The sequence below is a fragment of the Lycium barbarum genome, chromosome 8 (genome assembly GCF_019175385.1).
Source record: "Lycium barbarum isolate Lr01 chromosome 8, ASM1917538v2, whole genome shotgun sequence".
In the NCBI taxonomy this organism is placed as follows: domain Eukaryota; kingdom Viridiplantae; phylum Streptophyta; class Magnoliopsida; order Solanales; family Solanaceae; genus Lycium; species Lycium barbarum.
In genome coordinates this window covers 107,496,258-107,640,436 of record NC_083344.1, presented here as the reverse complement: position 1 = coordinate 107,640,436, position 144,179 = coordinate 107,496,258, and the positions used below count along the sequence as shown (strand labels likewise).

At 35.6% G+C, this 144,179-nt stretch overlaps 6 protein-coding genes, 2 long non-coding RNA genes and 2 pseudogenes across 12 annotated transcripts; 5 read left to right on the top strand and 5 right to left on the bottom strand.

Annotated features, from left to right (window-relative positions):
• The first annotated feature begins 9,838 nt into the window (after positions 1 to 9,838).
• Positions 9,839 to 12,738, top strand: LOC132606593 (arginine decarboxylase 1A, chloroplastic). The gene has a single exon (XM_060320167.1). The coding sequence runs from the start codon at positions 10,297 to 10,299 to the stop codon at positions 12,433 to 12,435; it is 2,139 nt and encodes a 712-aa protein (XP_060176150.1). The 5' UTR covers positions 9,839 to 10,296; the 3' UTR covers positions 12,436 to 12,738.
• Positions 12,739 to 23,747: 11,009 nt separating this feature from the next.
• Positions 23,748 to 24,335, top strand: LOC132608094 (uncharacterized). Its single transcript, XM_060322165.1, has one exon. It carries the CDS (start codon positions 23,748 to 23,750, stop codon positions 24,333 to 24,335), a length of 588 nt encoding a protein of 195 aa, XP_060178148.1.
• An 11,279-nt stretch (positions 24,336 to 35,614) lies between these two features.
• On the bottom strand, positions 35,615 to 37,384 carry LOC132608093 (methionine--tRNA ligase, cytoplasmic-like; annotated as a pseudogene).
• A 9,131-nt stretch (positions 37,385 to 46,515) lies between these two features.
• On the bottom strand, positions 46,516 to 51,776 carry LOC132606592 (uncharacterized). 2 transcript variants are annotated; one of them, XR_009569987.1, is made up of 6 exons: positions 51,360 to 51,776; positions 50,363 to 50,471; positions 49,785 to 49,857; positions 48,796 to 49,547; positions 46,977 to 47,884; positions 46,516 to 46,886 (listed from the first exon to the last, which is right to left on the bottom strand). It is a non-coding gene; the product is annotated as an uncharacterized LOC132606592 (long non-coding RNA). The 2 variants fall into 2 exon arrangements; XR_009569986.1 differs by having other exon boundaries at positions 50,363 to 51,775.
• Positions 51,777 to 62,541: 10,765 nt separating this feature from the next.
• On the bottom strand, positions 62,542 to 66,469 carry LOC132606589 (fructose-bisphosphate aldolase 1, chloroplastic-like; annotated as a pseudogene).
• Positions 66,470 to 66,613: 144 nt separating this feature from the next.
• Positions 66,614 to 72,599, bottom strand: LOC132606591 (uncharacterized). The gene is made up of 4 exons (XM_060320166.1): positions 72,443 to 72,599; positions 69,217 to 69,457; positions 68,360 to 68,467; positions 66,614 to 67,421 (listed from the first exon to the last, which is right to left on the bottom strand). The coding sequence occupies exons 2-4, from the start codon at positions 69,375 to 69,377 to the stop codon at positions 66,830 to 66,832; spliced, it is 861 nt and encodes a 286-aa protein (XP_060176149.1). The 5' UTR covers positions 69,378 to 69,457; positions 72,443 to 72,599; the 3' UTR covers positions 66,614 to 66,829.
• Positions 72,600 to 79,255: 6,656 nt separating this feature from the next.
• Positions 79,256 to 86,142, top strand: LOC132606588 (protein FMP32, mitochondrial-like). The gene is made up of 7 exons (XM_060320165.1): positions 79,256 to 79,795; positions 81,280 to 81,411; positions 81,502 to 81,561; positions 85,285 to 85,361; positions 85,439 to 85,495; positions 85,590 to 85,656; positions 85,756 to 86,142. The coding sequence occupies exons 1-7, from the start codon at positions 79,532 to 79,534 to the stop codon at positions 85,873 to 85,875; spliced, it is 777 nt and encodes a 258-aa protein (XP_060176148.1). The 5' UTR covers positions 79,256 to 79,531; the 3' UTR covers positions 85,876 to 86,142.
• Positions 86,143 to 86,834: 692 nt separating this feature from the next.
• LOC132606587 (squalene synthase-like) lies at positions 86,835 to 95,319 on the bottom strand. Its single transcript, XM_060320164.1, has 14 exons — positions 94,653 to 95,319; positions 94,090 to 94,132; positions 93,629 to 93,718; positions 93,293 to 93,368; positions 92,627 to 92,696; positions 91,984 to 92,127; positions 91,786 to 91,890; positions 91,308 to 91,454; positions 90,642 to 90,717; positions 90,232 to 90,320; positions 89,023 to 89,114; positions 88,907 to 88,952; positions 88,747 to 88,816; positions 86,835 to 88,090 (listed from the first exon to the last, which is right to left on the bottom strand). Exons 1-13 carry the CDS (start codon positions 94,845 to 94,847, stop codon positions 88,754 to 88,756), a joined length of 1,236 nt encoding a protein of 411 aa, XP_060176147.1. The 5' UTR covers positions 94,848 to 95,319; the 3' UTR covers positions 86,835 to 88,090; positions 88,747 to 88,753.
• Positions 95,320 to 102,854: 7,535 nt separating this feature from the next.
• Positions 102,855 to 114,186, top strand: LOC132606586 (protein DETOXIFICATION 46, chloroplastic-like). Its single transcript, XM_060320163.1, is given in 15 exon segments — positions 102,855 to 103,354; positions 106,908 to 107,002; positions 107,089 to 107,197; positions 107,318 to 107,373; positions 107,984 to 108,039; positions 110,185 to 110,323; positions 110,454 to 110,591; positions 110,672 to 110,740; positions 110,856 to 110,966; positions 111,114 to 111,242; positions 111,805 to 111,882; positions 113,307 to 113,378; positions 113,783 to 113,845; positions 113,946 to 114,011; positions 114,014 to 114,186. Coding segments are annotated over 15 exon segments (1,650 nt in total). The 5' UTR covers positions 102,855 to 102,921; the 3' UTR covers positions 114,050 to 114,186.
• Positions 114,187 to 118,599: 4,413 nt separating this feature from the next.
• On the top strand, positions 118,600 to 122,448 carry LOC132606585 (uncharacterized). Of its 4 annotated transcripts, none has more exons than XR_009569983.1 (3): positions 118,649 to 118,951; positions 119,045 to 121,202; positions 121,809 to 122,448. It is a non-coding gene; the product is annotated as an uncharacterized LOC132606585 (long non-coding RNA). The 4 variants fall into 4 exon arrangements; XR_009569984.1 differs by having other exon boundaries at positions 118,651 to 119,238; positions 120,612 to 121,202; XR_009569985.1 differs by having other exon boundaries at positions 118,651 to 120,683; positions 121,053 to 121,202.
• Positions 122,449 to 144,179: the final 21,731 nt, after the last annotated feature.

Here is a 144,179-nt window from a genome sequence, read left to right as displayed (position 1 = left end):
CTCATATCCGTTCCGACCCGCTCATATGTCACTTCTATATGGAGTACATGTTTAGCGTAATTTTAACGGTTTCAATAAGTTATCCTCTCTATTTTTTTATTGTTATTAACTTTATGTTTAATGTAGATACCATATAAAAATTACTACTAACATTGTCTAGTGGACAATAATCCAAAATATCAAAGGTGGTGGTCCTTCTACTCTGTGGTGATGATAATCAAGGATCGTATAACGATATCAGCTTTTGACACGCCTGGTCCCAACCGTCAATTTATAAGTTCTTTATATCATCTGGTACTAAATTATTTATGGTCCTTTTATTTCGTATTTCGTCATGTGTTAAGTACATAGTTCTAGTGCCTTGCTGAAAAACAAAATCAGTAACCAAGGTGTATATATATATATATATATATTATAGAGATGACGAAAGTTTCTGCCACCTTTAAAGTTTCAAATTTAATATTCTTCAAATGAATAAATGATGAAACATACGATTATTAGATTATTATAATCATTGTTTAAACAAGTTAAATTCACTTGCGTACCTTAAATTTAACCTACAATCCTTTAACTCCACATGCTAGAACACTTAATCAATCTCATGTGTTAAAAAGAAGATAACTTTGATCTGCCTTTCGAGTTCTACGTCACTCATTGAATATCTCAATTGAAAACATATTATATTACATTCATATATAAATTGCTCGAGGATATTTCTATCCCAAACTTCAACAAAATTTGTTCGAGGCTTGTGAAGAAAAGATCGGAATTGAAAAGCTCTTTTAAAATCAATTGTGCAATACCAAACATCAGTGTTATTACATGGAAATTTCGTGAGTGTACCACCTTAAATATATAAATATATATAAAAAAACATACACGTTATTCAGTGGACACACATGTATCTCATTGCGTAAATATTGTATCTGCCTTTGGATAAAACATGATGGGAGAATTTGACCTTTTGAGATACAAAGAGTGGTTGTACAAGCTAGCACGTTCACCACAAAAATCGACAGAAAATAGATTATTTTTTTGTTTGATTTGATTTTGATTTTTACTTATAAAAATAGATAAAATATAGTTTGGTTTTAATTTTAAGCAAAAACTAAATAAAAAAAAAGTCAAACCAAAACCAACCATATGCATACCTATTTAATAAAATATAATTGCGCATATACATGTATATTTTTATATAATATTACTTAAAATTTTACAATAGATGTTACATTTTACCCTCGTGGCTTGTAGCCTAGTTCTTTGATTTGTCTTTGCATGCTAGTTTAATTTGCCGTCTTTATTTGATAAGTCCAAGAATCTATTTTATGTTAAGAAATAACTTGTATTTAGTTGAGTTTTAAATTATATATCAATATTGTTTAATTCTTTTATCATCAAGATATCTTGATAAATCAAGTTTTATTCATGAAGAGTAATTGACTTGGTAGTATTATGCTAGAATACAATCATTGGGATATGTGTTTAGAAATGTAAGTCACGTATTATTACAAACAACAAAATTTTAAAAAAAACAATTAAGAAAAAATTGAGTCAATTACTTTGATTTGATTCTAATATTTAAAAATTGACTTAATTTTTTTAATTTAATTTTAGGAAAAAAATCGACCCAAGCCGAATATCCAAGATAAAGGTTGGAAGTAAATTCTCGCACCTAGCTCCATTGATCTATAAATCTTGGACTTGTCGATATTATTGGAAGTTTTGGACCAAATATCAAAAATTGATGGTCTCTCTAGATATAATTAAATAAAGGGCAATTTGCACGATTGCCCTTCTTTGGGATGGTTTTTTATTTTAATTTTTGTTCTTCACCTAAAATATTTCGTGGTTCTCGGTTAGCATCTCGGCTTAGTTAGAAAAATAAAAAAAGTTCGCAAGGCAAGACAAGTTTGCCTTATGCGGCAGACTTTGCCTTTAAGACATAATTAAAAATCTGTCGGATACGACAGACTTTTAGTTATACCTTAAGGGAAAGTCTGTCGCATGAAGTTTGCCGGATACAACAGACTATGCCTTATAAGACAGACTTTTAGTTATGCCTTATGGCAACGTCTGCCGCATAAGACATACTTTTTGCAAAGTCTTGTCTTGCGATTTTTTTTTTTTACTGAGCGTGAGTTCGAACCCAAAATTTCTGAATATTTTCGGCCACCTTTTTAAGCAAAGGGTAAAAATTAAAGACCACCAATTTGAGAGGCAAAAATTAATGACCAATGCCTTTGAAGGACAATCTGCGCAAAAAATGGTTAAATGAATGGAATTAAATTATGGGCTTTTTGTCTTGGCACGAGATTCATTGTTTTTGCGCGGAATGTCGTTCAAAGTCACTGGTCTTTAATTTTATCTGGTCTTTAATTTTTATCCTTCGCCTAACAATTCATGAATTTTGGGTTCGAATCTTTGCTCAATCAAAAATTTTAAAAAATTTTGCAAGGCAGGTTTTTGGATTCAAAGGTAGAGTTTGAACCTTATAAGGCAGAATTTGAGCAAAAGTTTGCCTTAAGGCCTAATATTTGCCCGAATAGGCTTAACTTTAGGCAAAAGTTAGGCACCTCTGCCTTAAAGCTTAATTTTGGGTAAAAGTTTGCCTTAAGGCCTAACTTTTGTCCGAATAGGTCTAATTTTGCTACAACCCTCCGCCTTGTGATTTTTTTATTTTTTATTTACTGAACGGGGTTCGAACCCAGAGCCTTGGGATATTAAGTGAAGGGCAAAAATTAAAGACAAATAATTTGAGGAACAAAAATTAAACACCAGTGCCTTTGAAGGGAAATCGTGCAAATGACCCCACTAGATTTCCAAATAACTTTGAGACATTGAAATATTCGCAAATCTTTCTTCCATCAATTTGTAAGATCTTTGCTTCAAGAAAGGATACATCATCAACATCAAGCACTACATGTTTACTTTTATCAAATTATGATCGATAGTCAGCAAATAGCCCCAAAGTTTTGGTAAAATTGACAAAAACCTCTGCAACACAAAGAGACAAACTAAAATTAGTGGCAGTCGGATCAGAACTTCCCGAAAAAGCAGTCAAAACATTGAGAAGTAAACACAAAAAAAAAAAATTAAAAATATTCAACAGATACCCATTTATTGGAAATTTTTTGTCGTTGCACCCATACAAATGTGTTTTTGCTCTTCAAACTTTGAACGCCCTTAGCAAAATTTTTGGTTACTGTCACATAAACGATAATTTAATCAACCAATAATCATGATAAATATTACATATTAATATTTTTTATGAGTGTATCAAAGTCTTAAACTAAGGTTATGAATCTCATAGCATGGGGATTGGTAAGTGTGAATTTTAGATATCCTAACATGGGGTAGGTAACCACTACATGGGGTACGATCATTGATCTAGAATTGTAGTCACCAAATCATCTTCTTCTTCTCCTTCTTCTACTTCTCCTCCTCATATTTTCCTTCGCATTTTGGCACTTGTTTCTCTGTTGTACCATACTGTGGCTTGGTTCATACTAAAGTGTATCAATTCTTTGTAATAATATGGATATTAATATTATTACTAACACAATAACAATTAAAGTGTACTGCAATACTTGACCTTTCTAGTGAACATATATAGTCCTTACAAGGTCTTTAACAAAGGCAGTAGAGACAAAAACAGGAGGTGGTACAAGATATTACATATACTAAAAGATCGAGTAAAGTCCCAAAACAGTCCACTATCTCTCGGTTTGAACTTTGAACTCAAAATCATCCATAATCTTTTACCAAGAGCATTAATAGTCCATAATATTTGTTAAGGTGTGCACTTTTATTCACCTCCCTAACTTTATCTATTGAACTTTAACGGAGATGGAGTTATTTGCTCAGCACAAGAGATATTTTCCCAACAAAACCTAAAGTGCATCCCTTTTCTTCCCGAAAAAACAATTTTTTATCATCACTAACTTCCCAAAAAAGATTAAAAAAAGCTTTTCGGAGGAACTGATTAGGGAACACCAAAAGTGAAGAATCATAGTAATATCATGCAATTCTTCAAAAGATTGTTAAGCCAAAGGGTTTTAGTTACTTGAGAATCCAACTTCAAGAAAAGACTTCGTAGAAATAAAAAAAATTGCATGCCAAAAGGGAAAACGATATGTTTCTCATTAATTAGGAAAAGGCCCAAAAAACGACCCCATACCTAAAAGTAGGGATGTACATGGACCGGGTTGGTTCGGATTTTTTAAAGACCAAACCAAACCAATTGCATTGGGTTTTTAAATCTATAAACCAAACCAAACCAACAAAAGTCGGGTTTTTCAACCTCGGGTTTTCTCGGTTTTTTTGGATTGCTCGGGTTTTTTCGATTTTTTTCCGGTAAAGTCTTCATACTAAACATATAACTTGTACTTCAAATATTTTTTTAGTCCTAGTAAGATACGACTATCTAATTAAGATATTTTTTAAGAAAATAACACAAAATGTGAGATGAGAGATAACATTGTACCAAAATATTCAGCAAAAAAAATAATGAAATTGCATAAAATAAAATTATCATAATCGAAAAGTACTAAGTCATGCTATAATACGTACGTCTAATTTATAAGGCATCTAGAAAATGATCATAATCTAAAAGTACTAAGTCATGCTAAAATAAGTATGGCTAATAAGTATTAATTACATGATTAAATATTAAAGAAAAAAAATTCAGTTATGTATTTTCACTTTCTAAACCAATATAAAACTAGAGAATAGATATCCAACATTATTGTCATTCCTAGTGTTAGAATTGAATTTCTTTTGTTAGCATTAGTATTGATTTGATTTTTGTTGAGTGTTTTTTTGAGTTACTAATATCTATGGGCTATAAAACTTATTGTACCATTCAAAATTCTAATTCCAAGTGAAATAATATGTTAAAAGACAAAAAACTATGAAAAAGTTTAAGAAATATTTATTTAAATGTAATGTCGGGTTGGTTTGATTCGGTTTGACTTTTTTTTAGTTAAAACCAAACCAAACCAATAGTGGTCGGTTTTTTCATTTTAAAACCAAACCAAGTCAAACCAAACCACTAGTCGGGGTTTTTTTTTCTCGGTTTGGTTCGGATTATCAGTTTGCTGCAGTTTGTCGGTTTCCTTTGTACACACCTACTTAAGAGCACTAGCATGAGTATTTCATGGCTATTTCAAAGTTAATTACATCACTTTAGTGAAGATTATAACGTCTTAACGCATTATATTCATAGATTAACGGTTAGAACAATAAATAAAGTAAGGAATTAAAAATTTTCAACCTCTAAGGTTCTTCCACCAAATTCTTTGTTTTGAAATGCTAAACGGAATCAAAACTCAATTGATTAGTGTTCTTGTATGTAATTATATATAATTAATGACTCTAGCTACGTGATACTTAGACAAAGTTGAGTGACTTTTTTTAATTACGTAAAATAGTTTAGTGACTTTCTAATATATTTAGACAAAGTTAAATAACTTCTTTTGCTATAAAAAATAGTATAGTGATCACTTTGGTGCAATAAAGTGAAAGTCGAGTGATTATCCGTGAAACCAACTCATAATAAGTGGTACTAACTACCAATGGAGAGTGATAAGTATTCTTTCATCTTTAATCAGAAGCTTCAACTTTAAGCCTCAATATAAAATTGTCTTTAATAGGGAGCGTTTTGCCCTTCAAAATAAGACTTCTGACATGAATCAATTAATCAAGTTAATTGAGCCCAAAATAAATACCAAATACAAAAGTAAATGACTAGATGGATTAAAGAGGCAGACCTAAAGAAGGAGGTCTCCTTTTTTTTTTTTTTTAACTAACCGAACACGTAATTTAGTTACAACTGGTTTCGAGTTGGCATCCTATATTCCATGTGCTTAGGAGAATAATATCCCAGGTTAATGCTCGTTCCAACTCAAGTACCTATAGAAATTTTCCACACATCTAAAGTTAAAATATATTCTAAAGTTCTTAATTTTCTTTTCTTCATAAAATTCATATAGTAATGACACACAAACAAAAGCCCATATAATTTTGATGGAGCGGTGAAAGCGCAACGTGTGAAATAGACGCATGTCATGATATGAGACTCTCTCATATACAAAAATATGATTTAAAGTGGAAAAACATAGAGTGGTGAGCCTATTATATATCATCCACCGGATTTCGAATCTTGAGACACTTGCCTCGAAATTTTCTAAATTAAAAAAATGAGACACAAATTTGTTTTTTAATGTATGAATCGATTAAATATGACAAAACGAAATAACTAATTCAGAGAAATTGAGTTGAATTATAAATAACATTGCCATAAACATGAAGAAAATAATTATACATAAAGGAAGAATAATTAGAATTGATTAGTCACATGAAGAAAGTCAGGTGGTCAGAGCAGCGACTTGGGAGTGAGTGTGAGATGCTTCTTTTCACAATCATTTCATCACTCATTAATCAGTGCTTCCGTTTACAATTCCAATACGCAAAACAGTGCGGGCAATTCGTGTCAGAGAAATAAATTATCGGAATAAAATTGAGATTTTTCTTAAATAAAAAAAAGTTTCTAGTACTATCATTCATCCCATAATAATTATAATTTCAGGATAATCTTATTCTAAACCAAACAACTTCTTAAAGATTCTCAAAATAATCATACATTGTCAATTATTTTAAGTCATGTGACGATGTAACAAATATTTATATAATTAAATTATTTAAAAGTTCGTTGTCGATTATTTTGTTATATTAAATATTAGCTGAATCTAAAATAGAAAATAATAATTTGTTATAACAACTCAGGTATATTTTTATTGCTAAATCATAAAATACATTTTAAATTAAACTTTTTACCCAATTATTACAAAGTTTTATGATTTAGTGTAAATATCAGGTGCAGATAAATTCATATGTTTCTAATACTCTGTAATGAAACATGGTGCTCATTATATTTGTGGTAGGTTTAAAATAATTTCTTACATATATTTTTGAATAGATTTAAAAAATTCTTTTATAATAAATATAAATTACTCAGAAAAGAACTAGAGATTTGATTTGATAAAAGAAAAAGCTACACCAACCGAACACATCTTGTATGTGAACTAGTAGGCACATCTAAATGTTCATTTTCTAAAAAGTGGAGTATTATTTTGAAGAATTGACCTAGTGACGGCTAGTGTCCGCGCCAGCACAAATGTTGTTGGCTCAAAAAGTGAAATTTGGCACACATAAATTGAAATGCATGCCTATGGTGAGTTTGAATTTCATTTTGGGGGTCTGTATTTGGTCCCACGAGCTTCGGAAAAACACCAAAAAGTCAAACAACAAAACAGAAAACAGCTTCTATGTGTCAGAATTTTCATGAGTCATCCATTCCATCATTAAGACTTAAGGGGCCGTTTGGAATGCAGGACAATGTTAAGACTTGAGGCCTAGATTGTAATGCGTGATAAGGTGCAGGATAATTTATACCGCTAATTAAATTCAAAATAAATTTAAACGCTAAATTTAATTCTGAATATCCTATTTTATCTTATTAAATTTGAATTTATTTTATCTTACTTATGATAATAATAATATTAAAACAATTTAGTCCGTGAATCACACGATATAAGAGACTGAGGGAGAGATGAGGTTGGTGAATGCTGAGGCTCGAATGATACCTTTCCAAGGCGCACCATCACTATTTTCAAACTCTTTTTAATAATCAACCAGTGAACCAAACCAATGAGATTTCCGCAGCTTAATTCTTCACCTACCCTTTTTATTTCTACTCGGCCTCGTTATTCTTTTTGAAGTAAAGGCTTTAAAAATTTGAAGACTTTTACAGCTCCTTAAAAATAATAAATTAGAAAGAATTTGTAATTATTTTATTCTCATTTATATCTTTAAATATAATATCTCTTTATTAAATATCCTTCTATTAGGATGTTTGGACTCTTCAAGAATAATTATTATTAAGAATAAAATTATAAAAAATAATTAACTATATTTTGAACTTCATAATTTAAGATAATTATTTATTTGAACTTCATAATTTAAGATAATTATTTATAGAATCATGACAGATAACTTGAACGAAGGGAGTATAAGATTCTATCAATAGAGAAACTTTGTTTTAGTTGAATTCTTTTTTATATTTATAATTCGAATTTGAAACATCTGATTAAGTTCTAGACCCCTAGACCCATCCTCTCCTACTTAGCATCTCTCCAAAGCTTTTTCCTTTATGGTTTTTGAATTGGATGAAACTATTTTCATTTAATATATGTGTATATATGCAATTATAAATTTTTAATTAGATATTTATATAATTGGTTTGGTTCGTTTTTTTCTCAAAACCAAAATCAAATTAAAGTCTAAGATTTTCAAAATTAAAACTCAAAAACAAACTAAACCAAAAAAATATATCGATCTTCTAATTTGATTTAATTGAATTTTCAATTTGGCTCGACTTTTCGATTTACTATGAAAAACTTCAATGTTTTTTTTTTTTTTTTTTAATTTTAAAACACTTGAATACTCTAATTAAAGGTGACGAGCCCTTTATTATCTTATCATCATATTATGCTCTTTCGGCGGTATTGCAAAAGTATGCAATAAAGCGATTTAATCTTCTGCTACTCCCTTTGTCCTAAAAAATATCTTTTTTTATTTATCTCAAAAAAATTGTCACCTTTCTATAATTAGAAAATTTCTAAAGTTGATTAAAAAGTTAGTAAATGACTTCCCAAAACAAACACAGATTCTGGTATAAATTGAGAAAATCTCTATGGATGATTGAAAAGTAAGTTCATGTCTTTCCCAAACAAACACAGATCCAGGAAATCCAATTAGGATTGATGAGGTGGAACAATCACAGCCGTTGTTTCTAAAAAAAAAAAATCTTAAATTCAAATGAACCTTCGATGTTCCTTCTCTCCACATTTCGTAAGCAATAATGCAATCCTCTCAAATTCCCATGATATTTTTACTTACCTAACGCGGGTTACCTTATCTTCTCGCGTTGAAAGAACCTTTGCGATGCGCGGTGGAAACTGAGAACACAAAACTCGTGAGAGAAATTGGGTCCCACGTGTAAATGCCACGCGGCATCCCGCCCATGTCTATCCCCTGCGAAAGAATCTCCAAATTATCACCAATTCTGTATTATCTCGTAACGAAAAGAGGAAGGTCATTTGACACTTTTTGCCCCTATTTTATGTTAGGTTTTTAATTTTAATTTTATTTTTGTTTTATAAATTAGGTCTTTAATTTTGTCTCTCATAATAAATATTCTTTCGTCTCAAATTAAGTGTCTTAGTTTGATTAAGCAGAAATTTTAAGGAATAAAAAGAGATTTTTGAATCTTATAGTCCTAAATTTAAAATGTGTGTAATGTACTAAAATGTTTACTACCTATTATTATTATTATTATTATTATTATTATTATTATTATTGTCTTTACACCTTATTTTGAGTCAAGGATCCGTCGGAAACCTAACAACCTTCACAAGGTAGGGTTAAGATTTATGTACACTCTATCCTCTCAAGACCCTACCTGGTAGGTTTATACGGGGTATAGTTTTAAATTTTGCCATATAGGACCAAAAATGAAGTAACCCACGTAAATTGAGATGAAAAGGGTAGTTTTTTCAAGGAACCTAAATTTATATTTTTATATTTGACAGACTTAAGACTTATGCATTTCACTAGACATAATTTTGATTGCCAAAGGGTAAAAAATTTGAAGGACAAAAATTAAAGAGCTACCCATTTGAAGAACAATTCGTGCAATTCCATCAAAAGGTGAATAAGAGGCCCAAATCCAAGCCCACGACCCGGCCTCTTCTTCCCCCTATATAAAGAAGCGAACCCTCCCATGCAATTCTCGCTCATTTCACACTCATTCATAGTTTTCCTAAACGAAACTACCCTTTCATTTTCCCGATCAAATCTCTTCTTCTCCGGCAAACAATTCCGTTTAAAACCTGTATGGTGGTGTGTTCTTTTGACTCTTAGCTTTGTGTTTCTTTTCGTTTCCAATTCAATTCTCTTGTTTTGAACTTGAAAAAATTTAGCTTCTTCTGAAGTCGGCCTGGGGATATTCGGTTCTTGTAAGAGTATACTAGAAGGTGATTATCTTTTGATTCATATCCCTTTTTGCTTCTTTTGAGGGGGTAGCCGGGGCTCTTAGCCTCGGCGGGTTCTAAAGCCCCCAGCTATCACAAACATTCTTGAAAAATTTCCTGTATAAAAAAAAAAAAAAAAAACACATTAGTAGTTTTTCTCTCAATATTCTTTCATTCTTTGGTTTCACCTTCATAAAAAGATAATATGCCTGCCTTAGGTTGTTGTGTAGACACTGCTGTTGCTGTTTCTCCTCCTTTCGGCTATCCCTTCCTTAGGGATAGCACTCTTCCCGCGCCTGAGATTTTTTCCTCAGGCGCGACTCATTGGTCCACGGAGCACTCATCCGATCTGTATCGGGTCGATGGATGGGGTGCTCCGTATTTCACCGTTAATTCTAACGGTGATATATCCGTCCGTCCACATGGGACGGACACCCTTCCTCACCAGGAAATTGATCTCCTTAAGGTCGTGAAAAAGGCTTCCGACCCGAAAACTTCGGGTGGGCTCGGGTTACAGCTGCCCCTCGTTGTTAGGTTCCCTGATGTTCTGAAAAACCGGTTGGAATCTCTTCAATCGGCTTTTGATTACGCTGTTCAATCTCAAGGATATGAGGCTCATTACCAAGGTGTTTATCCTGTTAAATGCAATCAGGATAGGTTTGTGGTTGAGGATATTGTGAAATTCGGGTCGGGTTTTCGGTTCGGTCTTGAAGCCGGGTCGAAACCCGAGCTCCTCTTAGCTATGAGCTCAATGTGTAAGGGAAGCTCTGAGGGGCTTCTTGTATGCAATGGGTTCAAGGATGCGGAATACATTTCGCTTGCTTTGGTGGCAAGAAAGCTGTTATTGAACACGGTAATTGTGCTTGAACAAGAGGAGGAACTAGAGTTGGTGATTGACATAAGCCGTAAAATGGCGGTCCGACCTGTGATCGGGCTTCGGGCTAAGCTTAGGACCAAACATTCGGGACATTTTGGGTCCACTTCCGGTGAGAAAGGCAAGTTTGGGCTTACAACAACTCAGATCCTTCGTGTGGTGAAGAAACTGAAAGAAGCCGGAATGTTGGATTGTCTTCAATTGCTGCATTTCCATATTGGATCTCAAATCCCTTCAACAGCTTTGCTCGCAGATGGTGTTGGTGAGGCTGCTCAAGTTTATTGTGAATTAGTCCGTCTTGGTGCTGGAATGAAATTCATTGATATTGGTGGTGGCCTTGGAATTGACTATGATGGTACGAAATCTTGCGATTCCGATGTTTCTGTCGGATATGGACTTCAGGAATACGCTTCTACGGTTGTTGAAAGTGTCCGGTTCGTTTGTGACAGGAAGAACGTGAAACATCCGGTGATATGTAGCGAAAGTGGCAGAGCAATTGTGTCTCATCACTCCGTATTGATTTTTGAAGCTGTGTCTTCAACTACTACGCGTTCTCAAGAGTTGTCCACTGTGGATCTCCAGTCCTTTGTGGAGAAACTCAACGACGATGCTCGTGCTGATTACCGGAACTTATCTGCTGCTGCTATTCGCGGAGAATACGATACCTGTATGCTTTATTCCGATCAGTTGAAACAGAGATGTGTGGAGCAGTTTAAAGCGGGTAATTTGGACATTGAACAGCTTGCTGCTGTTGATGGTATATGTGACTTTGTGGCTAAGGCTATTGGAGCTTCTGATCCTGTCCGCACATATCATGTGAATCTTTCGATTTTCACTTCGATCCCTGATTTTTGGGCAATTGACCAACTGTTCCCGATTGTTCCCATCCACAAGCTCGATGAACGGCCTACAGCTCGGGGAATTTTATCCGACTTGACATGTGACAGTGATGGAAAGATCGATAAGTTCATCGGAGGCGAGTCAAGCTTGCCTCTTCATGAATTGGGAAGCAATGGTGGTGGTGGTGGTGGTGGTCCGTATTATCTTGGAATGTTTTTAGGCGGGGCTTATGAGGAGGCGCTTGGCGGACTCCACAACCTGTTTGGCGGGCCCAGCGTCTTGCGCGTGTCGCAGAGCGATAGCCCTCATAGCTTTGCTGTGACATGCGCGGTTCCAGGCCCATCCTGTGCTGACGTACTTCGGGCGATGCAGCACGAGCCTGAACTCATGTTCGAGACGCTCAAGCACCGTGCCGAGGAATTCGTGCTCAACGAAGAGCAAGAAGGAGATAAAGAGATTGCATTTGAAGCTTTGGCTAGCAGCTTAGCTCAGTCTTTCCATGATATGCCTTATCTTGCGCCTCAATCATCCTGCAGTGGCTATTACTATTGCAATGATGATAACATTGTTGGCGTTGGCGCGGAATGTGCAACTGGGGAGGAAGGGTTTTGGCCCTACTGTGTTGCTTGAAGTGTCTCTGTATCATTTCAAGATTCCACCATTGTTCCTTTTTTTATTTTTCCAGTAATAAAGTTTGTCGTTGAGGTGGTCTTAGTCATGGTATGTTATTTATGTTTTTTTTTTTCGGGTGTAATTTCCTAGTTGTTGGAGGATCAGAAGTTATGGAGAAAAGCAAGGAATTGTCGAATCTTTTTGTGTTGTGTTTTGAGGTTGGGGTAACTTAGCAGAATCACAATCAAATATAGTTCGGCCCACCTCATGCTAGCTATGTAATCTCCCGTTCTTACTAAATTAAATGCATTTACTTTAGAATTTCTTTTGTTGGGTTTTTTTTTTTTTCAATCTCATTTGGTCTTTGCTAGAATTTGAATGGCTGATTATCTTCTCCAGTCCCATTATCACTGGTTTCTCATTAATCTTGGAGTTGTTTGAAGGTGTGAAGATGGAAGTCACCATCTTGCCAAATGATCATAAGTCAAAGGTCGGTAGTGGAAAGTAAAATTATGATAATGGTGAGTGAGTTAATTCCTCGTATGTCACTTAAGTTTAAAAAATTTCTTAATAAAAGCTACTTTTGTTTTATTTAAAATTTTGAAAATTTAAGTATCACTATTTTCCTCAAAAAGTACCTAAACACTTCAAAGATCTGCTTCTCTCTTAGTTGGCATGCCATGTCACTAACGCCCAATTTTTTTAAAAGAAAATTACATTGTATGTTAATTGGGGCAACAATGTTACCAAAATTGACTCATTTTTTTAGTTCTTACAAACAATGACCAAATTTTTTCTCTCTCTCACTCTCTCTCTTTGCCTTCTTATGTGTTTGTATATGTTGGTATAAGTGTCTGTATATATTTGTATATGTCTTTATATGTTTATATATTTTGGGCTATTTTTTTTAATGTGAGTGACCAACTTATATATCTCTGAAATTTCTTCTTTTTTTAATTTTACTACTAGACATATTTAACTCATCAAATTCATTTAATCAAGTTCATATTTTATATCCAATCAAATATGACTCGTTTAAAAGCGGCAAAGGAACAAACTATCATGTAATCTAAATGAATTAGAATCAAAAGATGAATTTTTCAAACCTGTAGATAAGTTTTAAAAATAAAATAAAAAAAATTAAACTTGAGTTACTTTAGAGCTTTAGTTTAATATATTGGTAGATATTAACATGACAAGTTGAAATATCTATATCATAATATGAAATAAATTATATTTCATATAAGACTAATAGTATAATATGTCAAAATAAAAAATAAGAGCAATAATATAATTTCATAAATAAAGTACTCCCTCCGGATAAAAAAAAAAAAAGTCCACTTAGCCTTTTTTTCTTGGATCAATAAAAGAGTCCACTTAGCAAATCAAGAAAGAATTAACCTTATTTTTTCATTTTTGCCCCTATTAAGTATTATATGATCAAATTCCAATGCCTATTTAATTAGGGGTAGTTTAGTCAAATTATCTATTTTTGTCTAGGAGTTAGTATTTTCTTAAGAGTTGTACAAATGACTAAGTGAACTCTTTTTTTTATCCGGAGGGAGTATTATAGTAGTGAAAATTCTATACCTTTTTGCATGAGAAATAAAAAGACCTCAATGGTATGGAGATGGAAATGCCAAAAATTACAAACTACATATATAAGAACAAATAACTAAAAAGATAGAGGAAAATTTTACAATAACTTTATTTTTTAAAATATACGATTTAATTAATTTTTTTTAAATTTATCCCGAAACGAATGTAATCTCTGTATTATATGTGTAGTTCTATTTTAAAGTGAAAAGAATATGTTGTTTAATGTGGAAAAAAATATGATATTTGAAAAAAACTTGAATTTGAATAGAAAGATTAAACCATTTGAATTGTAATTTTAATTGAAAGATAATATACTTGAATCGAGATTAAAAAAAAAAATAGATTTTAAAAAAGTGGCTTAATAGAAAGTATGGTTTGATTATTTTGCCGCTAACCATGTCATATTTAATTGGTTATAAAATATGAATTTAGTTAAATGAGTTAAATATATTTATTATAAAATAAAAAAATTGGATCTTTAGTGATATGACATGGCAACTAGGAGAGAAGGGATTTTTTAAGGTGTTTAGGTACTTTTTGAGTAAAATAGAGATACTTGAGTAATCTTATTGTCCTAAATGAAACAAAAAGTGATTTTTGTAGGAAATTCCCTAAACTTGAATCACCATCCAAGGAATTAACTCGTGAGCGAAGAGAAACTTACAACTTGTTTGGATGGTAGTTATCTATTGTACTATATGTTAGTTTAAATACAATAGTTGTTTTGATTGTTACGTAAATTTTATTGTATCGTATCGTTAAATCCATCGTTATGTAACGATGAAAAGTCTCATTTTGTGTAACGATTGATATGGTGCGATCCCATTGTTACCTTATTTTTTGCCCCCTCATTTTGTCTCTATTTATTATTTAACAATCCAATTTTATCCTCCACCTAACATTTTATTCATAACCTATTTTTCTTGTAGGTTTATTCTTCAAATTGCTGATGCGTGACATTATATAACAACGGAAAATGATACAATTTATTCAATTTTACAAGAAGACACAAAACAATATAATATGATACATTATGAAACAATACGTAAAAACCATCCAAACAGAGTGTTATGAGCTTTGGTGGGGTGATCCGTGATTCTGGGCAGCAGGGCCTAAATTCGTTTATGATAATGCTGCATGGTACCAAAAATTGTGGTCCTTCTAATAGAAATTCTACAATGATATAAAGGGTCTAAATAATTAGAAAGTACTTGGCTCCTAGCATTACAGAATCTTCTGGGTATCTCATCATGAATCCGCTACTTAAATAGCATAAAAAAAAAAAAAGTTAAACCAAACTAGTATAAAAAAAAAAAAAAAAACATAAGTAGTATTCACGCACGAAATTCGTGCGTGAAAGGACCAAACTGCAAAAACACAGTTTTGGCCTTTCACGCACGAATTTCGTGCGTGAATGGGGTCACCAAAAAAAAAAAAAGAACATTAGTAATCACGCACTAATTTTGTGCGTTAATGTTGGAGCTTTTTTTTTTTTTTTTTTTTTTTTTTTTTTTTTTTTGCGTTACCTTTCCAATCACGTTTTTTTTCATATTTTGGGCAAAGATTAGTCATGTTTTAAAATCCCAAAATATCAATATTTTATATAAAACTTAATATTTGTTTTTGCGTACAATAATGTCGGCTCATTACATGAAGTCCACCTAAACGTTTGGATCGTCGTTTTAGGGGTTCTAAAGTGCCCCAAAGCAAGTTTTGAAACTTGTAATATTTATAGGGTTTTGATTTAAGTGTTTTATTATATTTGAATGTATAAATTTAAATATTTGATTTAATAATAATTCATCCAATACGAGAGGTCTATACTAATTAAAAAATAATTCATTCCATTTAATTACAATACTAATTCAATTGTATTGTAATTAAATGGAATGAATTATTGTATTGTAATTAAATGGAATGAATTATTTTTTAATTAGTATAGACCTCTCGTATTAGATGAATTATTATTAAATCAAATATTTAAATTTGTACATTCAAATATAATAAAACACTTAAATCAAAACCCTATAAATATTACAAGTTTCAAAACTTGCTTTGGGGCACTTTAGAACCCCTAAAACGACAATCCAAACGTTTAGGTGGACTTCATGTAATGAGCCGACATTATTGTACGCAAAAAAAAAAATTAAGTTTTATATAAAATATTGATATTTTGGGATTTTAAAACATGACTAATCTTTGCCCAAAGTATGAAAAAAAAAACGTGATTGGAAAGGTAACGCAAAAAAAAAAAAAAAAAAAACTCCAACATTAACTCACAAAATTAGTGCGTGATTACTAATGTTTTCTTTTTTTTTTTGGTGACCCCATTCACGCACGAAATTCGTGCGTGAAAGGCCAAAACTGTGTTTTTGCAGTTTAGTCCTTTCACGCACGAATTTCGTGCGTGAATACTACTTATGTTTTTTTTTTTTTTTTATATACTAGTTTGGTTCAACTTTTTTTTTTGTGCTATTTAAGTCGCGGACTAATTCAGTGAACATTGTGGTGCATATGTTGCTGTGGGGCAATGATAAATCACGTGGGTGTACTGAAATTGTGGCAACTTATTTATCTTTAGTTAGACTTTTTATTCCAAGTCAATTGGCTGTGACGCATCACAATGTTCTTTTTTACTTTTGTATCAAATTTTCGGAAGATTTTTATTTTTACATGCGAGAGATATTAAAATAAAGCATAAGAGATTTTTGTAAATTCATTTTTTTTCTATTCAAATTCTAAAGGGTCATGTTGAATCAGTTTCTATTTGAGTTTTAAGAATTATAAAATATTTTATCACTTAGTTGGCTTATACTCCAAATATTGTTTGATTAAAAATTAAATAAGCCATGTGGTAAGCAAAAAAAAGATCAACCAGGCTGTGGCTTTGGCCTGTCCAATCTAAAGCAAAGTTTATTTTATTGTCCTGTATGGAACACACGGCGACTTACAATAAACAAATTAAGTGAAGGGAAAGTTTAATAATATTAAATTTTCGATAAAAGATTATATTATATAAAAGTTTGAGACTTTGGAGAAAGAGCAGAAAGAGGAAAAGGGAAGGAAGAATCATTTTCATATTGTGATGGTTTCTTAAACAAATACTTGCGGTCATTTGATATTGTGATGGTTTCTTAAACGAATACATCCAACTAGCTGCCATTGTGCTTGGTCTTTCTTCTTAGCTTTTTGTTGTTTGTCCACAACTGATTTAGTGCTATTATGTCATCGAATCCTAAACATCTTTTGTACAGGATTTATGGACATTTCTAGTTTGGCAGTGTGCCTCCTTGTAGCTGTAGAGAAATATAGCAGAAGAAAAGTAAATCGACGAGACCTTCTGCTAGCCCAAGATCGTTAATTAAGATCGGAATATTTAACTAAAGAAGAGGAAGCTTTGGAAAGGAAGTGTTTACTTGAATTGCTTTGAAGTGGGTCGTGTTGGGTTAACTTGGCTTGATTACAAATGTTCAAGGTCACCCCTATTTATACTTGTCTAGGGATGGTTCTACATATTATTCTAGCTACATCCATAAGAAAAATCTGGTTACTCTTATCTCCTACCACTATTCTAAACTATCATGATATTATTCTAGATACAAAAGGATCTAGATAATTCTACCCTCAACTACAAATATCAAGTGTCTAGAATTTCTAGACATTTCCTAAGTATATATATCAAAGATATTACAATATAACTTTGTAGAAACTCTTCTAAATATCTATGATATTTATTCTTCCAAAATATTAACTTTAATTTTCACACTCCCCCTTAAAGTAATTTTTTGGAAGCTATCCTGAACTTGTCATGGAAGAACTTAGACGAAGCTTTTGAGCGTGTCATGGTGAAGATCTCAATAATATTTTCTCAACACTTCTTCCTTCTTCAAATGATGATGATTTTCCGCTAATAATTGGGCCTCCAAAGAAACATGAATACGTCTTGATAAAATTTTCATCTCTGTTACGGCCAGACTTAACAATATTTCTTTTTGGCCTTTGCGAACCACGTGAATCATCTTCATGTTGAGTTTCACATTCTTGAGTTTCCAGACTCCCCCTTTCTCTTAGCTTCTTGATAATTGTATTATTTGGAGAAGCACCTGAGTCGGTGACGATCTGACCATTAATTTTCTGCGAAGACTCAGCACTACCATAGGATCCACCACCAGATTTCCTTTTCAGCTCCTCAATGAATTGTTTGTCAGCTTCAGAGCATCCGAGAACCATATTATCTGTCTCTCCATATGAAATTGAGCCTTCAAGGTCAACCTCTTCATTTATTTGACCGTCAGCTTCTCCATCTGCTTCCAGTATTTGATCTGAGCTAGTGCTTGACTCTGATACGGCAGATGATTGACCAGAGACTTCAACTTCCACTATAAATCCCTCAATGCTTTCTCCTACAACTCCCTCAATGCTTTCTCCGGAATTGTCACCATTACTGTATATAGTTTTAGACACTGCCTGCTCAGGTTCTACTTTAACATCCCTCATGTCCAGACTTTTATTACCAGCTTCAGGATCTGCTTCGTTGATTTCCTCGATAGCAGCTACCACATCACTAGTCTGAACGTCTTTGGAATCTATTTGCTTTTTGTTGATGACACCAATGCCTTCCTTCTCCACCTAATGGACCGTATTATCTCTTGAATTCATGATCTAGTCTCTTTCGAAATTGAAGGAAGCCAGGGCATCTACTACTCGAGCCTCAACTATAAAGCACCTTCCCCAGTCCTCTTCTTCTTCAGCATATTTCTCAACTTGAGCCATGTTGCTCTCTTTTGTTCGGCAATATATTTTTATGTGTCCTATTTTACCACACCTGTAACATTTGAGAGTCTTTTTATAGTTATTTGTAGACTCTCTCTCCTTTTCTAGCGAGCTAAAAACACTTTGAGATCGAGAGTGTGGCGTATCTCTGAATGCTTTTCCTCTGAAGTTCCTCTTGTTAGTGTTACACCTCGGAAAAATCTTCCGTTGGTACGCGAGTGAATGACCTAGTGATGAGCACGAGTGTATGATGTTTCCATGAGTAAGAAACGACATTTGATGACCCTAAATAAGATTCCAAAGGCAATCGCAATAAGAGAGAGGTTATGCTCCATAACGAATAATTATAGGTTTTGGAAATGTGAAAAAGTTGCAAGTTTGCATTCTGGCCAGTGGTCGTAAAATGAAATACGGACCGTAAAGTGGTATACGGTCCGTAAACTGCCATGTCGTATTGTGGCTTCCAAAACTTCAAACTTTCTGCCAAATGATCAATGGTTAAATACGACTTGGAATACGGACCGTAAAGTGGTTTACAGCCCGTAAACCATGATTGTAAATCACCATGTCCCAGCCTGAGTTTATGGTTCTGTTATGATTAAATACGACCACGAAGGATGGTCCGTAAACTGGAATACGGACCATAAACCAAGTTTACGACCACTGTGCACTTCAAATCAGATTTTTAAGTCATTAAATAAGGGGATCAATGCTTATTTCATTTCACTTCTACATCACACCCCTTCTCTCTAGAACATCTCTCTACATATATTCCACAAGAATTCAAGGATATTTGGTGATCAACAACATAAATCAAGGGAATTAAGTGTAAGAAAACCATCAAGATCATCCAAGGTCAAGAAATCCAAATGGAGATAAACTAGGGTTTTGCTCAAAGTGGAGTATTATCAACTAAAGCTTGTTCCTACAACATCTAAGGTAAGATTCATGATGTTTATATGTTGTTTAAGATATTGGAGAGTTGAAATACTTGGAGTGTAGAAGAATATGGTAAAATGGGTCATGAATGATGAATAGTGTCATTTAGAGAATTAGTTGGAATCGAATCATGATTGTTGTTATATTGTGACATGAATGGGTTATAAATGACGTTGAAATACCATGAAATAGACATTGTATGTGAATGGACGAAATCATGTGTTATAGCTATAGATATGGCAACTGAAAGTAAATTGAGGAATGTGGATAATGTGAATGACTAATGGCCATTGTTATGATATTGTGAATGTATTGTTGACGTTGGGAGTTGAATTATGTTGTGAAGGAAATGTTGTCCGATTTCCCCCTAGTTTTAGCCATGTGTGCTAATTATCGATTCTAATGATAGTATGACTTTAATGAAGGTAGAAACGCTAACGTTGGAGGGGAACGCACAAGTGTAGAATAGTGCGACGGAAAGGTATGTAAGGTTAGCCCTTCTTTCATAAGGCATGGTTCTTTGGCCAAACATCTAAATCCTCTATACGAGTATGTTGTCTTCCAAATGAATTGATCTTCCGAGCTTGTAAGTTCACGATTCTTGATACGCTACGATTGTACTAAGTTTCTCATATTACGAGTAGGCCTATTAAGGTAGAAGAGATGGATGAAGATAGTAGTGATAATGCTATTGATGATGACTATAATGATAATAACGATGACGATTATTATAACGATGATTAAAAGTAAAGATGTTTATGAGCTATTATGTATATGTACGACTATTATAGAACCCCGAGCTTATGAGGCCGGGTATGATATGTAAATAAGTATGTATACGATTACGTAACGCGCGCGCACCTCTGCAGAGGGTACGGATAACCCTGAAGCCTTGGTAGGGCAAGGTATGAGTAACCTTGAGCCTTGGTTGGCAAGGTATGTACGAAACACCGATCCTACGTGGTCAGGTATGCTACGGAAATGCTATGTATATGATATGAGTACGAATATGATATGACTATGTATATGAATGTGAATAAGGGCATGTATACGAATACGAGCTCAAATATGGTACGGGTACTATCACGGAATACGGATAATGATGTATGTACACAAATACGTATTAGCAAGGGAAAGTTCCTATGAAAGGCAAGTAAGTGCATATGACGACAATATTGCCATCTCCCATCCTATGTTATTTATTATGTTGTTATTTACGCTTCTATATTGATATTGATCATGCTTTACATACTTAGTACATTCTTCGTACTGACGTCCTTTTGTTTGTGGACGCTGCGTCATGCCCGCAGGTGCACAGGGAGACAGGCTTGATCCATAGCTGCTTTCTCAGAGACTTCACAGCAGAGCTTCATTTCATTCGGAGCCATAGCTTTTGGGTACTTAATCTTTTGTGTACATAATTGTGGGCATAGCGGGGTCCTGTCCCGCTCATGTGATATGTTATACTCTCTTTAGAGGCTCGTAGTCACGTGTGTATGATTAGACGTGTCCGGCCTTGTCGGCCTATATTTTGTATATCTTTTGTAGCCTCGTCGGCTTATATACATTTGATGTGGCATAGATGTCAATGATGATTTAAAGATGTTGTCGTCCAATGGGACTAACGTGATTAATAAAAAAAAAGATGTATGTTTAATCGTATGGCTCACCTAGATGTAAGTTTATGTGTAAGCCAAGGGTGCCCGGGTGGGCTAGCACCGGGTGCTCGTTGCGGCCCTCTAGACGGGTCGTGACAGTCAGCTACAAGAGCATTTCCTTCCCCTTCTTTAAAACATACACTAGCCATCTGTTTGGCTAGTAGCTCCTGTGATGACAACAAATTCTCAAACTTCTCCAAGGATAGTTGTTGAGCCCATCATTGAATTGATGTAACAAAAGGTATATATTCTGACTTCAAACCAAGAATGATAATTCTTCTCATTCGTGCTTCGGAGATAGCCTCATCCGGATTTAATAAAGAGATCTCTGAACATAAGTTCTTAATCCTCAAAAAGTACTCGGCAATAGAAAGATTACCTTGAGTGGTGTTCGCCAATTCATTCTCCAATATTTGCAGTCGGGCTTCATCCTTCTTGTTGAACAAACGATCAAGGGTCCTCCAAATTTCATGAGTTGATTTGCACCTTACAATATGATCAAACAAGTTGTGCGAGATGGACCTTTTCAGGATGAACTCCGCCTTCGCATTAATTTGCTTCCACTTCTTATATACGCTGCTATTTTCTGGTCCGTCAATAGGAGGACTTGTGTAGCTACCATTAACAACATCCCACAAATCCTCTCCCACAAGGTATGACTCCATACATGTCTTCCATACCTTGTAATTGGACTGATTCAACAACTCCATCCCCAGTCCATTAACACGGCCGCTCAAATCCAATTAGAGAAACCAGTTGAATCTACCACTAATCCGATCTTGAAATAAAATCCAGAAGCCAACTACGGTTATGGCTCTGATGCCATGTAGAGAAATATAGCAGAAGAAAAGTAAATCGATGAGACCTTCTGCTAGCCCAAGATCGTTAACTAAGATCGGAATATTCAACTAAAGAAGAGGAAGCTTTGGAAAGGAAGTGTTTACTTGAATTGCTTTGAAGTAGGTTGTGTTGGGTTAATTTGTCTTGATTACAAATGTTCAAGGTCACCCCTATTTATACTTGTCTAGGGATGCTTCTACATATTATTCTAGATACATCCATAAGAAAAATCTAGTTACTCTTATATCCTACCACTATTCTAGACTATCATGATATTATTCTAGATATAAAAGGATCTAGATAATTCTACCCTCAACTACAAATATCAAGTGTCTAGAATTTCTAGACATTTCCTAAGTATATATATCAAAGATATTACAATATAACTTTCTAGAAAATCTTCTAAATATCTATGATATTTATTCTTCCAAAAAATTAACTTTAATTTTTCACAATACCCATATATTCTAATTAAGTAATAAATCTTATCAATTATGAGTTATATATACACACAAATATTTCTACGACTTATTGAGTTTAATGGTATAATTAAAGGAGGTGAGATATTTTTGCGTGATTAACTTCTTTACGTCATGAGTGTTTGTGAACAAGCACAAAAGCTTTTTCGAAATTTTGAGTCGGACATATGTAATAGGAACACTTAACCATATGTTCAACTACTCTATCAAAACATATTGTAAGTCGAATGTCTAAATGAAATTTACTTACAGGTTTAAGGGGTCGTCGGTGTAGTTTGTCTTGCATCTGGATAATATGAAATGTATGTATAGGTGTAAGATAAGATTTCATATAAGGATGTGTTAGGAACAGCCCATTCTGAAAACTGGGCCCAAATGATTGAAGGCCCAATTGCTCAAGTCTTATTTTACTTTACTAGTCCATTTACATGTAATAGCTGGTCTTGGTTAATTAGGAGTGTCCATTTGATGCAAATTCATGTAATAGTATATAAGGCTTTTGACCCGGTTGTAAAGACAGTTTTTTGGGAAAAATAAAATCGGCTCTTTCTCTCTTTAAACGAACCCTATTCTCCCTCTGTCAAATTTCAATTTTCCTTCCGCAAATCCACTTCTTTGCTGTTAACATGGTTTTTATCAGAGCAAGGTTTCATCTAAGATTTGGTGTGTTCTATCCATCGATTTTACCCTTGCACATATATTTTGCATTTTTGTGTTGAATTTTTCAGTTTTTAGGGTTCTTTTGATGTCTGTTTCTTTCTCTACGATTATAGTTGAAAAACCTCAAATTTCAACTGTGATTTCGATATTTGAAGCCAATATAAACCAGAGGTATAATTAGGGTTACTTTGAGGTGGTTTTTGTGCGATTTGACATAATCGCGATCGAAAATGGTTCATCGGTGACGGGAATTTGTTCGTCGTTCATAATTAGGGTTTTCTTTGCTGAACAAGACCCTGCTTCTTCGGGTATAGAAGAAGAACGGTAACATCATTCCCTAATAATCTCTTGTTGCATAATCTTTGATTTCTTTGATTGAAACATGGGTAGTAACGGTGATAACAATAGAAATGCGAATTTATCTGCTAATGCTTCGTCTACTGAGGGTTTTACGCCTTTTTTACTTGATCCAACACATGCCTTCTATGTACATCCATCTGATATCCCAGGGACTCGTTTAATTTCTAATGTGTTTGATGGAAATCGATTTGTATTGTGGCGTAAAAATATTTTGATTGCTTTGTCCGCTAAGAACAAATTAGGCATTCCTACTGGTCGAGAAGCACAACCTGGGGTTGAATCCCCTTATTATCCTTATTGGGAACGTTGCAATGACATGGTCATTGCATGGATCACAAACTCCCTTTCCAAAGATATATCCTCTAGCCTTATGGGTTTTAATACTGCTAAGGACATTTGGACTGATATTAATGAACAGTTTGGACAGTCTAATGGCTCAACATACATCCATCTACAAAGAGAATTAGGTACTATAACTCAGGGATTATCAGACATTGCTACATACTTTACTAAACTAAGATACCTATGGGATGAACTGAGCAATGCATATGTAGGGCCTGATTGTAGTTGTGGTGCCCTAACTAAACATCTTGAGGAACAAAAACTATAACAGTTCCTTGGAGGCATGAATGACATTTATACCACTTGCAAAAGTGCAATCATGTTGATGTCCCTTCTCCCTTCTGTGAGTAGAGCATATGAAATGCTTCAACATGATGAGAAACAAAAAGAAACCTCTAATTCTGTTCCCAGTTTCTCCCATGAATCAGCCTCCTCTTTCTCTGCTGCTTCTTCCACATACCACAACAACCAAAGAGGTTTTACACAAAGGGTCCAATTTGATCCTAAGAAAAACTACCCTTCATCCTCTCCATCACAATCATCTTCCCTTTTTTGCAAATACTGTAAGAAGAGTGGACACATTATTGACAAATGCTATAGACTCCATGGCTATCCCCCTGATTTCAAATTCGCCAAAAACAAAAAGGTTGCTTCATGTGTACAATCTGAGAGTGTTTAACCTGTAAATCCTAGACACATTTCTGGTATGAACTCTGGAACTCATGGTGGTTATGCTGGCCCTCCTACTCCCTGCAATAAGCCCCTTGATCACCCAAGGTATGGTTTTAGCAAAGAGCAGTACCAACATTATCTGCAACTACAGTCTATGTTCCAGAATTCACACATCTCTCCTCCTCATTTCACCACTGATCAATCCAATGAGGATAATGCTGCTTATGCAAATTTTGCAGGTGTGTATAATTGTTCTGTTTTTACTGCTGATGGTTATAGCATTTGTGCACATTCACAATTAGATATGAATCCTTGGATTTTGGCCTCAGGTGCTTCAAACCACATGACACCTCACAAACACCTTCTCCATAACATTCAACCTCTAGTAACTCCTTATCTGATTACTCTTCCAAATGGCTACAAGGTTAAAGTAGTCTCTGCTGGATCTCTAACACTTAGACCAGACATCACTCTCATAAATGTCCTCTTAGTCCCTTCTTTTCAGTTTAACTTGATATCAATCCACAAATTGTTATTACAATTAAAGTGTTATGCCCTCTTTACAATCACTCATTGCTATTTACAAGGCCCTTCTATGAAGAAGCCACTGGAGCTTGGTAGAGCTGCTAATGGACTTTACCTTTTCCATCCTGATTCATCGATTCTCCCTACATGTACTTCTTTCAATTCTGTATATCCTACTGTTGTTCCCTCTGTAGTTGATCATTTTGTTGCAAGTAATGATGTCAATTGTAACTCTTGTCATTCCACTCCCATTAATAAAACTGATCTGTTTTGGCACCAAAGGCTGGGTCACATGCCATTCCACAAAATGAAATCTATTCCTTTCTTAACTGACAAACTTTCCTCTAAACAGTCCTTTATATGCAATGTGTGTCACATGGCTAGACAACGAATACTCCCTTTCCCTGAAAGCACCATCCACTCTATTTCACCATTTCAATTAATTCACATAGATACTTGGGGACCATACAAAGTGTAAACTTACAATGGTTTCAGATATTTCCTCACCTTAGTTGATGATTTTACCAGGGTCACTTGGACCCATCTCCTTTCCACTAAAGGCAATGCTTTATCTGTCATTAAGGCATTTACACTCATGATCCAAACTCAGTTTCATACCAAGATACAATGTTTCATATTAGACAATGCCTTTGAGTTAGGCAGTAGTTCTGAAGCTCAGACTTTTTTCTTTTCACATGGCATTTTGCACCAAACCACTATACCACATTCTCCCTAAAAAAATGCGGTAGTTGAATGAAAACACAAACATTTGTTAGAAGTTTCCAGGGCTGTCTTATTTCAGTCCAAACTTCCCTTTAAATATTGGGGGGAGTGTGTCTTAACTGCTACTTATCTTATTAACAGGATTCCCTCCACTGTTTTACAAAACAAATCCCCTTATGAGAAACTTCACCAATCTTCTCCTCCTTATGCATATTTAAAGACATTTGGCTGTTTTGGGTACGCTACAACTCCCAAATCTGGGAGAGACAAATTCCAGTCTAGAAGCATCCCTTGTGTTTTTTCAGGATACCCAGCTGGAAAAAGGGATACAAGCTACTAAACTTAAATTCTTACTCATCTTTTTTTCTAGAGATGTTACCTTCCTTGAACATGTATTTCCTTACCATCCCCCCTCCACTACTTCTGTTTTTTCTGCTCCTCCACCTTTTTCTGATGCTACAGTCCCCTATACCCACCATCATTCCCCAATACTTTCCTCATCATCCTCTCTCCCTCTTCCAGCTAATGCTGTACCACTTGAACTCCTAGTCATTTCATCAGCTCCTCATTCTCCTCCTGGTTTTCCTTCCCTTCATCATGTTCCACCTACCAACTCCACTCAGCCTTTCACTATCCCTACTAGAAAATCACCTAGACCCTCTTATCAGCCTGCCTATCTTTCAGATTTCATCTGCACTTTTGTCCTTCCTGCTGATTCTGTTCCTTTGCAGTCCAAGGTTTCTTCTTCTTCTGATTTGCACATGTAAGAACCCCAGCATTATCAGCAGGCAGTATCCAATCCTGCATGGCAGGAAGCCATGCTAAACGAGTTTAAGTCCCTTGAAGCCAATAACACTTGGGAGATTACTCCTTTTCCCCCTAACAAAAAGCCCATTCCTTGTAAATGGGTGTACAAGATTAAACAAAAGGCTGATGGTTCCATTGAAAGATATAAAGCTAGGTTAGTCATTAGGGGTGTTACCCAAAAGGAAGGAGTTGATTACACATAAATTTTTCCCCTATTGTTAAACTTACCACCATCAAGTGTTTATTATCTTTGGCTGTCAAGAATCATTGGACTGTTTTCCAATTGGATGTCAACAATGCTTTCCTCCATGGTGACCTCCATGAGGAAGTTTTTATGAAGATTCCACTAGGACTGCATGTTTCATCTTCTTCCACATCCTCTTCATCCCCTTTGGTCTGTAAACTCAAGAAATATCTCTATGGCCTCAAACAAGCATCTAGGCAATGGTTCTCCAAATTATCAAAAGTTCTGTTATCCAGGGGGTATGTCTCTAATAAGAATGATCATTCCCTGTTCACAAAGCTGTCCCATGGTTTTTTGGTTGTCCTTGCTGTGTATGTGGATGCCATATCGTTGGTTGGGGACAATTTACATGAATTGAATTCTCTAAAGGCCTTTCTGGATGCCCAATTCAAAATCAAAGATCTTGGTCAGGTTCACTATTTTTTGGGTTTAGAAGTATCATCTCACCCTCAAGGTTATAGTGTTAGTCAACATAAGTTCACCTCTGAACTTCTTGCTGAATATAAATGCTCTCATTTCAGTCCAGTGGTCACACTATTGGATCACTCCATCAAATTATCCAAAGATGATAGTGCTTTACTTCCTGATCCTAGCAACTATAGAAGGCTCATTGGTAAGCTCGATTTCTTACAACACACCAGGCCTGATATATCCTTCTCAGTTCAACATCTCAGCCAGTTTCTTCAATCACCAAGAGTCCCTCATATGCTGGCTACACTCCATGTATTGTGATATTTGTCTAATGCTCCTGCTCAAGGTATTTTGCTGTCCAACAGTCCTGATACTTCTATGGTTGCCTATTCTGATTGGGCAGCATGCCCTTCCTCGAGAAGGTCTGTCACTGGTTACTATATTTCTCTTGGCGGTTGTCCCATTTCCTGGAAATGCAAGAAACAACCTACGATCTCTCTTTCTTCTGCTGAGGCGGAGTACAGGGCCTTAAGAAAGGTTGTGGCTGAGGTCTCTTGGCTTATTAGACTACTTGGTGATTTGGGTCTAACTATTACTGCTCCCATTCCCATATATTGTGACAGTCAGGCAGCCTTGCACATAGCAAAGAATCCTGTTTTTCATGAACGTACCAAACATAAAGAAACCGATTGCCACTTTGTTAGAGATTGCTTGAATAATGGTTTGGTTTCTCTCCATTTTGTGCGCAGTTCTGAACAGCTAGCTGATATTTTTACCAAGGCTCTTCTTGGTGCTCCTCACCATTTTTTACTTGGCAAGCTTGGAGGTTTTACACCCTCAAGCTTGGGGGGGGGGGGGTGTTAGGAACAGCCCATTCCGGAAACTGGGCCCAAATGACTGAAGGCCCAATTGCTCAAGTCTTATTTTACTTTACTAGTCCATTTACATGTAATAGCTGGTCTTGGTTAATTAGGAGTGTCCATTTGATGCAAATTCATGTAATAGTATATAAGGCTTTTGACCCGGTTGTAAAGACAGTTTTTTGGGGAAAATAAAGTCGGCTCTTTCTCTCTCTAAACGAACCCTAATCTCCCTCTATCAAATTTCAATTTACCTTCCGTAAATCCATTTCTTTGTTGTTAACAGGATGTGGTTCTTGTCCTCACTTCTTAAACTTCCAAGTATAATTAGGTCCTAGTTGAGAATATGTATGTGGCAGCTTAAAACCGTGGCCATTTGAATGTGTAAATATATGCTATTCTTTAAGATGGATTTTGAATATATGGTTGGAATTGCCAGCTCTCTTGAGGAAAAGATTAAATAAGATGACTAGGAAGTTTGCTTTTCGACCAGCTAAGGGACAGGTCTTATATTTCTTTTTTGAGTTTTTGCAACTTGGGATTTCAACTTGACAAATACAGTGTCAAATAAGTTTTCAAGTTTCTGTGGAATAAATTATTTTGTTTTCTAGTTGGAAATGGAAGACAAAAGCTAAAATAAAGAAACAACTGCCACAAAGTCCAAGATAAATTTTGTGTTCAATTTGCAACTGCTAGTCTTTTATATATGCAAATGATGAAAAGGTTGTGTGTTTTGATTCTGTCTAATCCCAGAATTTTTTGAAACACGGCAATTGGTTACTCATGGATACTAAAAAGACCCAATTCTGGAGAGGCAAAGATGTATTTCAATTTATACGCACAAATGCTAGTCATTTTGGTAAACTGAATTTATTCTAGAGGATATTGACGTTTTAAAATAACATAAAAATATAAAGTTGTTAAGAGTAGGTTCTTTTCAAATAAACCCTTGTTGTGTCAATTATTAGGGTGGTAATTATGTTAGACAATTAAGAAGAGAAAAAATGATAGTTTAAATATCCTGACAGATGTTGTTATTATTAAGGTTATTTGTTCTTTTTCTTTTTCAATTGATTGAAAGATACGAACTACATTTGGTTCAAGGTATTTTCTCTCTATCATTCTTAAAAGCAGATTTTTTCCTTTGAAGATCAACTTTAATTGATTTTAAGTCGATTGTTTTATCACCAAAACCGACCAAAGATTCCCAAAAATGACGAATTAGATAGAGAGAATATATGGTTTAGGTTGGAAGAATCATAAGAAGGCAAATTGGAGAAGAATTGAGTTACTATTAATTTGACTGATTGGTTGATGAACTAAACGTTGATGTTGAATCAAGAAGATGCTTGTCAGCAAGTTGATTGCTTTTGACAAACCACCTATATTCCTAGTTTAAAATATTGATTTTGATCGTCTTTAATTTTTGTTTTTCGCTAAAAAAATTTAGTTTTAAATTCGAACTTCCGTTCGATCAAAAATTAAAAAAATATTCGCAACGCAAAGTTTTGTCCGGAGAGTTTTGAAGGCAAAATTTTGTCTTGCGAATTCAAACTTCTGTCTTGCTATTTTTTTTTTAACTGAGCTAAAATTCGAACTCAAAACCTTAAAATATTTGGCGAAAGACAAAAATTAAAGATAATCAATTTGAGGAGCAAAAATTAAAGAACACCTCATAAGAAGGACAATCCACGCAAAAGAATGCGGTGTGTCTCCCTCCTACCCACCTCTTTTCCAAGAAATAGTGCTCCTTGTCGAGCTCTATTTGTGATTTTTGTTAATGGACTTATTTTATATATACGATTAATATGAAGGATTTTTATGTTATTATGTATTTTAGACAATACTTATAACTTTTTAACATGTACACAATGCCATACTCATAATTATTGTACATCTAAGTGTCATTTATCATTTCTAATTTAAGGGTATTAAAAGATACATACTTCAAAAAAGTACTTATTCTCTGTTTAATCAAAGATGTGAATAAAAAATTTCAATAAAGTTAGAGCCCGTTTGGATTAGCTGAAAAAAGTGACTACTTTTAAGCACTGAAAGTTATTTTATAGTAGTTATGTGTTTGGATAAAAATGCTTAAAGGGTTTTTAGAAGTAAGGATAGTATTGAAATTAACAGAAAATATAAGAAATAAAGGGACAAAATTGTTGGTCAAACCAAAATGGCTTTTAAGCCAAAAAAAAAAAAAGTTGGGGTTGAGCAACTTCTTGATTTTGACTTATTTTAAGCACTTTTTAACTTAATTTAAGCTGTTTTTTATTTTTGCCAAACACTCAAATAAATTTAAAATGGCTTATAAGCAGGTTTGACCAACTTATAAGCCGATCCAAACGGGCTCTTATTATCTTTCTTAAAATCTTACAAATAATACATATGAAGTTTCTATTTGTAATTTTCATTTTCTTTTATTTTTTTATTTGTACTTAGTTACAAATATATATTTCGCGTTTTAGAAAAAACAAAACACTAATGTCCTTATGAAAAGAAAATATTACTCAAACAAATTTTTGTATTAAGTTTTTTATAATATAAATGTGCAAGTGATTGATTTTAAAATGCACTGAGTGTGTTTGCAGTTTAAGTTATATTACAAAAAAAAAAATAGAGTTTCGTGTAGCTTACACCAAAAAAATCATTAGATACTTAAAAGGAATTATGACACGGATATAGAGTTGTAAACAAAGAATTGGTAGAGCTATGTAGCCAACAAATCAATTTGACAGCCGATAGTGTAGATTTTGACAATATTTCCTCACAAAATAGTCACTTTCATTTTCATTCAATAATCCACGTTCATACTACACGTAACTGCACGGTGAATTTATTGGACTCGCACTTTGCCACTTTGCATAATACTCTGCAATTGTTGACCAACACATCCTAATTTCATTTAACAAATTTATACACACAATATACACGGATTTTCTCAAGAAAAAAGAACTAGTCATCGCACCATTACCTATATAGATCTCCATAGTTCCACCTACATGAAAGGCACCCTTAGTCCCCTTCCTTTCCTATCATCGTCGTCATTTTTTTTTTTCCACTCACTATCACCGTCATTAAATGACTCGTTTGAAAGATGAAATATTTTACTAGTTATTTTTTGAGTGGGTGTGGTTGAAAATATTTGAAATATCTAAATGAGGCTAAATATAAAATTTGAGGAAGATTAAAAGGTGATCTAGAGTCATAATTCGGAGGTGAAATCGACCTGGAAAATGTCATTGTGACAACGTATATCACGTGAGTGTATCGTGTGTACCACTGTATATCACAAACGGATGTATGAGGATATATACAGATACCTGAATATTGCTGGGTCCAAATGCATATGCAAGCAATACATGGTCAACAAGTAATGAAGTGCTAATTCTAAGGTGAAATCGACCTGGAAAACGTCATTGTGACAATGGAGATCAAGTGAGTATATCGTGTGTATCACTGTATATCACAAACGGATATACGTGGACATACACAGATATCCTGAATATTACTGCATCCAAACGCATATGCAAGCATACACGGCCGACAAGTAATGAAGTGATAATTAAGAGGTGAAATCGAGTTGGGAAACGCCATTGTAACAATGTATATCATGTGAGTATATAATGTGTATCACAGTATATCACCAATGAATGTACATGAGATATACAGAGATATGCAGACGACAAATAATGAAGTGATAAGTAGAGTATCGTTCCCACGAGGACTTGTTATTCAAGCGATTTCCAAGAGTTGAGTCTGACTAAAACTACAACAACAGTATAAAAGAAAACATGCTGAGAATTCAAACGTGCAGAGAATTCAGTGAGATCCGAGATTCTAGGGTCATGGTTAGCTAACAATTCTGTTGAGTTATCCACGAATATTGATTAATTGATTCTATGTGGTTTATTGGTTGACAAGGTTAATATCGCTCATAAGAATCTTCTAGGTTCTAACTCGCCTTTTGAAGTTACCGAATGCCTATAGAATTAGAACTAACAAGAACGCACGAATAATTCCTGTATAATAACCAAGCAAGACGATTAGTTATATTCCTATCCTAACCGCAAATTCGTTCCTGAAGGCCCGGATTTAAGAACTTGCTCTATTCAATCTTATATGCAATCTAAAATTTCCAATCCCGAGTTTAATTCTAGAAACTATATGCCTTTAATGTGGCAAACAATCTGTTTAACATAGGATTAACAACTAGTTGTTGCCCGTCAAGTGCTGAACTCTCAAAACCATGTGTATAACGAAGATATTCTTCGTTATCATTATAAGTCTACAACGTGGTATTATTTTCATTTGTTTTGGTCTTAAACCAGTTTATTTGCTCTTAATTTGCTAGATTGTGATCTCATATTAACGAGGATGTGTTGAATTAGGAAATTGCTTAGACAACTGCAGCAAAAGCATAGGTAGAGTGGCGGAATTCTTTCTCAGCTAATCATCCTAAGCTAGGCCTTCTACTCTGATATATTGCAACAATTTTGGTAGATATAATTATGCGTCTATTATTGAAAGCTGAAGTGGATGACTCGTGTGACGAAGAGGAACAGAAGCTCACCTGCAATTTATTTCATTTGGCAAACATGCAACAATGACTATTTCAGCATGTACATGGTCCTATTTATTTGCTGCTGCTAGACATTTTAACTACTATTAATTACTAAGGGATAAACTAGCAGTTACTGATAGAATAGAGGACTTAATGTGAAGGAATGCAGAATCTGGACTGTGGCTTCAGTGGGGAAATTATTGTGGCAACTGATAGTGAAGGATTCTTTTTCGGTTAGATGGGATTTATACAAAAAATGGTACTTGTATCTGGACCTAAATAGCTCCTATGGATAGTAGTTGCTATAGGAGGAAGATAAAACTTACTGAAAGACAAAATGATGGCCTCGTATGTTCAGAATTGCTATAGCCTAACTCCTAATGGCACATATTCAACTACGAGAAGTTATATGCAGTTGAGGGGAAAACATAGGAAGCTGGAAGTGGCAAGTTTTGTGTGGACTTCAGTAGCACAACCAAAGCATAGGTTCATCATGTGGCTAGCTGTTTTAGGCAGGCTGCTAAAGATAGACTGTTGAAAATGAAGATGATTGTGGATGATCCCAATTGCTGTTTGTGAGAGACTCAGATTCTGGAAACTAGCTCTCATTTGTTTGTAGACTGTCCATGGATAATTGAAGTCAGAAATGAGATGATGCTTTAGACAAATACACATATGCAGGTGGGGACATGAAACAAGTACCGAAGACTATTAAGCTGAAGCACTGGAAGAAGTTTCAAAAGGAGCTGATGGCTGTTCTATGGGGAACTGGGAGCAATGGTATATCATACATGGAGAGCCAAAAACAGTAGGATTTTCAGAGGAACAACAATATAAAGATCAGAGATAATTACACAGATTTAAGAGGAAACTGTACAGAGAATACAGTTGCTGAATACATCAAAGAGGGCATAAAAGAGTAGGATATTCTTAAATGGGCTACTATGTTTTTAGGTTGATTTTTCCATTCTGCACAGATTGTAACTAGTTGTGTTCTTCTGCTGGTTTTATTATGACAACAAAAGTTTAGGCATCTGTCGATCTGTAACATCTTCTAGCCCACATTTTCAGTGAATTTTTTGAAAACCCTTTCAAAGAAGAGAATCTGTTAGGCATATACTGAACAAGAAAGACATGCTTAGTTATTATTGACTATGTGGAGGACAATTTTTACATATAGTGAAGAGATGAATAGAAGAAACAAAGGAAAAAGAACTGTTAGCTTGTCCCTAAGGGCATAAAATCTTCCTGGAAAGATAATCTTTGGCAATTCAGTGTCTCTAATAAGAACTTGTGTTTGGTTTCATCATGAAGAAACCATTCAGCATTTATTTGTTGAAAGTGAACTTGCTTAAATCTGGCAAAAGTTTGGCAATTCTTTTGGCATCACTATCCAGAAAGGACCTCTCATATCCATGCTTATGCAGTGGTGGATGAGCTGTGCCAAAAATAATAATTCAGAACACCTTGATTCAGTGCCTTCCATTTATTTTGTGTTGCGAGATGTGGAAATGCAGGTGTAGTGCTATTTTTGAAGGGACTAAGGTTCCTTGGTACAGGATTAGTGGACAAGTCACCTGGCTGATGACACTATCCTTAGTTCCAATTCCCTTGCTTTCAGTTTAGAGGTAATTGGAATGAGTTCTGTATCAAAGCTGAGAGTGCTACTCCTGTCTTAAATAGCAAGATCGTTAAATGGATTAACTCCAACCACAACTTGATTAAACTTAATACTAATGGTTGTTCCAAAAGGAACCCTGGAAAATATGGTGGTGGGAGGGGTACTTCAGAGATCATAGTGGAAATAAGAGAATGGCCTTCTACACTTAATTTTTGTATCTGTAGTAACAATAAGGATGAATGTTTAGCCATGTTGAAAGGACTAAAATGGTGTGTTGATAACAGGAAGATAACAGGATTAGCAATGTGGATATTGAAACTGATTCATGATGCTTGTCAACATGATAAATGACAATTCAAAGGTGAACTGGCAAACTAAGAGGTTAAGCAGATCAAGTTGTTGATGACTTGTAGCAGATTTCAAGTGAGACATTGTTACAAGGAGGCAAATTGTGTGGCTGATGCATTACCTAATATGGGGAGAAGCAAAAAACTTTCTTCACTGAGGCTCTCTCTTTGTCAAGGCAAGTCAAAACCATCTTGAAGAATGACCACGACGGAACTCCTAATTTTGGGATCAAAGTCAAGAAGAAAAAACTTTAGTTTACTCATGAATTGTAATATCTTTAGGGTCTGTTTTATTGCTTCCCAGCTTTTTAACAAACACATGCCCCTACATTATGGCCCAGTTACCACATTATTGAAATGGAGATGAAATCAAAACAACAGGTAAAATCAATTTGTTGCCACTGCTTCGTTTGATAGAGGATGTGAAAAAAGTGGCTAAACACTGTAATAGATTTTAAATGCTGGCCAGTATTTGATAGCAGGGGTTTTTTTTGTTTCTTTATATAAAGGGAAATCAATCTCAGCTTTAACCAAGTTTTCACGTTCTTCCAAAATTACATAGAAAAGGTAAAAAGAAAACAAAAAGGGAATTGCCATGATAAATTCATGTGAAAGAAAACAATTTACTCATAAACTCAATAAATCTTTGAATGTTCTCTACAATTCTCTACACCAGAAAATAGCTCGTAGCATCCTTTTATTTTATTTTTTTTATTCAGTTGGGAGGTGCCAGTATTAATTGACAAAAATTTGATTACTGTCAGAGCACTAAACAAGAAAAAAACTTAATGTATTGCTACATCTGTTTCTCCTAATAAATGAACAAAGAATCAGTCTACCTTATTGATGCAACCTTCCAAATACCAACTGATGTGGTGAATGGCACATCTTTGTAGCAGGCTACCAACTCCGATCGCACCTCCTCAAGTGGAATATATTTTACTTGCTAGTTTTAGGTTCCTTCTTCTTATTACCATCTGATATTTTTGTTTTGTTCAATTGTTCGGCCATCGCAGTTTCTGCCTTGAGAGCCCTATCTGCCTGACTTCCTGCAAACTTGTCTCTGTAGAATTCAACTTCTTCATCTTTCAGCTCCTTGAATAATGGCGATGGTGTTCCAATTTTGTGACCTGCAGGTAGAATATCCCATGGTCTTTTGCTATTTTTAATGACACCACTTTCATCAGACAGTGAAAGTTGAGTACTTTCAGGAGGCAAGCTGAGCTGCTTAGGCACCTCACGTGAAAAAGACGGCATAAATGGCTGTAAGAGACATGCCAGAATATACACTAGACCGCAAGCAGTTCTCATCACTATTGAACACGAAGGCCTATCTTCCTTGTAAAGCTTCCAAAATTGGTTCGCCTGCAGATAAGCGTTTCCTTTCGTAGAAATAGACATAGCAACTTTCAAGCCTTGCTTTAATTTAACCTTCTCCATGGCTTCTAATTATTGCTGTACGCAACTTCCAACTTTTTCACCCAATGCCTTTGTCTCGGAATGTGATTCTGCTCCTTCAGCGTCTGGAATAATTGAACCATAACCCGAGGCTGGATCTTTTGCGATGAAACTCAGGACTCTATTGACAAAATTGCCTAACTTCCGTACCAACTTATTGTTTAACTTTGCTTGTAGGTCTGCCCATGTAAACAAAGTATATGAGACCTCTGGCCTGTTTGCCAGCAAGTAATATCTCCATACTTCTACAGGAATATTTGTATCTTTTACATCATTACCAAAAACACCTATACCCTTGCTCTTTGAGAATTTACCGCCTTCATAGTTCAAGTATTCCGTTACGCTGATAGTTTTCATAAGCGTCCAGCTTTCACCAGTTCCAAGAAGCGTAGACGGGAATATTACGGTCTGAAAAGGCACATTATCCTTGCCCATAAACTGATATAACTCCACGTTATCTGGATTCTTCCACCACTTCTCCCACTCACTTGTGTAGCATGAGGTGATTGATACATATCCAATAGGAGCATCAAACCATACATAGAAAACTTTTTCCTGTGGGATTTAATAGCTTCCCACACTTGTCGCATTGATCTCCTCGTGCAGTATCATAGTTGCAACCTGGCGTTGGACAGTTACCTTCGACAAGTCTATCAGCTAAGAATTTTTTGCACTAGTCGCAGTAAAGCTGCTGCATGGTAGTCTCGGAAAGCCAATCATTTTCCCAGACCTTCTTGAAAATTGCTTGGCAAACTTGTGTCTGTTGTGGCGTTAATGTGCGTCCAAATTCATCAAAGCTTATATCAAACCATTCATAAACTTGTTGCATGATATTTGTCACAAATTTGCTTTGGAGTAGAATTTTCCTCCAAGGCCTTAGTCTCTGTTGCCGTGCCATACTCATCAGTACCACAAATGTATATGGCATTGTACCCTCTAATCCTACAATACCTTGCAAACACATCCGCACTCAACACACATCCTATAATGTTGCCAAGGTGAGGAACATTGTTTACATAAGGCAATGCACTGGTAATAAGGATGTTTCTTTTACCTGGGATTGGCACCTTCGGAGTTGCCATCTTTGAGAGATTTTAAAAGCGGTTTGAATGCTTACGTTAAAAGTGAGAGAGAGAGCGAGAGGAAGGAGGCGTTAGTTTGATTGTTTTAGAGTGAATAATTGTTTTAGAGTGAATAATTAAGGGAAAGGAATGAGGTTTCTATTTATAATAGTACGAAACTTACTTAGACTAAAAACTGGAAAACCTATTCCTATATAATTCTGACTATAAATTCTATTTAGACATTAACTAAAATATTAAATCCTAACCAATTTTGGTTTTCTATAATTTTGATCTATACTTAAACATTCTCCTGTATTTTCCATAAGTTCAAATTTCACAAAGATGGCCTGCTTTCTTTCGAATATAGTGATGGAACCAATCAGTCACACCAAGACGCTACGTTTTCTCAACAACTTGCCATAAACCGCATTACCCCTGCCTTAAACACAAACACCACACAACAAAATAAAATAACCAAAGGTCCTCACAAGCGGGCAAGTTATCAAACTTGTTAAATACTAAGGATTTTCTGGTACAATTGACATCATTGCTTACCATAGTACGTAGGTTGAATGATAGAAGTGAAAAGTTTCCAGTCTGTGGATGCAAGAACTTAAACAAAAAGGACAAGCAGGAATAGTTGGTCAGATACATTAAATTGAGTCTTCTTCCCTACAAAAAGTTTCATTCTTTTCCTTTTGTGTGTTGCTTCTTTATTTTCCAAACCGAACAGACTAGGAGGAGTGGAGTTATGATAACCTCAATGCCTCCAGATGCTGAGTATGGTTCCACGTTTTTCGCCGTCACTGAACCAAGATGGATAATTATTCTTCCATCACTTCCATATATACAAGACAAATACATCAGATATTATTGAAAAAAATGTGCAAATCAACAATAAAGTTGAACCAATAATAAATCAAAATATAACAAAGTTGCAAAGCCACATAATCCACGCGCTTCACTGATATTGACTCAATCTCTATGTTTTGACGTTTATTTTTGAAGTTTTGTTGTTTGCAGCTCATAACTTGTCACGACCCAACCCCGTGGGCCGCGACTGGTGCCCTACTTGGGCACCCAAACGGACATACAAACTAAATCATCATAGCAAAGCTTAACACGGATTTCATATTCATCATTTTTAAAACAGAGTTGAGAACGAATATTATCTTGCGCGTACAAAACATCATATCAGAATCAAAAGAGGCGGCGGAATATACATCGCCGAACATATGCACATATATCAAAAAGTCGGCAAGGCTGTCAAATGTATCAAAAGCCGACAAGGCTGTCAAATGGCACAACGGCCCAAAACACATACAGGATGCACGCCGACAAGGCTGCCATAAACATACACAAAATGCACGCCGACGAGGCTGCCATAACAAATGAGATCATACAAACACACCTGTACAGAAGTAGGCACACACACCCACAATACGTCTACAGACCTCTAAACAGACAAACCGAATCATATGGCGGGACAGGGCCCCGCCGTACCCCTGAACAAATACATATATACATAGCGAACAAATATATATACCAAAATTTGCGCTCTGAAATGAGAAGAGCACTCCAAACAGCAGAAGAGGGTGTCCTAAATGGGTAGATCACCAAACTGTGCGTCTGTACCTGCGGGCATGAAACGCAGCCCCCCGAAGAAAGGGGGGTCAGTACGAAATATGTACTGAGTATGCAAAGCAGAATATACAGAAAACAAACCTGAGGCATAGACGAAACAGAAGTGCCGAACATAAGTACAAACCCAATCATATCCAAATGTTTAGGTTAAAAAAAATATACAAGTCATGCATAGGGTACAGAAGAATATGGTCGCCCGCCCGTCGATGGCGCCATAACGCAGCATAACACCGGAAAGTCTCAAATCTCCGTATCTCCGTCACATATCACATCACAGCATAACGCCATACCCAACATAACACCAAATATAAGTGGAACCCGACCCTCTTTTGCGAGTAGCTCGGTGAACCATAAACACAGCATAACTCCATAGTATATCAAAGTGCGCACGATAACAGAACCGGCCCGGGACTCGGCGAAAGAATAACAGAATGCACGAGTAGAGTCGTGAGTAGTCATATGCATAAAATCATAAATTCAAACATAAGCAAAATGATCACACTTGAAATTCGAAATAATAATCATAACAAATTCTTTCAAAAAATTTCCAAATTACATAAAGGAAAGTCGCGGGACCCACGGACGGGTATTGACCCGAGTCGGGCCCGCCTATAGAAAATATATTCATCATATGCTATATAAACTCTTACCAAAATATTAAAGTAATCCGAACCTTTCGGAGGAAGATATGGCGTTTATAGCTCGGAATTCTTTAAAACAACTTATTGTGCAAAGTTTGGAAATCAGTTTCTTCAAAGGCATAATAGTTCATATTTCATCATATCATACATAGGAATGCCAAAGAATATATGTAAAGATCATAGCGAAATCGGATTTCGAATTTAGGATTTCCTTAAGGCTAGTAGTCTAGCCTATTTACAACTAGAGCATGCCAAACGAAAGAAGGGCTAAGCTTTACATACCTCGTACGCACTCCAAGCTAGCCGATCTAAAGTAAATTCCAATCTACGCCTCGGGCTCCCCAAGGTCTACAAATAGGCCAACGAATACCAAACATTAGCTAAAGGCACTTAAGCCATTCATTCCAACTACTCATTAAATTCTACAGAAAATTCGGCAGCATTTCCCCTGTAAATAGGCCATCCCGAGAATTTAACTCGCTCAAAATCAACAACAACAACCACAATAACCAACCTAGCAACATCAATAATAAATTCGGAAGGCAAAATAACATTAATAGCTCTCTTTTTCATCATTCGACAACTTTCCAATTATTGAATTCAATGGCTTACTTTCAAGCCACAATATCGTTCGTACATTCGATTATTAACCCAAATCCATACTAACAACATTCAAGAACACTCTAAACAATTCACATAATTTTTCCAACAAGCCAATAATTTTTCTCCAAGTGGCCGAAAACAGTCCCCTTAGCCGAGAGCAGCCCCCTATTTTCTTTCCTCATTTTCAAGTCATGTTTTGTATCACAATCCACAATATATCGATGTCATTTTCACAAATATACGACTTACATCAAACGCATAATAGGACCCAAATCAGCCCACAAAATCTCAACATCATTCTTGAGTCATTAAATGCTCAATTCCAACTAGAATTCATAACGACGACAACTAAAACACTAAGCGATATTAATGCGATTTTTGCCAAACATTTGGGACCATGCACGGTCACGCCCACATATATACATATAGATGGTTCTAATTTATTTCTTCGCTCTACGACAATCAAACATGCTACAAGGAATTTAATTCATCAATTTTGTCACAACACCCATTTACATAACCACACCCATACACACGGCTAACACACCCATCACACACCCCACTTCCAACATACTATATTTCATGATTTTCATCCATATTAACATACCATAGCATGAATTAAACGTCCATAACACATAAACAAGAGCAAAACTTACCTTTCCTTCTTCAATTTCACAAATGGCTAGGGTTTGCTATTTGACACAAAGGATGGTTGGATGACCCAAACGATACTTCCACGCCACTTAGGGACCTCCAAATAGTGGGTTTATACCAAAGAAATAATTTTTAGAGAGGCAAAAATGGGACTTGATTTTCAATGGCTCTAGCCGTGAGCCTCCTTGTTGGAGCTCTTCAACTTTTGTTATTTTTGTCTAAGTGTAAAATGATAGAAAGATGACTTGAAGTCATCTTTTTAAGTCCACAAAATATCTCTACTAGTTTATGGCCCACACATGTGTTGGACCAATTAAAATTGGCCACACAATGTGAGGGACCTTTTTGTGGACCACACGGCTACAAGGCCATTTTTGGGCAAGATTTTTTTAATTCCAATTTTATGAATTGTGGTCCCAATTTTTCCTAAGTGTTCGATGCCATCAATTTCATATTCAACTTATGTCTCAAAATAAAATCGAATGGTCAAAAGTCCCGACTTCAAATCCCGGAATAGTCTTGGCCTCAAATTATCATAGTTAATCCGGGTTGTCCCAATGTATAAAAATACGGGACGTAACATCCTCCCTCCCTTAAGAACATTCGTCCTCGAATGTTGGATTAATGCTACGGATCTTACTACAAATTCGGGGGAAGATTCTTTTATAGCCATCACATACAAATCATTTATAAATCAACATAGTCAAACATAGAAATTGGATTACCCGAAGGTACTGGAAATAGGTGAGGATACTTTTTCTTCATCTGCTCCTCAGCCTCCCAGGTCAATTCCTCTTGATTATTATTCTGCCATAACACTTTAACAGAAGTCACATCTTTATCCCGCAATTTTCTTACCTGACGATCCAATATGGCTATAGGCTGGTCTTTATAAGACAGCTCCTCTGTGACCCGTATATCATCTGTAGGAAAAATTCTGGAAGGGTCACCAATACACTTACGAAGCGTAGAAACATGGAATACCGGGTGAACCGCTCCCAAATCAGCTGGCAGATCCAATTCATAGGCCACCTTGCCTATTTTACGAATAATCAGATAAGGCCCAATATATCTCGGATTGAGCTTTCCTTTCTTACCAAATCGCATAACACCTTTCATAGGTGACACTTTCAGGAGTTCCCAATCGCCAATCTGGAATTCTAACGGTCGACGTCGTTTATCAGCATAAGATTTCTGTCGACTCTGGGCCGCTAATAGTCGCTCTCGAATCAGTTTCACTTTATTGACTGCCTGCTGGACCACATCTGGACCAATTACTGAATCTCACCCACGTCAAACCAACCAATTGGGGATCTGCATTTCTTGCCATTCAAAGCCTCATATGGTGCCATCTGAATACTGGAGTGATAACGATTTTATTATAAACAAATTCAATTAGCGACAATGATCACCCCAACAACCTCTGAAATCAATAACACAGGCCCATAGCATATCTTCCGGTGTCTGAATAGCACACTCGGCCTGTCCGTCGGACTGAGGATGAAATATTATGCTATGACTCATCTGAGTCTCCAGTCCTTCCTGGGACGGTCTTCAGAAGTTAGCCGTAAATTGAGCACCTCAGTCGGTTATAATAGATATAGGAATCCCGTGAAGTCTTATTATCTCATTAATATACACTCTGTCATAACCTTCAGCCGAATAAGTAGTCCTGACTGGAAGAAAATGGGCTGATTTCATTAATCCATCAGCAATACTCCGAATAGAATCGTATCCGCGTTGAGCGCGCGGTAAGCCTATAATGAAGTTCATGCGAATCGTTCCTCGTTTCCAAACTGAAATTTCTAATTCCTGAAGCAATCTGTCGAGCCTTTGATACTCGATCTTGACTAACTGACAATTTGGGCATTGGCCAACGAACTCTGCAGTGTCCCTTTTTCATACCATCCCATCAGCATAAATATTTAAGATCATGATACATTTTGTGGATTCAGAATGAACAGAATGTCGAACATTTTGTGTTTCGCCCATAATTGATCATCACAGCCCTGCAACGTCGGGCACACATAATCTGCCTCCGTATAATAATAATACCCCTTTCAGACGAAATTTCAAACTAAGTCTTTTCCTTATCAAAGGTCGTGTCCTTGTACTGTACAAGGATAGGATCCTCAAACTGATGCTGTTTTACCTCTTCCATAATCGACGATTCAGCAACTTCTCGAACAAAATCCCAATATCTCCAGAATCAACCAAACGGACTCCAAGGCTAGCTAACTGATAAATTTCCACGAACCAATTCTTTCTCATCAAACTGTACATTAGTCAAACTGCCCATGGACTTACGGCTAAGTGCATTAGCTACCACATTGGCTTTTCCGGGATGATACAGAATATCGACATTATAATCTTTCAATAATTCCAGCCATTTATGCAGCAGATTTAGCTCCCTTTTTGCTTAAAAATATACTGGGGCTCTTATGGTCCGTATAAATATCAGCGTAGACCCCATGTAAGTAATGCCGCCACATTCTCAAAACATGAATCGCCGCGGCTAATTCCAGATTATGTATGGGATAATTTCTCTCGTGCGACTTAACTGCCGGGAAGCCTAGGCCATAACTTGACTGTGCTGTACTAATTCATAACTTATCCCAATATCAAAAGCATCATAATAAGTAACATACCCGACTGGCCCCTCGGGAAGAGCGAGAACTAGAGCTGTAATTTTTTTTTCCTCCAGTGCTGGAAACTGCTTTCTCACGTACTGGTTCACCGAAATTTCACGGCCTTCTGAGTTAGCTTCGTTAATAGTGCCGTAATAGAAGCAAAGTCCTTCACAAATTTTCTGTAATACCTGGCTAATCCCTCAAAACTGCGTATTTCGGTCTATGTCGAAGACCTAGGCCAATTCTTTATCGCTTTAATCTTGTGTGTGTCAATTATTTCTATTTCTACTTACCTTACTTCACTTTCATCCGTTCCCCCTCTTTTGGGGTTGTGCTTATACCGTATCCATGTTTTTCCTTTATAATCTATAACTTGATTATCTTCGTACGAGATCTTAACAAAATCACGAAGTGATGAAATTCTCAATCATATAGTACAAATCTTATCTGATAGCTGGCACTCGAATAATTTAATTAATATAGCAATTTCCTTTAATAATCATATCCTTCCGTCATACCCGTTCCTTATCCGTCGTTCTATTTTCTCGATAGTCAAATTACTTAATATTCGCATGATTCATCATTCCATGCCATAGGTTTTCCTTTGCCCTGCACTATTACATTTAAGTTCGTTTTCGCAAATAATTTTGTATTTTGCCTGTCGACCCTTTTTGGGGCTCTGCTTAAATAGGTTTCTTACTTTTCAATTTTCTGGCATTTTGATCTCCTTATCTTATACTCAATTCCTCTCTTTTCCTTCCAAAATATCGTCGTATTAGAATCTTCCATATTCTATACTCGATAAGTACCAATACGCAGTGGGGGAGTTGATCCCATTTTCTAAGAGCGAATGAGTCCATTTTTAGTTATCATTAGAAAGACCTATTCGTAATAATTTGAGTTTAGTCATTCTGTCTTGAGAACCTATGGATAAAATATCTCAACCAGTAGCAAAATAAATATCAGTTCATTTCGTAACATCAGTACCATACCTTTCACTTTGTTTCATAAATTCTATTCTGGTAATGTCTCTCATATATTACAACGCTGGCTATTAGGGTTCGCCAATCGATCGGCAACATCATAAATGGGGGGGGGGGGGGGGGGGGGGGGTCCTATACATACATATATATCACTAACATTTCTTTTACAAAGCGTCTTCAATCATCTGTTCAAACTCATTCTAATTCTAGAGCTGCGTTGCGCTGTCTTCTTTTTCACTAATCTAATCCTTCTCAGCCCACGCGACCTTTATAAAGTTTCTAACCACTCCACATGCTCTAATTTCCTTTTAGGTTACTCCAAATTTCCTATTTGTCCCTTATATCCATATTTGCGAAAATTTTTGTACATTTCCCAGGGGGTCATCCATCCCAGAATTGCTCTGGCCCTGGCACGCTTAACCTTACAACTTTAATGTTTTTAGACGTGTTAAGGTCGGTATACTTGCATCAATTTCCCCGCACAACCTTTATCACATAACTTAAGGCAAATCGGGGTCTTACATATTTTCAAAACGTTCTTGTAGCGGGTCCCACCCCAATCTAGAGAGAATTCTTTTACTTTTCTGACTAATACTCACCGTGTCGTCCCCCCGGTAAATTCTCAATATGTTTCTCCTCATGCATATACATATATAATTTTAAACAACCCATAAATTTAAGTTTTCATTCCACAAATTTCATCTCCAATTAGTCGATGAAGACTGATAAAATATTACGGTAAGGCATTCTCCAACCACTAGCAAAAGAACACTAGAACCCGACGACCATCGCGGAATCTTGTAGTACTTAATTCACATAATTACCTCCATATTTATACATATATATATTTTTCCTTGAGTCGTAAGCAAACTATTCAATTCCCAACTGCCTGTTATACATTTAGCATTCTTCAAATGAATCGAAACTTAATCATTGGACATTTCTGCCCTTCAGCATAGGCTTTTCTGAAGCACGATGTGGTTGGAACGCATTCTGGTCCGTTCAAATGAATTGCAAATTTGCTGCTCATAAATGCTTTCTCGGAATAAAATTTTCCAAACAAGAATGATACTTCTTACGAATGACACGGAGGTATCCCTTAAACTTTAATCCCACATAATGGATTTACCCTGTCGGTATCGACTTTCAAAACATACTAAGAACTCATATCTCGATCTCCTTTTTATATTTCTGAAAAAATTTGGGCAGAGGTTCCTCTGTATTTCTTACTATTCCAAAACCTGTACACAGGAAATACCAACCATGCCTCACAGGGCCAACACATATACGTATATATATATCATTATATCACATCATATCGTAGCCACACAGGGCTAACAATTGCAATTAAAAGTATACAGATGTCGAGACTTACCTCACATGCCTAACTCAACGGCATCGGAGGCAACTTCCTGTTTATCTTTCTTTTCAATCTTCAACTTTATATTTCCATCATACTTCAAATAGCTCCCCCGACATACATCTTTCATACCATTTCTTACCTGTGTACGATATAGCTTCCAATATCGTCGGTCACTTTCTTACGTCGATACCGTCCTCCAGCTGCAATTAAAGGTTAGCAGAAAGAGATTCATTTCCTACGGCTGGCTCTATCGCACGATCTAAGATTCAAAGAAAGGAAACATCCTAAATGTCCTATAGCCTCCTGTTTATAGGTGTGGTGCACAACACACCGATAAACAAGACCCTACGAGACACGGTCTGTAGACATCCCAAAGACAAACCGCTCTGATATCACTTCTGTCACGACCCAGCCCCGTGGGCCGCGACTGGTGCCCTACTTGGGCACCCAAACGGACATACAAACTAAATCATCATAGCAAAGCTTAACAAGGATTTCATATTCATCATTTTTAAAACAGAGTTGAGAACGAATATTATCTTGCGCGTACAAAACATCATATCAAAATCAGAAGAGGCGGCGGAATATACATCGCCGAACATATGCACATATATCAAAAAGTCGGCAAGGCTGTCAAATGTATCAAAAGCCGACAAGGCTGTCAAATGGCACAACGGCCCAAAACACATACAGGATGCACGCCGACAAGGCTGCCATAAACATACACAAAATGCACGCCGACGAGGCTGCCATAACAAATGAGATCATACAAACACACCTGTACATAAGTAGGCACACACACCCACAATACGTCTACAGACCTCTAAACAGACAAACCGAATCATATGGCGGGACAGGGCCCCGCCGTACCCCTGAACAAATACATATATACATAGCGAACAAATATATATATCAAAATTTGCGCTCTGAAATGAGAAGAGCACTCCAAACAGCAGAAGAGGGTGTCCTAAATGGGTAGATCACCAAACTGTGCGTCTGTACCTGCGGGCATGAAACGCAGCCCCCCGAAGAAAGGGAGGTCAGTACGAAATATGTACTGAGTATGCAAAGCAGAATATACAGAAAACAAACCTGAGGCATAGACGAAACAGAAGTGCCGAACATAAGTACAAACCCAATCATATCCAAATGTTTAGGTTAAAAAAAATATACAAGTCATGCATAGGGTACAGAAGAATATGGTCGCCAGCCCGTCGATGGCGCCATAACACAGCATAACACCGGAAAGTCTCAAATCTCCGTATCTCCATCACATATCACATCACAGCATAACGCCATACCCAACATAACACCAAATATAAGTGGAACCCGACCCTCTTTTGCGAGTAGCTCGGTGAACCATAAACACAGCATAACTCCAGAGTATATCAAAGTGCGCACGATAACAGAACCGGCCCGGGACTCGGCGAAAGAATAACAGAATGCACGAGTAGAGTCGTGAGTAGTCATATGCATAAAATCATAAATTCAAACATAAGCAAAATGATCACACTTGAAATTCGAAATAATAATCATAACAAATTCTTTCAAAAAATTTCCAAATTACATAAAGGAAAGTCGCGGGACCCACGGACGGGTATTGACCCGAGTCGGGCCCGCCTATAGAAAATATATTCATCATATGCTATATAAACTCTTACCAAAATATTAAAGTAATCCGAACCTTTCGGAGGAAGATATGGCGTTTATAGCTCGGAATTCTTTAAAACAACTTATTGTGCAAAGTTTGGAAATCAGTTTCTTCAAAGGCATAATAGTTCATATTTCATCATATCATACATAGGAATGCCAAAGAATATATGTAAAGATCATAGCGAAATCGGATTTCGAATTTAGGATTTCCTTAAGGCTAGTAGTCTAGCCTATTTACAACTAGAGCATGCCAAACGAAAGAAGGGCTAAGCTTTACATACCTCGTACGCACTCCAAGCTAGCCGATCTAAAGTAAATTCCAATCTACGCCTCGGGCTCCCCAAGGTCTACAAATAGGCCAACGAATACCAAACATTAGCTAAAGGCACTTAAGTCATTCATTCCAACTACTCATTAAATTCTACAGAAAATTCGGCAGCATTTCCCCTGTAAATAGGCCATCCTGAGAATTTAACTCGCTCAAAATCAACAACAACAACCACAATAACCAACCTAGCAACATCAATAATAAATTCGGAAGGCAAAATAACATTAATAGCTCTCTTTTTCATCATTCGACAACTTTCCAATTATTGAATTCAATGGCTTACTTTCAAGCCACAATATCGTTCGTACATTCGATTATTAACCCAAATCTATACTAACAACATTCAAGAACACTCTAAACAATTCACATAATTTTTCCAACAAGCCAATAATTTTTCTCCAAGTGACCGAAAACAGTCCCCTTAGCCGAGAGCAGCCCCCTATTTTCTTTCCTCATTTTCAAGTCATGTTTTGTATCACAATCCACAATATATCGATGTCATTTTCACAAATATACGACTTACATCAAACGCATAATAGGACCCAAATCAGCCCACAAAATCTCAACATCATTCTTGAGTCATTAAATGCTCAATTCCAACTAGAATTCATAACGACGACAACTAAAACACTAAGCGATATTAATGCGATTTTTGCCAAACATTTGGGACCATGCACGGTCACGCCCACATATATACATATAGATGGTTCTAATTTATTTCTTCGCTCTACGACAATCAAACATGCTACAAGGAATTTAATTCATCAATTTTGTCACAACACCCATTTACATAACCACACCCATACACACGGCTAACACACCCATCACACACCCCACTTCCAACATACTATATTTCATGATTTTCATCCATATTAACATACCATAGCATGAATTAAACGTCCATAACACATAAACAAGAGCAAAACTTACCTTTCCTTCTTCAATTTCACAAATGGCTAGGGTTTGCTATTTGACACAAAGGATGGTTGGATGACCCAAACGATACTTCCACGCCACTTAGGGACCTCCAAATAGTGGGTTTATACCAAAGAAATAATTTTTAGAGAGGCAAAAATGGGACTTGATTTTCCATGGCTCTAGCCGTGAGCCTCCTTGTTGGAGCTCTTCAACTTTTGTTATTTTTGTCTAAGTGTAAAATGATAGAAAGATGACTTGAAGTCATCTTTTTAAGTCCACAAAATATCTCTACTAGTTTATGGCCCACACATGTGTTGGACCAATTAAAATTGGCCACACAATGTGAGGGACCTTTTTGTGGACCACACGGCTACAAGGCCATTTTTGGGCAAGATTTTTTTAATTCCAATTTTATGAATTGTGGTCCCAATTTTTCCTAAGTGTTCGATGCCATCAATTTCATATTCAACTTATGTCTCAAAATAAAATCGAATGGTCAAAAGTCCCGACGTCAAATCCCGGAATAGTCTTGGCCTCAAATTATCATAGTTAATCCGGGTTGTCCCAATGTATAAAAATACGGGACGTAACATAACTACTGGGCGGAAAAATTCAAGTAACCACGGCATTGTACCAATTCCCATTTCGAAGTGTAAAACTAAAAATCATATAAACTTTGCATTGAGAAGTCAGTGAAGCAGTATCACTCAGAAAGGAAACAAACATGATTTGAATGTTCTCACACATGCTTGCACCTTCTGAATCTGCACCCAAAAACATAACATGTAAAATCAAAAGGGAGAATCGGTAAGCACACATTGGACTAACAACTAGAGATAATGATAAAAGAATGATTCTATTTCCATTATACTGACGACACTTTATGACGAGTGACATTAACATCACCAGACAGTGAGTGTGAAGTGAAATTATTTCCATTTCCAACAGAGGCTCGTAACTGTTTGAGCAGCAAATATGAAGACTCACAAACTTGATTCTACCTTAATTTATATCCATGACACAGGATCATACTAATTCAGCCTCTTCCTTGCCATAGTCATACACTATCTCAATCTGCATCAAGAGCTAATGAATTAGACATGGAGAAACAATATGCGAAACCATTGTTACAGTACCACAAGAAGACATAGTTGGCATGTGGCACCTAATACATGTCCATTAACAAACATATGGTAGCAACTCAAGCATGAAGAGGCAACATAGAAGTTCCAAAACAAAAGCCCAAGACTTCTTGTATATAATCAGTCAACAAAAAACTCATGAGTATATCATTGGAATTAACAGAATACTCAATCAATTTTCTAAATTATATCATGACACATTAGTAACAGAATTTTGGCAATTAACATAAAGCACAAACTTGAAATGGGGAAAGTAAATTCATGGAAAATCCCGTGTCTCAATAACTGTAAGTGCAAGGCAATATACTGGCACCTCTTCATCTTCTTCAATCAATTCTTTTCTTTTTCCCCTTGAATTCTATTGACAGGCATCATTGGTGTACCAGCTAGAGAATAATATCATTAAATGGGAGAGTGCCAAAGACAGGTTAGGTTACCGAGTTTATAGCAAACAAGGCCCTCAGTAACTAGAAGTCCCCATAAAAATCAAGTCTGCTAAACAAATTGAACTCTTGCACCAACAACCTTCACTCTTGATGCATGAACCTAGAAAAGTAAAGCTACATTATTGACAGTATTCCATAACGAGGAAATGAACAGTCAAGTAGTACAACCGGAGCTTAGTGCACCGACCTGCCCTTTTTATGGATGTATTTGATGGCATCTATATTCGACCCATAGCAGTAAACAGAAATCGAAAGACAAGGTATCCGTAGAAATTTACTACGGGGGTAGCAGGAAAGAACTCAAGCAACCAGTTAATTGATATATGAGAGAAGGTGAGCAATTTGAATAAAATTCTGACTAGATTACCCCTTCTGGCGGTACTGGGTTTCTGTTAAACTTGGAGCCACCAGGAGCCCATGGAACTGCTCATCAAGGTAACGAAAAAAAAGAAGACACTAGTAATAGTCTAGAATATAGTAGTAACAGTTGCTTAAAAATTTTGTCTTTCCAAAACAGTAATGAACATGTCCAACTACATCTGATTTTATGATTCTCTTCCCTTAATATCTGCACACATGTAAATGTGTAAACTTAGGTTTATGGCTGTCCACAATTGAACATTGTATTAAGGAACAAAATCAGATAGTTAGCATCGTTTAAGCAGAAAATTGAGAAATATATGAGAACTTATCCACTTTAAAATAGATATGATATTGTCAGAAATGCAATCTTTCCCTCATAATTTAAAAGATTATCTCCCAGCAAGCAAACATCTTACGACTCCCACTGTCGGGAGCAAGTCACAGCAAAAAGGGCAAACCTGAAGATTTGGACACAATATTATGCAAGCGCAATTTCAAGGAAATGATTCCAGTTGAAGCTTGTTCCTCATACACTGGGTTTAATATGCCATATTCTTGGTAAAGTTTCTTTCGTGGGGTTGATATCCAACTTGCCACACAAATTAAAGCTAGCAAAGGAATTTACCAACGTAGGGATCAGGGTGCCGCCACTTATTATAGCTAGCTTCAACATCAGCTACAAATCTATCAATGGTTTCAACATCTTCCCTGATGTCAACAAAGTGAGACAAAAGAACATCAAATTACAGATACGAGTGTCATCCAATTAAAAAAAAAAAAAAAAAAAAAACACTCCACGTAAAAGAATTAATAACTAGAATAGTGCATTCCTCTGTTACACTAATGAATACCACTCCTGCTTATTCATCTGGCCATGAAATCAACTAACACTAAGACATGTAGGTGCGTTCATTTGTTTCCATCATTGACAATATTTTCTTCATATAATGTTTCTGGGTAAATATTTGTAAGTAGTAAAACTAAAAGCAGAAAACAATTTCTTTCATCATAGACATAGACCAGTTTCACAAGGACAAGTCACTTTATATAGCAAGAAGGATATAGACGTTTTTTTCTTTCAATAGGTAAAAATAAGTTATAGACCTTAATCCTACTATGCTTATACAAAAAAGGGGTAACTTTTAGCATAAGCGAAAAGAGAACTAACATGCTAATATACATGGACAAGTCACTTTATATAACAATAAAGGACAAGTGTGATAGAAGGAAAGTGTTTTCATTTTCTAGTGTTTGCTAACCAGAAAATAATTTCACCTTAAGCAGAAAATGACTTTGCGGAACATTTCCCTTCACAAATATCCCAACTCTCCATATCACCTGCTTCAAACTACACTAAGATATTTGCATAATCTTTAATCGTCAAAAAGTTCAGCAAAACACTATGCTCACATACTCTGGTGTTTACCTTGCATGAGTATCAAATGGCACTTAATTTATACTCAACTCAACCAAACACTGAAAAATGATTTTTCAAGGTAAACATTTTCCTCCACACCAAACACAATCTAACCTTCTTGATACGTAAACTTAATAGACCTTAATTCCAACAATGAGCTAAAAGCATTTGTTTTCACCACAAAGTTCACAACTTTTTCCATATAAATGCAGTTAAAATAGGAGAAATTAACATAAATAGCCGCTGACCAAAATAATAGACAGCAAATTTATATTTCTTTGTATATTAGTGTATAATCTACATAAAATATACAGTTTTTATACAAAATAGTGTATGCTTTTCTTTATATTTGACTATCGAATGTTATCATCTTTGGCCGACCAAAATAATAACCAGCAAATGTATATATTTTTGTATATTAGAGTATAATATACATTTATGATTCATAATACTATATATTTTTTTGTATATTTGACAAGCGAATGTTTATGTAATTACTTTTAGCCGTCCTGCCAAATGTGCAACATACAACAACAACAACATACCCCCAAAGTGGGTCTGAGGAGGATAGAGTGTACGCAGACCTTGCCTCTCCCTTGGACCTTGGGAGCTAGACAGGTTGTTTCCACTAGATCCTCGGCACAACAACCAGCAAATGTGCAACATAATTTGTTAATAAGCACAAAAATCATAGATTTACTGAAAAAATGGAAAACAGAAGGATAATGAGGTCAAACCACGTGTTTTTTGGCTTCAAACCTCTCCCTTAGCAAATCAGCCTAAAAAAAAAAAAAAAAGTAAAAATCAGCGGTAAAAACATAAGTTACCTTGCTCTCTTTTTTCCTCTTCGCTTTGTGTTTCCCAAATCCCTGTAGGCTGCGCTAACGACATCGTTCCATTCCTACTTTTGGTACTTCATGTATAGTGGAACTAGATGGCCGGGCCAACACTTTAGATTATAGTGCATCTATGTGTACATAGTTATCTTTGAATAGTAATTATATATATATACACTATATATTATGTTCAAAACACGATTAATATAACATTATAGTTTGTGCTTCGTATCTAAAATTTTATTATATTAATGTTTGCTACGAATACAAAATCGGTAAATTTATTAATATTTTTTAAAAGAGAAAACTTATTTAAAAGGAAACTATTTTCCTCTCTTTGAAATAAAATAATAGCAATATTTAAGCATCAGTTGATACTTTCAATTTTAATTCGATTAATTTAAAGGCGTAAAATACTTGTTTTTTTTTTTATCAAATTTTGATTTGGATAATTCTAATTCAAATTATTAAATTAATTTTACATGTTTAAAACGAAACAAAGTAGAAATTGATTTTCTATTTAAACAACGAAATACTATTTTTTAATTTTTGGTAAATATTCTCGGTTTAGCTCATTTTACTTGTCATGTTGTCTTTTGCATGTTTTTTTAAGAAAACGTCGATTAAAATTATAATTTGACTAATTTACCTTATTCATTAGTTGATCTCTATTTGATATTTTTTTTTTACGACATTAATCTCTTTTCACATTATTCTATCTTATTTTAAAATATAAATATTTTAAATATATTTATTTTAGTGAACATAACAAATAAAAGACATGGCGGAATAGCAAATACAACAGTTTAATATTTAGATTAGATCTCAGGCTAATATAAAAAAAGAAAGAAAACTGTATGGTTTGACTACTTAACTTTTTGAAGAAAAACAGTTTCATTCGTTCCCACTAATGGATTGATATGCACGTGCCAATGAATCCATCATTATTGACTTAATGAGATACTTTGGGAATTAGTGTTTACTACGAATACAAAGTCTGTTTTTTTTTTTTGACATTATTTTTTTTTTAATATGGGGTTCACTTTTTTTTTTTTTTTTTTATATTGCTTGATTTTGTTAATATGGGGTCCATTTTTTATATTATTTGGTGTTGTTTAGTATGGGGCCCATCCTTTTGGACATTATTAGTTTGCACTATTTTTATGCATATTATATATATATATATATATACATACTATGTTCAAAACACGATTAATATAACATTGTACTTTGTGCTCCGTATCTAAAACTTTATTATATTAGTGTTTGCTACGGATACAAAGTCTGCACGTTTTTTTTTTTTTTTGACATTATTTGTTTTTTTAATATGGGATTCACTTTTTTTTATATTGCTTGATTTTGTTAATATGGGGTCCACTTTTTTTTTTCCCCGTGAGTTTGGAGATAGTGGGTTCCGCTTTTTTTACTTTTTTTTTTAATGTTCAAAACACGATTAATATAACATTATAGTTTGTGCTCCGTATCTAAAACTTTATTATATAAGTGTTTGCTACTTATACAAAGTCTGCACGTTTTTTTTTTTACATTGTTTGTTTTTTTAATATGGGATTCACTTTTTTTTATATTGCTTGATTTTATTAATATGGGTCCACTTTTTTTTCCTCGTGAGTTTGGAGATGGTGGGTTCCACTTTTTTTACTTTTTTTTTTTTAATATTGGTTGGTTTGTGTTTAATATGGGGACCACACTTCTTTTTTTTAATATGGGTTGGTTTGTGTTTAATATGTGGGCCCACAATTAACATTATAGTTTGTGCTCCGTATCTAAAACTTTATTATTAGTGTTTGCTACGAATACAAAGTCTGCACGTTTTTTTTTTTTTGACATTGTTTGTTTTTTTAATATGGGATTCACTTTTTTTTTCATATTGCTTGATTTTGTTAATATGGGGGCCAGTTGTTTTTCCCTGTGAGTTTAGAGATGGTGTATTCCACTTTTTTTACTTTTTTTTTTTAATATTCAAAACACGATTAATATAACATTGTAGTTTGTGTTCCGTATCTAAAAATTTATTATATTAGTGTTTACTACGAATAAAAAGTCTGCACGTTTTTTTTTTTTTTACATTGTTTGTTTTTTTAATATGGGATTTACTTTTTTTTTACATTGCTTGATTTTGTTAATATGGAGTCCACTTTTTTTTTTCTCCGTGAGTTTGGAGATGGTGGGTTCTACCTTTTTTACCTGTTTTTTTTTTAATATTGGTTGGTTTGTGTTTAATATGTGGGCCCACATTTTTTTTGGGCCCACAAACGGACGGCGAAAAAGTGCCCTACGATGTTCAAAACACGATTAATATAACATTGTACTTTGTGCTCCGTATCTAAAACTTTATTCTATTAGTGTTTGCTACGAATACAAAGTCTGCACTTTTTTTTTTTACATTGTTTGTTTTTTTAATATGGGATTCACTTTTTTTTATATTGCCTGATTTTGTTAATACGGGGCCTAGTTTTTTTTCCCTATGAGTTTAGAGATGGTGAATTCCACTTTTTTTACTTTTTTTTTAATATTCAAAACACGATTAATATAACATTGTAGTTTGTGTTCCGTATCTAAAACTTTATTATATTAGTGTTTGCTACGAATAAAAAGTCTGCACGTTTTTTTTTTTTTTGACATTGTTTGTTTTTTTAATATGGGATTTACTTTTTTTTTATATTGCTTGATTTTGTTAATATGGAGTCCACTTTTTTTTTTCTCCATGAGTTTGGAGATGGTGGGTTCTACCTTTTTTACCTCTTTTTTTTTTTTTTAATATTGGTTGGTTTGTGTTTAATATGTGGGCCCACATTTTTTTTGGGCCCACAAACGGACGATGAAAAAGTGCCCTACTATGTTCAAAACACGATTAATATAACATTGTACTTTGTGCTCCGTATCTAAAACTTTATTATATTAGTGTTTGCTACGAATACAAAGTCTGCACTTTTTTTTTTTACATTATTTGTTTTTTTAATATGGGATTCACTTTTTTTTATATTGCCTGATTTTGTTAATATGGGGTCCACTTTTTTTTCCCGTGAGTTTGGAGATAGTGGGTTCCACTTTTTTTACTTTTTTTTTTAATGTTCAAAACACAATTAATATAACATTGTAGTTTGTGCTCCGTATATAAAACTTTATTATATTAGTGTTTGCTACGAATACAAAGTCTGCACGGTTTTTTTTTTTTTTGACATTGTTTGTTTTTTTAATATGGGATTCACGTTTTTTTATATTGCTTGATTTTGTTAATATGGGGTCCACTTTTTTTTTTCCCTTGAGTTTGGAGATGGTGGGTTCCACATTTTTTACTTTTTTTTTTTTAATATTGGTTGGTTTGTGTTTAATATGGGGACCACACTTTTTTTTTTTATAAATATTGGTTAGTTTGTGTTTAATATGTGGGCCCACAATTAACATTGTAGTTTGTGCTCCGTATCTAAAACTTTATTATATTAGTGTTTGCTACGAATACAAAGTCTGCACGTTTTTTTTTTTTTTGACATTGTTTATTTTTTTAATATGGGATTCACTTTTTTTTTATGTTGCTTGATTTTGTTAATATAGGGCCCACTTTTTTTTCCCCGTGAGTTTGGAGATGGCGGGTTCCACCTTTTTTTACTTTTTTTTTTAATGTTCAAAACACGATTAATATAACATTATAGTTTATGCTCCTTATCTAAAACTTTATTATATTAGTGTTTGCTACGAATACAAAGTCTGCACGTTTTTTTTTTTTTGACATTGTTTGTTTTTTTAATATGGGATTCACTTTTTTTTATATTGCTTGATTTTGTTAATATGGGGTCCACTTTTTTTTCTCCGTGAATTTGGAGATGGTGGGTTCCACTTTTTTTACTTTTTTTTTTTTAATATTGGTTGGTTTGTGTTTAATATGGGGACCAGATTTTTTTTTTAATATTGATTGGTTTGTGTTTAATATGTGGGCCTACAATTTTTTTGGGCCCACAAACGGACGACGAAAAAGTGCACCATCCGGTGCTTCTAATATAGTAGAAATATAAGTAGTACAGTATTATTTTTAAACTAGTGAATTGATTATAAAATTCTTATAGAATTTATGAAATATATTTTTTCATATCATAATATTTTAAAAAAAAATTAGTCTTCAAATTCAAATGGATTATATTATTGTTACTTAGTTTTATTCTTTCTCACTTAGTTTTATTCTTTCTCTTTAATTTTTAACAAATATGACTTTTATTCTCCCAGAATTACTTGAATTTTATATAATAATATAAAATTTATATAGGTGGAACATCGTTTAAACGTAGTTTTACTTTGTTAATTTTATTTTATGGATTTTAATCTCTTTTTGTCGGTATGCTTAAAATGTAGTTCTCCTTTGTTCATTTAATTTATTAAGTAACTATTGATCTAACTTCTCTTCTATACCTTTCAAGAGTATCATCTTAATGCTTTCTTATTTTTAATAATCTTTAAAAAGAAAAATGCATCAACAACAACGTTTACAACTAAAATAATAAGGAAATAGAAGAAAAGCACGCAAATGAAATCTCTTAGATTGCCTCATTTTTTTACTTCCATTTACCTTTTCCCCCTTTTTCTTGGTTCTTTTTTTTTTCTTGCTTCCTCGCCGATTCAATACCTGCCTTTTCATTTTCTTCCTTCACCAGAACATCACATTCTTTATACAGACAAGGGCCTAAAATACCCTTGAACTATAGAATTGGTGCAAAAATACCCTCCATCCACCTTTGAGCCCCTAAATACCCCTGTCATCCACCTTTGAGCCCCCAAATACTCCTGTCATCCACCTATGGGGTCTAATATACCCTTATTTTCTAACAGCCCCATGTTGACACCCAATTTTGTCCATCCTTTCGTCCAATTTACATTGTTAAGCTTCTATTTTATTAGATTATTAATTATATTTTTTTTATCACAACTTGTAGTCAAATTTCTTGATGATCTTTGTTAGTATTATTACTTTTATTATTATTATTATTAATAATAATCTTGAACTTGGACGGATTTTTCGAATAGATTCGAATCCAAACTTCTGTCATTTTGTTCTTGGCATATTAGATGAAAAGAGGAAAGTTTCGATTTCGCAATTAAGGAGGATATTAAGCTATGATTTTTATGATTACTAGTAAGAAATTAAGGTGAATGAATTACGGAAAGAAAGTGAAATTGAAAAGAGAAGAGAAGAGAAAATCAAACTAGAATAAATGAAAGAATATAAAAGGCACAAAGAAAGGGATTTTGTAGCCGGGGAATTTCGACGAGAATCGGGGAATGTTTGATTTTAAGGAAATTTAGAGATGACGGGGTCTTAGGAATTTTGAGTAAATAATAATGAGTCATGGATATTTGGTTTTGGGGGTAACTTGATGCCTTTGGGGATTTTTAGTTGGAAAGGGATTATGGGCTGGGTAGAAACTTTAGGAAATGGGTGAAAAAAAATTATTTGGTTTATTTGGGGAATATAGTAATTTCAAATAGATTTTCTCGATTTGCATAATGATAATAAAAGTAGAGGGAAGTAATAGTAATAGTAATAGTAATATTAATAATAATAGTAATAATAATAATAATAATAATAATAATAATAGTAATAATAATAATAATAATAATAGTAATAATAATAATAATAATAATAATAATAATAATAATAATAATAATAATAATAATAGAGATCATCAAGCAATTTAACTATAGGTTGTGATAAAAAAAATATAATTAATTTTAAAATAGAAGCTTAACGATGTAAATTGGACAAAAGGATGGACAAAATTGGGCATCAACATGGGACTGTTAGAAATAAGGGTATATTAGACCCCATAGGTGGATGTCAGGGGTATTTGGGAGCTCAAAGGTGAATGATAAGGGTATTTGGGGGCTCAAAGGTGGATGGAGTGTATTTTTGCACCAATTCTAATAGTTGGAGGGTATTTTAGGCCCTTTCCCGTTCTTTATAATCAACAACTCTACTCTGAAGGTACTCTTTTCCATCCTTAAAATCATCAAAACTATACTAAAATTTCATAAAATCTAAAAACAATTGTTCATTTCCTTTAAAACATTTTCCTATGAAACACACGACATCGTCGAAAAATGAGAGAGAATTCAAAATAGAACAAAGTTTTCAAGCTTTAGTTTCATTGACAATCCTTTTGACAATCTCAAATTCATCATTTACTAATTTCTTTTCATTTGAAAAGATGTAAAATTATTTATTAAAGCTAATTGTTGATATATTTTTCAATCTTAGCAGTTAATAGCTAAGCAACAAAAGCATTGTTGCACTATCCATAAAAATAATTGGTATCAAAACGTTAGTACCTAGAATAACCCGCTTTCGGTTCAAGAAAGTTCACAGGCATTAAAGATCACAAAAGAAAGAAGAAGAGAATAACACAAATAGAATTAATCATATAATCCATCAAAAAGAATAGTATCATAAAATTACCAAAAAGACAAAATAGGGGAATATTGCATTCACATATAAACTCATTACTCACCTATTTTCAATCTGCAAAATATCACAGCCATGTATAAAATATACCCATATATGGGATTTAATACAGTAGTTAATACAAGCATTTTGATCGTGGCCTACTCCAGATGAAAGTCCTTTTTTTACACGGATTGTCCTTCAAAAGCACTGGTCTTTAATTTTACCCCTCAAATTAGTGGTCTTTAATTTTTGTCATTCGCCTAATACCCAAGATTCTTGATTTGAACCTTAGCTCAGTTAAAAAAAAAATGCAAGGCAGAGTTTTGCATGTAAGGTAGAGTTTTGCAAAATTTTACCTTGCTACTTCAAACTCTACCTTGCGATTTTTTTTTAATTGAGTGGGTGTTCAAACCCGAAATCAAGGGATTTTTAGCGAAGAACAAAAGTTAAAGATTTTAAATTTGAGGCACAAAAATTAAAGACCACCCCAAAATAAGGACATCGTGCGAATTGCCGACGAAAAGTTTATTTGGGTTGCTACATGCGTGGGCTTGAATGGGCCATAAAAGGCTTTTATTAACCCATAATCAAAAAAGGGAGAATGACATATATATACATAATAATAGTGTATATTTACAAAATATGACGATACTTTGCAGTTTACAAAACATAACGATAGATTTCTTACAAGACATATACAAAAAAATTCGCTCAAGGCTTACAATTTTCGCTCAAGATTTTGTGTATGAAAACTATATGAAATGTGTATAACTTGCTCAAGTTTAAAATTTTCGCTCAATACTTTGTGTATGAAAACTGTATGAAATATGTATATCTCGCTCAAGGCTTAAGAATTTCACTCAATTTTGTGTATAAAAACTATATGAAATATATATATATATATATATCTCGCTCAAGGCTTAGAATTCTCACATTTTTTTCGTGTATGAAAACGTTATAAAAACGGTATGAAGTATGTATACAATTGTATAAAATTTTGTATAAAGTTCATGTTAGATTTTTATTTTTTTTTGGGAAGGAATTCATGTCAACTTTCATCTTGTCAAAGCCTAGTTAAATTTAAGTACCATACATAATTCACTTAGGTTCCATAAGAGCAGTAATATTTTGAATGTAGATAAGGACCCCTCTAATAACCGCCTCATTCATATTACTGTGGTATGGCAACAAGCTCCAGTGCTTCAATTGTCATTTGTCGCCACACTATTACCCCGAATTACCACCATGTCAATCTCATTTTTCTCATTGTCATTAACCTCAATGGTGTTGTCAATAACCAAATTCATGAACTGATCGAACCCACGAAGATTCCCCACACCTTGGCGGTTTTAACATAGCTGAACATAATCATCTGTTATAATTCTCAGATCTGAAGCAGTGGTTGAGTAGAATCGAGAGAAGGGGAAGGAAGGGTGGGCGGCTGAGAAAAGGGAAAGGGAAGGGTTTTTTAAAAAAAAAATAAAAAAAAAATTCAGATCTGGTATGATTTGGGAAAGGGAAGGGTGGGACTTTAATTTTTTTCAAATCTGGTATGATTTGTAATTAAGTTGTTATGTTTTGTAAATAAGGAAAAATATCCTTATATTTTGTAATATAGTGTCTTAAGTGGTATTATTAAGTTATTTTCCCATCAAAAAATGAGAAAAATGCCACAAAAAGATGAGAACAAACTATGTAGCATCTACATCGAGAATTCAAGTATTGCATACGTCATTAGTTCAAAGGAGAAAAAAGATAAATGCAAATGCTGGCCATAGAGAGGTGTCACATCACCTTATTTATGCCCAGCTTTATATTTATATATATAGATGTGATCTTAGTATTACTTATTAGTATTTTATTTAACGTTTATATTCTATTAATTTGAAATAAATAAAAGTTTTATATATTTGAATGTTTTAAAAATAAATAATCTAAATTATTTAGTTTTCAGATCTTAATACACATCTCAATGTTCAGTTGTGTATTCAGATTTGGATGTCTGAATCTTAATAAAAAACAAATTAGGCCTAAGTTGGAAATTCGAATGACTAATGTGGTTGTGAGTGCCAACTAGCAATGGTGGTGATGACTAATGATGGTGGTTGTAGGAAGTAGCTAATAGTGTTGGTGACCAGCAATAGTGGTTAACGATGGTAGTAGTTGATGGCGACAGCTAATAATTACCATGGATGATAGTGATAGCTAATAATAGTATTGATAGGAGTGGTTGGCGACACGTGGTGGTGCCGTGGTGGTTGATGGTGGTGATCACCAATAGTGATTGATGGTTGTGTGGTAATGGTGGTTAGTGGATGTTGGGATATTGCAGTAAGCGAATGCCTACATCAAGTTTCATTACAAAACTATGGACCATCAAAAGAAAGGAGTTATCAAGAATTAGAAGTGGACAAGATGGATGGCTTGCTTTCAAACTTAGAGCCCGTTTGGATTGGCTTATAAGTTGGTCAAACCAGCTTATAAGCCATTTTTAACTTATTTGGGTGTTTGACAAAAATAGAAAACAACTTAAATTAAGTTAAAAAGTGCTTAAAATAAGCCAAAACCAGAAGTTGCTCAACCCCAATTTTTTTTTTTTTTTTTTTTTTTTGGCTTAAAAGCCATTATGGTTTGACCAACAACTTTACCTTTTTATCCCTTATATTTTCTATTAATTCCAATATTACCTTACTTCTAAAAACCCTTTAAGCACTTTTATCCAAACACGTGCTTATTTATAAAATAACTTTCAGCACTTAAAAAGTATTTTACTTATGCTTAAAAGCCACTTTTTTTCAGCTAATCCAAACGGGCTCTTATAGGGGAGGAGGATATACAATGTCATCCTCTTAGGGTCATTATTGAAGATTATCGATATTTGTCGGAAGTAAACTTACACCACTATTTGGAGGCAAATAAATTTGCAGATTTTCTGGGAACAAAGGTCACAAACATGCAACAGATTTACCAATCTGGGAAAACGTATCCAAGAATATGGTGTTTTTTCTCCTTGCAGATGAACAATATTAAGAAATTTATTTAGTTTCCAATGTACCAAAAAAGTAGTGTATGATTTATAAATAAAATACTACTTACTAACTAGTTTCAGTCAGCAACAAAATATATATTAATGTGGTTAGAAAGTACAAATAATCAATATCACAAAAATACTCTGCGCCTTGACTACACTGATCACAATTTTGCATTCCTCAGCTACACTATAATCATCTAGCTTATTTTCATTGAATTTTCATCACGTCTTCGTGTTCAGGACTTTGATGTCCTATAGTATACATAGCCCTTAACGAACATTCCCTGTTTAGCTTCGTCTGATTCTCCTTCGCCAGTGTATTTGCCAAGCTGAGCAAGAGAGTTGGCCTTAGCCCTGATAAGCAACGCGTCTTGAGCAGCCTTCACGTTCTCAGGGACTCCTCCCCATGTCTTCAAGCAAGTGTTTTGAAGCGCCCTAGCGTCGGAGAAGATACGTGCCACGGATTTGGAGATTGGTTCATGGCATTCAAGTTGAAGGTAGCCTCAAACTTCTGATTGTCCACCAGATAAGAACTGTTCAAATCCAAACAACACTGTACTTGTTAGCATGAGTTAAAGTAATCTCCTACCTTGTTTAAAAGTTTATGTTGTTTTTCACCTCACAAGTTCACTCATGTTTTGGTCTATTTACAACTTATGCACTTAAATAAGTTGAAACTTCTCTAGTGATGATAATCACTAGGAATTTCCAAGGAACTAGCTTAATTCAAAATCCCAAAATCCACCAAAAGCACAGGTTACTATGGTTCTTAATGTATTTTTTATATGCTTTGACAATGCATACTAGTAAATTCAAAAAGTATTCTGTTAGTTGATAAAAATTTGTTTCCAATAAGCATTAACAATTACAAAATCAATACATCTTTATGTCTTTTAGAAGCCCATGTAGAACTTGAAATTGAATTTAACTTATATACTCTTAACGGTTAAGTAATTTTTACGCTACCAGTGTAATAACCTATTGTACCAGCCAGCAAGTAGTTGCCTTATTATCATGGAAACTCGCTACACTTATTACGGACACTTACATCTTTTAAGTGATTTAACAGTAAAAATTCTATAAACCGTCCGTGTATAAAAGTTAAACTCGATTTAGTAATAGTGTAAAAATGAGGAGCAAACTTGCCATGATTCCAGGGACAGCCGGGGGGAATTCTTCTTTGGAGGAGCTTAAGCGTATAATCAGCAACATGTTCTGGAGTGGCTCTGTCTTTGCATTCAGCACCAGGAGTGACAATACTAGGCTTGAGGAGAATACCCTCAAACATGACATTGTTCTCAGCTAGGTTAAAAAAGATCTCGGCCCAAACTTTTTGCACAACCTCAAAAGTCCGGTCAATGCCATGGTCACCACCCAACAAGATTTCTGGCTCCACAATTGGGACCAAACCGCTGTCCTGAGAAATGGCAGCGTAGTGAGCTAAACCCCATTCCGCAAATAATATATATATATATACCTTGTAAACTTTGATACCAGGAACAATGTTTTGTTCAACAAGGACATCAACCATTTTGCGGCCATCAGTTGTGGACTGGTAGAGTGTCTCCTCGAAGAGAATGGCACCGCAGATGTACTCTCCTAGATCTGGAGCTTTCACAAGCAATTTCTGTAAGCTTGGCGGTTAGCCTCAGTGTTCTCTAGCCCAATGGAAGCCAGACACTTTCCGCAGGTAGCATTTGACTGGTCCTTCGCCAATATTCCACACCCTGGCGATGCAATTGTTTTCTGCACATTACCATACATAGAATAAGATCATTGTTAATTAGGAATAGTACATTAGTCCTTGAGTTAACTAATTCTTTGACATAATGTACATCTTGCTGACTTAATTTGCTTTTAACGAAATTTATTGAGTTGTAATAAAGGAATGAGGATTTAACTAATATAAACTGACAGTGTAAAGAACTTTAGCACTATCAGTGTAATTTGATCTTTTGTAGCAGGTTGCCTTCTTTATTTTCCTTGTAACTAGTTCCACATATTATGGATAGCTAACTATAGTTATCTTTTGAGTGACCTAACAGCGTAAAACTTCTATAGGGTGTAGTCTGAAGAAGCTAAACTCAAGGACTAAATGGCCAAATATTGATCGAGTTAAACTTATATACACTGCAGTGTAAGAACTGCTACAATATCAATGTATTTTAACAAGTAGCAAATAATTTACTGCATTTTTTAGATAACCAAATTAAAATTATTATTGACATAGTACGTCATAATAACAGAATTGTATATTGTTATTTGTACAACAGTTAATAGAGTAATGAAACTTACAGCGGTCTTAACGAGCCCATCAGCATAGGAAGAAGCAGCATGGACAGTGAGAGAAGGGGCAGAAATAGGGTGGCAGCGGATTACTGAGACGGAAGATTGGCGAAGAGTTTTGACCCTTAATGAACTCAGACTGTCAACAACTGGAGATGACTTTAGCAGAGATGCTGAGGCCATTTTCTTTGGTCTTTTTTTAATTTTCTCCTCAAAGCAAAAGTACTCTTACTTCAAGTACCTTATCTCAGCGTTTTCTTCAAATCTCTCTCAAAATTCTCAAGCAGTGCCAAATTTATAAGTGTGCTAAGACTGCAAGTATGTTTCACCAAATTAAGGATATCTCGTTTGAGGTTGTCATGCTTTGAACAATGTCCACTTGCTTATTTCTTTTTTGGTGCAATTCAAGTGGTTATGATGTATGGAATTATTTCCACCTCGTAAAGGATTCCCCACCATGCTATCATAGACTTTTCAGGTTATTAAACCTGAAATTTTTCACTTGCTTTGTTGGAGTTATTTGAGAGTTGAAAGTGACATCACAAATATGATATACTAGATTACAATTTAAGTTGGTTTGCTCAAATTAACGCCAGTGCCTAAACGTGAGGCTCTGATTAGCAGTCCTGTTAGTAATCAATGTTAATGGTTCTCATTCTTTTTCAGTAATGGCTGATTAAACTACAAGCTCACGGGTTCGACAAAATCCAGCTTTTCAAGGTCAAATGTTGTATTTATGTGAAAATATCAACTATAGCTAGAGTAAGATATACATTTTTGAACTCACTCTCCAAACTAAGGATTCATTTACTTGATACATGTGTCTAAATTCTGAATCCGCCACTAAACTTCAGGATGTGTTCAATAGTAATTTCCATGTTAGATCCAATAACAGCTTACTATTATTTTCTAGTACAAACACCTAAGCTTCTGCCAAAAAAAAATTGTTAACTTGCTTAACCAACTCGTTCGAGTAAATCTCATCTTCATGTTGTTCCTCTTTCCTTCCACCCATAACCATTAGGCAATAAGTTGTTTGATTTACCGGAATAGGGCCAAAAATTATCCTAACGTATGGAAAATGACTCACAAATACCCTCCATCCACCTTTTGGTCTAAAAATACCCTTAACCTTTGTTTTTGGCTCAAAAATACCCCTCAAGCCCTTTATCCCATGCTATCAAAATTCAAGATACATATGATCAACGTACAACTACAACCTACGGACTTTTTAGTGTAGTAATATTTGTTTCAGCATATCCCTGTTCATTGAACCTGGCAACTACCAAGACTGCATCACTCTCAATAGCTATCCGCCTTCGCCTGAATCACTAGCAAGACAACCCCCTATAGTAAATTGATAAAAGAGGAAGAGAAACCATCTCCCTTGTAATTAACTCTAGTCTGTTGCATGTAGTTCAAATTGCTGGGAACAAACGCAAATAACAGAAACTACTATTACTTTTTGTTGGGCATTTAATCTTAGTCCCAAAACTCATAACAGGATTTCGTACACTGGGGATGACCAATTGAAACAAAGAGCGTTGAGTGTTGACAATCGGATTAATACTACAGTAAAATCGCACCAATTTGTCCCCGACACATCAATTATAAGTAAATGCACTGGGACTAGCACATTTATACTACTAATTATATTAGCAACAAGCAGCAGCTACTTTTGGGGAATTGCCTGAAAACATTCTACCATGACGCAGAGAGCACTCCTAGGTGAATAAGCAGTAAATCTCCAACATGGCCACCAACAAATCATCAAGAATCAACAGCACAAATACCAAGGAAAAAAAAAAGCAAAATATTGGATGCCCTCATCCTTCCTACAGCTAGCAGAATCGCCAAATAAAATGCAAACACCTCACTATAGTCACATTAATGCATGTTCTTAATAGTAGTCTCATCATATCCATTCAAAAGATGTAAAGACGCACACTCAAAGCAACTAGTTTCAAAATCCGATATTTTCTGGAAAAAAAATGTCAAATCTCAATTCAAAGAGATAAGCAGAACAGGATGTGATCTCAAGTCAACCCTATTGATATGGCATGGCTTTTATCTTTCAGTACCTCCTGGGAAAACGGTCCATATACCCTCCACGGTCCATAAATCTTCCAGAGTCCATAAACCTTCCAGAGGGGCACTCATATGCTAGATGTCCTCTTCCCCCACAGTTGTGACAGATCATCAATCCCATGCAATCTCGACTCATATGGCCTACTTGCTGGCAGTTTCGACATACAATGTCCCGATATCCTCCACCTCCACCTCCACCTCCACCAAAATGACGAGCTCCACCACCCCTTTCTTCAAGAGCACCAGCCTTGGGGCAATCTCTAGCCAGATGACCGGATATATTACATAAATTGCACACAGGATCATTTGGACAATCACGTGCCAGGTGACCAGTCTTCCTACAATTTTTGCACGCCTTGTCATTGGTGCAGTCCATTGCAATATGGCCTTGCTTGAAACAGTTATTGCACAGCTTCAGGTCACCGGGAGGAAGGGGAGGAGCCGTGCAGTCTCTAGCACGATGTCCTGCCTTACCACAGGTATGGCAGATACCTTCATTTGGACAGTTTCCAGCCATATGCCCTGGTTCTCGGCAATTCCAACAAAGAGATTTTGTGCTGCACTCCGAGGCAATATGCCTGTTCAAATATTGGAGGCAAAATCAAAATTAAAGGAGTAATAAATATCACTGACCCCAATTCTCCGAACAACCATGGTTGAGAGCAATGATTAAATAAAATAAATACACCTCAAAAAAGGTGAATGAATGAATAAGCAATACATGTATCGGGAAAACCAAAGAAGGTAGTCATTTCATTAAGCAACTTGTAAATATCAGCAGTATGTTGCACATACACTGCATTTAGTTTTCTATATGCATGTCCATTCCCTTTTAAGACAATACCCGAGCTCGAGTCAGGATGTGTTGGTTACCAAGTAAAAGATCTTGTGTTTGCTTAGTGTTTCATGTTATAGTAGTGATCCTCTGTAAGCAACTAGTATGTACTTGCAGCTCTAATAAAGTAACTTGTTAAATTTGATTGTCTGATTATTTGGGTATTTTACAAGCTAAGTACTAAAAATTACTTACTAATATCTCATTTCTATATGTTGCTTCCTTACGATGTAAATGGCTCAAGTTTTCAACGAAGCATGCCCCGCTCTGTGCACTAGATTTCAGGATATCTTTCCCCCTTAGGTACCTGTAAGCTAAGACTATTCAGTCTGCTGCCCTTAAAAGGATATCAGGGTATATCTTGCCCCTTACTTACCTGTAAGCTAAGACTATTCAGTGTGCTGCCCTTAAAAGGATATCAGAGTATATCTTGGCACGTAGTTACGTGTATCAGATATCCATACCGGACTGCTGTATACTAGCAGAAAGTGATGCAAACAAGTGGGATGTGCAAGCACATATAGAATGGCAATAACACAGCATCATTAGCGGCCTCTATGATTCAATTTTAATCTGTTGCACAACAGTTTCTCCAGAACACACTAAGTAAATGCAATAGCAATGCTTCAGCTTTCCGGGCGAACAAGTAGTTAATTTAACACAGGATATTCCAATACTTACCCCGGAAGACCACAATTATGGCATATGGCAACATTGGGGCATTCCCGAGCAAAATGGCCAGGACGTTTGCAGTTCTTGCAGAGACCGCTCTGACTGAGACTGCTCTGACTGCAAAATAAAAATAAAAAAGTAATGATGGAAACCATGAGAAAAAGAGGAAATCTTTCCACCAGTCAAAAATTGTATACTCCGGATGTTAGAGAGAATTAAAAAGCAGGTAAAATAGTACACCAAGAAATCGGTGTATTATAATATATTTTGTTTCCACATTTCTTGTGAACTCATCGGAGGAATGTATGCAAATGAAACTTGAGGTATGAGGTAGTTAAATTTTGTTTAAACTCTGGCTACATAAGATCCCAAACTTCACTAGTAAAACGAAGTAAAATAGTACTATAACAGGAACATACTTTTTCAATGAGAAACCGAACAAAATTCACTTTAGCTGATAAAAAAATATAGACAAGGTAAAAATTGAGCACAATCAGTCAAGGGATACTGATTATCCAAACTTCACACTTGGAACATTTGGTTCTTACGGAAGTCTAAATTGGACAGACAAATCAGCTTCCAAACAGCCACGTCATGTGTAGTCTAGTTATTTTCTAACAGTGACGGAACAGCATTACCCCCATCCCCCTTTTTAGGATAAGGTAGCAGTGCAATCACAGGGAAATATCTTGAACAGAAATGTAAATTCAGTTCAAGACTCCAAACATGCATATCAAAACACCATTCCATGTAATATAGTAATTCGCCTCCATTTCCAAGTCAAACAGACCCAGATCTCTTTGCTTCCAGCCAGCAGGTCCTAGAATGAGAATAGCTAAACATACAAATGATTAAAACCAGAGAACCTGTAACCCCGACGTGGCTCCCGTCTATATGGTGCATCACGGTAGGAGAACCGTTGTGTACGGATTTTGCGATCCATTGGGCTCCTGCTCCTGCTCCTGCTGCCAGATCTCATATTCATTGGGCTCCTGCTTCTGCTTCGGCTTCTGCTGCCAGATCTCATAGTCAAAACCACCACAAATAAACCACCAAAAACGACCAGCTAAAATATCACCACACCACCACCCAGCTGCTGCCTCCTCCCTGTCCACCACAACCACACATCCAAGACCACATCAGTCCAAATGAACCTTTTTACTGTACTCCTTTGATTTTAAATACCAAATCCAAACACCACTACAGAGATATTATTCAATATACAAGCACCAAAAGCTTGTTGATTCAGGACATCATCTCCAGCTACATCCTCATAAGTACAGTGCATATCTATTGTGACAAACACATGCCAGCACCAGCACATAATCATTAACCACTAGTTATCATATAACAGCTGAAAATAGAGTCCCAACTTCAAAGACATATGGAGATGGTTTCCATAGCTGACAGAAAGCGCAAATGACTGTTGATAGAAGCAAAATCTTTTACCAGAAACAGCAATTAATTGTGGAGTACAGACAAGTTAAATTCAATAATATATTGTGGAAATTAGAGTTATGAAACTAGATTTTTATTGTCCCAATCAAATGCCATTTCCCTTCTTTTTAATAAATCAAATGCCATCTTCCTTCTTAGATTGGTGATAATAACAAGAGACTTTGGTGTCGAGCCAAAACCCAGTCCCAAGTGAATAGCTCCTGAAATTCCTTTATTTTCTATATATAACCCTAACCCCAAGTGTAAAGCTACTACTCTCTTTGCTTCATTTTATGTGTCTTAGTTTGAGTGGGCATCAAGTAAGAAGTTTAAGAATGTAAAGAAGACTTTTGAATCTTGTGGTCTTAAACTAAAGGTGTATATAACATACAAAAAGATGCCTTTTGAATCTTGTAGTATTAAACTTGCATGCAATTCCTGTAAAGAATTAAGGGTAAAAGGGAATGTTGAAATTAAGAAATTACGAAATATAAAAAGGTGACATTCCTTTTGAAACAGACTAAAAAAAGGAAGTACAACAACATACCCAGTGTAGTCCCACAAGTGGGGGAGACTAAAAAAGGACAGATAAATTGGAAAGGGAGAGAATATTATTTTTTTACCAGCTAGTATTTGCCTTTTTTCAGATAAAAGACCTACTAATGTTTGCCTCTTTTACTAGGTATATTAAAATTTAAGAATATCAACCCGAGTTTTTTTTTTTTTTTAATTAAGCACCGGGTGTCCGGGTCTCTTTGAGCCCCGACTAATCCCGGGGGTGCACAGGCCCTCGGCAAGGAGTTTCCCGCAAGTGCACCACGGGTAATTCAGGGTTTTACCCCAGTCCGATGACCCTCAAAAATTGTTTGCACCCAGTGGGTTTCGAACTTGAGACCTTGAAAGGGAGCACCCCAAGGCTCAAGTCAATTACCACCAGGCCAACCCCTGAGGGTTATCAACCCGAGTTAAGCTTATGTCATTCACGGAGAGCTAATGATAGAAAGGAAATGAAAACACTACTAAAAGCAAGCATCAAGAAACTCTGCACGCTTTACCATAGAGGCCTCGCAGAAGTATGTGGATCTACAATTTAACATATAACAGCTTATAAATCAACTATCTGCAACAGCACCATTCTCACCCTAATAATTTTCTGCTACTGATGCTAAACAAAGGTTACAACAGTCTCCATACACCCTACCCATCTCACTTCAAAAAAAAAGAAATCAGATTCCTACCCTTGGATATCTGTGTACATTCTTCAATACCAAAGCTCTTTGCAACTCTATCATCTCTTAACTTGAAAGGCTATCTGAGCGATGCCATCGTTTTTCTTTTTTACCTTTTTTTAAAAGAGATACAGAATGGACCCATTACATCAAACTTATACCGGTTTGAAGAGTTCCCTTTCAGCCTTTCTATTTCTGGTAAGTTCCAAAAGTATTTATTTCTGACTACTTCTCCATTTTGTTAAAAAACGAAAAAAAAAAAAAGTTAACTCTCTATATCTCAATCAGATAGTCCCTTTCACTTTCCAATGGTCAATTTTCAGTGTGTGATCGGCAGAAAATAATTCACCTCCCAGAAAATAGTAGTTATGAATCACCTCTAAGAAATTTATGTTCCAACATGACCCAAACAAATCCGGGTTAAGAACCACTCCAGCTACAATCCACCAACGAAACCTAAATCATTCAACCAATTAATCTTTAATCCCGAATTAGTTGCGCTTCCGCTATCTGAATCCTCATATCAATACCACTTTTTCGTGCCCATTTCATGTCAATGCTAATAATTAATTCGTCTATCAAGGGGCATTAAGGTGGGATAGGACCCCCAACTAAAAAATCCTAGAACATTCTAAGATGTAATTAGTCTTTTAAGTTTTAATCCCGAACTAGTTAGGCTTCCGCTATCTGAATCCTCAATAAAAATTCCACTTTTTCGCTCCCATTTCATTTCAATACTAGTAATAATTAATTCGTCTTTCATAAAAAATTAGGGCCCCAAATAAAAAAAAACCTAGAAATATTAAAAGATGCAACTGCAAGTCATTCATTAAAGAGTAAAAATAAACCCCAAAGCTAATCGAAGAAGAGGAGATAGAAACTTTAAAAAAAACATGATGAAATAAATAATTCCGAAGAAAGATATACTTGTAGGTGCTAAGTATTCCAATCAAAATTATGTTCCAATATGACCCAAAACTAATCAACGGAATAATCTTTAATCTCTTTAAATGTGAAATTAGGGTGAGATAGGACCGCAAATAAAAAACCCTAGAAACATTCAAGGATGTAACTGCCCCGATAAAATTGAAAATAGATACAGTAAAAAAGGCACTCATTAAAGAGTAAAATAAACCCCAAAGCTAATCGAAAAATAAATTATTTTTTAAAAAAAAAAAAAAAAAAAACTATTTCGTGCCCATTTCATTTCAGTAGTGGTAACTAATCCGTCTTTCATAGAAAAGTAGGGCCCCAAATAAGAAAACATTCAAAGATGTAACTGCCTAACAAAACTGAAAATGATAGTAAAGAGCTTTAACAGAGAAGATACAGTACAATTTCATTCATTAAAGAGTAAAAATAAACCCTAAAGTTAATCACATAAAGGGAAATAAAAATAGAAAAAGAGAGAGAAAGAAGATTGAACCTTGTTAATAATAGATCTGATTTAGGGATGTTGCAAAGTGCATATGAGAGAAAAAGAGGGTTACGAGAAACAAGTACAAAGCAATAGATAGATAAGGCGAGACGAAGGAAATAGCTATTTCAAGGAAGGCTTGCCCCAAAGTTGCTTTAATACCCAATATACCCTTTGGTTTTTTCTTTTTTATCAAATTGCAAATGCAAGGGTAATGAGTTCACAAATGTCTACATCGGAGGGGTGGTCTTGACTTTTTGGCCTCAAGTGAAAAAAAAAAAAAATTGAAAAATAGTCCCTGCTTTAAAAAGATTCGCTAGACAAAGATGCCCGTTGATCACATGTTTTGGTCTTATAGGCGATAGCTAGAAGTGATGCATGTTGCCAAGCAAGCATAACTTCAAGCTCTTGCTTATAAAATAGCAGTTCAGGATATTTTAAGGCAGCGAACTGCTCATTTGATCACAAGTTCTGCCTTATAAACAAAAGTTAGAAGTTATGCATGATGGGTAACAAAAGTTCTTCCTAACGAATTTTTTCAAGTTAAGGTCATTTTCTAAAGATTTTGTTTAGGGGGGCCAAAAATTCAAGACCAAACACTTTTGGGGACACCACGCATCATATCCTAAAATAGAGCGGCACGGGAATGCCAAGGCTTAACCCATTAAGATTTTTCTCAAGACGTGTAATTTTTTTTTTAGATGATCGAATAGCTTAAAACTTAGATCGTTTGGTAGCTGGTTAGAGTTATGCAGATATTCGTAATGCGGATATTAGTTACCAAGGAATCTATGTATTATTTTATGCAGCCTGATAACTTATCCTGGTCTGGGCGTGGACTGAAAAATCCAGACCATCACATTTTTATTATTTTATAAAATAACTAATCCAGGATTAGTTATGCGAACACCATCACATTTTTCAATCCACGCCCAGACCATGTTCTTCTTCAGCAAATCAGCAGCCTTCTTTGAGTAACCCGCAATGAACTTGCGATAATAGTTTGCCAACCCAAGGAATGACCTCAAGTCCTTCACATTTCGCGGCGCCGACCAATCAACAATAGCCTGCACCTTCTTTAGGTCCATCCTCATTTGGTTCTGACTGACCAAGTGCCCAAGGAATTTGATTTCCTGTTGAGCAAACTCGCATTTCTCCATCTTCACATAAAGATTGTACTCCCGCAACCGAGACAGTACCATTTTCAAGTGTCTAACATGTTCTTCCAAAGAGCAACTATAGATTACAATGTCATCTAAGTACACTACAACAAAGTCATCTAAGTACTCAAATAAAACATTGTTCATCAAATTACAGAAAGTAGCCGGGGCATTAGTTAGCCCAAACGGCATTACAAGAAATTCATATGAGCCATGTCTAGTGACACACGTAGTTTTTGATTCATCACTCTCTGTTATTCTTATTTGCCAATAACCAGACATGAGATCTAGTTTGGTGAACCAGCTCGCCTTGCACAATATATCCATGAGATCTTGCACCAATGGGACAGGATACTTGTACTTCACAGTCACTTTGTTCAGCGCCCGATAGTCTACACACATTCTCATTGACCCATCCTGTTTCTTTTGGAATAAAACAGGTGCACCATAAGGAGCTTTTAAGGGTTGAATTAGACCTACCTCTAGCAACTCATTCAATTGTTTCCGCAATTCAGCCAACTCCTTAGGAGCCATACGATAAGGAGCTTGTGTAGAGGCAATAGAACCCGGTAGTAACTCAATCTTATGATCAATATCCCTCCTTGGTGGCAACGTTTTGGGGAGATCAGGCGGCATAACATCTTTAAACTCTCTCAAAAGTTGTGCCACACAATCAGGCACTTCCACCTTTACATCAGGTTTAATCTCAACCAAAGCAGCAAGAAAAGTTTCTTCACATTTTTTCAAGCCTTATAGCAGAAATAATGGGAATCTTGTACTTACTCAATTTTTCTACCTCGCCATATGGATGAACAAACTTTATGAATCCCGCCATCTTGTCCTGCATCACCATAACTACGTCCAAGTGGGGCATCGGAACGAAGCATTTCTTCCTCAAGAAATCGATTCCAAGTATCATATCGAAATCTCCCAACGGGATCACCATCAAACTATGTTTTCCAGCCCAAGGTCTAGCAAGTACCTTCACATCATACGCCATACCTTCAATCAGTTGGGCCACTTGATTCATAGTCTTCATATAAGATAGACTCTTTGTCAACTTAAGTTCAAATTTTGCAGCAAGTTTGACATTAATAAAAGTGTGAGTAGCTCCAGTATCCACCATCGCCACTAACACTTTATCGCCAACCTTCATTTCTATGTGCAACAATGAAGAATGAGGGTTTGTTGATGACTCCCCTACTGTGTTCACTAATGAAATATGATTGTTTAAGAGTAGACCAGTGGGGTTGCCAAAGCAGCAACTACACCACCCTCCTCATTTGTGTTTGCATTTCCTGTAAGCATAATATTCACCCTTTCACGATTTAGACAACTCTTGGCCAAGTGAGGCCCACCACAAGTCCAGCAACCTTTGTCATTTGCTGAATTCTTCTTGTTCTTTGAATTTCCAGCGTCCGCAACAGCCTTTCCTTTGTCAGCACCATCTTTTCGCCCTTCCTTCCTCCCTCCACTCCCCCTTCTTTTCAGTCTTTTTCTTGGACTTAGAAGAAGTAGGATTTTCAGATAGAATTCGTGTTGAGCAAAAATCCACCAACGAATCTGCCGCTGCAATAGCACTTGGGAGCTCTTTCACATTCTGTCTCCTAAGTTAGTTTTGAGCCCATGCTTGCATCCCATAAATGAAGTTGTGCAACTTATCTTCATTCGACATATTCTGGATGTCCAACATCAAAAAAGTAAATTCCTCGATATAAGCATGAACAGAACCCGTTTGCCTCAGCCTTTTCAAGCGATCTCTAGCAATCCAAGATGCATTGCTAGGAAGGAACTGGTCACGATTTCCTTCTTTAATTTGGCCCAAGTATCAATACCTGGCCTGCCAGCACTCACATCATCCGCATCCCTAGTTCTCCACCATAATTTCACATCACCAGCCAAGTACATGGTTGTGATGTTTAACTTGTCATTTTCAGAAATACAGGCAGTTGTGAAATGTTGTTCCATATCCCACAGGTAATTTTCCAATTCCTTTGCAGATCTTGAACCAGTAAAGGCCTTAGGCTCAAGAATTTTTAACTTGGAGCGGTCATCATGGCCTGGGCCAGAACTAGCCAATGCTCTGCGCAGAACCACCACTTCCAAGTTCAGAGTTTCATTTGCCTTCCTCAAATCCTCGATTTGAACCAAGGCTTCTTCACGAAATTCATCATATCCTGTTGTTCTTAACATCATCACCTCACGAAACTGAGCAAGTTCTGTGTTTAAACCATGAATACAACTGATTATAGAAGTCATATCATCTGCATTTTCAGCCATCTCCACCAGCGCCTCCAAAGCCTCCACTTTTTCCCTCAATTCATTGTACGTAATACTTCCGCCAGCCATCGTGCCACGAACATAGCCACGCTCTGATACTAGTTGAAACAGAGGTGATTTTTTTCAGCGGCACCACTGTTCGACAGTCAGCATCACAGCCAACTTTAGCCTTCACACACTCACTTACTTTTGACACTGAAAATTATTTTTGGGTCAAGCACAATGAAAGGAACACATAAGTTTACAGGAAAATGCCCAACCTTTTTATTATCTCTCAGATATACAAAAGGATTCACGAATTTGGAGGCTTACAAAAATTGATCATGCCTTAGCCAAATTCAGACTACATAAAGGAACCTGCCAGGGGCAGTTACAAGGGGAGGGCGTGCATGGCATGTGCCAGCAGTTACATTGGGATAATGATATACAGATTCTAAGCTAACATTTCGCCCATGTGGGCAAAGCCTTCAGGAACTGGCCTCAACCGTCACACATGCCGCGCACACTGTGTAACCGATGCATGTGTCGTGCGCATGACCTAGTTGCATGTGCCGCGCGCATGCCTCGCCCATGTGCTATGCGCATGCCATTTGCCGCTATGCCTCGCGCGTGCCTTAGACTCATTTGCTCCTCATAGCTTCGCCCAACACTTAGAATATTTTTCACCCATCTTCATGCTAATGTTTTGCCTTGCCCATCTGCCTTGGCCCCAGCCAGCCCATGCCAACACCCATGTCTGTCTGCGCCAACCCACTGCCTGCACTCATGCCCGTCTGGTGCCATGCGCTTATCCGTGCCGCTGACACTCGTCAAGCTGCCTTGCCAATACCCAAGCACCTTGACTAGTTGCACACTATGCCATAGGCATGCAACCCCGCACATTGCTTTTATCACCCACATAGGGCCATGTCAAGGGGCAATGCACAAGCCCTTGACACTGCCCTCGCCCACATGCGTCTAAGTCTGAGCTTGAGGGTCTAACAAAAACCTACAATGAAGAAAGATGTGGAAAAAAAGAGAGCAATACACCATATTGCTTCATCTTAAGCCAATCACCTACTATTATTTACTCTTTTTTTGGTTTCAACATTATTTATCACAACATGAAAGTTGTTAATGACCGGAAAATGACTTCTTCGCAAGGAATGATGATGCCAATGTCGTGATCAAGGCCAAACTCCTCTTGGGAGCGACAAAGAAGACACTGAAAGTCTAAAATTCAGGTGAGTTAATAAAGAAATTGGTACGGTGTATCGTGTTCGATTCTCTCTTACGTATATAACAAAATGTCCTTTGGGGACATCAAGGGGAATAAAACTTTGATCTTCATCGTTGTAACCATGTTTCTTCCACAAACTTGAACACTTTTTCAGAATTTGCTTCAGAACTGCAGCTTGTGACAACTTATTGAAGACCATTTCGTTAATATTTCGGGTAGCTATGCTTGTAAGTTTGTGGCTGTGGGATCGCTCAGATGGTAAGCACCCTCCACCTACAACTCGAAGTTTGTGGGTTCGAGTCACTAAGGGAGCAAAACGAGGGGCTACTGGGGGAAGGGGTAAAAAAAAGTAACTATTGAAAAATGGGACCCCAAAATTTAGGGATCTAAAGAACTTGCCTTAGTGGCTTGAATATTGCGCTGAATTTTCTCAAAAAAAATAGACTGTTTCCTAGTTGAAAAATAGCTTGGAGGACACCCTAAGCAAACTGGGATTATGATTTTTTTGCTGCTTATATATACCTGGCTTTTCCGCATAATTATGTATCCTGTAATCATCTTTCATCGAGAATTAATAAGAGTTGGTGATGACCGCGGGTTTTCTTTCCCTTTGAGGGTTTCCCACATAAAATTATGTGTTGTTTCTTTTCGTTGGTATTGCTTACATATATTATATTGTTGTCTCGTAAAATGAATGTCTTGCATATTTTCTGTTATTTGGTAAATAAGCACAAATATTACTCCAAAAGCATTTGATAGGAGTATTAATCATGGTAAACACTATGGGAGTGAGAGTGGGAGTGGAGGTGGAATGTGTTGGAGGATGGGGAAGACACAATTAATCCTGAATGCTACTTGTAAGACTTATTTTTCCTACTTTCATTAAAAAGTCATTTCATCAATTTTAAGAAACTTATTTTTCTAAACAAATATTTTCTACTCCCTCCGTCCATTTTTACTTGTCCTGTATTGACTTTTGGCACACCTTTAAGGAGTAATAAATAGAATGAAAATTTTACTATATCACCCCTAATTATTACTAAATCATCCAATGACCGAAACCAATCAAACATACTTTAAAATTGTGCAGCCACTAACAATTTCTTGAAGTTTCGAACTCAATAATTAATAATAAGTTCAAAATAGGTATGAAATAGTAAATTATTTCTTCATTTTTCAAACTGGACAAATAAAAGTAGATTTTGGATGAGATGTTGAAAAATTATCTTCAAATATCTGTTTGGCCATAGATTTTGGATCAGATTTTGAAAATATGTCTTCAAAAAATGTTCAAGTTCCAAAAACTGGTCCAGTTTTTGAATTTTTGGGACTTCCCCTTACAAAACTTTTTTTTTTCAAGTAACATACATATCAAAACACAACTTCAAAAACTCTAATTTTCAAGTCTCAATTTCAATGTTGTTGGAGTGGAGAGCAGCTGAGCAACATAAGTTGCCTCTGACCAGTGAAAAAAGTTGTATGAACTTTTATGGTAAAAATCGAGCAACATAAAAAATTTTGGGGTAAAAATTGAAAACAAAAGTAACGGTCCAAAACAGAAAAAGTGAAAAACAAGGTTTTGGTTGTTTTACAAAGAGTTAAGGATCAAAAACACACCTCAAGTATTTTTTTTTTTTTTGAGTTTCCTACCTGAACTATCAGGCGTGAGTGTCCTACCTAAATGATCACCAACTAATTTGCAGAACACACCCCAACTATCAGTTGATCACTTTTCCTACTTGAACTATTTCCAACTAGTTTGCAACACACATCATTAAAAGCGAACAACTTATAGTTGATGTGTGTTTTGCAAATTAGTTGGTACTAGTTTAGGTAGGAAAAGTGACTAACTGATAGTTGAGGTGTGTTGTACAAACTAGTTGGTGATAGTTTAGGTAGGAAGCTCTCATTTCTGATAGTAAAAAAAAAGTGATAATTGAGGTGTGTTTTTAACCATTATGTCTTTTTTCAAATTCTAATCAAGTTGTATCTGGGTGAAGCTGGCGAAACACCATAAAGCGAAAAGATATTCCAGAAAATAGGGAATAATTCTCGTGGCCAAACGAGAGCTTAGTCAAATACCAAAAACACCCCAAGTTGTCTTTTCCAATACGAAACCTAAAAGCATATCTTCCTCGTGCATAAAATGACCCATACGAAATTACCAACAAAGTATACAAAAGTCGTTTGGCAAGCAAGCAACAATAAATATAAAAACCTTAAAAAAGAAACCCACCATTGATTCATCAAACAAATCTAACTACCCCTCTTCTCCTTGAATCTCTCTTTTTCGCCGCCTCTCAAAAAAACAATACTCCCAAACGCGCCATTTCTCAAAAGTTTGACCTTTTAACACTTTGTTTAAAATCTAACCACACATTCCTTATTCCTATCGATGCACCTTGTTCCAAGATTTTAACTGTAGATTTTGAGAAATTAATGGCTGTTGTGAAACGTGTGGCTCAATTAGGTGCTAATTGTGGGATTAGATTTTCTAAATCTCAAGGGATTAATAGTGCATCTAAAGTTTGTGGTGCAGCTAATTTGTTGATTGATAGGTCACAATCCAACGGTGGTTCAGTTAATTTTTACAGTTCAGTTTCGTCGTATAAATCGTGTGTTAATAAGTTTGACTATAGGCAAATCTCGCAGCTTGCTAAACCTAATGCCCAACGTGCATTTCTTGTTGATACATTAGCTCTGGTAATTCATCCTCCTCTTTATTTGTTTATAATTTGTTGTATTGCAATGAAATGATCGCAGTAATGATGTGGCGGAATCAGGATTTTTATTTTCATTAAGGGGTTCAAAAAATGTAAAGTGAACACACGAAGAAGTCAAGGGTTCAACATCTACTAAATATATATTTTAAAAATAATAATTAACCATGTATAAACAATGTAATTTTTCGCCTAAAGGGGTTCGGATGAACCCCCTTGGCTCCGCCACTGGTTCCAAGTATGTAAATAGTATTTCAAGAAACTTAAAAGCTTGTGTGTCCGAATTCACGGTCAAAGTTTAGAAGTTTGAATCTTGAAATTCCAACCGTGCCACATAAATTGGGACATAGGGAGCATTTATAATCTGTTGCATCGGTATCTGTGAGATCAGAAAGGACATGGAGGAAGCGTAGTTTTCCCTATTTTTTAAAATTGAGGAGGAATACAAGTAGATGAGTTTTTTTTTTGGTGTCTCAGTTATTTGTCTTTAGCTTCCAAGTTTAGATTTTTATTAGTTTTCGTGTTGCAGGGGAGGATTCTGATTTTATTGATTTTTTTTTTTTAAATTTCTAAGCAATTGTACTGTCAGAAGTTTCTGGAAAGAATTTCCAAGAGTCAGGTGTTTGGATTGAAAAATAAGGTGAAACCAAATTGTTTTGGTCTTGGTGGACTTAAAACCACTGAAAAAAAAAGTTGTTTTCATTCCAGAAATCAACTCCAAAACCAATTTTGAGCATGGCGCTTCCATAATGGAGGTCTTAGGTTCAAAACCCATTGCCTACAACATCAGGGGATTTGCCTTCTAGGTCGAGCTCGTCGCAAGGGGCTTGCCTAGTGCGGGTTATCTCTTCTGTGTGGTTTGCGGGCTATTACACAGGAGGGGAGTTTACCCTGTGCGCACCCGAAGGGTAGCGGTTGCGGGTTCCCTTGTCATAAAAAATATCATAACTTACTTCCATGCCGGACTTTAACCTTGAATTGGTGCCTAGGCCGACTGAATATTGCAGATCGAAGGGCAATGTGATGCTCGTCAAGCCCAATAAAGCAATTAAGTGTTGTTATGGTAGACTTGGGACTGCTGACTATTTTTATAAGTGGGATCGGGGGAATTTCAGGGGGACTTGTTCAAAACATTAACTTCTTTTCAATTGTCTAAGTTGCAACCTGTTCTCTCCAAAAGAGGAGTGCTTCATCTTCCCGCCAAAGATGAATTTTGAATTTGGATCTTGATCTATTTGACGTTGTTCCTTTTAATCATAGTCAGTAGTTTTTTTTTTTTTTTTCATTCCCAAAACCAATACGTTCAAAACCAAATAAAAAAGCCACTAAACTTGTGGTTCTTTTTGAGTTTGTGTATTTGCTTCTAACCATTTCGTGGTGAACTAGGATACTTTGCAAGGCTAGAGACTACTGGTTTGTTATTGTTGATATGAATTATAGAAATTTAGAGATCTGGTTTGCTGGCAGGTTAGGAGATTAGAAGCTAAAGGTGTACCATCAGAACAAGCAGAAGCAATAACATCTGTTATCACTGAAGTTCTAAATGACAGCTTGGAAAATGTAGCTCATTCTTTTGTTTCACGATCTGAGATGCAGAAAGTAAGACTTTACACAAGATCTTATGTTGTATAACAATGTGCCCATCTCCACTACGCTGAATAATTATTTTCTGTGCTTTTGCCTTTGTAGTCTGAGATGCTTCAAGAAGGCAACCTTTCCAAGTTTAAGTCTGAAGTACAAAGCTCTCAGGTACAAAATTGTCATGAAGCTGTGTTAGTTGTGCATATTGGTATTCTAAAAATCTTCAACTATTTTAGCTGTCTAGGTATTCTCTTTGTCTTGTGCTAGGGGAGGGTGTATTTCTTCTGTTTGTAGGTTTTTTTTTTTTTGATATGGTACTGTTTGTATAATATTTAGCTTGCCCTTAATCAAATCTGCTATAGGTGATTTTCTCTGCCTAGACAAATGAGTAAGCTTGCTTCATACACTGCTTTTGGATTATAGTGCTGTAAGACGTCTGCTTATGTGTATGAAGTCCTGCAACATAGTTATCTTTTCAACATATAAAAAAAAAGCATATTCAAGCTGTTATTAGGACCTATATCCTTAGCCATCCTCCGGTGCTTTGACTTTTATTAATGCAAGTGATATATTTCTTCAGTGATGATAACTGTAAGATTGATAACTTCATTAGGAAAAGCTTTAGTTTTTTTGTGAGTTGTGAAAGAATATGATACTGCTGTTGAATTCATGAAACTTAATTGTCAAAAAACAAAAAAGGAAAAAAAAAAAAACAGAATACGGCATTCAGGTCAGCTCATGGTGCAAAAAATGTAGCATAAAGGGGCATAGCATAAGCTATGTATTTCTATTGTCATCATATGACAAGTATAACAGTTAACTCTTCTGTCTCCACATCAGGATGTAAGTGGAGATTCTATGTTATGGTATGGCGTTTGATCTGTCTTGGCTTCTAAAGTAAATTCACCTGATTGATTTCGCTCTAATCCTGTACCCTTCGTTTCGTAGCTTTTTTGGGTTTTCTTTCCTGGTGGTGGTGGTTGGGGGAGGGGTTGGTTGGTTGGTTTGACAGACCAATCTAAGTTACTGAACCTTTGATCTATGCATTAAGTATAACTAGTATTGTTCTCTTATCACTACCTGCAGATATTGTGGTTCATGAAGATTTTTGACCTCTTTTGCCCACCTAAAATAGGCAGCTCATTAACCCAATGACCAAATTAGAAAAAATTTCCACTAACTCACATGCCAAGGTCATATAAGTGTTACTTGACCTGTGCTTTTCCTGATATCTGTTATTAGGCCGTAATAATTCTTCAAATCAGCTGATGCTGAAATTGTTTAAGTTTAGTGAAATAGTACCACTAAATGCTTGAATTTTTTGAATGTCCTTCTGGTTAGACTGAACGAGGGTTCTGCCAAATTTGACATTTATAGGTTGAAATCTTACAATTTCAAAAGGCAATTAAGTTAAGCCACCATCAGCTTGTGTTAGATTAAGAAGTATTCATTTCAATATTCACCAAATTCCTGACAAACACGAGGTTGTGCTAGAAGTTGATTGAAAATGGACACATTCCTCATTTTCACAAGCTAGGCATGAACCCTGCAAATGTGTGTTTCTTTCATAAGTAACATCCTGTAAGGAGTAAGAGATCGTAATTTAATGTAAGATTCTTTCAAGTTTTTTTTTTTTTTTTTGATGATTTATGGAAGAAGATTTAGTGTGTAGACATTCCATAACATCCTACAATTTTGCCACTGTTTGCTTAAAAAGAGGAGAAACTCTAACTTCAGAGATTATTCCTTCTTTTAATTGAGGAGGTTATTCCCTGTCATTCAAAACACATCAAGCAGATTCATATGGGTACTTGGAAATGGAGACACCAAATCAGTGATACCATATTTCAGATGAAGAGCGTAATTTGGCTATGCTGCCGTTTAAGTTTAACTGTAATACAGATCAACATCGGATACTCTTTACGTTAAGACGTGATATGATCCTAACCCGCTTGTATGAAGAAGCAATGACTTCTTGGAAAAAAGATGAAGTAAAAATGTCAAATCAAATGAACAAGTTGGGTCAGCTGGCTCTGTCTAGTAGTTTTTACTTTATCGACAAAGTATTTTAATTAAAACTAGTTGTCTTTGAAGGGAGCTTTGGCTCAGCTCTGATAGCTGCACAGAAGAGGAGTTACATCCTCAAGTGTGAGGGATCAAAACAGTAAACAAGAACGTACCCAGTGAATTTCCATAGAGCGGGGAGGGATCAAACAGTAGAACCAAAAATCTAGCTGGCAACGACAACAACATACCCAGTGCAATCCACAAGTGGGGTCTGGGGAGGGTAGAGTGTATGCAGACTTTATCCCTACCTTGGGAGGTAGAGAGGCTGTTTCCGGAAGACCCCCCCGGCTCAAGAAAAAGCATGACAAAAAAGGTCAGATAAGAACTGACGAAAGTAAAGAAGCCATGGCAAAATACTATAGATAAGCATTATGAAGAAAAGTAACAGTAACTGCAAAAGGAAGTACAAGAGACATCAGATAGTAACAGAAAATCAAAGGGCAGGAATTGATAAGGATGACATAAATATTTAGAATTTTGATTTGTGGTGAGTGGGTCGAATTGATTGCCTGATTGGAGACAATGTTTTCAAAGATATCACGGCAGTTCTATTTTCTTCCTTTGCCAGGAAGCATCTTTAAGCAGCAATTAGCTTATTTACTTCGACTAATCAGGATGTTGGAAATCATCAACACAAGACTAAATCTTTTTCTGATAAACAATACTCCAAAACTTTTTGAAAGTGAGATAAGCATTACTGATGGCACATACAGCATTGTGATGGTTTGCGCAAAATTTCAGCCTTGCCTAAATGACCATATTGTGTTCAACACAGTATGAGACAGATAGCAGAACAGATGCGTCTTGCTTGGATCTAAACCTTCCCGAAATTTCCTTAACATTGGGTAATCGAGGAGGAAAAGAAGGTGGCAATTCAAAACGGTACAGAATGTAGGTGTTTATCTATGTGCTTTTTGGGGAATCATTTACAGGATACTCCCTCCAACTGGAATTGTGTGAGCACATTAACTAGTTGCTGTTTCTCAAAATAGTATCTATTTGCTCTAGTGCTGCTACATGCGTGATGTATACTGCCAGAAACTAAATCCAACTTAAATTTCACTTTTCAGTACAATTTCCTATTACCTGTTCTTATAACCTAAAAAGTTATTTGTGACTCACATGTTTCACGTATAGCATTTATCAGTTTTCAGCTTTAATTCTATTGACTAGGGCAAGATAAAGAGGTGATGTTCAGTTCGGATTATTTGTATTTTACGAACTGCTGGTAAATGATTGCAAACTCATAGCAATTTACTTGAAAGGCTGTCTTTTACTTCAAAAACATTTGGTATGCTTATCTTGGTTTGTTTTGGACATTTGTGATTGATGCATAATGGGATTTGATAAAGCATTAGAATCTAGTAGACTGTGACAGAGCTAAAGAAAAGGAATGGGAGTTCCATTGAATCTCCTTTGACAAAAAATGATATTGTGCAAGTAGGGTAAAAACAAATTCTTTTGTATTTATATGAATTGTTGAATCCCCTTAACACAAGGAAATCTTCTGGTGGAGTAGCAAAGGTGGTTCAAAAATTGCTTTAGGTCATAGGTTCAAATCCCTGTAGCATTTTTGCATTTTTGGGAATCCTATTGCTTGAATTCCTGGTCCCACCACTGCTAGTAGATTTATGTCCTAGCTTCTGAACATTGGCTGAAGGGATGAGGTGGATTACTTCAAACTCAGTTTGTTGGACAGATGATTATTGCATTATGGTTGTACTAATATATGTTCATGATATATATTTTTGTTGTACGCCTGAACGAGCTTTGGTTTGAGTTTGACATATGGGATTCACACCGATTAAATAATATTTGTTGCAGGAACATCATTTTTCTCTGCAGCAACGTGAAACTGAAAAGCTTCGGAATGACATTGAAAAAATGCGTAGTGAACTAAGGTACAATTGAATTGTAGAAAAATTGATTCATACTTTTGAGTGCTAGTTTTATTAACAACTACTATTTGTTCAAATAGATATGAGGTTGACAAGCTTACTGCCGGCCAACGTTTGGATTTAAATCTTGAAAGAGGGTAAGGCTTGAAGAGTTTCAGATGCTAGTGAATGGTTAGGTTGTTCATTTTCTAACCCCCTGATGATTGATTGCGGTCATTCTAAATTGTGTAGACGCATTCGTGATGAGTTTAACAATCAAAATGCAGAAACTACAAATCTTACAAATAAGCTTGACCGAGTAAGTGTTTGCTCTTGCGTACTTAGAGCGTGAACGTTCTTTAAACTCAATTCATCCTGTGAATAATATTTTTTTTCCTCTTGCTTAATACATGTATAGGAAATTCATGCATTGAGGGCGCAAATTGAAGCTTCAAAATATGAAGTGATTAAATACTGTATAGGTACACTTGTCTCTATCTCGGCTGTTGGTCTTGCAGTGTTACGGTTATATACCTAAGATATTCAGAAGATATTTGTTGCTGAATATTTATCTGAGCTCGGGTGCTCAGATGTTGACTGTATTCTTTTAAGAAGCTTGAATAGAGATCAACCACATTGTTAAACCGCTGAAATATTCACAACTTGGTAGATAGGTTAACAATTGTATTCATTTTCTTTCAAGCTTGTTCATTTGTTTAGATTTAAGGGGGTTACCGCACATTCAATGTTTGCTATGGAAATATTTCAAAATTTAGGAGGTTGATGTAATCTTTCTGCTGTCTTAGTCGTTTTCAACATGTTTTCCTTTCTTGTTCAATAATTTGATTGGCAATGTGTTTTACCTCTCTTGTTCAGGTTATAATACCTTATGTGTAGTAGAAAGCCATTTTTTGTTGACTTCTAAATAACAAGATTGTGTAAATATTGTTTTGCACCGTGTTGTAAAATTTAAATAACGCGTATACCATCTTCCACTCAAAAATCATGTGCAAAAAGTGATGATTGATTTGTCGTTTGAGTTAATAGCAAACCCGTGTTACTTCCTAACCGCAATCTAACACCGGTCTGCCCAACTCAAATTGATATGGAAATGAACAGTTTTTTTTTTTTTTTGGGAATTGAATCTTTCTTTTTTACTATTTGGGGTTGTATACCCCTTTTCAGTTCTGGTGCCAAACTTGTACTACAACGGGTTGTGTAACAGTAGTATCTGTTGAAATGGTCGCATCCGAATGGGAATTATTCTTGGTGGTGGACCAGAAAATAATCGGTGGAAAATATATACAAATTAAATTAATGAGTTAGGCAGATGTACAGGGTGCTAAATATGCTAAGCCACTAGTATCTATTTGCTAAAAAGCTAATCACAACAAATGCAACGTGAAACCGAAATTACATCCCAACTCCTAGTACGAGGAAACGACCTAATCCCAAATAAACGGGAGCAAGCATTGGAAAAACAGGAACCTATATATTATAAATATCAAGCAGTGGAAAAAAGAGAATTGGAAAAGTTGGTCATTTAAAGAAATCTATAAGCAGAGTAGGCAGCCTCATGAAGCTACAGTTCACGGTGGGCCATCAGAAAATAATCGGCAGAAAACGAATACCATATTGAATTAATGAGTTAGGCAGATATATTGTGGGTTTTCTATGGTAGCGAAATCTTTTTTTGTTTTTTGTTTTTTTGTTTTGGTTTCCCACCCGGTATCCGGTACCTTGCATTGGAGCCTGACTATATCCGGATTCGCGCCGCGTAGAGCCCATTCGAGGAGGAGGGGGAGTGCTCTCTACAAGGATTTTTTCACGCGGAGGGCTCGAACCAAGGTAGCTAAATCTATTTGCCACTCTAAAATAGAACAACAATATTATATGGAGAGGATGTTGAGTCTCTAAATTTCAACATATATATTCACGAGATGAGTGTCACATGATGCAAATACTAAGACGCATGTACGGTCATACAAAATTAGACAAGATTAAAAAACGACTACATTCAGCTACATGTGCAAGTGGAACACAAAGAGAATAATATGAATGATCGCTTGAGATGGTTGGTCATTGTATGAAGTATGGTGAATAAAGGTATTTAAAGGGAATGAAGAAGACTTAAAATTACATGGAAGGAAATTGTCTCGAAAGATCTACAATCTCTTAGAATTTACATAGACTTGGTGCAAAATACGGTAGAAGCTTATGGCACGATATTCCTCTATACCAATAGACATTTACAACACCTTACGTATGAGGCCAATCTTATGTGCTCGTGAAAGCTTGCACTATCCAATATGAAATCCATTCCGAATTTGGGATATGAAAGGGAAAAACTGGACTTGTGACCATTTTCATTTTCGTTCATACCTGAAGAGGAAGTCATCATTTTATCTTTACAGTAAATGAGCAATTCACAACTTGTTTCCGCCACTGACAAAAATCTTAAGGTTTTGGAGAATGCACACAACGTGTGGTGTTAAAATACGTGGATTTACCACTAAGTGAACAGACTATTGAAATATGTATTGCGTATAAGGTGGCTTTACAGTACTATTTACTTTTGCAGCTTGCAAAACAAAGGATGCCACAAGACTCAAAACAACTAAAAATAGTTTTTTTTTCCCCCAAAATGTTACTATCACTAACATAGTTACAGACCCCAAAATCCGCAGCTATTACATACTCAGCCAAGAGCTTGCTCCATCTTTTTTTGACCAATCTTTCTTCTAAAGTCACTCCTTCAAAAAGAAAATGAAGAAAATTTATAGCAAATCCTTTTCCCCAGTGCGATCGACTACCAAAGTAAAATCAAAATTTAAAACCATCATTCTGCCATACGGTATGCTAGTTTTTAATCTAAGAAAACAAGTTACCGTCTATTTTTAGTTTACAATTTGTTATACAAAAACATAATGATTCCTTGAACACTGGAAATTATGACCTTAGGCATAGTTTACATGAAAGTCCTCTATGATCTACTTAGAAGTAACTACAATTACTTGACTAAAGTTGAAAATCAATAGAGCATATGAATGATGTGTCATGTGATCTAAAGAGTTTTTACTAGGTGTGAATCATGTCTATGTTGGGTGGAACATTGAGGTTTTGATCAAGTTAACCAAAACAATCTATAGTATCAGGTAAAAAAACAAATGAAAAAGAAGAAAGGGAATAACCTCTCCCCTTCTAAGGTGTAAAAGACTAGCAAAATACTTCATAACATGATCTAGACGCTTACTTTTTTTAGAACCATAGGTGCATGCAACAATGATAACAGTAATACTTCAATCCCAAACGAGTTTGTGCATAATAGGAAAAGCTCTGTATCATGTAAGAATGGCATGAATCTAAATATTTGGTGTTTTGCCTAGGATATTGTTGCCGAAATACTTACACATGGTCTAAGGCCGGTTTCCAGATAGGTATGCAAGAAGGATAGCCACTATGACAACAAGGACAACAACCTGCAATATTTTTCAGAGGACAAGAAAATATCCGATACATTTAGGGAAATTGTTTCTAAAGCATGAAGAAAACATCAGCTAAAAACTCACCACAGTTGAATTGTAATTAGGTCTGCTCTGGATTACATAAGATTTCCTGGTCATAGGCAGATGCATTAGTTGATATTCACAAAAACTCCAGAAGAATACTAGGATATATAACATACCTTTTGTTCAAGGTTCCCGAGTCTTTGCAAGTTCTCAAGATTACTTCAAGCCTCTGTAAAGTTTTCGCTGCATTTGGATCTTTATACTCCACCTAAAAAGTTCAACCGATCAAGTTGTTTTACTCGCCCAAGAAATGGAACTTTGACAAATATTTGGAAGATATTGAAGGAGATGGTACATAGCAGGAGAGACATCCATTATCAATAGGAAGTGAAATAAAGCTTATTGACCATCCATGTGATATTAAATGCAAAACAAACATCACATCGCCATCTAGCTTTTCCTAATATTTGGTCGTTAGTAACTTGCATAGAACCTTCTTGTTAGGAAATGAACACATGTTTTCTAACAAGCAGAGTTATGCATAGTTGGACCATCCAAATTTGTGAGAGGAACATAGGCTTCAGAAGTACTAGGATTAACTTGGCTGTTTGACGAATACTTCATGGGAAGAACCTTTTGTTTCACAAAATAACGCTCTCGATAATTCTACCCAATGCAAAATACTTTATGATTTTTCAGCCCATGAAGTTTGTGAGATTGTCTAAAAGGTTTCTCCTTGAAGTAGCTTATTTAAATTGATGAAATGATTTGTGGAACTAAACTTGTCTGATTGACCGTGAACTATATTTTATCCCATTGGTGAAAGTAACAGAGAAACTGGCCTTATTTTGGGTTTCCTTCAACTACCAGAAACCTAGTCAAATTGCACAAGTCATAGTATTTTTGTCATTTGTGCTTGTTGCAGTATTTATTCGGCATCTTCAAAAATGAATGCATCCTTCCCGGGAACTGTTTTTGTATTGGATTTGCACTCATATGGTTTGATTAAGATCTTTATCTACTAATAGAGACCCCAAACAGCTAATTCAGTAACAATGATTATAAAATTTCCGAAAGAGCTAATTCTACAGGGTTAGAGGAGCCTGTCATGGGAGCATAGCTTTAAACCCCCATGCAATTTGTATGCATGAGTTTCAAGTAGCTTGATGTGAAGTCCAAATCGACACAAGAGAGCAAGCAATACATATGTGCAAATACTTAAAGACATGCAGAAGTATAAACAAATAGACAAGCACAAGCACACAACAGACAGGAGTATTATGTAGAAAATAACAAAGTAACCCTTAAAATGAACCAGTAACTGTAAGAATAAGCACATTATAACTGGGAAAGTTAAGATTCTCTGGTAAATAGGGAAGTATCACCTTGGATTTCAGAATACAAGAGAAGTCGAAGAAAGCACCATACACATCTGCCATGGTCCTGGTCCGGTCAATAACTTTAGCAGTGAGACCTGGAAAGAAGAATCCAAGCATCTTAATAACTGCAAGTATGATGGTAAGGAGAAGCAGCGAGTATAAAAGGAGAGAAAGAAAGAAAGACACAAATTTATTGATTAAAATAGGATTTAAAATGATAATCCAGAGCTACATTGTGAAAGCTCAGGTGGAAGGAAGACATCCTTAGTAATAAATTAGCGATAATATTTTCATTGACAAAAGAGAAAGGACACACTAACAAATTTTCCAAATTTTAGGGGTCAAATTAATCATCAAAGATAGATGGGCAAGAAATTGGGTATGAAGTGGCATGCATGTGTGTTTATCATACTTACCACGTCTCATTTTTACTACTCCTCTGAAGACTTCAATGTTGTTGTAGCACTTTGCCAGTGTCCCAATTGCCATGACCTGGTAACATAAGAAAATACCAAGGCAAAGCATATTTTTAGAAGAATATTTAACAAGTTAATAATGCAAAAGTAGCAAAAACATACTAATATTCCTGGGCACTATGAACAGTTAACTCACAAAGCACATATATGCATAACAAATCAATACGCTCTGCTGTTTTCCCCAGCCTAAAAGAATACAAAGTTCAAAGGATTATATAAGATATTATTTATTTGAAACAACACCAACCCCTTAGCCAATGAGAGATGGATGGATGTTTTCATGGAAATAAGACAACACGAAAGTCCTTGATCAATCAAGAACAATGAGAATAGACAATTTCAGTAGGGTAAAAACAATAACTTTTGGTATATATATAAACCGTTGAATCCTCTTTACATAGGCAAGCTTCTAGCATGTTTTTTTAAATCCCCTTGTTAGAATTATTGGCTCCGCCACAGGCTTTAGTAAATTTCATACATTTTCCTTTTGAATTTAGTCAACAGATTACCAAACACAGATGCAAAATTCCATTGTGAGACACACAAGTTTTGTGAGACAGCTCAACAAAAGGCAAAAGAAAGAGCTAAAAAGCAAAAAGAAAAGACCTGTGGAATAGCACAAAATCGAAAGAGAGCAGGATCCCGCAGTGTGGACATGTAAGTCAAACAATCTTCTACATGTGCCAAAGCATTAGTGACCATTTCATTCAGACATTGCACTGCCTTGACAGAGTTTTCCTCATACTTCAAGTCCTGAGGCACATTGACAAATGGAGGCAGTTACAAAAAAAATGATATAATTACAGTCCAATGCCTTTCGGTGATCTAATTTACAAAATAGCCAAAAAATGTATAGGTTTTGTATATTTAAGTATAAATATACATATACTATACATAATATACAGATAATATACATAATCAGTGTATATGTTTTGCGCTTGTAATTAACTTTGGCCGACGGGCCAAAAATGAACCCCATATTTGAATAAACATCAGTGCCTGCTATGATGTACTCAAGGTAATTCAGTATCATGAAATTGACTAAGATGGGTGGAAAATATGAGATAATAAATGCCTAACATACCTCGAGCTTGTTAACGTATTTATTCCAAATCTGACGAGGCCAAAACATGCGACACTTAGGTACTTCATTTATGTCTTCCAGATAATCTCTAATGATATTTGTTTTCTGCAGAATTTTGCAAACATTGTTGTTACTGCAATAAAAAAAAAAAAATCAAAGTTGGTTACCGATTGCTTCTGCACATGTTAAGATCAACACCTGAAGAAATAAACCCATGGAGTTGCAGAGAGAATCTGAAGCCGAATCTTCTTTCCCAGAGACAAAGAAAAGTCTTGATAAGCCTAATCCAACGAGCCCAGCTACATAGTGACAATATTCATCATAATCATCAATTGTTTCCACCTGCCAAGGATGGAATGTTACCTTATCTAAGCCTAGAGGATGAAATTACCTAAAAGGCTAAAAAGAATTTAGTCCTAATTAACCAAAAACCATGCAATAGTTTTCTTTAGTTTTTTTCTCTTATTTCCAGTTTCAAGCTGATAAAAAAAATGATAGCACAAAATTTTTTCTTTAAAGAAGATTGATTGCAGGCAAACAGTCTTTGATATCAGAGTCCAACAATCTGTCATAAAAAAAGGATTAAGGAATATATTAGTGATAGAAATACTAGTGCTTAACTCGTTTATTGACATTGTAGTGAAGTTAATACCACATTCATATTTTTGGTAAACGGTAGTCGAGAAAGCAAATGGCTCAATGAACAGGAATTGGATGAAACAGCAAAGCTTGAAAGATCAAGCCGGTCTATATTAACACAATATGAAAACAAGTATAAAGTTCATAACTTTTACTGCCAGATATGACTTAGATCCTTCAATTTCTAGTACTTATTGCATACCTCCTTGTATATAAACTTTGCCATTCCTGCACCCATCCTCATGGTAATGTCCTCAATTGCCTCCTTGTAACTGCAACATTGTATGAGAACATAATGCTCATTCGTAAACAGCACATACCAAAAATATTAGAATGAGAAAACTATAGTATTTCAAATTCAAACTACAGATCTTGAGTTGACATGGCAGACATATCACATGGATATGAAGTCATACTTAAATTCTCCCAATTCTCCCTACATATATGTAGCCTGTTTCAATATTGACAGAATATCAATGTGGTATATGTAATTGATAAGCATTGCTGGTTAATGATCATATTGAACAGGAAATTCAAAAGAGAATATTGGAACTGGATATCGGAGCCTAGAAGAATTTCTAACTACAGCTAGTAAACACTGTAGGCTGATATTATGAAGCCTTTAAATGGGGAGACTTAGGTGTTAAAGAGCTCATGCTCAGTATTCCTCAAAATCTAAATAATTTGAAGTATAACAGGATATTTTATCAGTATCAACAATTAATCACCAAGTAACTAATATCACCTACGCAATTAATATACATGGTAATATTCACTTTGTAGAGATCTCACCAAAATATAATCAATAATCTCTTAATAGAAATACATCTTAGTATCAAAAAGCAGCCCTTGCTCGGTACGAACTTACTATTTCCCTAGCTCCAAAAAAGCAGTTGAAACATGATGGAACTGATCCATAAGAACCTTGTAGTCCTTTGTACCGCCTGACATATGAAATTGGAATTAGACAACCAATCTACAATACTTGAAACTATATTTTGAAAATAGATAGTCATGTTAATAAATGCTTATAACCACTAATGACGCAGAAACTGTACTGCTTTAGTTCACACAAAAATTCCAAACTGTAATTGTTCTTGTAATCAGCCAGTAGTTTTTATATTGAAAAAGCAAAAATGAACATTGACATTCATAAGCATAAACATGGAAATGGAAGTCGACCACTTAAATTCAGAAGACTCACATGAAAAATGCCATTCACGGTCATAAACATGGCGATGGAAGGACATCAAAATAGGTACTTTTACGTCTGTGGCTACACTTGTATCGTCCTCTGCCCAGAATAAGAAAAGGAAAATGTGAGTAAGTATATGACTCCAAGAAAATGAATGCAATAACCCTAGAATTTAATCAAGATCAAAGACATAAACTACCTGATGACTAACAAAAAGATAAGAACTAATACAGGAAACAGTCCGTGGCTTATGATAGCAACAGATGTATAGTATATGTACATTCTATTATGTGTATGACAGTGTATAAATGTATAATCTATGCTATTAACATTAATATGAACCTTATTGCACATGCAACAACTAGCTTGTATTTTCTGTGATTGCGAGATTGCACTTAAATGTCAGTCTTATTGTGTTAACCAGCGTGATATCTGGTTATCTAAATTGAGGGCTCAGTAATTGAACATACCAACGGTGTCTAGTGCTCGAAGAACCAAATAAAAAATGCATACCTGCAAATATAGACAGAAGTTACAAGAAATCAACCTTCACAATAAGAGTAATAAAATCATAGTAATTTATATATTTTTCTACATCGATCAATCAAAAAGGGAAAAGCTCCAGCAATGTGAGTTTCACATAGCCAATCCCAAATCCAAATACATGAGAAGAATTACTTAAATTGATGTCTAAATATATAGAATATCATAAAAATCCTCTAAGCATTAGGATGTGCCTAAAAATTGCACATGCTATATTGACACCACAGCATGACGTTATATCCGCTGGCCCAAATTTACGTGGCAGAACTTCAAGAGTCGAATTTCTTAATGTTGATCGTGAATACGAACATGAAATATTTAAGTTTTTTAAAATAAAATGTACATACGTTGAAACTACCTAAGAAGTACTCACAATGACATATGAAAAACAATCAAAAGAAAAACTCGTCTGACTCTCGAAATCCTAAAAATGGCACAGTGTTACATTGGCACAGTGTTTGATTAAATTTAAGGGGAGAAGAAAACTTACGGCGTCGCGAAGCTCAACAGGAAGCTGTTGAATGACAAGAGAAAAACTACGAGAGACCTTGTGAAGCATGATGTAACAAAAAGCCCAATGTGGCTGTGAAGGGATCTGTTTTTCGGCATATCGTGCCGCTACCTTCAGCTTCATCAATGGATATATATCCTCTGGATGCCTTAGAATTGCACCTAAAGTCCCCATTATTATTGTTCAATTTTTATCAATCAGGGATTCACATTCCAATCACATCTATATATTGTTAGTTATAAACGTTCACTTTTTTCTTTTTTTGTGTATAAGTAAGCGTATGAATTCATTGGAGGGAATGTTTTATGTTTGTGTGATGAGGATTAATGAGGATCATAACTATGTTCGTTTTGGCAGTTGAGCCTTTTAATACTCGAATTCGGATACTCCCTCCCTCCCATTTTATGCAAACGTGTTATTACGGGGGGAGTCACAAATACTTTTTTTTTTTTTTTTTACAATTTTCTCAAATTCTTTTTAAATATTCAGAATTACTCTTTCTATCCCAATTTATGTGGGACGGTCCGGATTTCGAGAGTCAAGAAGTTTAATTTTGATCGTAAATTCGGGCATGAAATCTTCAAGTTTTTTTTAAAATAAAATTTACATATTTGGAAACTACGTAAAAAGTACTATAAGTCACAACGATTAATAATTCAAAATATTTAAAAGATATATGAAAAAATAACGGTCAAAGAAAGAGAAAAAATTACGATCAAAGAAAGACTTATTTGAATCTCGAAATCCAAAAGGTGTCACATAAATTGGGACAGAAGAGTATCAATTGTGTTGGCTTCTACTGTAATACTTTTTATATAGTTGTCAAATATGTAAATCTTATTTTAAAAAACATGAAGAATCTATGTTCGAATTCACTTAAAAGTTAAGTGTTTGTTGTCTCCTAGGCACGTGTATTAAGAAATTCACTTAATTCTAAATTATAAGAAGGATTTAACTAAAACACCCTTAAGTATGATTTTTTTTTAGGTCGACATAATTATCATTAAATTTGTAAGTTGAATTAGAAATCTATTAAGAGTTTGGCAAAAGTAATTAAATACCTTCTTGATTTTGTGAAACAACAATTATTTTGGATCAAATTTTAAAGGAGACATCATTATTTTGGACTGGAAGGAGTACGTTTCAATTCCAAATAAATTGGGATCGGTTATATAAATCTTCATTTCATCGTTTAACCTTAACTTTGTAGTCTAACCACCTCGTATAAATTGGGATATAGATAAGAAAAACAAAGTCTCTTTCATGGAGTAGAAAAATAAGAGGGACAATTATACTAATATCAATGAACTATAAGCTTTTGTAATCAATTCGTAGTATTATATCTCACATAGTTAAATGAGAGTAAACAATGCCATCTATAAGTATCACCGTTGGATTTGGATGATGCACTGTAACGTAAGTTAACACACTTACGACTTTTTGTGGTGATGCTTGAATTGATAGAATGGAGTAGCAAAGAATCACCAATCTTGTTTCGTTGTGTAAATTCGAATTTTTACTTTTCTTTTATGGCTGGTAGATTTTTTTGGTAACTAAAATTTTATTAATCACCAAAGTAATTACAATTCAAGAACCATAGCAAGACTATAGACAGTCTCCTATCTAAGTATGGACTATTATAGAGACAAAAGGACTACAAAACTACCGGAAACAAGCTAAATGAAAATTTGCTGAACCAAAAATCTTGTCCTAGTAGAAGCCCTGACATTACAGATGTTAGCTATCTCTCCAATAAGTTGTATGTGTCCTCTAGCCACCTTTTCAAATCTTCGCTGATTCTTTTCAATCCACATAGCATGAACTAGTTCGGTATAAGACATCTTGAAGATCTGAACTCTTCTTGACTTGTCTTTAGCAGTTGTGATGTGTAACGATCCGTTCGGTCGTTATGCGTGTTTTGACCATATTTATCCATGTCGACCCAGTTCCCGAGGTATTCGGGTGTTTCTAGTGAAAGCGTTTGACCAATAGGTGACTTTTGGGTAAACAACCCTTTTTCATAATTCCGTCAATTTCGTGAGGTCTGGAGGGTCATTTATGACTTGGTGGGGGTGGCTGGTTCGGTTCCCAAGGCTTTCAGGTGTGTTTTGGGTACTTGGTTGGAAACTTGGTTTTAGCCGTTTAGGGGTGGACCGAGTCAAGGTGAACTCTGTTGGGAATTCCGAGATCACGAATGGATTTGTAGCATGTTTTTACTTGTGCCTGCATGTTTAGTTTGTATCCGGGAGGTCTCGGATGGATGTCGGGGTTTTGGGTGGATACTTGGTGAAACCAGAAATTTGCTGGTTTCTGGTGTCTCGCCCCAACAGAACATATTTGCCCCTGCGGGTCCGCAGGAGTGAAAGGGTGACTCATTAAATGAATTTCGCCCCAGCAGACGAGTATCCGCTGAGGCGGGATCGCGGAAGCGGGACTTTGTTGCCCCAGCGAAGATCTCTGAACCAGAAACCTTGTTTTTATTCCCAAATTCGAATCATTAGTTCCATTCACCAAAAACCTAATTCTAAGGAGCATTGGGGGCGATTTCTAGAGAACCTTTGGTAGAATCATCTCGGGGTAAGTCCTTGTACCTTATTCTTGTAGTTAATCGTTCATTATTTAGTATCCATGGTAGTTAATGATTAATGAGGGTGATGGTTGTTGATCATTAAATCCCCTAATCTAATTGATTATTGTTGTTCTAATTGTTGATTCTTATTATCTAAATTGTGGATTAACAGATTCTAGGTTTGAATCTCCTTTGTCTTCTAGAATCAATTCATGAATTTAGGGTTCTTTCTAATTTGGGGGTTTTGATATAATTGTTGAAATTGAGGGACCAATTGTGGTTAGAATTCTATGAAATTAAGGTTAATGACTAATTGGACTATGGGTAGTGTAATTTTGCCCTTAATTTCCGATTTTGACCTCGTGTTTCGATAGGGAAATTTTGGGTATTTTGAGTACTTTTCCACTCGTCTCTTTTTTCGATTAGCTGACTTTGTTGTGGTCATTTACTTAACTTAGAATTGATATTATTAGACTTCGATCATTCTGGGGCGCTTCGGAAAGGGAAGGCTCAGGTGGAGTAGTATGTGGCTACTGTTCGGCATTTGAGGTAGGTTACGACTTACTTTAGTTAGACTTTGATTAGTGAAATGTATGTATGCATGGAATTGACGGGAGAAAGCATGATTAGGTCCTCGGACATGATGTTGGATGGATATACTCTTAGGTTGGTATGACTTCTGATTATGTGGGCTTGTCGCCATTATTTTACGCATGGTGACTTATGGTGTACTTGTTGTGTTTGGAAGTGAAGTGATATGATATATTCACTATGGTGATTGAAACAAGATTGTTGATTCCATTTCCACGGTTGGTGTGATTTATATAAGTCCTGATGTGGCTTATAGTGTTGTGATTTCCCTAGAATGTTCATTGGCATTGACTGCATTGATTTAGCATTATTACATTCATTCACTCATACATGATGGAAATGGTTCGGAGATGATTGATGAAGGATTTATGGCAATTATGAAAGAAAATGTGACACTTTGATGAAAGTATGATATGAATCCTTGATCCGGGGTCTGTTCTGGAGCGAGTGGTACATGGACGCCGCGGGTCATGATTTCCTTATTTCATAGTCTAAGGTTAATCAGTCCTATCCACCAATAGATTTGGGAGTGCAGACCTTCTCCCAAGCAAGAAGAGCTTTCTTAGTTATTGTATTAGTCCCAGATCAAAGATAATATTTAAAATATGACTCAATTGTACTAAAGACTTTAGCAGGTAAAACAAATAATTGAGACCAATATGGTTGAATACTAAATAAGATTGTTTGGACTAATTGAGCTCTTCCAGGCTCCAGCATAGAAGAGCTTCTTAGCAGTCCAAGATGAGATTATAGCCACCATTTTATTAATCAAAGGTTGCCATTATAAGAGGGAGATTTTCTTTGTGGACAAAGGGATACCAATATACTTGAAAGGGAACTCACATTCAGAGTATCCTAAGTAATGTAGGATTAGATCCTTAATAGGCAGAAAGACCCCCTCCAAAATAAATGGAGAAAGCGTCTGTGAAGGTGTGATACAAATTTTAAGTCACCTTTAAAGAACAAAAGGAAATCATCTACAAAAGAGAGATGTGCCACTGCCAGTCTAGAGCATTAAGGGTGAAACTTGAAGCACCTATCCTTGTTTAACTCATTCAATTTCCTGCTTAAATACTCCATGGCCAAATCAAAAACAAAGGGAAAGATAGGATCTCCCTATCTTATTCCTTTAGTTGCATCAAAAGGGGTTGTTGGTTCACCATTAATCAAGACAAATAATTAACAGCCTTCATGCACTCCAATATCCACCAAGTGAACTGTCTAGATAAGTCAAACTTCACCTAAAATTTGTTCCAAGTATAGGCATTCCACTGAATTATAGACCTTTTGGAGATCTATCTTAATCATACATCTAGGAAAAATATTATTCCTAGTGTAAGATTTAACCAATTCTTGAGCAAGGAATATATTGTCAGATATCTTTCTACCTGGGATAAACTCAGCATGTTTCACAGATTAATCATTTGTTTGGTTTTTAATTTTCTCATCCACTGTTATGAAATTGCATAATTCGGATTATTAGTGTCGACTATAATGGATCAAGCACTGCTAAAAAAAAATGCAAAAATCGACTTCAGGGTTGATCTTTGAAAAAATAAATGATAAAAAACTAACCCCAAATTGGAGGTCATTTTTTTTAAAGAAGCACTGTTGTGAGATTTTCAAAGAGAAACTTTTACTTTTAAGTTAAGAGTTTTAGCTTGAAGGTAGTAGCTACAATCTCGTTGATTGTGGATTGTTAAGTGGCTAAGATTCAGTCTCTTAGGTTATAATTATTTTGTAACCTGAAATTAATCATAGCTTTCTAGTGAAGTATTTTGACAAAAGTTTCAGAGGCGGATCGTGGTTTTATTTTCTTGACTGAGGAGGTTTTCATGTAAAAACTCCTGAAAATAAATATTCTGTATTCACTTGTTATAGGAATTACTAGAACCAGTATGAAGAACCTGGTTCTAGTGCGAAAGGTTGTAATGCTCTATCACCCATCTTATAGTTAAATTGATACTCTCTTTATTTTAATTTAAGTGTCTTAATTTGATTAAAAAATAAATTTAAGAAAACAAAAAAAAAAAATTGTGATTTTAAATTAAAGTTGTGTGTAATGTAATGTCGTAAAATATCTTTTAATTTTTTTTAGTAAAACTACGAAATGTTAAAATTTTAGGAGTTTTTTTTTTTTAAGTCGCTGTAAAAAGAATTCTTTAATTATTGATGTATGGTTTGTCACGTGAGGATGTTATAATTTGATGCAATGATTCACGGCAGTACACTCGACAAGGTCACACTGACCTCGACACTATTTTGTATAAAAAAGTGATTGAATATGTGGATCTAAGATTGCCGTTCAATCTTTGGACTATCTTTTTCCGATGCTCTCCTTTTTGTCGTATTTTACACTCCCCTTTATTATTGGAGTAGTCCAACTTGGTGATGTAACATTTCTTATGCCTAATTTATAGGTGTCGCATGCTTTTTGGATTTACTTTTTAAAAAAGTACATCTTTTATATTCGTGCTAACTCGTTAATTAAGATATTTTGAAAGCTCGAAATCTATTTGAAAACAAAGTCCACGGCTTTGGGGGAACCACCACATAAATGGACTATCATTGAATCATAATTAAGTGATATATATTCTAATCGTAATCTATAAATAGTTACATCATTCAGTTTCGTGTAAATATTTATTAAAAAAATCTGCTCTTGCGTTGAGTATTTACACTAAGATATATCACAATCTTAATCTATAAGTAGTTACATCATTCAGTTTGGTGTAAATATTTATTAAAAAAATTTGCTCCTGCGTTGAGTATTTACACTAAGATTAATTGATGCATGTCAAATTTTGGATATACATTTTTTCCACTTAATCATGATAAATTATTGCATTTTTACCTTATTAAATCAGTTAATCATTATAATTTACTTCCCATTCCCTTTTAAGTGATTTTCTAGCTTTTTTTATTTGGTCCAAGATAAATGATTATTTAAGAAATCAAAAAGGTATTGATTTTATTTCTCAGAATTATCTTTGTCTAATAAGTGATGGAACAAACTTTTAATAATTTTCCATGAGTGAATTTGAGAAGAAATAAAAGTTAATATATTTAATAGCATTCTTAATCAGAATTCTAGAGTAGCTTTCTTAATAGATATGCAAAAGGCAAACTGAGGGAGTAACATAGTACTATGTAAATACCCTTTAGTTATGAACTACTCCTGAACTATAGTTTTTGGGCAATTCTTATCATTTGAGTAAAAATTTGACCAAAGTTAGTTAAACAGGCATTCGAACTTAAAACTCTCAGATCGAAAGTCTATACTGATTAGTACGAACTGGTTCAAGTTGAGGGGCAATAAAAGTCCTCACAATAACGTTGAACTCTATAAATTTTAAAGGGAAAAGGTGCAAATATACTTCACAACTTTGTGATTTAGAGAAGATATACCCTTATTAAAAAAGTGGTGCATATATACCCTTGTCGTTACATAAATGGAGCAAATATATCTTTTTTGCTGACAAAATTTGTTTGAAAAACTCATTTAGCTTTTTTTAATCAAAAAAATGTCACGTGGTAAAATTTTTTTTTATGGGTCGGGTCTGGGTCATTCAAGAAAATGGGCAGACTTATTTTTTTTAAGCCACGGAGATTCTTTTTTTAAAGAACGAAACAGCCCGCTAGAAAAAAAATTACCTTGTAGCTTTAAAAAAATAAGTCTACTAAAAACAATGAGTAGACTTACTTTTAAAAGCACGTGATATTTTCTTAATTAAAAGATAAGCTAAATGATTTTTTTCTTAAAATTTGATAGCGAAAAAAGTATATTTACATCATTTGTATAACGATAGAAGTATATTTGCACTATTTATGTAACGACATGAATATATATGCGTTACTTTTTTAACGTAGTATATACCTAATCTAAATTAGAAAGTTGAGGATTTGGCCCTTTCCAACTCAGATCGAAATACAATTTTTTAACATAATTTCACGCTATTAGAAGTAGGGGTGTACAAAGTAAACCGACAAACCGCACCAAACCGACAAACCGAGAAAAAAACCCGACTAGTGGTTTGGTTTGACTTGGTTTGGTGTTGAGAAAAAAAACCCGATCATAATTGGTTTGGTTTGGTTTTAACTAAAAAAAGTCAAACCGAACCAAACCAACCCGATATTACATGTATTCAATTTTTAAAATATTTTATACATAAAAATATTTATTTGTAATGGAATTTATAAATATTTCTTTTATTTTTTCGTAGTTTTTTTTTATCTATTATCATATTATTCAAGCTTGAACTTAGAATTTTGAATGTGAATAAGTTTTATATCCTATGGATATTTGTAACTCAAATAAAGTTCAAACCAAAACCAGCTCAACACTAACGCTAACAAAAGAAATTCAACTTACCACTAGGAATGACAATAATGTTGGATATTTATTCTTTAGTTTTGCATAATTAGTTTAGAGAGTGAAAATACATAACTTAAGTTTTTTTTTCTTTGTCATGTAATTAATACTTATTAGCCGTGCTTATTTTAGCATGACTTGGTATTTTTAGATTATGGTCATTTTCTTTATGGCTTGTTAATTAACAATATTTATTTTAATCGATTTTATTAGTTTTTGTTGAATATTTTAATACAATGTCATCACTCTTCTCATATTTTGTGTTATTTTCTTAAGAAACACCTTAATTATGTAGTTGTATCTTACTAGGATAGAAATATTTGAAGTAAAAGTTATATGTATTGTATCAAGACTATTCCGAAAAAAAAACCCGAAAAACCCGAGAAAACCGAATAACCCGAGACAACCCGAGGTTGAAAAACCCGAATTTTATTGATTTGATTTGGTGTATAAATTTAAAAACCCGACGCGATTGATTTGGTTTGGTGTTTAAAAAATCCAAACCAACTCGGTTCATGTACACCCCTAATTAGAAGCTTGGTCCATGTATATGGGGCTACAAAAGTCGTGACAGTGACGTGGAACTATGTGGGACCCATTGCCAGGACAGTTTCCTATACAGTTAATCAAGCACATTAAAGTGCCACTAGCTGCTTCTCTCTATCTTCAAATGTTCCACATTTTTTTTGCTTCCTTCACCTATTGCCTCAATATCAATGTATACTCAAGCAGTTACTCTCAACACTTTCACTTACAAATCTCGAATCTCAATACAAACACGAACTCTCAACAATGTCAACTCTCGCTTCCAAGTTGCTCGTGTTATATCAGTCTCTCCTATTTGCAATATTCGCAATCGAATAGTAATAACTGCTTGCTCAAGTCCCAGTCAAGAAATTCTCCTCCAAAATGAGATTACTGATGCGGTAGAAAGCTTAGATTCAGTTAATGACCAAGTGGAAGAAAATCATGTGGAGTCTACTAGTAGTGTAAGAGAATTCTCTGCTAATGAAAGTATTTGGACTCAAATGGTTGAGATTGCAAAGTTTTCTGGGCCTGCAGTTGGGCTATGGTTATGTGGGCCTTTAATGAGTCTTATTGATACCGCTGTCGTTGGTCAAGGAAGTTCCATTGAACTTGCTGCTCTAGGTACAACTCAAAAGATATTACTATACTCTCTCCGTTTCTAAATAAACGATGTTTTAGGCTTTTAATTTTGTTTCAAAATAAGTGGTGCTTTAGTATTTCAAGAAGAAATTGATCTTATTCTTTTAAAATTACCTTTATTTATGTAATCGAGAATCAACAACAACAACATACCCAGTGAATTCCACAACATGGGGTCTGGGGAGCGTAGAGTGTATGCAGACCTTATTCCTACCAAAGGTAGGGAGGCTGTTTCGGAAGACCCTCGACTCAAGAAAAAACATAGGAAAGGTCAGATACGGGCAAACAAATCAAAGTGATTATGAAAATGAAAACAATGAAAGTAAATAAGTCATGATAAAACAACAGATACTCATCGCAGAAATCAAGGGACAAGAAACTATAGAGCAATACAACTACTCGTAAGAAAGGATAAACACGACTACCTACTAGCCTTCTACCCTAATATGAGTCCTCCATAACCTCCTATCTAAGGTCATGTCCTCGGTAAGCAGGAAATGCGTCATGTCCTGTCTAATCACCTCTCCTCAATACTTCTTCGGCCTACCTCTACCTCTTCTGAAACCGTCGCTAGCCAGCCTCTCACACCTCCGCACTGAGGCATTTGCATCTCTCCGCATCACATGCCCAAACCATCTCACCCTCGCTTCCCGCATCCTGTCTTCCACCGAGGCTATTCCAACCTTGTCTCGAATGACTTCATTCCTAATCCTATCGCTCCGAGTGTGCCTCTACACATCCATCGCAGCATTCTCATTTCCGCCACTTTCATCTTCTGAACATGAGATTTCTTGACTGGCCAACACTCCGCCCCAGACAACATAGTTGGTCTAACCACCACTTTGTAGAACTTGCCTTTAAGTTTTGGTGGCACCTTCTTGTCACACAACACTCCGGAGGCAAGCCTCCATTTCATCCACCCTGCACCTTCTTGTCACACTACCTACTAGCCTTCTACCCTAATATGAGTCCTCCATAACCTCCTATCTAAGGTCATGTCCTCGGTAAGCAGGAAATGCGTCATGTCCTGTCTAATCACCTCTCCTCAATACTTCTTCGGCCTACCTCTACCTCTTCTGAAACCGTCGCTAGCCAGCCTCTCACACCTCCGCACTGAGGCATTTGCATCTCTCCGCATCACATGCCCAAACCATCTCACCCTCGCTTCCCGCATCCTGTCTTCCACCGAGGCTATTCCAACCTTGTCTCGAATGACTTCATTCCTAATCCTATCGCTCCGAGTGTGCCTCTACACATCCATCGCAGCATTCTCATTTCCGCCACTTTCATCTTCTGAACATGAGATTTCTTGACTGGCCAACACTCCGCCCCAGACAACATAGTTGGTCTAACCACCACTTTGTAGAACTTGCCTTTAAGTTTTGGTGGCACCTTCTTGTCACACAACACTCCGGAGGCAAGCCTCCATTTCATCCACCCTGCACCAATACGGTGTGTGACGTCATCATCAATCTCCCCATTTCCTTGTATAATAGACCCAAGATACTTGAAACTATCTTTCTTCTGTATGACCTGGGTGCCAAGCTTCACTTCCACGTCAGCCTCATGCACTATAGTACTGAACTTGCACTCTAAGTACTCTGTCTTGGTCCTACTCAACTTGAACCCTTTAGACTCCAGAGTTTGTCTCCAAACCTCCAGCTTAGCGTTAACTCCGCTGCGAGACTCGTCAATCAGGACTATGTCATCCGCAAATAACATACACCATGGCACCTCACCTTGAATTTGCCGCGTCAATCCATCCATCACCAAGGAAAATATAAATGGGCTAAGAGTTGATCCCTGGTGCAACCCATCACCACTGGGAAATGCTCTGATTCTCCTCCCATAGTCCTTACCCTGGTCTTGGCCCCATTATACATGTCCTTGATCGCCCTAATCGAGAATCGTTAAGTAGTTTTTCTTTTTATCGACATTTAATCAGGGTAAGTTAGTAAAAATACTATTAATTTTCTAAGAGTGAACACTTTCTTAAGGGTGTGAGTAGAAAAAAAAATCACTTATTATGAAATGGAGGGAGTACTATTTTATATTTATACTAATTAAATTAATTCACCTCAACTTAAATCCTAAACTAGTTGATCAACTATGTGAATTTTTGTATGTCTGTCGTGCTTGTTCAGGCCAACTAATGTTTGCAGTATCCATCATATTAGAGCGCGTTTGGACATAAAAATGTGAAGTTTGCAAAAGAGTAGTAGTTGGAAAATAGTTGAAAAATGGTATTTGAAATTGGAGTTGTGTTTGGACATGAATAAAACTTGAAAAAGTGTTGAATTTTGTGAGTGATTTGGAGTGAAAAATGTGAAAACATGTACTTGGATTTTTTCGAATTCCGGAAAACTGTAACAATTCTATTTCCAAGCATCATTCCGGAATAAAATTCCAGAAAAATACCTCTTGCACAATATGAGGCGGGGTGGACATTAGATTAGCAGGTATATAACTGTCGGGATGTCCCAAAACATTAGGAGCATATAAAAACCAAATGTAGAAAAAAGCCATTACTATAAAAGCTATTGGACATCAATGGTATTAGAGTGCGCCTCTTCACGAGGGTGATTAAAGTGCAACAAAATGCCTTAAAGCTACGCTAGTAGGGCTTGTGGGCAGAGAAAGAGATCTTAATTTATCCTTAAGGATAAGAGCTTCTCTTATATTATAGAAAGGTTTGTAGAAAAGAGATCCTTCAAATATCCCATGTTGTAGGGGCTTAAAAAAAGCTTTTAGGTTAGAAGGGATGTCTTGGAAGGACAATAAAGAAACTCGACTTGAACAGGGCGTCCCCAGAAAAGCTTTTTTTTTTTTTTTTTTTTTTTTTTTTGAGATCCGACAACTCTGAATTACAAGGGGTAAACTCGGGCTTGGATCGGATAGGATTGTGTGCGCCGAGCCCTTCAGGTCTCATATTTTGGCAGAGTTTACCATACCTCCATCCCCTATGTTAGGCGGTCATAATATATTGTTACGTTCTAGCGCTGTTATGCCAGAATAAAAGTGGAATGAAGTCCCACTTATGCACTCGCTTCGTTCTACAAAGCCTTGTTGATTCTAAAGTGAAAATTATCCATGGCCAAACCGGCCCTTAGTTAATTGAAACTGGCTGATAAGCATCAATTGTTGGAAAACACTTTTTAAGTAGGCGTTTGGCCATAGATTCCAAATATTTTTCACTTTATTTGGAATTTATGGAGTTGGAGTTGGAGTTGAAGATCGAGTTGTGTTTGGTTATACTTTTTGCAGAGGAGAGAAGAGACCACTTTATTTGGAATTTATGAAGATGGAGTTGGAAAACAAGTTTGGAGCACTTTTCCAAATTTGGAATCCAACTCGAAGTTGGATTTGGGAATTTTATAACCAAATACAGATTTTAAAATAAAGTGAAATACTTTTCCGGAAAAAAGTGAATAATTCTCATGGCCAAACGGCTAAGTGTTGAAGCTGACTTAAGCTCACATAGGCAAAGTTGTTTACTGTTATATTCTCATTTCTGCTTAAAACTTTTAATTGGCAGGTCCGGGAACCGTCTTTTGTGATAACACAAGCTATATTTTTATGTTCCTCTCAATTGCCACTTCGAATTTAGTTGCTACTTCACTTGCAAGGCAGGTAAAAAAAAAATGGAATTGCTGTTGTACTTTTTGATGGTTGATTTAATTACCATTATTTGAGCATTGTCTTGGGTTCTGGCGCAGGACAAAGATCAAGTTCAGCATCAGATATCTATCTTGCTTTTCCTTGGGTTGGTCTGTGGTGTTCTAATGTTTTTCATTACGAGATTGTTTGGTATTCGTGCACTAACTTGTAAGCATCCTCATACTCTTTTCGAGTGGTGGATGTATCAAGTGCGAGATTGATATTTCCAATCTCCTCTTTTTCCCTCAGTGGTGGCACAACTAATGGTTTTATTTGTCTGAATATCAGCTTTTACAGGGGCCAAGAATATACAAATCATAAACTCAGCAAATACTTATATCCAGGTTATGCTGCTCGTAATATTTTGCTTGTTCTAAAGATCTTTTTAACTTTCTTTATTCCTTTTAGCATCATTGTGTTACTTGAGGAACGCCAATGCTTTTTCTATTTTTTGGTTGGTGACACATTAGATAAACTTTCCAGTGAGGAAGGATTTATTTTGTTGGTCAATTAGATACATCTATATAGGGTCCAAACTATATCGAATATTTGAACAGTGTCCAGTTCGGTAAACCATCAAATGACACAGATATGAAAGTTCAGCTTAGGTTAGATGGAGAATTTGCCCCTGAAAATGTGAACTTTTGCTCCAAAGAGAAGAATAACTTGGTGGAGGTGGAAAAGTTGAGAGTAAATTGAATGATTGATTAAAAATCGTCTCTGAAAGTTCTTGTTAAGATGTTAAGCTTTGGGGTTTTGTCTGTCCTAGTGGACACTTGCAGATAGAGACATAGAGTCATTTGATAAACATTGTCGATTTATCTGCTATAGAAGGCGTATAAATGCGTGTGCTAGAAATGTAATATCATTTTCTAGTATGATCAAGTTATATTATTGCTATGCTTGGTGTATTTAAGCTTAACTTCAACTGAATAGTACATTTTATGGTGACAGATTCGAGGCTTGGCATGGCCAGCTCTGCTGGTTGGTTGGGTTGCCCAAAGTGCAAGGTACAATTTACCTATTCTCAAATATCTTGCAACATATTAATATTTTCCTTTAGACATTGTCGACTAGAATCTAGTGGCCTTACTGATCTGGAGGTCCGTGTTATTCTATTACATCTTGTTCTTTCGTATTAGAAGATTTGTTTAGAATAAACTATTAACATATGTCCCCAATTTGATTCTTCATCACTTTCTATGATTTTATGCAAGCTAATTCCTCTGTCCATCATTTATCAAGGTTCACTATTTTCTACTTTGGGGTCGATCATCCAAGGGAATAGTGAGATTGATGACAATGTCACTCATCATATTGGAGCGGGATGGATGAAATGGAAGCTCGCATCAGGTGTGTTGTGCGACAAGAAGGTGCCGCCTATACTTAAGGGAAAGTTCTACAAAGTGGTGGTTAGACCGATTATGTTGTATGGGACGGAGTGCTGGCCAGTTAAGAAAGCTCATGTTCAGAAGATGAAGGTAGCAGAGATGAGGATGTTGAGATGGATGTGGGGGCATACCAGGAGAGATATGATTCAGAATGAAGTGATTCGAGACCAGGTGGGTGTGACCCCCGGGGTGGACATGATGCTAGAAGGAAGGTTGAGATGGTTCGGCTATATGCAGAGGAGACGCGCTGATGCGCCGGTGAGGAGGTGTGAGAGGCTGGCAATGGTGGGCCTGAGGAGAGGGAGGGGTAGGCCAAAGAAGTCCTGGGGAGAGGTGATTCGGCAGGATATGGTGCATCTTCAGCTTACGGAGGACATAACCCTTGATAGGAGGGTGTGGAGGTCAAGAATCAAGGTAGAGGGCTAGTAGGGGGCCGCGAGGATTTCTTTTAAGTACTAGGAGTATTATTATCTTTGTTCTTTCGCGTATTTTTTTTAGATCTCTATTATAACTTGATTGTTTCTTTCTTTCTTTCTTTAACTGCATTTATCTTATTATATGTTGCTATTACTACCTGTTATTATTGTTGTCTTGACACCTTCTCTGGAGCCGAGGGTCTATCAGAAACAACCTCCCTACCTCCCATGGTAGGGGTAAGGTCTACGTACACTCTACCTTTCCCAGACCTCACCTTGTGAGATTATACTGGGTATGTTGTTGTTGTTGTGCTGCATGTTCATCTTGACCATGTAGGCGATCATTTGTTGCATATGTTAAGCACTCCTCTTGTCTTTCTTCACGCCAAATTTCATGTTTCTATTTAGTTGTATATATTGGGGATGAGTTGCGCTTGATGACATCACGAATTCCAGCTTTAATAGGAGATCTATAATTCGCATTAATAACTCCACCAGCTCCACTTAGTTGCAGCCCTATAATTTTCCCTTGAATCAAATTAGCAAGGACAAGTAAGACAGAGGTGGAACCCGCAAGGGTGACTCAGTTGGTTGAGCATGAGGCTTTCATAATGGAGGTCTCAGGTTAGAAACCCTTTGCCTACGACAGCAGGGGATTTGCCTTCTGGGTCGAGCTCATCGCACGGGGCTTGCCTAGTGCAAGTTATCTCTCCTGTGTGGTTTGCGAGCTATTGCACAGGAGCTGGGTTTACCCTGTGCGCACCCGAAGGGTAGCAGCTGCGGGTTCCCATGTCATAAAAAAAAAAAGTAAGACAGAGGTGGAGTTTTTTATCCCCTTTCAAGGTCTCAAGTTCGAAACCCACTGGGTGCAAACAATTTCTGAGGGCCATCGGACTGGGGTAAAACCCTGAATTACCCGTGGTGCACTTGCGGGAAACTCCTTGCCAAGGGCCTGTGCACCCCCGGGATTAGTCGGGGCTCAAAGAGACCCGGACACCCGGTGCTTAATCAAAAAAAAGGTGGAGTTTTTTATCTTTGTCATTTCAAGGCCAATTATGATCCCTGCTTTCGCTTACACATAAACAATGTAAAGGTCGTTGATGGATCTGAACGAGATATTTCCGTATTATGTTCCCAGCTAGAAGAGAGATCCTTCTTTTCGCAGTAATATGATATATTGATATGTACATTGTTCGTCCGTAAAATATGAAGGTAAGTTTATCTTTAGGTCACTTTTGAGGTGAAGATAGTTTATGTTGTTCTGACAGTATTACTTAGTTAAGATACTTACATTACATGATCAGTTTTGCTACCTTGTGATATATGCTTATTGCTCATCAATGCACAGTTTAGGCATGAAAGATTCATGGGGACCTTTAAAGGCTTTGGCAGTTGCTACTGTTGTTAATGGCATTGGCGACATAGTCTTGTGCAGAATTTTCAGTTATGGTATTGCTGGAGCGGCATGGGCAACAATGGTGTCCCAAGTAAACTACTCATTCCTACCAAGTCCTTTCTTTTATCCCTAAACATATTTGATGTGTTCTTCATCACTCTCTTCTATCTCCATTATCACACATCTTAAATAACCTTCCTAGCTTGGTAACGTTGTTTTAGGTTGTTGCAGCCTATATGATGATCCAAGCACTGAACAATAAAGGCTATAAGGGTTTTGCTATCTCTGTTCCATCAACAGATGAACTTCTGCAGATATTCATGATCGCTGGCCCTGTGTTTCTAACAATGATGTCAAAGGTTTGTGTGAATTGAACTCATTTTAATTCGGTGCAGAAATCATATTTTATGCGGACATCTGATATTATGCTGAACTTCAGGTCGCATTCTACTCTCTACTGGTCTATTTTGCTACCTCAATGGGCACACAGACAGTTGCTGCTCATCAGGTATTCTTAACTCAGAATTTTTTTGCTGAAGTATTATTCTTATATATACTTTATTCTTCATATTCCTCAAAAAGGTGCATAGATATGACCACTAACATATTGCCTTTTTATTTAGGTCATGGTACAACTGTTCATGATCTGTGCAGTATGGGGTGAGCCTCTCTCTCAAACAGCACAGTCGTTTATGCCCGAATTGTTATATGGAGTCAACCGAAATTTGTCAAAGGTTATAATCTTATTTTGGTAAAAATCAAAACATCTCATGCGTGAAAGTTGCTAGCTATCATGATTCATTGCAGGCAAACTCTGTGAGCACAGAGTTCTCTCATCATTCCTAATTACAATGCTCTAAAAGATGAATGTTTTGAATCAGGCCCGAATGCTGCTTAAGTCCCTAGTGGTTGTTGGAGCATCATTCGGAATGGTACTGGCATCTCTTGCAGCATCAATTCCATGGTTATTCCCCAAAATATTTTCACCTGATCCTCAGGTCATACATGAGGTTAGTTCTGTAATATCCTTACATTTGTTTTTCGGTTTAAGACATTGCATTCTAGACATGAAGTAGATGATATTTGACACATTTTGCTTTTGTGAGGATGTTTATCCTCTTCCGCATACTTACCAGAATAATATTGACTACTAGAAGCAAATAGAGGAATGATTGACCAAAAGAAAAAATGACAGAAGGAAGTACAAAGTTAGTTATTTGCTTTGTTATACCGGCTAGTTATTGTGTATGTCTGATCATGACTAGATTAGTTATTTCTACTGTGTAATTCTGTTTTCCCCTCTATCTTTCATCCTTTTAGGTTAACATTGAATAGGACAAACTCATAAGCTCAAAAATAAGGTAACATGGAATTTATTAGTCCAAAGCCCAACTGACACAATCAGAAGGAGATGGAAGGCTGCATACAATAGACCCTTGTGGTCCGGCCCTTCCCCGGACCCCGCACATGGCGGGAGCTTAGTGCACCGGGCTGCCCTTTTTTGTTTTCACATGATTCAAAATTGTAATTGTATGATTCTCCTGATAAATTTTCTCTTTTCTATGGGTGCAGATGCATAAAGTATTACTGCCATACTTTCTAGCTTTATGTGTGACACCCAGCATTCTTAGTCTTGAAGGAACTCTGTTGGTAATTTTTCATACTTCCTGTCAAGACTTTCTTTACTCTTTATTTTGATCTCTTAGGCATGTTAATAAATCAACAGACAGTTTTTTTCTGTTCATATGATCACATCTCTATTTTTTGCTTGTAAGAAGATGGATCATTTCAAGTTATGAGGGTAAGGATTATCTTCTCTCACAAGCAGAACTAGGATATAAATTGATTGGACAAGATGTCTCTTTCATTCTTTTTAAGGGTTTCATTCATGTAGTGAGGTTCCATAAATCCGTAGCCAGAAAATCAATTGTTTTTTAGTTTTTTCTAGAAAGTGTTTTTGTATATTAAATTAAAGAAAAACCCTTTGTGTATGCATTCTGCAAAACCAGAAGAGGGAATTCAATGTCAGTCGCCATCTCCTTGGCACATGTGACTGTTGTCTCCTCTACCATGTCCTCCTTAGCGTCCCTTGTTATGTGATGCAGAATTCTTCCTCTGTTGTATCTTCTATGAAATCATAGTGAACACTTTTAACACATTTTTCACGAGAAAACTATATAATGAGCTGACTATTAGGCAACTCTTGTAAAAATGTAACTCTGCAATTAATGAATCACTAATCCAACAAGCTAAAGAGAAGCTGTACCATAAAGTTAAATTAATAAGCTCAGTTATGTAAGTATTACCTAGAGATTTTGTGTTGTGTGTGTGTGTGAGAGAGAGAGAGAGGGGGGGGGGGGGGGGGGGGGGGGAAGATGATCTGCTATTTGTTTGCATTTAACCAAAGCTTCTTCTTAGAAGATTTGATTTTGAAGTTTTTGTTTGCATTTAACCAATGCTTCTTCTTAGAAGATTTGATTTTGAAGTTCTTTTTAAGAAAAAAAAGAAGAAGATTTGATTTCGAAGTTTTAGGTTTCTGTATTGGTATTTTATCAAAAATGCAAACAATACATGAGAGAATTATTTGAACTCCAATTTGAATGTGGACATAGTAAAAATGTTTTATTCCCTTCGTCAAAACATAGGGAAAAAGTAAGAAAAATATAAAGTAACTATTAGAATGCCATGTAGAATTTTTTTTCCCTGAAGTTCCTTTTGTATATAGAAATTTAAAATATAAAGTAACTAACTAGAATGCCATGTAGAATTTTTTTCCCTGAAGTTCCTTTTGTATATAGAAATTTATGTTTCTTTAGCAGGTAAAGGAGCATCAGCTTTCTCTATGCTTTACTTCTAAATGGCTTTTGGTCTTTTACCAAACATCCCTTGAATTTCCAACTTTGCCAACTTTACTTACAGAAAACTCTTGCTCCCACTTCCATCTCCCATAAACTGTTGTGATCCTTATCATTTCCTGCTTTCTAGCACATGCATCATTTCTCCTTTTGTTATAACTATTATGTTTCGAGAAGCCTTTACCTCAATCTCATGATGTTTTGATGATATCTATTCAGGCTGGACGAGACTTGAAATTCATAAGCTTATCAATGAGCTCGATATTTGTTTTGGCTTCTCTTCTCCTCATGGTATGTCATTCAATTTGTTTCAAATTATCCACCCTTTATGGCGTATTGGCAAATCAAGTTCTTTATGCCTTGGACTGGCATTGTTCCAGCATTAGACCTTGAGAACTAGAATTTAATCTCTTCACTCTTACCCCTTTCCATTCATACAATCCCATGTGAAGTAAAACTATATCTAAGCAAAGATGTGCACTGACGGTATAGATAATATTTGTACAACTAGGTTACTTATAAGGTAATTACGTGTAGTCTTTATGATAAACAATTGTAATTAGCAGCCTGCGATATTACAGGTTAGATTAAACAGATCGTGTAAAAAATCTTTAAACTGTAAGTGCATATAACTTAAAATCTTTTTTGATATTATCATTGTTTCAACATTTCCACTTATTGTTTCTTTGAACCAGTTGCTGAGCAGTAAAGGACTTGGTTTGTCTGGATGCTGGCTTGCACTTGTTGTATTCCAATGGGTAAAATTCCATTACAACTTACAAGCTTTTATACATGCTTTTTCTTTGTAAAATCGACTGATGCCATAATGCTCTTTTTGCATTTCTATTTTGTTTCCAGTCTCGATTTTTCATGGCGCTACGACGGCTCACCTTGTTGGATGGCATACTCTATTCAGAAGAGTCTTAACACATTATGAGTTACAGAAGTTGAAAGCTGTATAGGATTCTAAGTTTCTTACAACAACAACAAAAAAATTACAACAGAAAAAATGGAGATGGGATCCAACTCTTCCCATGGTAATGTATACCACAAATGTGCTATTTATTAAGTGGCAATATTAGCATACTTCTGTCTTTCATTATTTTTTTGAAACCCGAAATGTGAAATCCAGCAAATTTTCGAAAGAAGTAAATAATGAAGGATAAAGCTTCCATTGAAAAATTAAACCCACAGATCTTGAATGAGCTAGGATATGAGACAATTTTGAGAAACAAACGAAAGCATAAAAGATCAATGTATCATCCAAGTTGACAAGAATTGCTAGATGAAAAAATAGGAATTAGCGACGGACGAATTCTGTAGCGAAACAGCAAAATCTGTCGTTAATCCTATTTAGCGACAAATAATCAAAAAATTTTGTTAGCTACGAGCAATTTAACGATGGATTAACGATGAAGTTCGTAGTTAATTTTAGTTTTTTTTTTTTTTTTAGTAGTGAATTGTTCTTCGCACTTCTTCATAAAGACATTTAACATCTTTAATTACTCCTATATGAGTATTATCCTAAACCCGTCAACCGGTTCGGGTTAACCGGTTCAAACCGGTAGCCGGAACCGGAACTGGTTGAACTGGTTCCGGTTAACCGTTTATTATATATCGGTTTCTATTTTTTGGAACCAGAACCGGATCGGTTAAACGGGTAAAACCGGTGGATTTTTTTTTTTTTTAATTGTAGCCGTTGGGCAACGGTGCATTTGCAAAAATGGCCATTGCCAAACGGTCCCCAATCCATTCCCCCCCTCCCCCCCCCCCCCCCCCCCCCCAAACTTTTTTTTTAACACTTTAACCCATCCCTCACCCTTATATAAACCCCTCTCTATTTCCATTTTAATCCACACCAATTCACTCTTCTCTTTCTCTCAAATCTCAATCTCTCAATTATAGTTACTTTGCAACAATTAGTCACTTTAAATTTCTCTCAAATAAATATTATAAAGTCTTATTATAGTTTCAATTATTAATTTTGCAATTATAATATTGTTGGTGGAGTTGGTGATTTTGCAACAATCCGAATTAGCTTTGGTGGATTTGCAATTCTAGCCGCCTTCACTTTCTTGGAAATTAGTCCGGCAATTTGGTACCTTCGTTCCAACTCTATCTTTATTTTTCGCAATTTAATTCTATCAATTTAATTTGTTGCAATTTATTTTCTTGTGATTTAAATTAATTCTATTTAATAATGGCGAAGAGATTTAGACGTGGTGCCGGTAGTAGTGGTATTGTTAGGCGTGGGCTTAACGAGGAAACATTTGTGGAAGAAACGCCTAATTTAGGTATTGATGTTGGTGGAAATAATCCACTTTTAGGTCATGAGGCAATGCAACAACATTATACCGACACTTTTAATGAAATTGATGATGATGATGATGAAACACAAGCTCCCGAAAATCCCATAGGAGATACATGTCCTGCACAATCACATACACAAGACAAACCGCCTAGAACTCGTAAGCCAACCGCTAAAATTTGGAAATTTATGACTAAGGATAGGGAAAGCCAAACAGTTAAATGTACCCTATGTGGACAAGTATTTACTTTTAAGCAAGAAACTAGTAAGGATGGTGGAACGGGTACACTAAATGCTCATATGAGAAAGAAACATATGGATGTTTGGGGAGAGCAAACAGGTTCAAATGTGGAGGTATTCAAATGACGATAGACCCACGAACCGGTAAAATTTTTAAGTATGACAAGAAAAAAAAGCGTGTAGAAATAGCTAAAATGGTAGCTTATGATTGTTTACCATTTTCCTTTCTTTCGGGTTTGGGGTTTGTTACTTACATTCAACGTTGTTATAATCCGTTATTTGAGGGTATTCCTAGAAGTACTTGTAGAGCGGATGTAATAGATTTGTATAAAAAATATAGATTTTATTTGCGCCATGTATTTAATTCTTTAAATTGTAATGTTTCTCTTACCGCTGATTTGGGTCTTAGTCTTAACAAGTTAGATTTTTTTGCTATTACATGTCATTGGGTTGATGACAATTGGGTTATGCAAAAAAGAATTATAGCTTTTTTATATGATGAAGGAAAAGGTCGTCACGATGGAAATTTTTTAGCGGATTCAATGTCTACTATTATGAGATTTTTTAACATTTATAGAAAAACACTTTGTATTGCTTTAGATAATGCTTCTAATAATACAAAGGCGATTGGTCTTTTAAAAAGAGAATTAAACCCTCCGCTAAAAAATATTTTTCATGTAAGATGTAGTTGTCACATTTTAAACTTAATTGTTAAAGATGGTCTTGTGCGTTTTGACGATTCTATTCAAAAAGTTAGAGATGCGGTTGCGTTTCTTTTTTGTAATGCTAATAGGGGAAGAATTAGAGATTTTAAGAATGCTTGTGTGGAAAATAACCTTAGACCTAGGAAAATTCAAGTAAAAATTGAGACTAGGTGGAACTACACTTACATTATGCTACAACAAGCATATGAGTATAGGATTCTCATACAACAAGTTCACAACAAATATAATATTAATAGTGATGATTGGTTAAATTTTACGGATTGGGAAGATGTTAAGGAATGTGTTGAACTCTTAGAAATTTTTTATAATGCAACTCTTGCTTTTTCTAAACAATTTTATCCCACGGTAACCGGAATTTTAGCCTACTTAGCTGAAATAGTTAGAGTTTTACAAGAGTATAAATATAAACCCGGTTATCAAGCGGCTATTTTTGATATGACAACAAAATTTAAGAAGTATTTTTTTCCCATCCCAACTTTATTTATATTGGGTTCTCTTTTAAATCCTTGTTTAAAAGTGTCTTATACTAAAGCATTGCTTGGTCAAATTTATACATTTTTAGAAATTGAAGAGGGAGTTCAACCATCTTTAGCTGAAGCCGAACTCGCTATTGATGACGAGTTTAGAAAAGTTTTTACTCATGATTCTAATTTGGAAGAACATGCTACACCCGTTGCTCCACGCCCTACTACTTCTCAAAGTAGCAAAAAGGGCTTGTCGGATTTGAAAGTTTTACATTCACATTCAACTCCTTCTTGTAGTGCAAACTTTGATGAATGTCACTTTTATTTGATGCAGCCAAATGTGGATATCAAGGAACTAGATGAGTTGGACGTCTTAGCATGGTGGAAGAAATACAAGGCAAGTCATCCGATACTCTCAAGAATGGCTCGAGATATCCTTATGGTTCAAGTATCAACCGTGGCTTCGGAGAGTGCATTTAGCCAAGGAAAACAACAAATTGGAGACCATAGACACTCATTATCCGACTTTATCTTACAAGTACTAGTGTGCATTCGCGATTGGATTAGATCGAAGCGACGCAACCAAAACTTAGAAGCGGAGGAAGACGAAGAGGAAGAGATTGAAGATTTGATAGCAAGTGGACCGGACCAAATGGAAGACTTTGAAGATATCTCCATGGCCGAATATGATATGGGGGAAATTAACCAAATGATTGAGAATTGGTGATTTTATTATTCTACTATTTCTTTGCAACTCATGTATTATTTGCAAGTTCAAAAAACTACAACTTGCAAATAAATATTATCCAAGAATGAATAAAATATATGGCTCATTGAGCTTTCTTCTATTTACTTGTGTTCATATTTTTACTTATATTAAGTTAGGAATATACCTAAAATATACTAAGAATATACTTATAATATACATCTACTTAAATTAAAAACTAGAAAGTTACAGACTTGAAAAATAACTAAAATTTACTAAGAATATACTTATAATATATAGTATACATATAACTTAAACATATATATATATATATATATATATATATATATATATATATATATATATATATATATATATATATATATATGTATATTCTTACTATATTTTAGGCATATGTATTATAACTTAAGCATATAACTTAATATAAGTAAAAATATGAACACAAGTAAATAGAAGAAAGCTCAATGAGCCATATATATATATATAAGTTATATAACCTTAGTATATTGATATATATAAGTATATTCTTACTATATTTTAGGTATATGTAGTATAACTTAAGCATATAACTTAATATATATATATATATATATATATATATATATATATATATATATATACGTATATGATGTATTGCTGCCTTGCTGTTAGCCTGTTAGTCAGTAAATATATAAACTTTACTTATAAACTTATATAACATATGTAAATATACTTACAATATACTAATAAATACTATAATATATATATACAATACAAAAAACAAAAAAAAAAAGGTTTGGACGTGTTTGAACCGGACCGGTTCTGGTTTCGGATTTTTAACCGGTAAACCGAAACCGGTGGCCGGTTCCAGTTTTTTAACCGGAAACCGGCCGGTTTGTTAACCGGTTACCGGTCCAGTCCGGTTCAAACCGGTTAACACGTTTAGGTAGAGCTGAGAAAAATTAAAAGAGACAATGACTTATTATCTATCTATATATAATAGGAGAGGCAAAAGCATGAGAGGATGACAAGTGTCATGCTCAGAAATTCCTATTTTTAAAAAGAAAATAAAAAGATAAAAAAGAAGAAGAGAAAAGAATACATAATTTACTTATTTTTAAAGAAAACTGCCAATTCAAAAGGAAATTATAATTTCCTTCACATATTTTGTTTCAACTCAGTGTTATATACTGATATCCATTCAATTCAAAGGGAACCGCTCTTCCGTTGATTTCAGACTGCACGCAAAACTCTCCGATCAAATTCCCGAAAGATCAATTTTGTTTCTACAATTTCTTTTCCCACAGCCGGAAACACTAAATCAGAGTTTTGTGGGTTTTTTTTTTTAAGTCTCAAGATGGATCTTTCGCAAGAGACCAAAAATTACATCGGGTGATTGGCATCGGAAGAAGACTAGATTAGTCGGTGTTCTCCTCTAGATTTCCCCGTCGCTTTTTATTTGGTTATTCAACTTCATTTACAGTTGAAAATTTCTGATAATTCTCTTTTTTCAGTTGAAATATGTTAACGTATTTTGGTGATTCCTATAACTGCGAAGCTTTGAATCGGCAAAAGGTCCTCTACTCCATCTCCTAATGGGCTGGTGGCAATCCTCAATAACCCGATACAACTTGTGCGAAGGGAAAGTCCATATCATGTTCAGTTTATCCTTTTTCTTGGCCAAAATTCAAACTTTTTTACTGATATGGTTGGTCACTACATAATTTTTTAAGCTGCTTCTATTCTGAATGATATATTTTTTCTTTTTTATTTCTTCATCCTTTGTGAGATAAAATGAAGATTTAGGTGTTTTTGAAGTTGTGTGCCAGCTTTCCTCTTGGTCTCTGCACTTCATTTTTCTTTGTCTTGCCTTAACTAACTTCATATGTGATATGCGTTGTTTCCGGTCAGAGTATAGTATTCAATTTTCCATATGTGTTTTTATCAATGATTACTTTCCTTAGTACCGTGAATTACATTTTTGTTGGGAAATGACTTTAAACAAAAAGGGAGGAGGAAATAAATCTAAGGTTATAGCTTGAACAGAACATTAATCAAACATGTTATGTGCAAGGGGAAAATAACAGACCATAATATAAGAAAACAACAACAGACGAAAATGCTATTGCATCAATAAACATGCTCTAATAAATGGGTAAGAGAAGACTTCGATAGCGATTAGACAAAACAAATAGGAGAGGAGGATTCCAGCCAAAGATTCGTGATACTCACCGGACTTTTCCAATTTCTATCATTAAAAAAAACACCTAAATTGAGGCTGAATTAGGAATAATTTTCTCCGCCGAAATTGACAAATATGAAGCAAGAATCAGTGAGATAATAGAAACTAGAGAACTATCCAGAAGCTGAGAGTAATAGAGCAATTAAGAAGGTTGATGACACACATAGAAGATAAGACATGAAAGGGAAAGTATTAAGTATAAGCGATTACACCTTATGTACTTTTTAGACTTGGAAGATGCCTCCTCCTTTAATCATTTTCATGTTCTAATCCTGTCTCAAAATAAAAGTTTGGGATTTGAATTTCTCAGATTTTCATCAAGTTCTATATGTTGCATGTGTTAGCTAGGGCTCGAGAGTAAACATTGGAATGAGTAGATTTTTGCTCTAATTCTGTATAGTATTTCATATCGCTGATTTTTGCTAATCTTTGGCTAGAAAATGAGACCGTTAGATTGGCAGTAAACTCTTTCAACTCCAATCCTGTTTTAGAAAATGATGCAGTTAGATCCCCACCTGAAAAATAGTTTTCATCAGTTGGAGTGACCTTATGGAGCAATTCTAACATTTGAGTAAACGTTGGAATGAGTAGATTTTTGCTCTAATTATGTATAGTATTTCATACTGCTCGAGAATGTTTGTTGTTTGTTCAATCTGCTTTTTGGTTTTTGCTTGATTTTAAAAGGCCTCTCTAAGTTTTTCTCTGTTGGCAGGAAATCAACTAAAACGTCGTTTTAGTCATTTGATTTTTATTTTGTTTTTAAATTTTGTAACGTTTTAGTCATTTGATTTTTATTTTGTTTTTAAATTTTGTATTCATCTAAATCAATATCCTAACAGGTTACGGTGCTCAAATCTGAAACTGCTTACAATTTAGAGTGGTAGCTTTTTGATGGGTTTGACAATGTTCAGGTGTTGCCAGTTAAAATAATTTTCCTTATCATGTTGCACTGAAATCACAAATATCTCTGAGTTTAGCCTTTAATATCATGAAGCTATTGATATCTGACATGCATGCACATCATAGTGGCATGTTGACAAGATTTCCAATTTTACTTTTCTATTAATAGCTGACATGCATGCATATCATTAATTTCCTTAACTTATATGTTTTCTTTTACATATTCAGAAAGCCACGAACACCCTTGAAAGGGCGGCACCTCTTACACATGCAGTTGAAAATTAATGTGTTGAGATATGTACTTATAATGGATTATTAATTATTATCTTCAACAAATATACATTTTTGTTAAGTTATATCAGCATAATGTAATATTACAGACTTTCAAGTACCTTGATGAGGAAATTTAAACAATAAATATGTTGCAAGCAATAAAATTTCAACACAAATCAGTTTGGAGCTTTGCATTGCAAATTCTGGAGTTGCAGTCCTACTCTTTCATTAAGACCAAGACGGAGGGAGAGAAAGTGGTGAGTCCAAGTCCATAAAAAATGAAATTTGTTTCATTTAAAGATGGATATCGATTCTAAATTTATCATAACAGACTATATATTATTGGTTTGTTAACTATACTAATATTGAAGTTTGTGCTAAAGAAAAATAACATTTGTGCTATAGATGATTAAGCAGAGTAGATATATGTTGTTAGATACGGTTTATATGTTGGTATGATGTAAATGAGGTTATTGAAATTGCATAAATGACCTATACCTTGATTCAAAAGAGAATTATTCTACTTGATCCAATGATGAAATTAATTAATTTGTTAAGACCTTTGATCATAAAAAGATTTCTTTTCATACTTGTAAGGTTTGTGAGAACTTATATATCCGGGAAAAAAAAGGAAATGAAAGTGTTGCAATTTTGTTAATAAGACAGTTTTCTCGCTTTGATCGATCGCCATGATTATGGACCTATTCATGAATAACACTGACATTATTTCACTTATGATGTGCAACATTCTTTTGATTATCCTCCTATCAAATTTAACAAAGAAGCCAATATATTGGTTATTTGGACAGAGGCTTCTTTATCATTGTGATTATTGTTCATCTTATTATTTCGGTCTTTTGCAGCAACAGAAAGCCGCATGAAAATAGAAGAAGCTCTTATGTGGAAGAAGGCTGTCATAGACTATGTCTTGAATTCAATTTCTCTCCAGTCCAAATAAGAACAAATAGTCAAGACAGTGCCTGCTTGCTATGTGGTACTACTACTTAAATAAGAGAAGTACCGTCCTTTGAATGTGTATTCTCACAAGCCTGTTTCATTATTGCTCTAGCCAGACGACAGATTAATATAAAGAGGCAGGATCTATTAGGAATGTGGACCAGAGTGGCAAGGAGGGAAACATGAAGATAAGCAAGGCATTCATCTGGGTCGTGGTTGCCACAATTATATATCATATTTGGATAGCAAGGAATGACTCCGGGTGCCTCATCCACCTTCAATTAGTAAGGAAGTGCTACAGGAGTGCAAATACAGATTTTTTGACATGATGAAGTGGCAACCAACATACAAAGATAGAAGATGGATAGAATAGATACTGTTGGGCTTAACTATATAGAAAGGACTAGGTTGTTAATTGTAATAGCAACAGATAGCGAGTTTGTTAGTTGGTCGCTATTTTTTTAATTTTTTTAATAGTTGTAATTTCAAGTTGTAAAGGGGACCTTTTTAATTGGTGTTTCAATAATACGTGGTTCGTTCACTAAATGGTGGATCCATTTCAACTTCTGACTGTTTGTATCATGTACTATATATGGTTATTATATTTGAATTTGGTTCAAAATTTATTCCATGAGACCATGACTACAGGATAATTTCATAGTGTTGTTGTTCTTAGATACATTGTGAAAAGAAGCAAGATGACATTTGAGAATTTACAGCAAGAAATTATATTTTATGTGATCAACAAGCAAAATTAACATTTGCTATGATTATTTTTCTTTTAATAATGCCGCACATCACGCGGGTAATATACTAATTTCTCTAAATGTCAAATACTATAAAGTAAGTTCAGTTTGTCAAAACAACTACTCCGATACTTGAGACCACAGGGAGTATATCAAAAACTCAGAGACAATTTAAGTTTTTAACTTATGCAGGTAGCCGAAAATATTATTGAAGTTTATATTTCCCCAACCACAACTTGCACATAATTACCTTGCCACTGAGCCACTCAAGGGACAAGTCAAGAAAAAGGTATCCATCACTGACCCTGTCACAACTAATAGAACATAATGGTTCATAATTAAATTTCTCTCAAGGGATATATTTTTGAGGTGGAGCTAAAAGCTACTCCATATGTTCCAAATTATATGATATTGTTTGAATAGAAATTTAAGAAATAAATGAACACCTCAAAAATTTGTGGCTCTAAAACATGTCATAGTAGTTGTGTGGCCTTAGATATTTTTGTGATTATAAAAGCTTTTCATTAAGGATAAATTGGGAAGTATAAAGTTAATTATTTTCAAATTCAAAGAAATGATTAAAAAGAAAAATATGTCACATGGACTAAAAAGGAGGGAGTGATAAAATTCCATTTTAACTACTCTAAAGTTGTTCGGTGAACAATGATATCAAACACCATGCAAATAGAAAACATGCATTTGATAAGTTTGCAAGCTTTATCAAAACGTACCAAATTAACATGTAGGATGTAAAACAAGCTCCTAATACATGGCGTACGTAATGAGTTTGTTTCATCGTTGTTCCCAGTGATCTTATAATCTTTACTAATACACTATAAAGATGCTAATATGAAATTACAGAAGTAATCTTGTGGGCGTGTTTGTGTCAACTTGGCTCCCCCTGAGCCAGAGATCGGTTAGATATTATGGTAAGTTGCCCCATGCAGTATATATAACTGAAAATACTAGTTAGGAAACTAACGGGTTGCTTCTTTAACGGAAGCGGATCTGCAGCAATCACGACTTCTATCACTGATCATCAACAATCATCACGAAACGGATGAATTTTCTTGATCCACAGTCAAGATATCCTCATAGATGCAAAGCTTTTTTTTTTTTTAAGTAAACCATGCCGTCATATATACCGTGGTGGATTTTCTCCCCCAACACCCCATATATATATTTGTATGTTATAGGTAGAATTTAAGATGAGAACAAGCTAACTAACATTCTTTATGAATGGATCTGACCCAAAACCTATATATTTCCAAATTCCAATACCTGATGATGAAAACTGGAATTAACAAATACAGTCAAACCTCTCTATAACAACATCGACATTTAAATAATATTTCGCTGTTATCGGTAAAAAAAATGCATCTGAAGATTCGATCATTTTTGTATGATTTCTCTTGCACCCTTTCCAATGGGTTTCAAAGATCAAAATCCTTTATTGATTAGCCCATAAACTGACCTAGGTAAATCCATGTACTCCATTAGATTATTCCTTCTGACTTAGCATATGTAATTGTCAAAATCCTAAGCTTAATTACACTTTATATATCGAAGGAAAATCTTTTAATGATGAAAATATATATTCATATAGTAATACACTTTGTCATAAATTGTTTATTAAAGTATCAAAATATTTGGTCAAACTCTCTAGACCTATTATTGATAATCTTATTGATTCTATATCTATAAAAATGATTAATCAATACATTACCAAAAAAGAAGATCACTTTTATAGATGATAATTTTACAAAGAGTGTACTGCTAAAAAGATGGTTGTTGCTGTTATAGGTAAAATCTATTATAGAGAGGTAAAGTATAACCTAAAAAATCGGTTCTGGGAAAAACTTAACTGCAATAGAGATTGTTATATAAGAATGTCGTTATAGAGAGGTTCTGCGGTATATTGTCTAATGAAAAGTTCAAAACATATGCCCATTTAGCAAGTCACGTAAAATGGGAAGTGAATAGTATGGTACTACTGACATATAACCACTGCAATGATGGCTTTTCCATGAATCATATGACAAATGGGAATTGGCAAGTATAGGAGATTTGAGTCATGAATTGAAGGTTGCATGTGAAGTTGTGAACCACACTTTGAGAGAAAATTTAGTGGGAAGTACCAGCTCACGACTATAAATTATAACCTTCATAATTATGAATTGCTTTGAAGGACCATACGTTAGGAGAAGAAAAAGAGAACCACGTGCAATCAAACTCTAGAAACGGTCAATGATAGAAGCTCACCATATAAATAAAAATCCTTGGATGATTCTTTTATCAATCCAAATTTTGGTGAATAGAGTTATTTGGTATTTATACTGATAAAAGATAGCAAGTATGTAATGAAATAATTGAGGTGCATACGAAATTTATGAGCGGGTGAGTTGGGAGAGCGCAAGCAGGGGCGGATCTACATGTTGTCGAGGGTGTTTACCCGAACACTCTCGGCAAATAATTACAGTGTATATATAGGATAAATTTTCTGTGTTTATGAGCATATATTAACTTTTGAACACCTTGAATAAATTATATTTAGCTTTGTTTTTTTTCGAATACCCTGAATGAAAATCCTGAATCCGCCACTGAGCGCAAGGGTCCAAATCTACTTTACCAAAAAATTGCGTACAATATAATGTACATATAAAGTCAATTATTTATGTATATATAATAGAGTTGGACTCTATTGACTTCTTCGTTTGTTTAATTCTTTATATTTTGAATTCTCTTTGTGAAAATTCTCGCTCCGCAAACTAATCTGAACTCCGCTATTATTATAAAAACAAAAAAGAAAGAATGAGAAAAGCTCAACATATCAATTCTTTGCTTCTACTCCTTCACATAGAGCATTGAGTTTTGAGAAGATTCCCTTCTTTTTTATACCCACTCGACCCCTCAATTTTTTGGGTGTGGTGTAGGTTTGATTTAATCAACGAAGATAAACTATATCCATTATTATTATTATTTTGTCATTATATTATATATAGACATTTCTTGATATAGAATATTTTATTAATCCATCCTTTTGGGGTCAAGATTTAGTTGAGACTTTCTTTTCTTGAATGCCTTGTCGAGTGATTAACTAAAACTTACGCCACCACCTTTTTATCCCACCTCTTCTTTCATTCTTTTTTTTTTTTTTTTTTTTGTTTAATGGTCGAGTACTCGGAAGGTGCAAAGATGGTTGTCATTCTTTATTGTGATAGGAAGACAAGGACCTTTTTTTTCCTTTTCTATAATTTTCTTTGTCACGTAATAATTAATTAGGGCGCTGCAGAAAAGTTTCAATATAATTAGGACGTATGTAATTAGATGTCGTAATTCAATTTTAAGTAGTTCCACCTCTAGAATTATGTTGGTTTTGAGAGTTTACTAATTCATATCTCAAAGTGATATTAATTTTGGTATTATTTCTAAACAATGTAAACCTTTTGTAGAAGAAATTATCTACAATACACATAAGTAAGGAATATTTTCTGTAAAGCCGTTTCAGATGACACTTTTCTAAATGGTGTTTTCGCCGCTTGTTCAATTGGGCACGATTTTGAACTAGTGTAATATCATCATAGGAGGATTAATCATTTTAAATCAGTGAAGTAATAGAGTATAGATGCATACATTAGTACATTAGCTCGTGTGTTATGACTTGTGACGATGAGTGCAAACTTAGAGGAATATTTTGTAAAATGTTTTATTTAGGAAAATAAGTTCCTTAAAAATGAAAAAATTCACTTCCTTAATGGAAGCAGGGAAAAAAGTTTCATAAGTGGCATATGAAGCTCATTCTCCCCTCCCTACCCCCAACGTCCCCAACCCCGGCCCATCCCTTTACCATCGCACACTGTAACACTTCGTAAATTCGGATTAGGAGTGAATGTGTTAATGAGTATTAATGTGACATTTTAGACATGTGAAGTCCTATCGGGATGAGTATGGCTGGAAATAGTTGTTTTGAAATCAAGACTGATAATGAGGTGCATAAGATTCGATAGAATCGACTAAGTTTGCGATAGGTCTGTTGATAACGTCCAAATCCACCCTATTAATTAGAATGGGCACGGTCGTATGCAAGTATATTTACCCAACTATGAGTCGGGGTCGAATCCCACAGAGAACAATATGTAGGCGATTAGGAAAAGTAGGAATTTTCACCAACTACGCTAAAGCCAAACGATGGATAATATTTTGGTTTTGTTTGAGAGAAAATTATAACTAATGCAAAAATGTAAACTAACCTAGAAAGCAAGTAAAATGATCAATGGCCACAAGCATGGATACAAGGGAGACTACGCTCAAGTAACGATCCAATGTATTTCATGATTTACAAACAATGGTGAATTTATATTACTTAGCCTCGGATAATGACTCTAAATTAGCTTCTTCCGAAGACTAACTAGACTACCTAATTGAATATCCCTAAAGCAATTAGGAGCATTAAGAACACCCGAATATGGCTACAAGTGGTGTCGCCTATTCCTAGGTCGATTTCCATTAGATGAGGGTTAACGCCCCAAATTCTTGTTAATTAATCTTTCTCAATCCCGAGTTTGCCTCTTCCAAGTTTAAACCGAAATAAATGGGCAAGTCTTAGGGTTAGCTACTCCCTTAAGAATCATTCAAAATGAGATTAATTAAAGAAACAATAACTCACTTCATTAGGAATAAAATCATTCAACACATAAGCAAAACAAGAGATTCAATCCAAACTTAAACAATATATACTTCCATAAACAAGGTTCAAGTATTGAAATGAAATACTACACACATAAATATTTAATACCAAACAAGAAATTGAAGAAAGGATTAAGAATATCTCATTAAAGTGCTTCCAATCTTCTCCTCCAATGTGTTGGTGTGAAACCCTAGCCTCCAAGGACTTGTGTTGAGCCAAAGATGATCATGTTTTGTTGCCCTAAGCCTCTCTTTATGCCCAGATTTTTCCAAGTCAAAACAATGACAAAATATGCCCCAACTTTCAGTTTTTGCAGTTCTGCCCGTTTTTTGCAGTTCTGTCCCGTTTTTGCAAAACTGTCCCATTTGGCCTCTTTTTGACTAAATTTTCACTTGGTTTCTTCTGATCACTTCTAAATCACATAAGACCTGTAAAATAGATGTAAATGATATTAAATACACTATTTTCTCAAGCAAATATAGCAAAAATATAAGATTAAAGAAGAGATAAGTTGGTAAAATACCAACTTATCAAACCCTCAAACTTAAACTATTGCTTGTCCTCAAGCAATTCAAAACATAAAATCTCTTTCTAAGGAATTGACTCAATAGTGCACCAACATCATACCAAGTTAAAAAGTCTACTTTAAGCACAAAAACATGACTTTGATTGGTACCAACAATTAATTCAAAACATATGAATCACCAACTTCTTCTTAAAAACTTCATTTTCTTTTCAAGTGCTCAAACACCAAGTTGATCAAAGTAGCAATCAAGTCATGACACTAAAGCTTCAAAATTTGACTCCTTATCACAAAACAACTTTCTTTTGTTCATTCCTCTCAATTGGAAAATGGAACAATTTCACAACTTAAATTCTCATGTGCCCTCACACTCAAGAGAGAATCCCACACTTAGAAAATGTAAGTCAAAACATAATGGGATATTAAATAGAAAGAATTAACTCTCTTCTCTCACAAAGATGTTCAATTGCACAAGTAGTACCATAAGCTTGCCCTTCATGTATTTCTCCACTAATATAGACACACTTGGTTCAAAATCAATTAGGGCTTAAAGGGTTGTAATGTAGGCTTTTGGTTAAGGTAGGAACATAATTTGGAAATAGTGACTCAAAAACCTCCCTAAGCACTACAATTTTCAACAATCAAAGCACACTTCCTTTGAAAATTTTCCACCCTTTTCTTCATTTTCCATTTCACCAACTAGTCTTCCCTTTATTCACAACTCTTCATTATTCCTTCCTTTTTTTTTTTCTTTTTCAAAATAACAAGGAAGTTTCCATTTTTTTATTTTTTTTTACTACTTCATTTTTTTTTTCTTAAAGTAACTCCCACATCACAACTTTTTCCAACTATCACCCCCAAACTTAGGCTTTTAGCCTACGTTTGCACTTTCAACGCACTTAAGGAGGTAGGGTACCAAAAGATGGATCAATGAATAACAGAATGTTAAAGCTTGTAATATGGTTGCCAAAGAAAAGGTTAAAGGCTCAAAAGGGGTTGACTAGGGAAAATATGCAAGGGTAGGAAATTTAAGGCAACAAAAGCGGTTCAAGGAAGGCCTAACATCATTTTTCAAACCAAGTGTAGTCTAGGATTTCGCCTTGAAACTCATTCCGGGCAAGTTCTAGACCACAAATAATGCAAAAGAACTCACAAATAAACCTCATCACACATGGCACATGAAAACTCAAGTAGAATATGTATCCAAGAACCAATTGAAACAAATGAACTCAAAAAGTCACTCATAGCCTAAAGAGACTAATTAGTGAAAGTAAGAGTCAAAAATTAAATCTAAAAGTCACAACAAGAAACCTTACTTCAATCATTTTTCTTTTTCAAAAATCAAGAGTTCATATGTTAAGGTTTAAATAAGTTGGTACCAAGCAAGCCAAAAATTAGCCAAGGGGTAAAAAATCACATCCCAACACCATTTTTACTCCTAAACTACCTAACTAAGAACGAAAATAAAATAACAAAAGTAACTAATCCACAACATGCAAAAAGAACGAAATTTTCAAGAATTTGAGCAAGTTCCATTTGTAACGTTTATCAGCCACACCAACAGTCACAAAATAAACCTGACAAGGGCACACAATCAAGCATAACCAAAATATAACGTGCTACCACATGCCACCCCCAACTAAAAACATTGCAGTGTCCTCACTGCACAAGCAAAAACTGGACAGTTTCTGCAATTTTCAGCAGCTACTGGTTTGGGGCTGTCCGAAAATTCGACCTGCTCAAAACAACTCCAAAAATTCTGAAACTTTGCAGATTAGTCAAAAACCATAAACAAAACTATTCTAAAAACTCAAATTTCAAAAATAATTTAAATTTTTTAAAACGATGGGTTGCCTCCCACCAAGCGCTTAAGTTAACGTCGCGGCACGACGGTTACCTTTTACCACTTTTCCCTCCATTTGGAAGATATGAATTTGCGCCCCAACTTTGAATCAAGATTCCGGTGATGCTCATGAGGCGGTGGTAGGAAAGCAAAGAGGCCAACTTTTGGGTATCGCATTTTGCACTTCTTGGCCCGTGAGTGAGGCATGCCATTTTCTCTTCTTGGCATAGCAAACTTCAAAATGAAAACGCTTTCTTCTTCATCTCCAAAAATCTCCATTGGCTTGATTGGTTCAACTTCCATATCATCCACCAAGCACAACGTTGAAAAATGGCTAGAATGAGGTCCAACGCGCTCAAATTCTAAATTTGCATGAATTTTTTCATCCTCACCCAAAAATGAACTAGAGTCTTCAAAAATTATTTTATGAACTTTTTTATGCAACTCTAGTATCATTTCTTCAATCTCGACATCTTGCATTATTTTCGGATTGGTCGGTTGGCAATTCACCATTAGCTCATGAAAATCAATCTTGACCTCTTCTTCATTGGAAACCAACTCAAAATTATGATCCATGGCCCTTTGATATTGAGCATTACATGCTTCAATCTTTGCATTCAATTCGGCCTCCAATTTTCGGATATCAATTTCAAGTAGCTTCACTTCTTGACTTTGCTCAACATGCATTTTTAGATATTCTTCCATCATCCGTGAAAAGCCTTCACGGTGATCCCCATAGACTTCAAGATGTTGAGCTTGATTCATTAGCCAATCTTGGCTCACCATTTTCATTTTGTCAAGATTTTCTTCATGGTGAGAATCGTCCAAAGCTTGTAAAAATCCTAACATGGTGAAATCCATGTTTTGGATAGTTTCATCATCTCCATTTTGAACTACTTCCCATCATTTGGCCACAATTTTCCCATATTTTTCATTTCTCTCCATAATGCCACTTAACATTTCCTCAATTTCCTTTTTTCGAGTGTTGGAAATTTCTTCTTTATGACTTAGCTCATTTTCTTCAAGTTGAACCACTTCTTCAATTTCACAACTCTTGTTGTGGTCACAAGAATTTTCGGGCTCATCTTGTAAATTTGAAATCTCTTCTTCAACTACTTCATTTTGAGGATTAGGCACATCCATGGAAATTGAAAAATTTTCATCCTCAAGTGATTTGTTCATTTCTAAAATGGATTGCCCGACGAGTTCTCGCTCCTCCTCCCTTTCCCGGTCAAAGTATGCTTGGAGCAATTCCATGATACCTTCATATCCGGTACTTTGCCCTTCGTTTGCCATATCATTGTTCCTATCAAACTCAAAAGCACAACTAGTATTTTCATTAGAACAACTTGGGGGAGGGGAAGGAAAATAATTAGGACAATCACTCCAATGTCCATTTTGATCACCACATATATTACAAATATTCCCATCATAGGATTGAGACGGTGCACACATCTCTCTCCCGGGAGCATTTTCACAATCTTGCCAAAAGTGAGGTCCTCCACAATATGGACATGGGTCATCAAAGTATGAACAACTACCATCCAACCAATTTTCATTATATGATGTCATTTTTTTTTAGCAAAAGCAAAAACTGGACAGTTTTTCAGAAACTGGACAGTTTTGCAGAAGCAAAAACTGGACAGTTTCTGCAGAAGCAAAAACTGGACAGTGTCTGCAGGAACAAAAACTGGACAGTTTTTCAGAAACTGGGCAGTTTTGCAAAAACTGGGCAGTTTTTCAGAAACTGGACAGTTTTGCAAAAACTGGGCAGTTTTTCAGAACTGGACAGTTTCTGCAAAAAAAACTGGACAGTTTTTTTTTTTTTTCTTTTTAGAAAGCAAAGAAAGTTTGGACCAAAGCAAGTTAGCTTAAATCCCAAACTAACAACGTCCAAATCCACCCTATTAATTGGAATGGGCACGGTCGTATGCAAATATAATTTACCCAACTATGAGTCGGGGTCGAATCCCACAGAGAACAATATGTAGGCGATTAGGAAAAGTAGGAATTTTCACCAACTACGCTAAAGCCAAACGATAGATAATGTTTTGGTTTTGTTTGAGAGAATTATAACTAATGCAAAAATGTAAACTAACCTAGAAAGCAAGTAAAATGATCAATGGCCACAAGCATGGATACAAGGGAAACTACGCTCAAGTAACGATCCAATGTACTTCATGATTTACAAATAATGGTGAGTTTATATTACTTAGCCTCGGATAATGACTCTAAATTAGCTTCTTCCGAAGACTAACTAGACTACCTAATTGAATATCCTAAAGCAATTAGGAGCATTAAGAACACCCGAATATGACTACAAGTGGTGTCGCCTATTCCTAGGTCGATTTCCATTAGATGAGGGTTAACGCCCCAAATTCTTGTTAATTAATCTTTCCCAATCCCGAGTTTGCCTCTTCCAAGTTTAAACCGAAATAAATGGGCAAGTCTTAGGGTTAGCTACTCCCTTAAGAATCATTCAAAATGAGATTAATTAAAGAAACAATAACTCACTTCATTAGGAATAAAATCATTCAACACATAAGCAAAACAAGAGATTCAATCCAAACTTTAATCAAGAATATTTCCATAAACGAAATTCAAGTATTGAAATGAAATACTACACACATAAATATTCAATACATAGCAAGAGTAGAAGAAATGGGTAAAGAATTTCTCATTGGTGTCTCCAAATCTTCTCTTCCAAGGTGTTGGTGATGAACCCTAGCCTCCAAGAACTTGTGTGTTGTGCCAAAGATGATCATGTTTTGTTGCCCTAAGCCTCTCTTTATGCCCAGATTTTTCCAAGTCAAAACAATGACAAAATATGCCCCAACTTTCAGTTTTTGCAGTTCTGCCCGTTTTTTACAGTTCTGTCCCGTTTTTGCAAAACTGTCCAGTTTGGACAGTTTTGCAAAACTGTCCCATTTGGCCTCTTTTTGACTAAATTTTCACTTGGTTTCTTCTGATCACTTCTAAATCACATAAGACCTGTAAAATAGATGTAAATGATATTAAATACACTATTTTCTCAAGCAAATATAGCAAAAATATAAGATTAAAGAAGAGATAAGTTGGTAAAATACCAACTTATCAAACCCTCAAACTTAAACTATTGCTTGTCCTCAAGCAATTCAAAACATAAAATCTCTTTCTAAGGAATTGACTCAATAGTGCACCAACATCATACCAAGTTAAAAAGTCTACTTTAAGCACAAAAACATGACTTTGATTGGTACCAACAATTAATTCAAAACATATGAATCACCAACTTCTTCTTAAAAACTTCATTTTCTTTTCAAGTGCTCAAACACCAAGTTGATCAAAGTAGCAATCAAGTCATGACACTAAAGCTTCAAAATTTGACTCCTTATCACAAAACAACTTTCTTTTGTTCATTCCTCTCAATTGGAAAATGGAACAATTTCACAACTTAAATTCTCATGTGCCCTCACACTCAAGAGAGAATCCCACACTTAGAAAATGTAAGTCAAAACATAATGGGATATTAAATAGAAAGAATTAACTCTCTTCTCTCACAAAGATGTTCAATTGCACAAGTAGTACCATAAGCTTGCCCTTCATGTATTTCTCCACTAATATAGACACACTTGGTTCAAAATCAATTAGGGCTTAAAGGGTTGTAATGTAGGCTTTTGGTTAAGGTAGGAACATAATTTGGAAATAGTGACTCAAAAACCTCCCTAAGCACTACAATTTTCAACAATCAAAGCACACTTCCTTTGAAAATTTTCCACCCTTTTCTTCATTTTCCATTTCACCAACTAGTCTTCCCTTTATTCACAACTCTTCATTATTCCTTCCTTTTTTTTTTCTTTTTCAAAATAACAAGGAAGTTTCCATTTTTTTATTTTTTTTTACTACTTCATTTTTTTTTTCTTTCACCTTAAAGTAACTCCCACATCACAACTTTTTCCAACTATCACCCCCAAACTTAGGCTTTCAGCCTACGTTTGCACTTTCAACGCACTTAAGGAGGTAGGGTACCAAAAGATGGATCAATGAAGAACATAATGCTAAAGCTTGTAATATGGTTGCCAAAGAAAAGGTTAAAGGCTCAAAAGGGGTTGACTAGGGAAAATATGCAAGGGTAGGAAATTTAAGGCAACAAAAGCGGTTCAAGGAAGGCCTAACATCATTTTTCAAACCAAGTGTAGTCTAGGATTTCGCCTTGAAACTCATTCCGGGCAAGTTCTAGACCACAAATAATGCAAAAGAACTCACAAATAAACCTCATCACACATGGCATATGAAAACTCAAGTAGAATATGTATCCAAGAACCAATTGAAACAAATGAACTCAAAAAGTCACTCATAGCCTAAAGAGACTAATTAGTGAAAGTAAGAGCCAAAAATTAAATCTAAAAGTCACAACAAGAAACCTTACTTCAATCATTTTTCTTTTTCAAAAATCAAGAGTTCATATGTTAAGGTTTAAATAAGTTGGTACCAAGCAAGCCAAAAATTAGCCAAGGGGTAAAAAATCACATCCCAACATCATTTTTACTCCTAAACTACCTAACTAAGAATGGAAATAAAATAACAAAAGTAACTAATCCCACAACATGCAAAAAGAACGAAATTTTCAAGAATTTGAGCAAGTTCCATTTGTAACGCTTATCCATAGCCACACCAACAGTCACAAAATAAACCCGACAAGGGCACACAATCAAGCATAACCAAAATATAGCGTGCTACCACATGCCACCCCCAACTAAAAACATTGCAGTGTCCTCACTGCACAAGCAAAAAACTGGACAGTTTTGCAGAAGCAAAAACTGGACAGTTTTTCAGAACTGGACAGTTTTGCAGAAACTGGACAGTTTTGCAGAAACTGGACAGTTTTGCAAAAACTGGACAGTTTCTGCAATTTTCAGCAGCTACTGGTTTGGGGCTGTCCGAAAATTCGACCTGCTCAAAACAACTCCAAAAATTCTGAAACTTTGCAGATTAGTCAAAAACCATAAACAAAACTATTCTAAAAAATCAAATTTCAAAAATAATTTAAAATTTTTAAAACGATGGGTTGCCTCCCACCAAGCGCTTAAGTTATCGTCGCGGCACGACGGTTACCTTTTACCACTTTTCCCTCCATTTGGAAGATATGAATTTGCGCCCCAACTTTGAATCAAGATTCCGGTGATGCTCATGAGGCGGTGGTAGGAAAGCAAAGCGGCCAACTCTCGAGTGTCGCATTTTGCACTTCTTGGCCCTTAAGTGAGGAATGCCCTTTTTTCTTCTTGGCATAGCAAACTTCAAAATAAAAACGCTTTCTTCTTCATATCCAAAATTCTTCATTAGCTTGTTTGATTCAACTTCCATATCATCAACCAAGCACAATGTTGAAAAATGGTTCGAATGTGGTCCAACGCGCTCAAATTTCAAATTTGCATGAATTTTGACATCCTTACCCATAAATGAACTAGAGTCCTCAAAAACGATTTCATGAACTTTTTTATGCAACTCTAGTATCATTTCTTCAATCTCGGCATCATTCACTATTTTTGGATTTGTTGGTTGGTAATTTGTCATTAGCTCATGAAAATCAATCTTGACCTCTTCTTCATTGGAAACCAACTCAAAATTATGATCCATGGCCCTTTGATATTGAGCATTACATGCTTCAATCTTTGCATTCAATTCGGCCTCCAATTTCCGGATATCAATTTCAAGTAGCTCCACTTCTTGACTTTGCTCAACATGCATTTTTAGATATTGTTTCATCATCCGTGAAAAGCCTTCACGGTGATCCCCATAGATTTCAAGTTTTTGAGCTTGATTCATTAGCCAATCTTGGCTCACCATTTCCATTTTGTCAAGATTTTCTTCATGGTGAGAATCGTCCAAAGCTTGTAAAAATCCTAACATGGTGAAATCCATGTTTTGGATAGTTTCATCATCTCCATTTTGAACTACTTCCCACCATTTGGCCACAATTTTCCCATATTTTTCATTTCTCTCCATAATGCCACTTAACATTTCCTCAATTTCCTTTTTTCGAGTGTTGGAGATTTCTTCTTTATGACTTAGCTCATTTTCTTCAAGTTGAACCACTTCTTCAATTTCACAACTCTTGTTGTGGTCACAAGAATTTTCGGGCTCATCTTGTAAATTTGAAATCTCTTCTTCAACTACTTCATTTTGAGGATTAGGCACATCCATGGAAATTGAAAAATTTTCATCCTCAAGTGATTTGTTTATTTCTAAAATGGATTGCCCGACGAGTTCTCGCTCCTCCTCCCTTTCCCGGTCAAAGTATGCTTGGAGCAATTCCATGATACCTTCATATCTGGTACTTTGCCCTTCGTTTGCCATATCATTGTTCCTATCAAACTCAAAAGCACAACTAGTATTTTCATTAGAACAACTTGGGGGAGGGGAAGGAAAATAATTAGGACAATCACTCCAATGTCCATTTTGACCACCACATATATTACAAATATTCCCATCATAGGATTGAGACGGTGCACACATCTCTCTCCCGGGAGCATTTTCACAATCTTGCCAAAAGTGAGGTCCTCCACAATATGGACATGGGTCATCAAAGTATGAACAACTACCATCCAACCAATTTTCATTATATGATGTCATTTTTTTTTTAGCAAAAGCAAAAACTGGACAGTTTTGCAGAAGCAAAAACTGGACAGTTTTGCAGAAGCAAAAACTGGACAGTTTCTGCAGAAGCAAAAACTGGACAGTTTCTGCAGAAACAAAAACTGGACAGTTTTTCAGAAACTGGACAGTTTTGCAAAAATTGGGCAGTTTTTCAGAAACTGGACAGTTTTGCAAAAACTGGGCAGTTTTTCAGAACTGGACAGTTTCTGCTTTTTTTTTTTTTTTTTAGAAAGCAAAGAAAGTTTGGACCAAAGCAAGTTAGCTTAAATCCCAAACTAACCTAAATACGCCAAATTGTTCCCCGGCAGCGGCGCCATTTTTGATAACGTCCAAATCCACCCTATTAATTGGAATGGGCACGGTCGTATGCAAATATAATTTACCCAACTATGAGTCGGGGTCGAATCCCACAGAGAACAATATGTAGGCGATTAGGAAAAGTAGGAATTTTCACCAACTACGCTAAAGCCAAACGATAGATAATGTTTTGGTTTTGTTTGAGAGAATTATAACTAATGCAAAAAATGTAAACTAACCTAGAAAGCAAGTAAAATGATCAATGGCCACAAGCATGGATACAAGGGAAACTACGCTCAAGTAACGATCCAATGTACTTCATGATTTACAAACAATGGTGAATTTATATTACTTAGCCTCGGATAATGACTCTAAATTAGCTTCTTCCGAAGACTAACTAGACTACCTAATTGAATATCCCTAAAGCAATTAGGAGCATTAAGAACACCCGAATATGGCTACAAGTGGTGTCGCCTATTCCTAGGTCGATTTCCATTAGATGAGGGTTAACGCCCCAAATTCTTGTTAATTAATCTTTCCCAATCCCGAGTTTGCCTCTTCCAAGTTTAAACCGAAATAAATGGGCAAGTCTTAGGGTTAGCTACTCCCTTAAGAATCATTCAAAATGAGATTAATTAAAGAAACAATAACTCACTTCATTAGGAATAAAATCATTCAACACATAAGCAAAACAAGAGATTCAATCCAAACTTTAATCAAGAATATTTCCATAAACGAAATTCAAGTATTGAAATGAAATACTACACACATAAATATTCAATACATAGCAAGAGTAGAAGAAATGGGTAAAGAATTTCTCATTGGTGTCTCCAAATCTTCTCTTCCAAGGTGTTGGTGATGAACCCTAGCCTCCAAGAACTTGTGTGTTGTGCCAAAGATGATCATGTTTTGTTGCCCTAAGCCTCTCTTTATGCCCAGATTTTTCCAAGTCAAAACAATGACAAAATATGCCCCAACTTTCAGTTTTTGCAGTTCTGCCCGTTTTTTGCAGTTCTGTCCCGTTTTTGCAAAACTGTCCAGTTTGGACAGTTTTGCAAAACTGTCCCATTTGGCCTCTTTTTGACTAAATTTTCACTTGGTTTCTTCTGATCACTTCTAAATCACATAAGACCTGTAAAATAGATGTAAATGATATTAAATACACTATTTTCTCAAGCAAATATAGCAAAATATATAAGATTAAAGAAGAGATAAGTTGGTAAAATACCAACTTATCATCTGTCTTCCAGGCTGATTTCGTGAAAATTCATTGGGAATTTGAGAATACTTAAAACACCGAAAGTTTGTAGCCCTTTGAAATACCCTTTTAACGATATATGGTGGAGCCCAAACGGAGCTCTGTACAAAGAGTTATTCCAGTTTTACTGAAGGAAGTGCAGCATCGCAAGCAGAAGCAGTTTCTGACCAAATTTTTGTCTTGTGCGGCACCCTTGAGATGCAAAGGTGGCGCGAGAGTCGTAAATTTTCAGGTTACGTATTTTATTATTTATTTAAGATCGGGATTTATTTCCCGAACTTCACCAAACACAAAAAACGACCTAGAAAGAGATAGAACTCGTCTCAAGCCTCAAGAACACTTCAAGGTAAGTTTTAATGATGATTCTAAGTTGATTTCAATTCCCAATACCTTATTAACATGATTAAACCCTTCAAATCCATAGATAATCAATTGAGACCTCGTTTTAGAGGAAATAACCCTAGAATTCGAATTCAAAAGAATCAAATGTCAAGAAGGTAATACCTTTATCCTTTAATCGATTATAGTTTTGTAGGGATGATTATATACTCTAAGTTCATGATATATGAGTTGTTGGGTTTGATAGAAAAGCATGAACAATTATAGGTTTGGGTTGTCAGTTGTTGATTGTTGGCTAAGGGTGTTGTTTACCTATTGGGTGATGAAGGATGATGTTAATAGTACCTATATGAGAAAGTAGAATCATCCAAAAGCAAGAGGATGAGTTGTGGGATAAAGAAACACCATTAATGAACGTTGTGGAGCTTTATGCCCACAAGGTGTTTGATAAAATGTCTAGGTGACCAAATCATGAGTATTATTACTAATATTGATTCCCTTTGACGTACATTGCTGTAGATTAAAGCCAAAAAGGGTGACAAACGATGTATTACGCTTAAAGGCCGGAATTGAGGTATATAAGGCTAACTCTCTACGTGTGGGAATGTTAATGATTCTCCCCACGCCACGTTCTTTTACGACTATTATGAATTGCCTCGGAAATAGAGTTAAGCCTTGGTTTCATGGAAAGCTTCAGAACTTCTATTCTCTAAACGATATAATTTCGTAATTCATTCATGATTGCCATTCCGAATGTCGTGAACTCAATATGTAATCAGTATAGACTCGTGTTTTATATCCTATGAGTCTTAGTCATGAACACTCAATATGCTTATGAACAGTTAATGCTTTAAACTCCATAATCAGTTCATGAATACATGTCTCAGCATAGTAATGTTTAGTATTTCAATGTTATGCATTACAATATGATTCCCAGTTCCTTAATATAAATTGTTGAACGTGGAACACATGTATTTGGGCCCGAGGGCCGCAACTTTATGTTTACTTATACTTGGCGAGGTCATAGCTGGATGCAGTTACTTAGGCCGAGGCTACCGATTTGTGCACTTATTCTTGGCTGAGGCCATAGAATATAAAATCAGTTTAAAATAGGTGATTTCATATTCAGAACAAGGAGTACCTATTTCTATTCTTCTCTTGTTCAGTTCAGCTATCAGTGTGTTTCAGTTTCAGTTTCAGTATGTTCATGTTGATTGGTTTGGGTTGCCCTTTCCCCAAGCACCACACAGTTGTTATATCTTTAAGTTGGTTTTACATACAAGTACAATTCAGATGTACTTACTTCCCTTTTTCCGGGGCCTGCATTTCACGATGCAGGTACTGATTTATAGAACGACGGATATGCTCGCTAGGATTCTCGTATCAGCTACTTGGTGAGCCCAGTTTCCTTCGGGGTTATCTATCTTTCAGTTATTTATATCAGACATTCAGGTATGCCGGAGGCCTTGTCTCGGCAATATTCTATGTAGGCTTTAGAGACTAGAGTTGCAGTCAGTCAGTATTGTAACACCTCATACCTTTAAATTAAGTCGCGTCTATGACTCAAGGATCCCCTCAGCCAAAAGGGGGAGTTTAAGTCAAAAAACGAGACTCAGCTCTACAGGTGGTATTCGACGGCCCATCAAAATGCACCGTCCCTCAGAGCCTCATTTTGCAAACTCTCTGGACTTTCTCAGACTACTGATAGTACAGTCGAATCGACGGACCGTCAATGATGCACCGTAAAAAATCAATCTCGGACCATCAAAGCAACTCGACGGACCGTCAAGTGCATTGTCAATCCTCCCCAACAACAAACGGTATAAATAGAACTCTTCATTCTAGAAAATCAGTTTTCACAGTTCAAAAGCCCTAGCACGAAGGTTTTCTTCATCCATCAATCCAAAACATAAAGGTATGCCATTCCAGGCCTTCCAAGTCAATTCTAACATGTATTCATGTAATCTAACAAGGGTTCATCATTCCTAACCTAGGGTTTTGAAGAAAACCCATCTCAAGGTTCAAAGTTCAAGCTTGTGGAATTCTATTACAAGTGTTGGAGCGTTTACGTGTATGTAGGGTTGCTATTTACGTATGGGAAGATCATTGTTCCTCCCCACGCCACGTTCTTCCATGATTATACGAAAGTTTACCAAAACTAGGGTCCTAAACATGTTCATGATAACCCTAGGTATATGTACCATGATTCACTATGTTTGTATGATTAATTCGTTATTGTGTTCTTAATATTCCATTATGGTTATTGAGAATCTGTTCGTAATCCATGAAAAACCCATACTTTGCATTCTATGGGTTCTAAAATGCAAGATATGAACTTTTACGTATATTTTCATGAAATTCACATGCATCCATGTTTTATACAAGTTATACTATGTATTTATATCCATGCTATGCTATACTCATGAAATTATGTTTGCAAGCCATGTTTATGAATCAAGTTTACAAGTCATGATTACAAGCCATGTTATATAGACCATTGGCCCAGATGGAACCGTATCCATGATTCATGTTTTGGGAGTAGCATAGGTTTAACGAGAAGGCTCAGATAGCTTGAAACTACGTATGCCAACGTAGGGAAGAGTCGATCTGCCCAGATTAGGACGACACCTTTAGAAAATTGAATTGGATCCATTTTCATGTCATGCTTATGTCTCATACCCTAGTAAGGTGTGGGGCTGCTCTGCTATTCGGGCCAGGTACCAGACTCCACGTACCCACGTGGTGATTCCATATTATCGGTTATACATGAAACGTTTTACTCACGTTATACATTTACTTATGTTAGATGATGCTCATGTTTATGTTCAGCTTACAGTTTCAGTTTTAGGTTTCAGTTTTAGTATTTCGTGTGCCATGTTTATTACATTCAGTTGCTTTACATACCAGTACAATTCAAGTGTATTAACGTCCCCTTTATTTGCCTGGGGGCCTGCATTTCATGATACAGATTTACAGGACGACGGATCAGCACATTAGGACTCAGCACGTATCAGCTTTTGGTGAGCCCCATTCTATTTAGGGTTTTAGCTTTACTTATGTTTATTTCAATCATGTAGTTAAGGTATGCCGGGGGATTTGTCCCGGTAAACAGTTTAGTAGCCAGATTCATATCAGAGGTTTCATAGACTAGTCAGTTATGTTATATCAGATATTCAGAGTCGTCTAGCCATTTTGGCTTATTATTATGTTTATTCATACTATTCTGCATTATGATATTATGATATTTTCAGACTTATGATTTATAGTCCCGTGCTTTAGTTAAATTACGCATGTTCATAGTTTATTTCGCATCAGTTCAGGCCCATGTTGAGTCAGTAAGCCAGGTAGTTCGCTCGATCATATGCAATCAGGCATCGAGTGTCGTATTACGCCTAGGCCATGGTTCGGGCCTTGACAAACCTTGGTATCAGAGCCTAGTTTCAAGTGTCTTAGGGAATCTATGAAATCGTTCCAGTGGGATCCCTTTTACATGTATGTGGCGCCCACTCATATAAACAATTATCCACCAATACATCTAGGATTGTCTCACTTGCTTCATACTCTAGTTCGTGCAGTTAGAGCTATGCTTTCAAGAATTCTTCTAACTCGTGCGTATTACATATTTCAGACAATACCTACTAAAAAAAGTACACTAAGAGGACTATAGCTACCAGTCAAAGGGCTACTGCTAACGTTACTCCAGAAGTGGAGCCTCAAACTCAAAGGGTTGCATCAGATACTGAAACCCCAGATACAGAGAGGCTTGCGGAGGTCAGTCCCACCACTACTCCACAACCCAATGCTTCAGACGTAGACATCAGGGAAGCTATCCAGCTGCTCACCCAGATTGTTGCTAATTAAGCCCAACGCCTAGAAAGAGTTCCTAGCGCTAGTGCTAGTGGTGGATTGGACAGTTCAAGGACTAAGGAATTCTTGAACCTAAATCCTTCAGTGTTCACAGGGTCTAAAGAGGAGAAAGATCTGTAGAACTTCATTGATGGACTTCAGAAAGTGTTTCGGGTTATGCATGCTACCGACACAAAGGCAGCAGAGTTGGGAGCTTATCCATTGCAAGATGTTGCCCATATTTGGTATGAGACGTGGGAGCAGTCCCGCGGGGAAGATATGTCTCCGGCAACTTGGGACGATTTTTTAGATGCTTTCATAGACCATTTCCAGCCAATTGAGGTCAAAGAGGCGAAGGCTTACGAATTTGAGAGACTCATGCAAAATGGTATGAGTGTGAATGAATATTATCTCAAGTTTGTTTCCTTAGCTAGGTATGCTCAGTATATGCTACCTGGTATGGGAGCCATAGTTAGGCGTATTGTGTTAAGGCTTATACCAGATTTGCATGGTGACGCTAATATTGTCGCTCAGAATGACAAGATGACCATCACTAAGATGGTTACTTTTGTGCAAGGTAATGAGGAAAGACTAAAGGAAGAGGAAGCTCTTCAGAAAGAGAAGGACAAGAAATTCAATAAAAGAGCTAAGTCTGCAGGTAACTTCAATCATAGGGGAGGTGGAGGCAGGAAATTCTTTAAGAACAGATCATCAGGACCTACTCCATTTGCAGCTAGCGCCCCAACTCCAAAGTTCAGGAATGATCAGAAGAGACAGAATTCCAAGCCGACTTACTCCTATTCTCAGTCTAGTGTGAGTTAGAAGACTTATGACATTCTGGTTTGCAGCAAGTGTGGTAAGAGAAACCCAAGGGTGTGTCGCATGGGTATGGATATTTGCTATGGGTGTGTCCAGCAGGGCCATTTTCATAGGGACTGTCCCTCAACGAGATAGGGTACCGGGGGTAATGAGACCCAGTTCATAAATTCAGCGGCACCTCAAAATTCTCAAGCCCAGCAAGGTCATGGTGCAGCTAAGTTTGGAAATGCAGGCGGAGGTCAAAACCGATTGTATGCTTTATTAGGTCATCAGGATATATAGGCACGTGCAGATTTTGTCACAGGTATACTAACGGTTTTCACTTTTGACGTCTATGCCCTTATTGACCCAAGATCCACCTTATCTTATGTAAACCCATTTGTTGCTAAGAAATTTAGGATTGAGCCAGAAAATTTGCATGAACCCTTTGAGGTGTCTACCCCAGTTGGGGAATCAGTTATAGCTAGATGTATTTATAGGGGTTGTCCAGTTTTAGTCTATCACCGCGGAACCATAGTCGACTTAGCAGAGTTGGAGATGGTAGGCTTTGATGTAATCATGGGTATGGGTTGGTTATCTTCATGTTATGCCACAGTAGGTTGTAGAAACAAGATACTGAGATTTGAGTTTTCTAATAAACCAGTTATAAAGTGGAAGGGCAATTCGGTAGTACCTAGGGGTAGGTTTATTTCCTACCTAACAACCAGAAAGATGATTTCCAAGAGGTATATTTATCACTTAGTTCGAGCTAGGGATATAGATGCCCAGACTCCAGCCCTTCAGTCCGTACCAGTTGTTAATGAGTTTCCAGAGGTCTTCCCAGAAGATCTTCCCAGAGTTTCTCCTGACAGGGAGATTGACTTTGGAATTGATCTACTTCCTGACACTCAAGCAATATCTATTCTGCCATATATAATGGCTCTAGCAGAGTTAAAAGAGTTAAAAGCCCAGTTGAAAGATAAGAGATTTATTAGGCCAAGTGTCTCACCTTGGGGCGCGCCAGTCTTATTTGTTCAAAAGAAAGATGGTTCCTTACGCATGTGCATTGATTACTATCATTTGAACAAGGTCACTATTAAGAACAGATACCCTTTTCCCAGAATAGATTATTTGTTTGACCAACTTTAGGGTGCCTAGTGTTGACACCCAATTTTGTCCCGCCTCTCTGCCAAAATACCTATTTTAAGCTTCTAATATTTTTGGGAAAAATAAAAAATATACATTATGTTTACTATAATTATTAGCCTCTTATCAATACCGACACTTTATTATTCTATTATAAT

Excerpts from the sequence above, each read along its gene's own strand:
- LOC132608094 (XM_060322165.1), top strand. The coding sequence starts at position 23,748 with ATGGGTAGTAACGGTGATAACAATAGAAATGCGAATTTATCTGCTAAT.
- LOC132606593 (XM_060320167.1), top strand. The coding sequence starts at position 10,297 with ATGCCTGCCTTAGGTTGTTGTGTAGACACTGCTGTTGCTGTTTCTCCT.
- LOC132606591 (XM_060320166.1), bottom strand. The coding sequence starts at position 69,377 with ATGAGATCTGGCAGCAGAAGCCGAAGCAGAAGCAGGAGCCCAATGAAT. Across the intron at positions 68,468-69,216 it reads GAGCCACGTCGGGGTTACAG|TCAGAGCAGTCTCAGTCAGA; the intron begins GTTCTCTGGTTT and ends TTTATTTTGCAG. Across the intron at positions 67,422-68,359 it reads CATAATTGTGGTCTTCCGGG|GCATATTGCCTCGGAGTGCA; the intron begins GTAAGTATTGGA and ends ATATTTGAACAG.
- LOC132606587 (XM_060320164.1), bottom strand. The coding sequence starts at position 94,847 with ATGGGGACTTTAGGTGCAATTCTAAGGCATCCAGAGGATATATATCCA. Across the intron at positions 93,719-94,089 it reads TCGAGCACTAGACACCGTTG|AGGACGATACAAGTGTAGCC; the intron begins GTATGTTCAATT and ends TATTCTGGGCAG. Across the intron at positions 89,115-90,231 it reads CTTGTATTCTGAAATCCAAG|GTGGAGTATAAAGATCCAAA; the intron begins GTGATACTTCCC and ends TGAACTTTTTAG.
- LOC132606588 (XM_060320165.1), top strand. The coding sequence starts at position 79,532 with ATGGCTGTTGTGAAACGTGTGGCTCAATTAGGTGCTAATTGTGGGATT. Across the intron at positions 79,796-81,279 it reads TTGTTGATACATTAGCTCTG|GTTAGGAGATTAGAAGCTAA; the intron begins GTAATTCATCCT and ends GTTTGCTGGCAG. Across the intron at positions 85,657-85,755 it reads TTACAAATAAGCTTGACCGA|GAAATTCATGCATTGAGGGC; the intron begins GTAAGTGTTTGC and ends ATACATGTATAG.